This window comes from Cyprinodon tularosa, unplaced genomic scaffold, assembly GCF_016077235.1.
Source record: "Cyprinodon tularosa strain WSP-4 unplaced genomic scaffold, ASM1607723v1 ctg124, whole genome shotgun sequence".
Lineage (NCBI taxonomy): Eukaryota > Metazoa > Chordata > Actinopteri > Cyprinodontiformes > Cyprinodontidae > Cyprinodon > Cyprinodon tularosa.
The window spans coordinates 2,128,773-2,272,951 of record NW_024038048.1 but is presented as its reverse complement, the minus strand read 5'-3'; the positions used below and the strand labels follow the sequence as shown (position 1 = coordinate 2,272,951).

The window sequence follows — 144,179 nt, the reverse complement described above, 5'->3', positions numbered from 1 at the left end:
ATGTTGACAGAGGGGGTGTATTGTCACAGAAAAACACTTGACAGGTCTGCCTGGAACAGCTGACTGTACACTTCCGTATCTACGTACCACTTGTGATTCTACGAGATTACCGTAAAATCACGGAGTAGATCACGTGACAGAGCTGGAGCGTATTGGGAAGGCGCTGTTCTGCTTCTAAGGCATCACATTTACCTCGGAGTCAGTTTTTACACACAGAAACACAAAATAAATTAATAAAAACCTTAATTTTTGGTAGAAGACGACCAGAAATAAGTGAAATAACCAACAGACATTATTTCAAACAGAAGAAACACATCTCTAATTAAAGTTTTTCTTTGCAGCTGGTTTAAATGAAAATGTGTAACTTTGGGTCTGGCATTGAAGGGGTTAAACATTGCCATTTAAGGTATATAAATGGCATAATTATTTTTGTAAAAGAGGACAAACTAATTTGGTACTCCTTTATTTGGAAATATGTTTTCATGTTTTTACATTAATTTACTTACCTGCTCTCATTGCATTTGCACCTTTTCTGCTCTACATCAGTTCAACAATAATAATTCATACAAAGCTTATTTTATAATACATTTTTGAGCCAGTACAATACATTGAACCTTTTTGCAAAGTTTTTTTTTTTTGTTTTTTTTGCACTGTTGATGTATGGACAGCATTAAAGAGTAACACAAAGAGAGGAACAATCTTGCATCCATGCATTACTACAATTAGAGAAATGCCTTGTCACTCCTTTTTGTGAGAAATTAGCACTTTATTCATCAGTGCTACATATCATTGTTGTATTTCAACTCATATCAACGAGAAACATTCATTATACATGAATAACTTAAGAGCTCCAGCAAATTAAATTAGAAAGGTGTGTTTTAGACTGGTGGATTTGGTCTGACAATTTTTAATTTTTAAAAAGCTGAAGTAATTTAGAATTAAACTGATATAGGGTTAGCAGGGTTTTTGATTAACTTTAAATATGTGGAATCAATATAAAAATGTTACAATAATATTACCTGTTTAGGTTTGTTGATAGTTTTTAAAGTAATAGCTGAGGGCTGGACAACCGGGTTATTTGTGAAGAAATACACAACAAGTTATATATTTTTTTTTTCCAATTTGCCCCTTCAGTGGTGAGAAATATGTACCATGAAAAGTGCAGCACTATGGACTTATACTGTATATCATTTATTTTATTGATTGTAAAAAATAATAATCATCTGAAAGATGAAAATCTGGCAAAAAAAAGAGAAAATTAGTAAAGGAGGCATAAAATATTGTTATTAACCCAACACAGCATTTTAATCACCCTTAAGCAGTAAAGTTAAAGTAAAGGACAGATGGATCAGGCTTTTACAGCAGCATTCCTGGACACTGAAACCCGAAGATTTGATATTCCCTCTGCAGAATAAACCCAATCTTTTAAATCTAAACTCCATTTTTTCCCTGGGTTTTCATTTGGGTTAATTCTAATTGTAAATCCAATTAGCATTGTAACGTGGTCTTTTGCTGTTTTAGCTCCTCCTTTTATAATTTGTTACTCTAATTTAATTATATTTTTTCCCCTTTACTGCATTTATTGAAGACTTTTTCCTTTTAGTCCACTTTTTAACTAGTTTTGTCAGGCTTGCTGTACTATGGAGATAAAATCGGCCTTTAATTATCATCTTCAGTATCTTCTTAAACAAAAAACATAACCAAAAGAGTGTAAGGTGTTCAAAATATAAAATTTTTCTTATTGTAAAAAAACAAAACAAGACACCATTTTGTTTTTATGTGATTATTTTTGTTCAATATCAGTTTTCCATAAATTAGACTTGTAATCCGTTTGTGATACAAAATACTAGTTCATGGTATTAAATATTGAAATATTTAACTGTAGTGCTTTGTCACCTAAAACTTCACCATCTCGTTTCTCAGAGTATATTTCGACAAAGTAGGTTAAGATGTTATTTAAGAGTTATTGGAGATGAAAAAATAACCCAGCTGTCAGCGTGCAAGACTCATAAAGACAACAAATAGCAAACACACCTCTGATGGAGGAGTCTGCTTTCATACCCGCTCATTAAAACATAACCTGAAGTAAAACAGTCTCCCGAGTGGTGATATTTAGAGCTCAAAAGTATGTAAATAAGGTGTGAATTTTCATCAAACAAAATGCAATAACATCTCAGTCAACAATCACCAGGGGTGAAAATGCTCAGGTGCTCATCTGCAGAAGAATGTTAAGTTCTTACAAAATGTTTCCAAAGTTTAAAGATTCATTTATTTCATTCTTCCCCTTCAATATCTGAACAAAGGTTGTTGTTGTCTTTTCTTTTTTTTTTATAAGATTGTTACCATTTTGGTATTTCTTTAAAATCTAATTAAGATGCAAACTTTCTAAATTAAACTCTTTATTTGAAACAATACAAATACATTGTTAGAAAGTCTAAACTAAAACCTGGACTGCCTGTTTTTTTGTTTCCTTTCTTAGTCTTAACATACCAATTTATAAAACACCTGAAAATGTTGAAACATTTAGGAAATGGAATCTCTACAATAATTCTTAAAATGGAGCTTTAAAACAGTGTTCTTACAAACGTTTGAGATTAAATGTTTTATCCATAAAAAAAAGAAGAAAAATCACAATTCCAAACCTATTCTGCCTTAATTTCCTGAATTTTTTATCCTCTTTAGTTTTTCTAACAGTATAGCCACAAGGATTATGAATTTATTATTTAGATTTAGAATGAATCAATTTACTATCATTTATTTCAGATTTTGTCAAATTTTGTCCCCTTTTTAAATTGGGATTAAAAACTTAGAATCAAAGGAGATGGATAAATAAACAGAAGTAAGGATGGAAGGACTAAATAAAGACGTTTTGAACGATGGAGACAAGGATGATTAATGACCAATCATCTGAAGTTGCAACTTTTAAAGAGTGGAACATGGAAAAGTGTCACAATATAAATATTTTTTAAATGTTTAACTTTTTTTCAAACTGTAATAATAATACTGTCGCAAGAACCTCTGTTACCTTCTAAATGACCTTGATATACAATAGTTTGAACCTTTTGATTCCAGATGGTGTTGCTGGGTCTTGAATTAAGAAATATTTTATGACCTTGATGACTGTTGTGCTTCAAATCAAGCTTTGTCTGAATGTCTATTAAATGTCTTACATTCATTCTCTGATTTAGATTCTCAGAGGGTCCAGAATGTGAAATATTTCATGTTTACGTGCAACTTTGATACGGATATGATCAAATGGAATCCTCCCTGAAATGCTGATGTTAGGTTTGAATGTGAAAAGATGACAAAAAACTTTTTTTTTTTCTACTTTGCTATCTCCATAGTTCCTCATCTCAGCTCCTGATTGGCTAATCGGCCTCTCATGGCATTTTGTGCCTTGAAAGCTTAGGCAGTTGCGTAGTTCTGAGAAAACATGAATCCACAGCATTATTTCATTCAGATGGGATAAATGGAGCTCAGTGGATAAAAGGATACATGGACTGAATGATTTAATTTCAAGAATGTAAAACCTTTAGGCTTATAAACTATAAAAAATAAAATAAAAAACTATAAAATGTAGGCAACTGTAGGACCTACAACAATATAAAGCATAAAAACACAAAATCAACCAGAACTCATTGAGCATTAAAGCATAAACCATGTGGACGTTTTATTTTTGTACATTAATTATTGATATATAACTGTTATAGTTAAGAGTTACTTTTATCTCTGTGATGCATCCCTGTTCTAGGCTTAGATGTATTAATTTCATCATTCCTTACATTGTACATCAGTGGTAAAACAACAAAGGCCATTTTCCAAACACAAAAAAAGTCTATAAAAACAGTTCAAATTATTAAAAAAAGAATGAAAACATTTCTAACTAATAAAAGAGGCCCAAATTCAAAGAGCTTGAAAAATGATAAAACACCAGCAAAAAAAACTTAATACAAATAACATTTATTGTGCATTTCTTACAGATTCTGTAAATTGCCCAAGGAAATCACAATATTGTGCAATAAAAGATGTTGATATATTTTACTAAAAGATGCACAGTCTTATCACAGCATAATAAATCCCTTAGGCTGTTTTCTATTCGGGATGTTTGGGACACATTAGCCAAGGTTACACATATCCGTCTGCTTTTGGCTCAGTCTGGTTCAGAAAGATTACAGCAAGTTGAAAAATAATTATGCACATGCATTAGCTTCGTTTTGACTCATTTATGACAAAACAAATGAAAGAGAAATCAATGCTAGCAATAAAAGAGGCTCCAAGGTCGCAGAAAAGCAGATTTTCAATAGTTTACTTTGACTTATTTGGTCTAAACCTTATGAAAATGGAAAGATATTAAAGAAAAGAATAACTTTGAATGCAAAATTAGAACAGAACTAGATAATAAAACATAAAATGATATTCAAGTGGTGCAAAAGTGAACAGTAGATGGCACTGTTCAAGATTTTATAGGTGTTTATTTTGTTCACAGGTTCCTTGTGGGGCACCCTATGAAAAGATGCCTAAAATCAAAAGCATGATGTCTGCTATCCAGGCGTTTTTAGGACATTAGACGTGCAATAAAGCACTGCTCCAAAATCATTGTCACCCTGTTACTGGAAACTTCAATTCTTTAAAATAAAATAGCCTGGTCTTTAGCTGGTGCGTCATTCATGCATCAGTTTGGTGTGGAGTACTTTGGTAGGGGCTTTATCAATTCACTTTCTGTCATAACATTAACCAAAAAGCAATAAAAGGAACATTTTGCATCCTCTTCTGTGTGAGTGACCAACATCTTTTTTAGCTGATTGCATGCAGCCGCAAATAAATCTGTACCGTGATAGTTCAGTAATATACAACATAAATACGTTTATATACATTTTAACTGGTCAAATAAAAACATTCTTTCAGTCAGAACTACAGGGAAGTTTCATGTTTCAAAGAGAAAGACAAAATTACCTTTTTTGCTTAACTTGTCTGAACCCATTTTCTGCTAAATGTTCTTGTATGCTAATTATTCAACACCAGTCTGAATGTAGTTTTCTTCATATTAAATCCAGTATCAGTTCTGCAGGCTGCCAGTAAAAAAACAAAAACAAAAAATAAAAGTTCCCTTCAATGATATTTCACTCAGGTTACAGAACTTACACCACCGTACCTTCACAACTTTTAGTACACTTTAAGAGTTGAAATATTATTTCTGTTTTTTAATCAAAAACAAAGAAGAAAAGGGGAAGCACTTTGAAAAAGAGATTTTTTTTTAAAACTCTCATAAACAGCAATCAGAGCTATGAGATCAGATATTTTGACACTTCAGCCTCAAGATACAACATGAGCTACTGTGCGTTGGCACCTGGTACCAGTAAAACCATAGTATCATTTCTGAAGAACTGAGCACATGCTGCTGCACGCTCCTTGTATATCAACCCCACTGGAAAAGATCTATAGGAAACCTGATATTACAGTAATTTCTTTTTTTTAACTCAGTGGTTTGGAGAATATTTTTTTCTTTTTACATTCTTTCCATCTTCTCTCAACTCCTCATTAAGCCCTGTTGCTTGTAGTTGATATCTTTGCAAATTAAGTCAGGTGAACCCTTTCTCTCACTAAGCATGTTTCGCCATGATCCTCATTTGAAAATGGAGTCTAAAAAAGATTGGGATCCGCTTCAATATTTAGGAAAAAGTTCAACACTTCTCACTTTAGTAAAATAAAGATCCATAAAAAACTTTAATGATTTTCCAAACTTTGAGATTAAAGTTTAAGTAATAATTCAAGGCTAATTTCTTTATGTTGGGATTATTCCCCTGCATTAGGAGACATATATTTGTGGAAGGTGCTGCATTTTACTTTATATCATGTCAGCAAACATTTCTATGAACTAAATGCAGGTACTGTAGATTTAATCAATGCAAAGTCAGATTGATCATATAAAGTTTCCATAATATTTTCCCAGTTTAGTACCCTATAATTGAGCCTACTAGTCTCATTTTGTTTTGTGTTTTGACACTAGAAAAGCTCTGATTGCTGTCTACTGCTGATAGGCCACTGACTATTTGAAAGTAATTCACGCATCCCCACTAAAAAAAAGAACCTTCAAGTATGCACACAATTGAGGAAAAAAAACAGAAAACATTCCCTAGAATAATCTCTACAAAGAAATAGTGTTTTTCTTCTTTGCCTAAAATCAAACTGCAGGAAAATTTCTGCATGGCTGAGGTGCCATCTAAAATCAGCGCATTATGGAATTTGTTCAATTCAATGTAACTCTGAAGTTTGCATTACAAAAACATATATCAAAACCAAACACTTCAGTCCATAAATGATGACAGAGAAAAAAACAAGTCTTAATCAGGACTTGAAACCGTGCAAAAGGCCTGCAGATGAAACCTCATCAGTTAGAAGTCCTCCGAGTTGTAGTTTACAGTAAGAGCAAACAATTCAGTACCTCACTGGCTAAACTGCTTAAGGTACCGATAACACAAACCCGGCTGAAGCTACTTGTAAAACAACCAAACATCAGTCATGCAGCTTTACAGACCTGATCTTTAGAGTTTGTGTAGTAAAACAAGTGCAAACTTTTTAGCACACCCAAAGCTGATCTTCAACAGGTGTAAAACAGGTATAAATCAGGATTTTTAATTGTTTCTTTTTTATTTGCAACAGTCTGACCTACCCATATGTAGAGTACAAATGATATCCATATCCTATATAATTATTATTTTTTAAGTATCCATTACCTCCAATCCATGGCAATATTTCCTCTTACTTTCACAGCTGCTCTCTACATGCAATTTACCCATTTAACTCAGGGCTATCAAACCTGTTTGTGCATCTTATGAATCGTGTACGCCATCTTTGTAGATCAACCACAACATACTCACTTATTGTATGTGCATTTATAGTCTGCCTAAGTGATTTAGCACTCCTTCTAATCTAGATTACAAAATACATTTGTAATTAACCTACAACCCCTGGAGGGAAATGGGTCTATTATATGTTGTGGTATGATTAAATGGGGAAGATGCACCTATTGGTCCTTTTGGTCACAGATTAATTTCAAAATGTCATAATGCCCATTCATGAACTTTCAAATACCATAACCTTAAAGATCACTCATTTCCACCAACAGTGAGCTCTTTTCTTTATATTGTCGTATGGCAGTCCTGTTTCACTACCTCCTGTTGTAGTGGTCTTTGCATTTTCTCAGTTCCTCCAAGACCCTTGCCCTGAACTGGGTCCAGTCTTCATCTGGGAGCTGCTGGATCCCCAGAGCCTGATGGAGCTCTGCAGAGTGGCTGCGTAGGAAAGGGTTGTACTGCTTCTCTTCCCCGATGGTGGAGGGACTCTGAATAGGAAGCACATAAAAAAAATAAATAAATAAATAATTCCATCTCAGAAAGCTAAAGCACTTTCTTTTCTCTTTAGGAGAAAGGAAATAAATGCAGTCAGGGATTCCTGTGGCTGGAAATCCCTGAAAGTCTGACGCAGTTTGAATTTCGCCCTGTGTATCTGTATTCATTATTCTTTGCAGCTAAAATCCCCAAAACAACTTGAATATTATCATGAATAGTTAAAATAGCAATGGAAAAAACCTAATATAACATCCTTGTTTGTTTATTTGTCATGTAAGTAGTATTTTTTTAAGTAATATAACTTTAGAATAAGAATCTGAAGACAACCAGGGTGCTTTTACATTTTTCATATGAACCCTTCAGTTCTACACTACCTTGCAAAATTATTCATAGCTATAGACTTTCTGTACAGTTCAAACGTTTTATGTAGGTGTAAAATAAAATAAAGTTCTAATAATTAATTTTCATTCACCAAGAAAATACAGTTAATGAACAAAAGAGAAATCCAAATTTAGTATGACCACCCATTGCCTTCAAAAAGCATTGTTTATTTTATATAAACCTGCATACATTTTTTTTAAAGGAACTCTGCTGGTAGGTTTGTCCAAACATCTTGGAGAATCAAACGCATATCGTCTGTAGTTTTTCTCACTTCTCTCTGACTTTTCATGGAATCCCAGACACACTTCATGGGGCTGAGATCAGGGCTCATCACCATTGATCTCATTCTTTACCCCGAAGGTAGTTTTCCATGACTTTGGTTGTATGTTTAGGATCTTTGTCCTACTTGAACAAATTTAGGGCCAATCATTTGCTTCCTTGATGGTATGGTACGATGGCTAAATGTCTGCCTGTATTTCTCAGCATTGTGAACGCCATTAATCCTGACCGAATCTCCAACCCCGTTTGCAGAAATGCACCCCCTAATGTTTAAGGAACTTCCATCATGCATCACTTTTACATGCACACACTCATTATTGTACCGCTCTCTTGACAGACAAACTGTCTTCTGCTACAACCAAATATTTCACATTTTAACTCTTCAATTTAGAGCAACTGCTGCCATTTTTCTGAACTCCTGTTCCTGTGTTTTTAAGCATACTTGAGCCGTTTGGCCTTTATTCTACATAGGTGAGGCCCTTTGGTTGCATCTCTTCCATGAAGACAACCTCTGGCCAGACATCTCCAGACAGTAGAAGGGAGTGCTCTGGTCTCACTGGTTTCTGGTTGCTCTGTGCTGATGGGACTGCTGGACATCTTCTAAACTGTCTTCCCCAACTTTGGTAGCAGAGTTTAGCTGTTCCTCACCCAGTTTTAAGCCTCCTGTAAAGCTGTTTCAATATACATGTGACACTGATGATCAGTGATTGATCACATACCTGAATATAAATAAGCCTACAAAATCTCTCAAATTGTGTTCCTGTAAGAATTGATACTGGTATGATGCAAAAGGTAGTAAAAGTTCACTAATAATTTTATAAATTATTAGAAATAAACAATAATAAAATAATCTTAAAAATTGTGTTTTTACTTTTGTGTTGGTCTGTCAGATAAAGTCCCATTTAACTGGCAGTTTTAGTTGAACATGATGCCAGGACACTGTAAGATTTTACACAGAACACATGGAACTGTGAAAATCAACCCTAAACAGAAACCACGAACAGAGCCTGAATCTCATTAGGCTGCTTTGGTGTCAGCGTCTTGGCTCAGTTCGAAGCCGTTCACCATCACACTGCCATGGCTTTGTGGAACACATGGATAGACCAGAGCCTATGCTAATCTTATTAGCAAACACCTGGCATTTCCCTTCTGTAGCAAGCCAAAATGTCTGTCTGAAGTCAGATGTGACTTCCTTTTTCCAAGAAAATCCCCGAACATGAGCCAACAGCACCTGGAACTCAGTACATTACTATGAAGCTGCAACACTGAGGGATTAAAAATGAGTAAAAACTGCTTTCTGATAACAGGAACCTGAATTAAAATAGTAGATTTTTTAGTCAGAAATATGAAAAATAAAATTGGGCCAGTTAGATTTCCTACAAAGTAACACAATTGGGCAAAGTGTACGATTCAGAGAAAAGAGTTAAAGATTCATCTTTCTGCTATACTGAGAGTAAAGTGTGAATCCAGAATGTTTCTGTTGTAACATGAGTCCATCTCCATTCAACTAAAGAAGATTCAACTAAACCAAGCTATGTTAATAGGCCTTAACACATGGGACGTCATCCCTATTCACCCTTTAACATTCAAGAGCATAAATTAATTTAAGCAGTCTTTTAACTCCTTATGTTCTTCATCCAGATGGAAAAAATAAAAAGTATATTATCTAAGAGAGGCAGCATTGAGATACAGAACTGCAGGTTTTCTTGATTAATCTGTTTGTTTAGCCCCTAATGGATACCATACTTATGTGGAATATATCACATTTCTGTCATAAATCCCTGTCATTATTACATATGTGAGCTTTAACAAAATAAATTAAAATATCATGTTTTTCACAGCAACACTTTTAGGTTAAGATTTTATTTTTTTTTATAACAGGGCCATTAATTTGAAAGATCTCTGGGTAAAGGCCGACTGTTAAAACCCTCCTAACCAGTTTCTCGTCTCTGTGACCTCAGGGTAAATTCTCCTGCTTCACTAGTGCTCAGTGTAGCCCTTTGATCAAAAGTTATGTTTTTTTTTTTCTAAACCTGAACAAGGTTACTTGTACTGAATAAAAAGTTTGGGCATTGAAATGCAGACACAGCCTGGTATACAATGGCAAAGCCAACAGAGCTAGAAATCAGGGTTTCTAGACACAAACATTATATTTGAATTGCAGATGAGAAATTCCCTGCAGCGACACATTTTAACACAGCTGGCCATGATAGTTGCCTCTTGAAATATTTTGGTATTAAAATAATATCTGTTCCTAAATGAGGAAAGAGACGGACCCTGTTAAGAAAGAGAAGCATCCCAGTTTTAAACTTTAAAACCATAAACAGAAAGGGCTTGAATGGTGATTAAATGAGTCATAATCTGCTACTTTACATACACAATATAGCAATATAGCACCAGGGGCTAATGCTAGCATTCTTTCAGGTTTGACTCTAATCAAGGAGGAGGAACCAACACTGGGCTCTGTGGAGAGGAAGTTCCTGTTGGCTTTTTTGGTTTGAACAAGACAACATAATATCAAAAATAAAAACATACTTTCATACACACTATTTCTCGCAAATTTTAGCTGAAGCCCATCACTAATGCTACGTTCACACCGCACACGATTGAAGTAGTAGAAGCAGCTGGTTTACATGCAAAGTCAAAGGTCTTGCAGTGCGTCTCGAGCAGCAGGAGCAGAGCATCTAGATGCATCTGAAGCATAAGGCTTCTGCACATTTGATGCATGTGACGCACTGATCTGGGAGGTGGCAGGGAGACAGACACAGTGCTGCTAATAAAGATGGTTATGATCACTCCTCTGAATCTGTTTATAAACACCTAATTAACTAAAAATATCGGAATCTGCCGGCAAAATGTGTTTTCTTTTATTATGCTGTTGACCACAGTTTGCACCACATACCTGAAAAACACTAACATCTACTTCCAGCTTCCGCAAAGGTAGCAGAAAACCCCTAAAAGGCGACCAGGCCAGAGGATCTGAGCAGCTCTGACAGCAAACTAATATTTTAAGGCAGGTTCGTCATCTTCATGCACAGACGATGTCTTGAGGTGGACTTTCTCACTAAAAAATAAATATTAAACTACTTTTTTACCAACTTAACACAGCAAATATAGCAAAGCTGCTCTTTGCCACTGAAGACAGGGGCAGCAGAAGCATCAGATACATCTGTACGCACTTTGCTGGATGCACTACAGGAGCATCAGGGATGCTCTTAACGCGAGTCGGACAATGTATAAAAGCATAAAGAATGAAGCAGCCGGTCCCTTTTTTGCTGCCCAAAGCACATCCAGTGTGAACGTAGCATAACACACACGTTTTAACTTGGAAAAAGTCGACAAGATCACCCCTTTAATCGTTGTCTCTGAATTGGCATATCATTTCCATATTTTGCTGTCCTCTGGTGTTGCTAATTGGTACATCTCCGCAGGCATCTCCAGCATTAAGCCAAAACCGATCCGTGTTTCCACATTGATCAATGAGGGAAGACTATAAACAGAAAGTGATGGAATACTAAAAAAGATCAAGAGATATAAAAAGTTTTGCAACACGCTGTGTTTTGGGAATGGAGGCTGAAAAAACTGCAAAAAGTAGTGAAACAGCTTCTGCAGCCATGTTGCATTGATAAGAGGTAAAAAGCAATCTAAATTCCAGGTAAGCCCTAAAGTTAGAGCCTTCACCTGGCTGCAGACTGCATCACTGATGAAGTAAGCCTAAAGGAGGAGGGAGGGAGGGAGGGAGGTTGGTGGGATTGTGGAGCCTAGCTTTAACAGCGTGTAAACTGTATACAGACGATAAGTCTAGGTTGTAGGTGCTGGACGACATGAGTCCTTTCTGGGAAGGTGTGCTTGAGAAGCATAACAATGGAAAAGATATCCTTACCGAACACAGCTTCTGGCCTCTTTGCTGCAGCACCCACTGGTATTTGTTCTCCCTAACAGCGTTTCGTGGCTCGACCTCAGCAGCAAACAGCAGGTTGTCCTCTGCATACTCATGACCTGCAGGGTTGTCAGAGGACACATAGAAATATGCCTCACATGTAACTAGACTTGAAAGCTTTTAGCCCACAGAGGACTGACTCTAGAGAGATCGGTGCAGTAAAAAGAGGAGACATAATGTAAACAAGCAAATACACATTTACAGGGTTATGGAAAAACTTCCCTTTGCTTCAACAACTTCCATCAAGCTTTGTTAATAATACACTGGACAAGAAAAATTAGTGTTTATTACTGTATACTTTTAAACGAGTTCACTGTTGAAAACGGGGGAACTGTGACTATTTAGCTTTCACAGGAAGGTTTAAATGGCAATATGAAAAAAATTGGAATCAAATAAAGGAAGGAAGAAACAAGGGAAGGAGGTAGAGGGACATAAGGAAGGAAAAATAGGAAGCAGGCTAAGAGATACAGAAGGTAAGATGGAGAAAAGTAAAAAAGAATACAAGAAAGGAAACAGAAAGGACAGAGGGGGGGAAAAACAGGAGAACGCAAAGATAAAAAAAAAAGAATTGGAAGCATGGCAGAGAGACAAAAGGAAAGCAAAGGAACAAATCGAAAAAACAAAAGGAAAAAAAGAACACGAGAAATTAAGAAAAGTAGAAGGAAGAGTGGAAGGCCACAAGTGAGTAAAGAAAAGAAGGACACATAAGAGTTTTAAAGGAAAAGCAGGAAGGAAGGACAGCAGGGAAAATCTGATAGAAAGGACAAAAATAAAATAAAATGAAATTAAGAAATGAGAAAGTAAAGAAAGGAAGGACACAATATTCAAGAAAAGTTACTAAAGTCTGAAAATATGATTATTTTCTACCTTTATCCAGACCAAGAAAATACAAACATCAAATTCCAAACATTTTACAACTACACAAAAACTCTGTTTACATGCCAGTTTGCAGAAAAAGCTGTAATATCTGACGACTGAGCAGATTTACGTACCTGGCCATAGTAAAGTATCGTCACTTAATGAAACAACCGTGTCCAGCGATGAGAGCATCGTTGTGGCGCTGCCCTCAAACATCCTCCCTGAAAAAAATCAAGTTCAGATCATCGGATCATACAGTTAGGGATTCCATTAACACAACAACAGCAGAACTAAAAGAAACCCACAATTTGCAATAAATATTTTACTTTTACTTCACTGCACAGTTCACCTATAGCAGTTTACTTAAAATGTTATAAAACTGTGGGTTTTCCAGCATTGCACTGCCGTCTTATTTTTCCACACACGTCCTGACTTGTTGAGTACAAGTTGAAAGAATAGAATTAGCATCTGCTGAAGGGAAAAGAGCCATGAGAGTCTGTCCTTATGAAAGATAGAAGCAGGTTGCAGCAAAGTGCTAGTATTAGCCTCTTTAATACATTTACAAACAAAGGAGGACTAATAGTGCTGCAAATGATCTATCTACTGTATGTAGTCCTCTGTTTCCTAAAAGATGACAGCAGTATCATTGTCAATACTATTTAGTGCAATAACTGCAGGCTCTGCTTTAGAGCATTCTTGGATAAATATCCTACAGAAAAAAACAGATGAAAATTTTGTTTTTATTTTTCCAGTAACGGTTTCTAGGAACCCACCATGGATCCTCCATCACTTAATGACAAAAAAGTGAATTTCCATATTATCTTTATGGAGTTGTTGATGCACAAAAGATCTGTTTTGGTTTCATCTGATTAACAGGGTCCAGTTTAGTATCTCATTTGAACTAATCTTGATAACAGTAGGTGAGAAACTTTCTTTTTTAATCCCAGCTGGAAGGAAGATGGCATCTGATACATTTGGAGACGCCAAGATGCTACTGCAGTTCTCAAATAGTGAGCATTGGGGATTAAGATCCTCCCCTTACCATGTAATAGCAAGATAAACCTGGGTCTATTGTCTTCTAATTTTATTGTCCTTTTTGAATTGATTTTCATTTCAATTGATTTAAAGTAAGAAATTATTATTGACTCATGATATAAAAAAAGATAAGGCAGGCAGCTATTTCTCTCAGCCAACTCCTGACTTAGTAAAATTCCAGCATCCATCTTTTCCACTTTGAGGAGTGTATGAAAGAAAAGGACCAATGTGCCTGAACAGAGTTACACCCCAGGAGAACAGCTGTAGGTGGATTACAACTTAAACGTTTTCACTCTTTGTGCTTTAGAAATAATGTATAAATTAAAGAAAATCTTTAGATTACATTCATTTAATTTTATATGGACTTCCAACAATTTTCTCACAAAACCTAAAGACTGGAGTTTACATACCGTAATTTTCAGACTATAAATCACGACCTTTTTCTACCTTGCGGCTTATATAAGAATGAGGCTTATCTATGGACTTTTACAACTAACGGCAACTAGCGTAATACCTAATTCTATGGATTTTACCATCCACCATGTTGACGTCACATTTGCTTCAACACACAAGTACGGTAGCCACGCGGGGGGGAATGTGGAGGTCCTCCGGAAGCAGACTTCTACCACGAGTGGTACGAGACAGAACGACAGCGAGAAAGACGGACATTAAACATAAAAAACCTGCGGCTTATAGTCCGGTGCGGCTTGTATACGTACAAATCATGCAATTTAGCTTCTGTGGCTCATATTCAGGTGCGGCTAATAGTCAGAAAATTACGGTAGTTTTTTATTTTAAAACACAAAATACTGTAGCTCACAATGAATTTGCAGAATTTTTTTTACAGTAGGTTCATTTTTATTTTTATTTATTTATTTTAAATTTCACAACAAAACCATTAAAACAGAATAGTGTTTCACACAAAAAAAAAAATGGGATGGGCAACTGCCAAAAAACCCTCAAGGGGCTTAATGAGTGGCAGTCTCCATTAAAACAAATATATTTCACCATTTCAGACATTTCAAAAACAACATTTCTTTGTATAAAACAATTTAAAATATAATTTAGACCACAAATCCATATGGAAAATTCAGACAACTTAGTAGCAGCAATTTTACTCTCCGTTTAAATTGTTCTTTAGAAAGATCAGTCAGTGATGTGGGAAGACTGTTCCATATCCTTGATCCTCTGTATAATACACTAAACTGTGTTTGAGTTGTACGAGAGTAAGGAGGCCTGATAAGACAACTACTACCAGTTGAATACTGGTGAAATTCATTATTAAAAGTAAAAATATTACAAAAGTGCTGGGGAAGTAACTTTTTTATAGAGCTATAAACGAATAAAGCTATTTGAAGTTGATTCACTTGATAAACACTAAGAATACTTGCCTGAACAAAGAGTGGATGGGAGGGGAGTCTACGATTTAATTATTCAACAGGAAGAACGGAAAGATCAGAGGAAGGACACAATGATGTAAATTTGGGAAACAGGAAAGAAAATAAGGAAAGTAGATGAGGAATAATAGACCACAGGGAAGGAGAGAAGGAAGGAGGGAGGAAGGAATGGTATTAGACAAAGGAGGAAAGATTGAAGAAAAGACCACTAAAGCTACCGGACAGGAAACGTATAAATTATTATGTTTTTTAATATTTATCCAGACTTAGAAAATACTGAAATTTTTAGATTTTTACAGAAATCATGCAAAGTCTTCTGAAAGGAACTTTTCTGAACCAGCAGATTTGATAAAACCAGAGTGGGCCTATATTGCAGCATTAGATGCATATCTGTTTTGAAAATCTTTACACATAAGCCCCATTTACACTAACCTTTTAAACCGTGCCGAGATCGGTCCGAGCACGGTAACCCAGATATCTGTCGAGTGTAAATGGCACACACAACTGAACCGGACCGCGCCAGACCCAACCGAACCGCAATAAAGCGGTATTAGTTCATCAGCAGGACTCGACGCGGTTCCGCTCTGGCATGATTCTCAGATAAGAAAGAGCGCAGAGCAGACCGCGTCATCTCCTTACAGTCAGCCTCCGTAATCATGAAATATCAGACATTCCTAAACATACTAGCTTCTCTACCGTGCCACATGATGTCCAGTGATGATTCTGCTTAGCAGTCTGACGAACCTAACGTCTGTCATTATTTCCTGCGTCTGTAAGCCCTGATTAGACTATCGTTTGTTGTATCCACTTCCCAAAAGCCGACTGTCAAGTAAATTCACCAAAGATTGCCTTCTTCGCCTGACTCTCCTCAAACTTCCTGAATGTTACAAGTGCCGCCATGTTGATTTGCTTGTTTAGATCTAGAGAGCAGCAGTACCGTAGATCATCACTAGGAGGCGAGGAACCGTGTTAGTTTGATGTAATGTGTGCTAGTAAGGAACTGAGCTCAGCATGGTTAACTCGGTCCGAACTCGCCACGGATCGGTTTTCAGAGGGTAGTGTAAATGGGGCTATAAGCTATCAAACATTGAAGGGTAACTGACCACATCCGGAGAGGAACACCAGATCACCAGAGAAGAGACTGGAGGGGGAACCGACTGCTTGGCCATCCAGGAGGTAGATCATGTGACCCACGGTGTGTCCAGGTGTGAACAGAGCTTTAAAGTGCATCCGACCGACTTTCACAGAGTCTCTGTGTGAGAGGGGGCTGGAGAGAGAGGAAAGGAATAAAAAGAAATCAAACCGATCTCAGGAAAAAATTATGGTGATTCACATGAACATGTTAAAATCTAAAAAATAATAAATAAACTCTGCCAGGATTACCTATTTAAAATTAACCAGCACCACACACAGAAGAACAGTTTATGGCTGCATTTCAATGCACTGTGAAGTCAGCTGCCTGGAGTGCTGACTGAACGACTCATTACAGTAAAAGGCTAACTGTTATGTGCGTGTCTGAGCTCTGGCCTCTGCAGGCTGGGACTTACTGCGTGAGGCCAGGAATGTTATCTGCAGCGCTTCCATACACGTGACATGAACTGTGTAGCCTTTTCAGACCTTTGTTGCCCCCACTGTGGTCCCTAAAAAAACAAAAGAAACATGAACTTTAGACAGAACAACACAAGGATTTGATTTAGATGATTTTACCCAAACATAAGCTTCGAACTATAAGTGCTTAAAAAACCACAACCACTAAACTCTGATGTTGGCTAAATTCACATGATTCTATACTCACCAGTGCTTGTGTGTACAAAGTATAGCTTCTAGCATGGCTCCCTCTTCTTCAAGCACTGCCTGAAGAGTTAGAATGAAGCAGATCTTTAATGACGATATGACAAAAACACAGCAGGAACTGTGCATTTCATAGAGTATAGAGCTGCAAAATGTTTCTGATTGTTGATAAAGAGGCATGAGAAATGAGAAAGAACTGACTGGGCATGCCTCTTACTAAACTGACTGCAAATTTTTTGGCCCATATGCGACCTGTATCTGATCTTTTCATGGCAGTCTGAACAACACAGATCCGATTTTTTCAATCCGACCCAGGCCACTTGGCTCTGTGGTCCTGAATCCGATACAAATCTGATCTTTTCAAATGCGACCTGTGTCGCATTCATGCGACCTGAACGCCATTAATACCCCACAAAGGTCACTATTCTGGGTGTTGCTATGAAGAAGCGGCAAGAAAAACAACAAACTTGGCGGACGATGATGCGTAGAGCAGTATTTATGTTTAACCACGTTGAAAAGATTGTGTTTTTATGGTTTGGAAAGATCACTAGATGCACCATCCATGTTTACTTCCGTAAACACAGAGCACGTTGGCCTGTGACATCATGGCTTCCTCTACTGCGCATGCTGGACACTTGCGTTGTATGACTGCAGTTCACACAGGAGATCACATACAAGTCGCATATATTTGGAAAAATGAACGGCAACGCAAAAAGAAATAAAAAATCCGAATTAAGCATCAAGGCCACCAGCAGTATTAATGTAGCCCAAAGTTGTAAAATCTAAGCAGGAAGTTAACTTCCTGACAGTTATCCGCTCCAATAACTGTATTTGCTTTTCTCACCAGTTTGCTGTAAATAGAAACAAAGCATGAGTACCTCAAACTTTCAGCCTAATTAGAAATTGTGCTCACATGTTAGGATTAAAACTTAAGTACTGATGGAAATGACTGATGGTAATGTTTACCTGAACTTTTTGAGGGTCTGCAGGGTCTACAGCAACGGCAACACTGGATGCAGTGTCAATTATAAGGTAGCTATAGTTGTCAGACAGCACTGAGATGGGAATGATTTTTATACCTGTGAACAGAAAAGAAGACAGATAAGATATGCAAACACAAGCTTTGAATGCATGGTAAATAACACTACTTTTGCAGACTGTTTGAACATTTCCAACAACCTCAGGCTTCAATGGATTTTACTGTGATTGTATGTTATCATTTTCTTAGATCATTCTGAACGACGAGGAAAGAAACAGCAGGTTTTTCTTTATTATATTGGCATATCGTCCAGTGTGTAGTTCTATTAATCTTTACATCAACCCTGACCAGCCTTCCTACTTATTCCCACTGCATGTCTGGCATTCTTAGCGTCGCTGTTCTGGACTTTTTATATGACCAGTGCACCTTCCTACTGCTGTGTCCCTGACAGAATTTGTAGAAAGTTAATTTGACTGCCTTTTAACAACAGCCATCTTCCTCTCGCTCTACTTCAAAGGACATTTTTGTACTATTATTAGCTTTTTTTGTAAACAGGTTCTCCCACCGATGCTGATCCCTTTGACTGCTGATCCTCAAGCCTTGTCTGTCGGTTTAGATCAGGTGTCTGCAAAGTTTAAAATTCAAAGAGCCATTTTGTCCTGAGTCCGTCTGATATTATATACCCCTTCAAATAAAACCACAGCTCATTATTTTTTTGGCAAATATATAATATAGTAAATCTGTTGCCATTTGAAACACATAAAAGTTCATTTGTATTTTTAGATTTTTGAATAAGGAAAAAAACTGAAAACATTTCATAAAGATGAAGCATTTCCAAACTAATTACGGGAAAAGGAGATCTACAAAACACGTTTCTTGTTCTTTTAAGGGGGTCATAGAATGATTATATATAGTATTTGGTGCTGGTGCTTAAGGTTTCTGAATAGGGTGTGTAACATTGGTTGGGCTGAAAATGGCTTATTTGCTGTTCTATGAGCCCTAATGCAAGCCTGGTTATATGCCGTAGAATTAAACAACAGGTTTTCTTCCTTTTATGGTATGCTCATGAATATTTAGATGAGCTGTGAGCTGATTGGTTGGTTTACAACTAGCGAAGCTGCTGAGCAAAGACTCATCATAGCAACAAGCACTCACTCACTGAAACATCGAAATTGTTGCTATGGTAAGGTGACCAGATGTCCCCTTTTTCTGGACATGTCCTGCTTTTCATACCTAAAAAAAATTTCCAGTGGGATTTTTAAAATCGTCCAGGATTTTGGTCGACTACAGTGCAGCACTCAATCGAAACACACCGGGCACTCGAACTGCGCCGTCAACTCCGGGGCTGGTCCAGGAACCCTGGTGGACGGGCGCACGGAGCCACAGAACCCGACCCTGTGACGGTAGCCTAGACAGCATGCCTCCCACCGCCTGCCTTACCGGTCCGGTCCAGTCGGTGGCCCAGCGGTGAAAACTTTCCCCTTTCTCTGTGCAGCCTGGAGCTCTGCATTTCCGCCTGTGGTTCTGGCTGATTTTCAATAGAGAAACTGCCTGCTTTGTAATTCTTGTAGAAGTAAACCCAACAGTAGAATAAACAGCTAAACTGGTGTCTTACATCTACCTCTATTCATGTTCTTGGACTGTGAACCAGTGGGCTGGTCTGTATGTCAATTTCGTGGCATGACAAAAGTACAGGCCAGAACCAAATGAGGCAACATCCCCGATTTGACGTCGGTGCTTTGATTGGATTCGCCCATTTTATGGTGGAAGTTTAGAATTGTGAGATTTGCAGCGAAAGGAGGTGTCGATGGGATTCTAACTTGTCTGTACATCTATTTGACCCACTGGACTATCGTTATTCATCTACTCAGCTTTGCTTTCAATTACCCCTTTTAATGTCATTCTGTTTAAAAAATCCAATCATCTATTCTTTAAAAAAAAAAAAAAAACTTGCAAAAGCTTCTAAGACTGGTATTTTTTATTACAATACATTAGTTGCTTCTTTATATAACTTAAGATACTATTCAGTGCCAAAACACAGATTGCAAAGAGCCACTTATGGCTCCAGAGCCTCAGGTTGCAGAACCCTGATTTAGATAGTCAAGGGTACTTTTGGTGGGTTTGCAGTCATGCAATTTCTTTGTATTTAGGGTAATGGACTATTCATGGGTAATGGATGCATTTGTTTGGTCAATTTAGAATAAAAAAGAGAAATTAAAAATTAAAAACTGAGTTTTTTATAGAGGGGTATTAGAGTAAAGGGGTAGGGTTTTATTATATCATCATTATCTTCTTAGGTTCTAACAGAATAAACTAAAGTTTTGGTTGCCATGGGTGACAGTAGGATAACTGAATGTTCGTGTACCGTTAAACTCCATGGGATGGGTTGCAGAATGTCCAGCAGGATAATTTTCCCTGGCTTTCCTCATTTGCCTCTTGTAGTACATATAACCCAGTCTGGTCCTCGTGTAAAGAGTGTATCTGGAAGGAAAACAAATACCCGAGCCTTTAGTCGTTGTCACAAACTTGCAACCAGCATCTGGAGTCATCCCGAGTCGCAACAGAGATGGGATGCCATCAGTAAAACAACTAAAACAATAAATGTTGCTCAGCTGCAGGAACTGGTTTCTGAAGGTTTACTTACGCGATTCGGAACAGCGGCTTCTCTGTTCGAGCCATTATCCTGCTAACTAGCTTCCAGCAAAACGCTGTCGTGGTCCGCCTGTACCGAAGAAATAAACAGAAGAAACAGAAGAAGGATGCAGCGACCACGGACGTAAACATCCACTCAGGAAGCGCCATAGCCTGAGGTAGTCTGAACTCTACGTGATGACGTAGCAGCGATGACGTGCTCTGAAAGCGATAGGCGGAGAAAAAAAGCGATTTTTTTATTCAGACACACGAGTTTATCAAAAATATCTGCTTTTCATATATATATATATATATTAATATTTCCACGATTTCTTTTTAAAAATTGAAAAGAAAATTTGTACTTTTTTCAGTTTCGTACGGAAGGGGATTAGGGCTACTGAAAACAAGTTAACTGATTTTTACATTTTTTTTTAAATTAAAGTCAGAATTCTGACTTCAATCTATGAATTCTCACTTTTTTCTCAGAATTCTGACTTCAATCTCAGAATTCAGGCTTTAATCTCAGAGTTCTGACTTTTTTTGCAGAAATTTGACTTCAATCTCAGAATTCTAACGTCAGAATTCTGACTTTAATCTCAGGATTCCGACTTTAATCTAAGAATTCCGACTTTTTTCTCACAATTCTGACTTTTTTCACAGAATTCTGACTTTTTTTTTGCAGAAATTTGACTTTAATCTCAGACATGTGTAGTCAGAATTCTGACAATATCAGAATTCTGACTTTTTCTCAGAATTCCGACTTTAATCTCAGAATTCCGACTTTAATCTCAGAATTCCGACTTTTTTCTCACTATTCCGACTTTGATCTCAGAATTCCGACTTTGATCTTAGAATTCTGACCGAATTCTGACAGCTTACTAACATGTTAGCATCAAGCCATGTCTGTTTTAAAGACTAAACTGGCTCTCTTGTTTTAATCGCCTTCTGCCCTTACATTAAATAGCATCGTTGTGTTAAATAGCATCATGTAGAAAGTCGCCTATTTCCGTAATTTTCCACTAATGTTGTACCATCCCTTGCAAACAATTCACATCTTTGTCACATCTCTTCCTTCATGGTGCCCATCTACATTACAGTTTTTTTAGATTGCTTAAGCACGATTTTCAAAACAGGGCCTGTGTTTTCAAAACACTACACACAATTAGCACAACCACACACCCAATTAGCAAAACACTACAGATCCTTTGCATAATTAAACACTCTTGTAAAAACTATACACTTCTGTTTAAAAACCACACTTTGTTACCATATGAAACACACAGGTTTCACATTACTATACTCTGTTTGCACGAGTTACACTCTGCTGTGATAAACCTAAAACACTTTTAGAACTTCTACTTCCCTATGATTAGAGTTGGCTACCATCAACAAAGTACAAATATAATGTAAATTCACCAAACACTAAACAAGACCAATGTTGCACACTGAAGAAACTCATTTATTTCTCAACACGCCCAAAATGTTAATAATAATACATTTTATTTGAAAGCGCCTTATCACAACACCCAAGGACACTGTACAGGTAGATAAAAACAGGACATTGAGATTCATACAGTTTTTTCTGATTGCTTAAGCACATTTTTTGTAACTATTGGCTATTTTTGCAAAACTCTACACACAAATAAGAAAACCTTTCACCCAATTATCAAAACATTGCAGTTCTCTTGCAAAAGCGAACACAGCTAGATTAACTCTGCACACCTTTGTAAAAATTGTGTTTTCGTATCAGACAGTAAACACAAGCCATCATCTACTAAGCACACAATGTGCCAACTACACACTGATGGTATGAATACAAAACACATTTGGATTTCTGTTTCTCTGTGTACAGATGTCAATTTGAGGTCATACTTTTGTCATAGTGTCATGTAAACATATAAGGTTCCAAATTTCAAGTATTGCTGTTTATTCACACTCATCAAAACCAAGACAAAGTCAGAACACAAAATAGTAATTTCACAAAAAACAAAAAAAACAATCAGCCTCATCATGTCGTCTTCCTGGGTCCGGCCACAAAATTTCGTCCACATTGCATGCAATATCCTCCAGTCCAAGGCACCGGGGAAATTATCTCCTTGAATGCCGTATGCAGGCCTGACATGATGCCTGGTCAATATCTCCACATGCCCCCTCCATTGCCTGTAAAAGGGCTACCTGTTGATGAGGATGACGGTCGTACACTTTCCAGCGCCAGGCAGAGAAGAACTCCTCGATGGGATTTAAGAATGGAGAGTATGGAGGCAGGTTGAGTGCCATGAAGAATGGGTGGTCTGTAAACCAGTTGCGGACCAAAGCAGCCCTATGGAAATTAACATTGTCCCATATGATGACATATTGGGTATGCTCTGGTCTCTGAACAGTGAGCATGTCATGTAAGGTGTCCAGGAATGCAATAATGTGTGCAGAGCTGTATGGGCCTATGGTTGCATGATGGTGAACAACACCATTTTGGCTTATAGCTGCACACATGGTTATGTTATGTATTGGTTATGTCCAATAATGTTTCTGTCACGTCTCCTGGTTTTACTGAGGATAAACCAGCTTCATCTACAAAAAGTAGCTCAAGTCCCATGGCATCTGCTTCTAGTTCCATCTCTCTCTGGATAAGACAAAACAAATGCATCACATCAGGCCCATGCACAGCACTACAGTATGCACTTCCAAATTCAGAACCATTGACACTATAGCTTACCTGCACATAGTCATATCACAGTTGCTTTACATGTTCTGTGTTTCTCTCGAAAGGAACTCTGTAAATTTGTTTCATTCTTATTCTGTGGCGTGCAAGTACACGACTTCATGAAGAAATGCTTATTGCCTATTTTGAAAGATGGTGTCATTATCAATTATTATTATTTATAGTGCTTAGGCTGATTGCAAAGTGAACTAATTATCTAAAACAGTTTTCACATGTGAAAGTGTGCCAGACAGTTGGCAAAATAGTGTTAATGATAGCCATACATGTGTATGATTTTACTAGGAGTGTGTTGGAAATGTGGTAATAGAGTGTTGTGCAGTGAATTGTGCCTACAGTTTTGCAAAATGTGTGTTACAAAATTGCAAACTGAGTGCAATGCAGTGTTTGTGCTTTTAGTTTTGCAAACTCAGTGAGTGGTTTTGCTATACGTATTAATAGTTTTAGAAATTGTGCTACATGAATCACGATTAGCGCTTAAGCATTCAGAAAAAACTGTAATACTGTAACAAAATGTCACTTTACGTATTGTACTGTAATTTTACTGTAAAACAACAAAACAAAAACTAGACATTGTCTCTTCGCCTAGCTGGATCTGGCCAGAGAATTTCATCAACATCGCAGGCAATGTCGTCATTAGCAAGACACCTTGGAAAGAAACGTCTTGAATGACGAATCCATCCTTGAATTGCTGCTACCTCCATCTGGTCACAGGCCTCCTCCATGGCTTGGATGAGGGGTACCTCAGCCTGGAGACGGAGATCATATACCTTCCACCACCATGCCGAGAAAAACTCTTCTATAGGGTTGAGAAATGGAGAGTATGGTGGAAGATATAGGACGGTGAAATGTGGATGTTGCTGAAACCAGTTCTGAACCAGAGCAGAGCGGTGGAAAGAAACATTGTCCCAGACAACAATGTATTGCATATGATCGATTTGATTTGCTGCTGTTATGTTGTGCAATTGGTCCAAGAATGTAAGTATGAGTGCTGTGTTGTAAGGGCCCATATGGGCATGGCGGTGGAGGACCCCATTCTGTGTAATGGCTGCACAGAGTGTTATATTACCCCCACGTTGCCCTGGGACATTGACTATAGCCCTGTGGCCAATGATGTTTCTTCCCCTCCTTCGTGTTTTCGTCAGGTTGAACCCAGCCTCATCTACGTAGATAAACTCATGCTGGATCTCCTCTCAATGCATTTGTAAAACTCTCTGAAGAACAGTGTCAGGCAAAATTGTGTTCAGTGTAGATCTAGTATACATATTACAGTACAGTAAAAGATTATTAGAAAGTATGCAAGATCACAATGCTTAGGTGAATACATACCTCTGCATAATCATGCCGCAGTCGTTTCACCCTTTTGGAATTGCGATCTAAAGGCACTCGATAAATTTTCTTCATTTGAATATGTTTTTTTGTTAGGATGCGTGCCAGTGTTGATGTTGAGACCTGAAGGATATTGTTGAAATCGACATGGTTATTGAAAATGTTAGCTTGGAGCTGATTGAGGGTTATAGCATTGTTGGCCCAAACCATGTTTACTATCTCCCCCTCTTGATGTTCTGTGAACATAGGAGGCCTTCCCCCTCATTGTTCCTGACCCTCAATCCTATGTAGAAAAAAAAAAAAACAGTAAACAATAGTACAGTAATTTCACAGGAAAATGTAACAGAAGTGCTGATAGTGCATAGAATACAGTACTGTAAGCAGTTGCTGAAACCGTGCAGATGTTTTTGATATGATGATATTTTTACAATACCTATTTTCCAGTCGAAATGTTCTTATCACACTTGTCACTGTGTATCGGCTTAGATTTGGCTGTACTCGCAGTCCAGCCTCCCTCAGCGTCAGGCCGTGGTTGACAGCGTGGTAAACCAGTGTTGCACGGATCTCATTTGTCAGATTCGGTCCTCTTTGAGCACGTTCTTGTCTTCCTCTTCCTCTACCTGTACCTCCAGCATGGCCTCCATCTCTTCCTCTTCCGTTGATTCCTCCTCTGTTGATTCCTCTTCCTCCCCTTCCTTCTCTTCCTCCTTGTCCTTCTCCTCCACCTCGTCCTCCACCTCGTCTTACTATTTCTCTGACTCTTTCCATTGTGCTTGAAGACCGATGAACTCACCTGCTGCTTTTTATAGTGCTTATACACCTGATTGGTGTGTCTACAATTAAGCAAACAAGTGTTTGCACACCTGATGACTGTGTTGAATCAATTGGTTGGAAGGTGTGGTAATTTGACAGTCAGTGCTTTGGTATTGCAAGGAAGTGACTTCATAATAGATTTTTGTGTGTACTGTATGTTAAGTGTGTTTAGTGTTTTGCAAATCACTGTGTGTAGAGTTTTGCAACAAGTGTGAGGTTGACAATGTGCTTATAGTTGTGCAAATAAGGGCTGATGTTTTGCTTCTTGGGTGTAACGTTTTGCTAATAGTGTTCTACTTTTAACTTTAGTGTGTAAGCAATCCAAAAAAACTGTAAAATCCAACATTCTGAGATAAAAGTCAGAATTCTTAGATTAAACTCAGAATTCTGACTTTTTTTCTCATATTATACTGAAATAAAATATAAAAATCAGTTAATTTGTTTTTATTTTTTCAGTGGCCCTAATCCTCTTCCGTAGTTTTGATAGTTCAGTATTCAGTTCTATTTTTCCATTAAATCTATTAAATCATAAAAAAATAAGAATAAAAATAAATAAATCTATTTAGAGTCCATTTAGAACTAATAATTTGGTGCTGAAACTCACAATTATTACTGTCAATTTCATAATTACAAATTGGAAACGCATAATTCTGATTCTAAAACTAATTCACATTACTTCACAATTATATTTTAAGAGTTAGAAGCTCAATACAATATTTAGATCTCCCCAAAAAACATCAATAAGATACTGGAGTTTGCAGTTTGGACTTTGCATCTCATAACTATGACTTTAAAATGTATATTTATCTTCGTAAGAAAATTAACATGACATTCATGAAAAAAACTTTGGGATTCTTGAAAAGAAGAGTCAAGGAAAAAAAGAAAGAAACACCAGGTGTCTGTTTGTAAACTCTAATAACTTTTTTATTTGTTTTATTTTGCATGTATTTTTGGATGCATTTTGTTAAAGTAAACGATGAATGCCTAATGTCTGCACCAGTTGGCATACTTTCTCAGAGCAGCAGGGTTAGTTTCAGTGAACATATCCAGTTACATGGAGGACTTGTCCCTGTGATCAGAGCCATACCTCTGAACAGAGAGGGACGGAGGGGCTCTGCTCCCATCACAGGCTCAGGCCAAAAAAGGTAAGTTCATATTTGTAATTAATTTAATGAACTTGTGTAGACTAAACTTAGAAACAAAGAAGAGTTTAAATGTATCATGCTTTCTTAAAATATTACAAGAATAATAGACCTAAATAAATGTATGAAAAAAAAATCCAACATATTTAAAAAAAAAATTACTTCTGTAGTCATGGTTCTCCGAAAAATAATAAATAAATAACAGCTTCTCTACTGTTACTCTAAAATCCAGCTGCAATATCACTGACAAGGTCCAGAAAATAAGCTCATTGTTTTTCAAGATCTCTGCATTGCTATTAGGTGCATTTTTTGCATCAGATTTAAAGTGTTTATATTGTTTATTTAAAACAATAATGTTCTTACACCAATCTATTTATTGCATTTCCATTCCTTCCCTCAATTTGTCAGTAAAACAGGTTTTGTTCATGCCTACAGAGAGAAATAAGATTCAAGTTGAGACATCAGTTTCTTATTTCTGCCTTCTTCTTGGTTACAGCCTGAATGTATTAGGGCAGCTGACTGTTTCGGTTTTCAAAACAAGCCTATAGCTAAACTTCAACCATTACAAAATGACCACTAATTAAACAATAAACAAGTGTTGCTTTTTATTTCTTTATATTCCTGTGTATTATTACTGTTTTTTTCCTTTATTAATTTTTCATTTATTTTTTAACAGCTTTCAGAAATACTTTATAGCTAAGTCGTATTTATAGATATAAAGAATTTGCTTTTGTGATGAGGTGTTACAAATAAACAAGCAAACATATAGTTAACATGAATAAATACAGGAATGTGAATATTTAGAATAAACAAATGCAAGTTAAACATAATGGCAAGTATCAAATAACAATAACACTGTAACATTACATTAGATTATATTTTATATATACACAAATGTATATTTGATCTTTCACTTCATTTTTTATGATTATATCACTTATGTTTTAGATTTTTGTCAAACTAAAATATTTCAGATAATCAAACTAATTTTAGTATGTAAACAAAGACAAAGAACAATAAAGACGAGAAGGCACATCTTACTTTTACAAGAAATCCTCTTTAGGATCCCCAAACCTTTGGGGGAAATACTCTGTTCTCAGACAAAAATGACATGTTTAAAGGAGTGCATCTTGCTTCTATTCCATTATAAGAACGTCATACCCAAAGTCAAACATATTTTTTTGCAGCTTCAGGACCTCAGCCATCTTGTCATAGTTGATGGAACTATTAATTACCTCCTCTCAAAAAAAAAAAAAAAATCATAAAGGGCAGTGAGTCTGTGCTCTTAGATTTTGGCACCCACACTACTAAAAGGTTATGACCCAGTGGCCTAGTCAAAGCCTGGACTTAAATGCATTAGTTATATTTTAGCATAGTGTAAATTAATTTCTCAAAAAAGGACAGAAAATTCCTTTACCATGATATGAAAGACTCTCTTTCATATCTCTTCTTCAAAAGGGACAAGGTTGATTTGCAAAGTTTGTTTCCCTAACTAAGTATAATCCCAAAATGAAAATTAACTTCTGTATTTTATTGCATTATCTATGACTGATTATGCTGATAATGTTGCTTTGACCTGTCTAATAGTTTCCTTATCCGTTTTCTTTTGTCAATCTTTCTCTTGTCCTTTTTTGTGTGAACATTGATATATAACTTATATATCAATGTTCGAAAGCAGGATAAAAAGCATTGAAGCTTTGCGGTACCAGTCAGAGAAGGTGAGGGAAGCCCTGCTAGAAGTGAGAAGCAAAGCGACTGACCCTGTAGTGGCTGTTGAAGCCAACTCGCTTGCGGAAGAGATAGGTTCATTTAGGTTCCAGATTTGTTGTGTTGTCTGGTATGACATTTTGTCTAAAATTAACATCACGAGCAAGCTTCTACAGTCAAAAAACATGCAGCTTGATGTAGCAGTTAACCTTCTAAAAAAGAACAAAGGTGAACTTATCAGTTACCGAAAAACAGGCTTCTGTGATGCACAGGCATCTGCTAAAGAAATTTGTGAGCGGATGAACACAGAAGCAGTGCTGAAAGAGAAGCGATTGCGTTCTACAAAAAGGCACTTTGCCTATGAGGCTGCAGATGAGCCTATAGTGGATGCTATGAAGAGGCTTGAAGTATCATTTTTTAATGCCGTAGTGGATTGTAGCATTCAGTCATTGGAGGATAGATTTACATCTCTAAGTGAGGTTAAAGATAACTTTGGAGTGCTGCTCAATTTTAGGGAGCTTGATCAAAAAGTCCGGAGGGAACAATGTGAGCTTCTTGCGGAAAACTCACTTGTGGAGAGGAGGCTGATATTGATGGTAGCGCACTGGCATTAGAGATAGAGAGTCTTCCTGAACTTCCCCAAACTATGAAGACTGCCTTTGAGCTTCTCACATACCTCTCACAAAATGAGATGTTTGAGCTTTACCCAAATCTTTGGGTAGCTCTCAGGATAGCCTGCACTCTGCCTGTGACAGTTGCCTCAGCAGAGAGGAGCTTTTCCAAGCTCAAATTAATAAAATCATACTTGAGATCATCAATGGCCCAGGAAAGACTAAGTGGACTTGCAGTCATTAGTATTAATAACAAAGTTGGCCAAGCAATACCATACAATGATGTCATCAGTGACTTTGCCTCCAGAAAAGCTAGGAAGGAACGATTTTGAGGGTATTGTTGTACAATTCATTGTTGAACCCTTGCTGTTTTTTTGTTTGCTTTCCTTATTTAAGTATCTGTTTTTGTAACATTCTATTTTTGATATTAATGTTTGTCTATATTGGTTTTATTTAAAATATTGCACATTTAATGCACATTTGCAAATAAGTTATTTAATGTTTGTATTCAAAAGGTTTAATAAAACAAAGTATTGTAAGTATTGTTTATTTATTTTGTATTAATACATTACCATAGTCTATTCATTTTTAATATTCACTGTAACATTATAGAGTGACATTTGTGTCAGTAATCTTCTAGTATAGGTTATTCTGCATGGTAGGAGGGGGGGCCCCCAAATCAAATTCTGCTTAGGGCCCCCAAGAGGCTCGGGCCGGCTCTGGCATAAGCGAACTTATATATCACTTATATAAGTGATATATAAGTTTTAATTTTCTAAATAAAACAAGCACACACAGCAACCTTTCACTGTGTACTTAGAATGTGTTCATTTCAGGATGAGTTATAAAGTAATCAGAGAAAGACATGACAGGTTTAACGCTGATCTGCCTGTTTTTCTTCTCCTTAAGGTGGTCCAGAAAAATGTCTTCCAAAACGGATTCTCCTCCATCCTATGAGGATGCCCTGCAGCATCCTAAGACTGTTAATTATCCCTTCCAGACACAACATGGCACCCCTCTTACCCCTCCTCCATCTTACAGCCCCAGTCCCTCCGCTTGCCTCGGCCCGCCTAGCTACTGCAGCCAGGGGGGCGTCTACCCACAGGCCGGCATGTGTCCAGGCCCTGGCTTCTCTCAGCCTATCGTGCCCATCCCCACCCTGTCAGCAGGACTGCCTGCATCCAGCCCAGGTTCCCCGGAGCTTACACAGGCTTTCATCACTCACTTCTATTAAAATGATCTTCTGAAGTTTAAAAAACATTTATTTTCAATTCTGCAGGAGAAATGGATGACTTCATCAGTAACCAGTGGGAGACCACCTCCATTCGACATGCCTTTATCAGAAAAGTAAGGACTTGCCTTGATCCTCTTTGCCTCATTCAGAGACAAACATTGTATTTCTGTTGTTCAGGGTTAACAGCTCTTTGAATCTAACCTAAGTGTTTGTGGGCAGGTTTACTTGATTTTGACAATGCAGCTTGCTGTCACCTTTGCAGTCGTTGCTGTATTTACCTTTGTGTAAGTCTCCCTATTGATTCCAGTCAATTACCACTTCTAGCTGCTTAGTGTTGCAGATTAAAAGAAAGTCTCTGGTGACCATGTTGTCTGTTTCACAGTGATCCAGTGAAGGAGTTTGTCATTAAATTCCCAGCCCTGTACTGGGCTTCTTTGTGAGTTACCTTCAATAAACTTAACTTTAGACAGTTAAATGATTAGAAAGAGATAAAATCTGACTGATATTAAACCAAATTATTTATGTCAATTTGTGTTTAGTGCCTCAAAACCACATTCATGATTTATCTCCCTAGTGTTGTGTTCTTTCTGGTGTATTGTATTCTCATCTGCTGCAAAGAGCCAAGGTAGAGCAAAGCTTGTTTTCCAGATAAGGCTTTATTAAAAAATATATTTTTTGTTGTTATATATATATATATATATATATATATAATGATTTTGTTTCATTCTTGTGTAGGAGGCATTTCCCATTGAATCTGGTGCTGCTGGGAATATTTGTAAGTATTTGTAAGGAATCCAAACCGTGGGTGAGGAGTTAGAGTTTGGGCCAAATATTGGCAGCCACAGAGATGGAAGCATAAAAAATGTAGTTCATTGAAAACAAGTGGGGGAAAAAAAAATCCCTTGTCATTTTTTATTTTTCAGACCATTGCCTTATCTTTAATGGCTGGATCAGTTTCAAGGTTTGTTTTCAACTTTTTCTGCAGTGGACTATAACACGTTTTCCTTACATGTTGCCATGTTAAAGCCACAAACCTCAACGTATTTTATAAAGATTTCTGTCAAAGCCCGCATGAAACATTCTATAATTAATTAACCGGGCTGAAAATTATACATGGCTTGCAAAATATTTACCAATGGCCAATACTACAGTGGAAGTGGACCATTCAGCTCTTTTGCTTAGTAACTGCTTTGTAAAGCCACATATTGCTGTACCTATAGTGATTTGTGTGGGTTTTGTTCCAGTTTTTGCATTTTTTTTTTTTCAGTTGGAGTCTTCTCACTTATTTTCTTTGTTCTAATGTGTTTAACCATTGCATTGTTTTTATTATATACGTTGGGATTTTTTTTCTTGTAGCAGCATCTAACATGGTTTGCTCCAGTATTACACTGAACTCAGCTGCCTACATCATCCCATCAATTCAGATAGATCCCTGTCTGCATCTTTCTAAAAAAAGAACTATTGTTCCATCTCTCCCATGCTTCAAATTGATCTTTGTTCAGGATGATGTGCAGCTTTGTCCCACAGATTTTTACTTGCAAGATAAAAACTGCAAGATGAAGATATTATGACTTTATGTAAACACTTAACTTTCCAATAAAGGAGTCAAACCTTAGCTACAGCTCCCCTGAAGTTATAATGCTCTCCATATCCAAATAATCAGCTTAGATGGATGGCCATAACTTGGTAGGGGGGACAGTATTTACTAATTAAAATACTATTTTGTGCGATTGGTTCCACCGTATTTCAATTATGGGTTTCAGAGCAAAGGGGAATTTTATTTGCTGTCAAATAGGAAAGCAATGCTTCATTTTCCTTTGACATAAAATCATAAAAAGATAAGTTGAAACTTGTGGTTGATGCATGCCAAAATCTACAGAAGTTCAAAGAGTAGCATGCTTTTACAAACCTACAGTTATTCTGTCTTAAACACAATGTTTATGTTTTTCAGCTTTTATGAGACCAAAGCGGTGATTATCGCCATGGGAATAACAGCGATAGTATGCATCGCAGTGACAGTCTTCTGCTTCCAGACGAAGGTAGCTGAGGATGATTTTCTTCTGCGGTTCAGCAGCCTGTGGGCTGTCAGAGGAGGCCTTTGTTGTCAGTGTAAAAGAACTCCTTTGTCTCACATTACAACGGAGCCCTGAGCTCCTTTAAATATTCATAACATTTTGGGATTAGATGTGAATCCTGTCTGATGCAACTCCAGATATGCAAGTTGCATGTTTTGGCTAGTGCTTGCCAGAACAAGCCAAGTTTTTTTTATGTAAAATCTCTCACTTAAAAAGGATAAGGAAAAAATAAGCATATTTTCACTGCTTCTTTGTGTGCGTTTTGAAGCTTGAGGCTTCCTTTCATACTGTTAATGACTTGCTTCTAATCACAGGTGGACTTCACCTCCTGCAGCGGGTTTCTCTGCATCGCTTCTGTTTTGCTCATGATCATTGGGATCGTTACAGCCATCGTGCTCTCCTTCCAATATGTGAGGACTCTTTGGTCAAGTCCTTTAACATATTCTAGCTTCAACAGCAGCTCAAACTGAGTGTGATGTGTTACCAATTTTTACATTCAGAGGCCCTTCTTGTGTCACTCCACAGGTCCCCTGGCTGCACATGCTGTATGCTGCAATCGGAGCTGTCGTTTACACTCTGGTGAGTGAACGCAGTCATATTTTAAGGAGAGACCCTCAGTGTTGTGTTTAGTCTTAAATTGATTCAGATTACATTGAGAACAGATAATAAACCATTGAAATTAGATTTTTCTGGAATGTTAGAAGCTTGGGATTTTCTTTTTTAGGGCTAAATTTAATTAGTGTATTTTTAGAAAGTTTTACAGGAATAACAACATAGTGCAACCCTAAAATAGGTGCATTGTTTTACTGCATACTAATTAAAATTTCTAGATCAAGTATGTTGATATGCCTGATAATAAAAAGCGTTATGGAATGCATACTTCCAAGTATTTTGTTGGGGTTCTGTGGGACAGGGACAACTGAAAATGTACAGAAAGGAATCAATTTTCTCATGAGAACCTGAAAATTTTTTATTTGTAATGATTTTAGTGAATGATTTTGTTCTGGTCGGAATCAGAGACAAAAGACCGTTCTGCTGCAGATCTGTATATTGAGGATTGTTGTCCTGTTGGAGGGTGAACCTCTGCTTCAGGGTCATTACCTGCTCTACCTCCAAAAGGTTTTCTTCTAGACTGCAATGTAGTTAGCCAGAGGTGGTTCTAGACGATACTGACAACCCAGTCTCATGGGAAAATGTACCCCCACTACGTTGGTCCACACTGCAAAACGTAGTGGAGGTACATTAATGGCCATTTTTTTGTGGTACTGTTACGTTTCTTCTGCCTATACGCTTTCTATTGTTTTACGTCCTAGTCACGTGACTTTCAAGATTCCAGCTGGGAGAAGAAAAAATATATATATAGATGGCCGACATTCGCTCAGTTTCTGCATTTAAATGGGTTTTGATTACATTTATAGCGAGAAGTGTAGGGTTTATTTACATAATATTTACTTAGTGAACATACATAATCACCCGCTTGCTAGTTTTTGCTACGTTTTTCGGATCTCGTCAGGATTATGTGAAATTGCAACGTTTTGGCTGCTACCCATCGCCTAGCATTTAGCTGCCGCCCCGATTCAACATTGAATTCTTTGTGATTTAACTCCATCTGACGGATCAAACCCTCGCCACTGCGTGCGTTGCGTCTGAGGTTGATTTTCAGATCAATGTATTACGTCGTGGCATACGGGAGAAACTAATTAAACTAGTTAAAAAAAGGATCATGGGTTAAGATCGGATGTGTTTTATTTGGAAATCTACCGGATCCTTTGTGCATTTCACTTCCTGTTTGGTGCGATCTCATTGATGGATTTTGACCAAAGAGGAACTAAAAAAAAAAAAAACAATTTGAATACACAACCAGCATATCTGGAATCACTGACAGAGAGCGACCGGGACCAGAAGTTTATTAATTTCTCCCCATTGATTTCCATTCAAAATGTTTTCGATCCCACCGGGCTCTAGGGAAGGGGCGTGCATACCGCCACCTACTGTTCATGAGTGTGTAGCAACATTGTTTTACATCTATTAAATTCTATTTTTTAATTTTGTATTCTGAAGATAAATAAATAATGCTTTCCTTAATCAATAAATATCTTTTATATTTCCTTTATTTCCCAATAATCCTTTAAGACTCCATTCTTGGCCTGTCCTTTCAACTCTTTTCAATTTCTTCCTTTCAGGTCCAGATGTTTTAAAGTTCATCAATACATGTTCTACATTTTCTATCTCTCCACATCCTTCACATTTATCATTATTTTTCCTCCCTATTAAGTATAAATTGTCATTTAAATAAGTATGACCTACTCTTAATCTGATCATTATTATTTCTTCCCTTTGGTTTCTCTAATTAATATTTCTATTTAATACTGACTTTTGTACTTTATATAACCTTCTTCCTTTTTTATCTTCATTCCACCTTTTTTGCCATTTTTCAATTTCTTTCCTCTTAATAAATGATTTTCCTTTCCCTAAAGGAATTGTAATTGTTATTGCCTCCTCTAATTGCTAATTTGTCTACTACTACCCCACTACTACCCGTAGTGGGGGTACATTTTCCCACTTTGACCTTTTAAGGTTAGCATATTGACCAAAAGCTGACACCAAAAATAAAGCAATCGATTATTTACAACAATATGCTACATTTAATGAAGACTAATACAGATTTTACTCTCTTATAAGAATTAGTTTTAGGTTTTATAGGGGAGAGTTTGTATCGGCAGTCATCTGGGAATCTTTCATGTATTTACTGGTAAAGAAAAACCTCTCAACCCATTTAATGTAAATGTTGCGTCGAACCAGAAAGTTATTTGAAGAGCATAGATGCATAAATATGTGCATAGCTTTAACAAGGGCCTCATGAAGGTCTGCTCTGTTATTCTCTTTTGGAGAATATAGACATTGTGGGCATTCATTTCCCTGATAAGCTGGTGAAGATTCTTAGACATCCAGGTCATAATCATTCCAAAAAAAAACAAAAAACTTTGGACTTTGTTTTTCAAGTTTGAAGACTTCCGGACGTTTTTCAATTAAAAATTACAGTAGCCCAACAAATCCTTGTTTTGGCTAAGAAAATATGCAAATTGAACCTGATGCCTGATCCCAATAGCTTGACTCTGAACCGAATTTGATCCCTATTACTTTTTGGCCACATGCACATTATTGTACCGCCTGGTCAACCCTAAGAAAATGTTCTGGAACTGCCACTGAACTGACACCCAATGCATGGAGGGTAACCCAAAAAGGGCCATTGTTAGAGAAACTGGGTGCCTACAAAGTGCTGTTTTCAAGCTAATTAATGGAAAGTTAGGTGGAATGAAAAGTAGACAAATAACAATTACAATTCCTTTAGGGAAAGGGGAAGGAAAATCATTTATTAAGAGGAAAGAAATTGAAAAATGACAAAAAAAAAGGTGGAATGAAGATAAAAAGGAAGAAGGTTATATAAAGTACAAAAGTCAGTATTAAATAGAAATATTAATGAGAGAAACCGAAGGGAAGAAATAATAATGATGAGATTAAGAGTAGGTCATACTTATTTAAATGACAATTTATACCTAATAGGGAAGAAAAATAATGATAAAGGTGAAGGATGTGGTTAGATAGAAAATGTAGAACATGTATTGATGAACTTTAAAACATCTGGACCTGAAAGGAAGAAATTGAAAAGAGTTGAAAGGACAGGCCAAGAATGGAGTCTTAAAGGATTATTGGGAAATAAAGGAAATATAAAAGATATTTATAGATTAAGGAAAGCATTATTTATTTATCTTCAGAATACAAAATTAAAAAATAGAATTTAATAGATGTAAAACAACGTTGCTACACACTCATGAACAGTAGGTGGCGGTATGCACGCCCCTTCCTAGAGCCCGGTGGGATCGAAAACATTTTGAATGGAAATCAATGGGGAGAAATTAATAAACTTCTGGACCCAGTCGCTCTCTGTCACTGATTCCAGATATGCTGGTTGTGTATTTGAATTGTTTTGTTTTTTTTGAGTTCCTCTTTGGTCAAAATCTGGTCAAAATCCATCAATGAGATCGCACCAAACAGGAAGTTAAATGCACAAAGGATCCGGTAGATTTCCAAATAAAACACATCCGATCTTAACCCATGATCCTTTTTTTAACTAGTTTAATTAGTTTCTCCCGTATGCCACGACGTAATGCATTGATCTGAAAATCAACCTCAGACGCAACGCACGCAGTGGCGAGGGTTTGATCCGTCAGATGGAGTTAAATCACAAAGAATTCAATGTTGAATCGGGGCGGCAGCTAAATGCTAGGCTATAGGTAGCAGCCAAAACGTTGCAATTTCACACACACAAAAAAAAACAAGAACATATCTTTTTTTTTTTTAAGTTTATAAAGTAACCTACAACCTCGTTCTATCTAAATAATTTTTCTAAATTGTTATGAGGAAATATTAAAATGGTCTTGGGGACAAATCATTTAGTGTCTATAGTTAGCGCACATCATAATAAATTGATTTAGTATTGTACTGCAAAAACTGATCTAAAAGGTAAAAGTTTCTTAGTATATTTGCCCATAATTTGAGCGAGTAAATAAGATGCTCTACCAAAGGAGGGTTTTGGCCTTAGAGCAAAAGTAAATAGAGACCGTTTACTTGAAAGGTTTATTTTTAACAAATCGTCTTATTCTGTATGCAAATAGTCTTGCTGCTTAGATCAAAGTTGTAGCCATCTATTTATGAATAATTGACTTGCATTTAACATTTTTAAGTTTATGATTTCAGAATAGGGGCCAGGGTCCATTCTGTACTGGCCTCCCATTTAGAACTACCCACATATTTAGATCAATCCAGCTTCCCTGTCTCTTCAAGTTATTTTGTTCAAGTTGTGAAGCACAAATTTGCCAAATGATAAAAGTCCTGCTGACGGAGATCTAGCTTGAACTGTGGATTTCTGCAGCTTCTTTCAGTGAACAGCCAGGCCGCGGTTTTGTAGCATATTTCTAATTATTCTGTTGAACGATTCATCTTTAAAGCTTATATTGCTTTGGAAGCTGTTTTTTTTTTTTTTACTATGAGCACAGCAGACTTGCCTGCTGTGCTCATTGTTTTCATGACACCATTAGTTCAGTTATGTTCCCTAACAAATGTCAGACCCACACAAAACAGCTATATTTAATGCTGATAAATTAAACACAGAAAAAATAAGGTGACTTCTCACCGCAACCTGTGTTTAATTTTATCTGGAGGCACACTAAAACAGGCTGACTACAACACCTATACACATTTTTCAGATTCTTCTTTGCAAAATCACACAGCAGTTATTTGCCTGAATAAAAATGTCCTCATTAAAGCGGATGCATTTTTAATGTTTCATGTAAAACTTTTGTTTTCTTCATTTCTCAGTTTTTAGTGTACAACACCCAGCTTCTTATTGGGAATCGAGAGTTGGCCATCAGCCCAGAGGAGTACATCTACGGAGCGCTCTCTCTCTACGTCGATATTGTTCACATCTTCCTGTTCATCCTGCAGATCAGCGGAGCAGCAACAGAGTAAAGCAATCATCCAGCAACGTCTTAACATCAGTGAAGTCTTGATGTACAGAGTGTTTTTGGCAACGGTCTCACAATTACCGATGTGAACAGATAAAAAAACAAACTTTGTGTGAAAACTTTTCACAAATACGTAAACTTTAGTGTAGTTTCATTCATATCAGTGAACACTGAAAAACTTTGATGCTCTCCTTGGAGCGGGGCTGCAGATCGGAGGCTTTTACTCCCAACAGACTGTGGTTGATGGAAGGCACTGATTTGCTTTATTTTAACATTTTTAATTTTATGTGTATATAAGCTAACTTCGAATCCAATCAAAAATTATTTTCTCAACTTTTTTTTTTTAATTTCCAACAAATTGTTTTTTTTTTTTAAATCAGCAGTTTTTTTTTTTTTCATCAGTTAATTACAAAATACATGTAGTTACAGGCAAACTGTTGAAAACCAAAAGCATTATTCTGAATTTCTTTGCTAGTAATACAAAGGACTCTGATCTGTGTTAAAGTTGTTTAATCTCTCCATAATTAAACACTTATTGGGTAGAAGATGAATAAAAGGTGTGCAGCCTCCTCTGGGAGTGTTCTGGCCCACTTCCTGACGATACGCCTCTGTTTACTTGTTAGAAAACTATGCACACAAATCAATAAAGTACTTTCTATTACAGCTGCTTCATTCTTCTTAGTGATAAATTTCTATTGGCCTGTTAGAAAAAGTGGGTGGATACTTGTATTAATTCTCCATTCCTGAACTGTGGATTAGTTGTAGTTTCCGTCACCAAAACCTCTGCGATAGTCCAGAGGAGTTCTTTCACAAAGCGCCGTGCTCAGGGTGTGAGACGCTTGGGGTCACGGGGGAACATGGAGGTCTGACGCACATTGTGGAGACCCAGATACAGCATGCAGACTCTCTCCAGACCTGTGAAGGAGGATTGGTCAGTAACTAAAAAGAGTCATATTGGAGCTTATGGTCTTATAGTGGAAAAGAGGATGAGCTCCTTACCGATGCCTCCTCCGCCGTGTGGGGGAGCGCCATAACGGAATGAGTCAATGTATGACTTTATCTTGTCCAGATCTGGATCAGAACAGACAGCAGATATTTGTTAAGACACCATAAAACATTACCCCCCAAATCCTTTTAGAGTTCTTCTGTTGTAATACTCATCGTTCAACTGTAGAGGGAGACAATCCCTTTCAGATTCATTAAAGTTATGAGACCTACTGCAGGACTTCTTACCAATCTGGTGATGCAGAGCCCTTTCAGTCAGCAGCTGAGCATCGTGGACTCTCTGAGCTCCAGACAGGATCTCCTCTCCTCTCATGAACATGTCATAAGAGTTGGAGTATTTCTGTTTGGAGAAAAAAAAAAAAGAATCCCATTACATCTGTTAATCAATAGAGGCCATGTTAAATGTTTCTAAAGCTACATTAAACATATAACATTATCTTTAGATAAAATATTTTTAAATTAGCACAATTGTGTGAAAGTATTTATGACTCCTGACCCATATTACATTTTGCACCACAAAGCTTTTGCATATTTGATTAGGATTTTCTGAGATAAATTAACTTATAGTAGGTGCATAAGTGAAAAATAACGGAATTGTGGAATACTTTTTTTTTGTAATAGTAGAGAAAGTTGGAGTCTACACTTTGTGAAATGACCACAGCTGAACATCTGCGGCAAAGGAAAGAAACATTTGTGTTCTTTTCTAAGAACAAGAAAAAAAAAAAAGAGTTTGGAATAAAATTGGATAAAGAAGGAAGTGGATAAGCAATTTTCCAGTCTTGAAAAATGCTCAGTTGGTTTTAGGTCTAAACTTTGATTATGTCATTCCAATGATTAACTATGATTTGATCCAAATAACAGCTCAGCTCTGTTGCAGCTCTGGCTGGATGATGACTTCTGCTGTCCTACTGGGACCATCTCAAGTCTTCTGAGCTGAACTGTATTTATCTTCATCCATCTTCCCATCACCTCTAATCAGCTTACTTATCCCTGCTAAAGAAAATCCTCCCCATAGGATGGTGCATTTAGAGCAGTTTGTATTGTTACTTTTTGCCACATATAGTATTTTGCTCCCATCTGACTAGAAACATCTTCAGCCAATATTTCTGCATTATCCCGCCTTCTAGCCAGCAGTAAACTGGACTTCTGGTTGGGTTGTTTAAATTCTTGCTAACCATAAATTCTCAAAAAGCCAGCTTTGCACAAAGCATATCAAATAAGACACTTCTTTAATTTTCATTGCATAGAATAAAATTTAATTCTTTTAATTCATTATTTTTTAATCTGGTAAACTCATTAAAGACATTAAAAATTGTAGCTGCAATATGAAAATGTACAAAATTAAGGTAGCAAAATATTTACAGCAAACATTTCTGTAAATTAGTGTTATCATCGACTGCATGAGTTCAATGTTTGTTTATTCGGTTTTAAGTGAAGCCACTTTTCTTCCAGAAATGTAATATTTGAAAATCTACGGATGTAGATAAGCAAAAGTTTATTTTTGTTGTTTAGCTCATAGGGTTTTTTTTAAAAGAATTTTATGCGTAGCTGAGAAACTTACAGGGTTGTTTGGGTCAGGCATGGTGTAAAAAGGTCGAACAGCCAGCGGGTACTTATCCAGCACATAAAAGTCAGTATCATACTGCAAAAAAGAGGAACATGAACATTAATGGACATATTTTTGTTACTTGACTAAAACATGGTTCATGTTTTTCACACTTTGATATGAATACAGACATCAGTTGTTCATCAAGCTGATCTGATTATTTCATGCTTATGGGCTGATTTTCAAAGATTAAACTGCACAAACCTTTTCCTTGACGAGACGGCCGAGCAGCTTTTCATTAGGAGTGCTGAAGAAAAACAAAAAACACAGACTTTAAATATACGTTTAATTTGCCCTGAGCCACAACTTCACACAGCCTCACATTCTTTCATGACCTAATCAGCTACAGTAGGAAAGTTCAGAGGAAAGCCCTCTGATCACAAACATTTAATTAATGGTAGGTCCATGTTTCATATCTGCACTGTTCAGTGGTTTTAAAACTGACTTCAGCTTTTTTTCGCCCAAATTAAATCATCTGACAAAACGTGGCGTTTCTGGGCAGAGCATGTGTGATGTCACCTGACCTGAGGTCATCTTCGTCTCCCATCTCCACACCGGCCTCACGAAGCATGGCCAAGGCCTCGGTGTACTCCAGCCTAAGAGTCGGCTCCAGGAATTTAAAGGGTTCACTTGGGAACTGCTTGTTCACCGTCTGAATCTCCGTCTGGAAGCTGGAATAGAAACACTCATATGTTAAGAACACTTTTAAACAGACAAAACACTCACCAACCATTTGACTTTATTCTGCAAAATTTTCTTTTCTGGCTTCATAGACAAATAAACACAGATTTATGGTTTAACCACACCCATTCTTTTTTTTTTTTTTTTACAATAAAATTTTCCAAAAAACAACCAGCCCAAGGGTAAAAGTGGTATTGGCAGCATCATGCTGAGGGGATGCTGCTCTAGAACTTGAATTTGAGCCAGGATGCGAGGGGAAATTACTTCTTAAGCCCCATTTACTCTACCCTCTGAAAACCGATCAGTTAACAGTGCCGAGCTTGGTTTTTAATTTACACACCATGCTAGCACGGTTCTTCGCCTCCTAGTCACGATCTATGGGGCGACAGTGGCGTTGGATGTTGGAGTTTGCCCTGAAATCGAAGGGTTGGCGGTTTAAGCCCCGGCTCTGACTTTCATTGTCGTTGTGTCCTTGGGCAAGACACTTCACCTGCATAGTCTACTGATGGTGGTCAGAGGGCCCGGTGGCGCCAGTGTACGGCAGCCCCGCTTCTGTCAGTGAGCCCCAGGGCAGCTGTGGCTACAATGTAGCTTGCAACCATCAGTGTGTGAGTGTGTGCGTGAATGGGTGAATGAATGTGGTATAAAGCTCTTTGGTCAAGTCTCCTAACTTGAAAAAAGCGCTATATAAGTACATGCCATTTACCATATGGTAATACTGCTCTAGAGGTAAACACGCAAACCAACATGGCGGTGCCCGTGACATTCAAGAAGTTGTCAGAGTCAGGTGAAGAAGGCAGCCTTTGGTGAAATTACTTGACAGAGTCTGCTTTTTGGAAGTACGGCAAATGAATATCTGAAATTTCACGGTTATGACTGTAAGGAGATGACAAGGTCTGCTCACACGCTTTGTTATCTGAGAACCGAGCCAGAACTGAACCATGCTGAGCCCTACAGATGAGCTAGTACCACCATGTTAGCACGGTTTGGTTGTGTCTGAAGCGGTTTGGTTCAGCTGTGCATTCCATTTACAGTTATCTTGGTTACTTTGCTAGGACCGAGTGTAAAGGAGGCTTTACGTCTCTAAACCAGCATAGTTGCTAAAGAAACAGGTACAAATAAATTAAAACTGTTTTCTTTCACTTAACATATAAACTCTACTTTGAGTTAGTTTATTCCATAAAGTCTCAAAAATACTTTGATGTATGTGGCTGGAACGTGACTACCTGAAAAACCCTGGGGGGTTTTAAAACTTCAAATTTCTTAAAAAGGACAAGTTGCAGTTTCTCTGGAGTCTAAACATATGCTTAAAATAAATGCAAGCGTCAAAGGCAAGTCATAAGAACAAAAGTCACAAACTATTTTGAGAAAGAGGAACAAAAGTCATACGGTAAACTGAACGAAAAAGGGCAACTTAAACCGCACAGCCTGACATATGACCCTGTTAAAGAGTTGAACTTTTCCTCTATTTGTGCACTAACTTTGAAATTCATGAAGTGGGACTTTATTGTATCATGTTCTTCCTTTCAAATTTCTACACCAAGGCTGACAGAAATGCTTCAGGGTTTAATATGTGTGAAAAGATCTTCTCTCTGCCAATATCATCTGCTTCTTGCTGTGCTCATTAGCACCACTAGGGGGCAGTGCAGCCATATCATAAAGATAAGACACAAGCATAACAGTGAGGATGAATTTAAGGTTCTGTATTATGTTTTCTTTTAGCTTAATGAAGGAAACAAATAGTCATTTGACTGTTTACCATATATGAGACATTTTATGTCGAACTAGAATGTTTAATCCATTTATGGAAGCAGGCAATAAGGAGATTTTTATTTGTTCGTCTTTCAACCCAGAGGTCAAGGAGTAATAAATGAGTAATTACGCCCTCCTTCAGAATCAGATCAATCTAAACAAGCTCTAATGGAAACAATGAAGTTTCAATTATAAGAGTACAGTTAAGGGGAACAATACATACAGCCCATTTTCTGCTGCCGTTTATTTTGTGAAGTTCAGTAATTCCTCCTGCAGAAAAACATCCATATAAGATGCTGCTCCTCTCTCGCTTCACAGTTGGAATGATGTTCTCAAGCTCGCAAATTTCCCTATTTTCCTCCAAATGTAAGGATGCTCATTACAGCCAAGCAGTCTCTTTTACATCACACCACAGGACATGTCTCCTAAATCTAACATCTCTCTCCTGTGGGCATTAGGAAAATGTAATTTGGCTTTTTAATTGCTTTTGGAGTAATTGCATCTTCATCATAGAGTGGCCTTTTTCCCTGCAGCAGGACTTGCCTTTATTCACTGTGTGTAATGATACTCTCATAAACTTAACATCTTTTAAAAAAGCCTTTTGCTTTTCTTCTGGTATGCTAAGCAATTTGATCTTCGGACATTTTCATGGTGTTTATATTTTCACTTGATTATTCTAACAAATATGAGGATATTTAACACAAGAACCAAACCTGTGGAAGTCCCCATATTTCAAATATAATGAAATCCACTTTTAATTGTTTCGATGTGATACAAAGAAACAATGTGTTAAAAATGTCCTAAAATAAATCAGAGATATGTCTCCATTCACTCAAATGAGAAAATGATCAGACGTTGAAAAAGCTGTGGCACCGTCCTCTGGGCTTCAGTTAGTTTTAAAAGCTCATAGGTAATGTTTTATCTACTCTGTATGTAAGAATTTGTGGCAGGTTAAAAAAAAATCTTCTCATTAATTTGGTGATTTGGGAAATAATTTTGGTAATCTTGAAACAATGTAAAACAGGAATAATTTTCCCCAATTTCACTGCGTTCAGCTCCACTGCACAAAACCACAAACTCCCAGACCATTTAAATCGGCAAAGACTGGCAGTTTTTGAATGGCACACCGACAAAATTCAATTCAATTTCTTTTTTGCTGGATGCACATCCCTCCAACAGGAGATGGAACAATGACAGCATCCGAATATTCAAAACAGTTAACTAAAGATGCCTAGATTTGCTTAAAAACGTTGTTCTAATAAGATAATTCTGAGTATATTATGTTTACATTAGCAACTCTGTTGATCTAATGTGCGCATTTGGCTGTATTTATCGCTGTAGGCAATCAAAACATAACGATTGAACATTAAATGCACCAAATATGCAGCTTCTCTGCACTCATTATAATCACCTGCTGTTCAATGGAATTCCTGGAAATATCCGGATGCACAGAAATGAAAAGAGAAACACTGTAAACCTTAAATAATGCCTCGGTGGATTTGTTCTGCTTTTTACCGTATGCAAATATCTGTTGATGTTTATTTAGCTGTATAAGAAAAGCAAACTAAAAAAGAACAACCTTTTTGGGTTTTCCTGGTTTAGAAAGTAATGATAGGAGACTGAATCTGCAAAAACAGATTCTGAAATATATCAAACAGAAGTAAAATTTATGAAGCCTTTTCCGTTGCATTTGGATTTCTCAGCCTTTTATTAGCTTTAGATGTTTATCATCAGACAAATTTTAAGTGGCGTTTTATGTGATTTGGACCCAGTTTACATTCTGAATAAATTATTTATCAATTTAATACCTTCAACACTAACCAGACAGAAACTTTGTTTGTTCATTAATTCTTTCTTGAATCTTACTTGTCTCTCAGGCCCTTGAATATCTGCACCATGGTGTCGGTGATGGAGGCGATCACTTCATGGTAATGGTAGTTGAAGGCCATCTCTATATCCAGACCCACAAACTCAGTCAGATGACGGTGAGTGTTGGAGTCCTCAGCCCTGAAAACTAGACAATGAAGGTTTAACATCAGGGTCAACAGAAATAGAAAAGGAGGAATAAGAATGTTCAACATTGTATATTTGTCCAGGTGGAAAATCTATATTATAAAAACAGGAGTCAATGTTAGGAAAATATAGCGATAAATGGTAGGAAAATGTTTCTTTGCATTAATCTGAATTTTTTTTTTTATTCCACTTTTATTTGAAAAATGAACAAAAGCTTGTCGATAAAGTATAGAGAAAGTTAGTGTTGTCCTTTTTTTAACCACCCTAAAATCTAAAGTTGTGCAGTTCTGCTAAGTTAACACTTTTTTTTTTAATTCGCTTCTTGCAACACTTCCTGCTCAGAGTCTCCTCCAGCTTTACACATCAACAGACTGATATTCTCACCAAATTTCCAAACCAAAATACCGCAGACTCCAGTGGGTCATGAAGAGAGCATCTTAGCCACAGATTCAAAACCTAAACTCTAATCTTCTTTCTCTTTCTTTTCACAGACCTATCTAAACCTATGAACATGCTTTATCTTGCTTCAGCTTTCTTCTGTAGAGATAAGCAGTTTTTTCAGATGAGCTGAGGATTTTTGCAGCTCCTCCAGTGTAACCACTGGCCTCGGTGATAAACCCTCTATATCGATGATAAACTTAGACTCTGACATTTTCAAAGCTCATGATCTTTAAATCAGTCTAACTTAGCTGAATTGTCGGCTGAGCTCCTCTCTTTTCATAATCCAGTTCTCACTTATTTTCACAGAAATATTTCTGGTGCTTTTCAAGAAGCATCATGTTGTCAGAGTTACTATTTAGGCAACTTCTTCACAGACTGGTTTAAGGGTCTCTCAGTAAGCAGAGCTGACATTTGTGCCACAATACCTTTTATACTTTGCAGTCATGTGACTCTATGCTAATTACCACTTTATATCTCTACAGAAAATACAGAAAAATTTGGTTGTCAGATGTTCGATTTAAAGCTGTGTGTCATGACAGAGGATATAAATCATGTTTTTCCTCCCCTGAAATAAAAACCAAACACACACTACGTCTGACACCTTTTATGAAACACACCATAGATGTGAGCTAAATTTGAACAAAGCTAAGCTTCTGTCAATTTAAATTTCTTTTAACATTGCTGATCTCAGCTCTTTTTACTAAATCAGTGCTGAATTGGACCACTGTAACCATGGCAACAGCGAGCACAACGATGCCTGAAAAGCAGTAATGACCTAAAGCCCTTTGATTCCTCAGGTGTAGCCACAGAGAAACGGATAAAACACCACAGTCCGCTGTGGAAAACACGAAAGGTTGCTTTCTTCTTTAATAAATGTATTTTATCTCTGGACTCAGAAAAAAAAACACACCAACTATAAATCAAACAGTGCTTTAGATAAGAACGTCTTTATATAAAATCCACTCCATGTTGAATGAAAAGATGAAAGCGTTTGCTAAGCTAATCAGATGGTGGCAGTGTTTGCTCAGCTACAGAGCTGGAGCTTCTCTGTATATAAAGGCTTTTACAAGTCCCTTTGTGTCACTAACAGACTAACTACAAGCTCTGACCACATTAACAGGACCAGTGGGATGTCTGTTAAACTTTAACAACCTTAAACACATTTGGAGCCATTTTTAACATGTCATCTCAGTTAATAGGGTCTACATTTTTCATTACACTCCTGCTGCTCATTTCCCTATTATGCCTGTGAGGACTTTGCAAGCTCATAAGGTGTCAGGCAGGAGGCCTCGTTTTACCTGGGCCGACGCAGAAGACCTTGTCAAAGTCAGCGCAGATGCACATCTGCTTGTAGAGCTGAGGGGACTGGGCCAGGTAGGCGCTGGATTTGAAGTAGGAAACGGTGAAGACGTTTGCTCCGCCTTCACTGGCAGCTGGGAAAAGGCAAAGATCATTGTAAGGGAGTGACGGGGGTTCAAACAGTCAGCTCTAAAAGCAATAAAACATGTAAAGGCTGACAGTTTCCATAATACTCATGATGAAAAACTTTCCTCCATCTTTACCCTGATGCATGGTAACCGACACTAGAGTCTCTGCTTAGTATGACTTAACCTGACTTTCTATTGAGGAGGTAACTCAGTGATTGAATTCAGGTGTATAGAAGACAAAGAGTTGCACCAAAAAAGTTCTGGGCACTGAATCTTGTGGACTTTATTCAAAAGAACGTCACCTAGAACTTTTAACATATTCAACATAAAGGGGCAAATTGCAGCACAGTCCAAAACTCCTGTGAGCAGCGCACCTGTTTCCATTTGCTGTTGGAATAATTGCAAGCCTTCAATCAGCTCCGAGTGGAAAGGTCTCAAAGCAGTAAATTGAACTAATCATCTGGACCAGAAAATCTCTGTTCTTTGTGGTGTGAAGAAAGGCGGATTCAGAACATGATGTGCATGAATAGAAATGTCTTCAGGTTTTTACAGTGGAGAGAATGGATAATGTCTCATTAAAGCCAACACATGTTACAAAGGTAGCATCAGTAAAAAGAGCACTGATATGTTTATTTTAAAAACTGAACTAATGAGACATCATAATTCAGTAAATCTAGCAACTAATAAGCTTTTTTAAGCATTAAAATCATTTGAATATCTTTCATAACATAAACTATTAGATTTCCCATCAATCTAGTCCGTTAAAAACGGATTTTGAATATAACCAAAGGTGAAAATTCTCTATTTAGGGAGCCTTTCCACTGCATGCTTCTGTTTTAAGATATTTTCTCAATAATATAACGTGGTTATATATAGTGTAAATAAAACAAAAAAAAAATAAATTGAAAAAAAAATCCCACTTCACTATAACTTGGTATTGAAGGATTCTAGGATTTCATATATTAAAAATTTGTAGTGTATTTTATTACTTTTCAAAAGAAACAAGCCAAATGGAAATAAACAGAACATGAAGCAACTTATGGGAAAATTTAACCGCCTCAAGCGGACCAAGCATCAAAATGTCTATCAGTGTCTCTCTGAAAGGTGAACTCAAGGTTCTTACAAATAATTTAAAGTTTAAACATCTGACTTTAGTTTGAGAGAAAGTTTGGTAAAGGAAAAATAGAAGCATAAACTCAGAGAGAGCAACGTTCACTCGATCAGCTTTAGCTACCTTCAGCTGCTCTACAGAGGGCATTTCTTTACCCCTTGCTCACACTGGCTCCGGTGCGGTTACCGAGCCGACGGAGACCGCAACTCCCGCACACCCCCTCTCACACCGCCCTTTTGACTACGGTGCGGTGCGGCTCTGCGGCTCCGGCAACAGGTCCGGAGATTTAACAGAAGTTCACTTGAGTTCACGTAACTTCACGCGATAACACGGCCCAAATAAGGATATTTGCGAAACCTTGTTGCGGAGGGCTCCGGCACGCCGCAAGGATAGCTTTCTTGCGGAATTTTCTGCAGCGCCGGAGTGTCTCGGTAACCGCAGCCGGACAGCTCAGCAGCCGGTGAGAGAGGTTTACGTCTTTTTAATGACTTGGAATCACTGCGGCGCCGCATCCACCGCACCGCAACTGTAAGACTGGAGTCGGTGTGAGCCTGGGGTCAGGGTCAGAGATCTGTGTGAGGCTGTCATGACGATCATATCAGCTAAAGGTCCCCATCATTTTGTAATATTGTTTTGTGAGAAAAAACAGAATTTTTTTTTTAACCAAGTGGATTAGGGTTGATCAATTTAATTGGACCCTCATCATGGCTCTGGTTAGCTCAGAAGCATATTCTTGTATTCTTTAAAACCTTGCTGTTTATGTTTTTCATGATACTGAGTCTCATACTTGGCTTAAAGCTACAGTGTGTAACTTTTAGCGACATCTAACGTCCAGACTGCAGACCGCAGCAACATGAACATCTCCCCCCAACCGCTTCTCCACCCCCAACAGTACGGCGAGCGTTACGGGACAAAATGTCTTCCACGACGTCCGCATCACCTACCTTCTCAAGTGATGAGGTTTGTTTACATAGATAATTTTACAGATAGTATTCTCAGACATAATACTGCCCTCTATTGTTCAGTACCGTCTCAGTTCATCTCTCTCAACTTGCCGTAGTTACTTTCGAGCGTAATGGGCGATCTCGCAATCGCTAGTTTGTTTGCTCTGCGCTGCCGTAGCGCTAAGATGTCTGCCTCCATGGCTGCGAGACCCGCTCCTATGTAATTATAAATAACGAATTCTAAGGCAACGCAAATATTAAGGTTAAGAGGCTGAGCTCGTAGATGATGATAAATAACAGTTATGTATAATATATTACATTTCTGACTGTATATCCCTGTAGTTATTACACACTGTAGCTTTAAGGTCTCAGAATCAAAGTAAATTATATTTAGGTAAAGTCAGGGAAAACAAAAGTTTAAAATCTCTAAAGTCAGAATTGAATTAACTATGGTTTCTAAACTAGCAGAGAAAAATACTGGTTTACTTTCATCCTTTTCTGAGTGTCAGGCAACCAATCTGATAATGATAATTTTATCTTACTGTCATGATAAAGGCTTTTAGTGGTCTTGGTAAATGTGTGATTTATCTCCAAAAATGTCAGAGTTTGGAGCCTTTTCAAGGCTTTGAGAAGCACTGAGGGGAAATAATATTGATTCTGAAGAGCTTTTTTCTGCCTAGAACATCACAGATGTTATGTTAAAAAAGATATTGACAAAGCTGATACGACACAAAGCCTGACTGAAAGAAAATAAAACATAATGGCAGGATAACATAGAAGTGATTGGTCTGAAATATTGACCAATTCTGTTCTGTTTTATAAATAAAATGGTTCATGGAAGGAGATTGAATGGAGTCATAACCTGTTTTTTCCCCATAAACGATACTTTTGAAATTGTTTTCATGTTTTGTCCTATTTAAAAATAACCACATCTAATTTGGAGGTTTCTTAACGTTTGAAAATATCGCATGTATATACATGTTCATGAGGATGTAGCCTCAGCAACATCGACAGTTAGCCATGGTTTTAGTTACGCAAGCAGCAATGCTTTCTGACTACCTTTAACCGAGCCACAGGTTTTAACTAAAGCTCAACAACAACACAAATTTGAATATGAAAAAGTCTGATTTCTGGGTTACACTGTTGGCTGTCCACTTAGTACTAATAAATAAATCATAAAGTGATAAAAAGGCTCTGGAACTCAAGGGATGGACCAGTGTTCATGTGGGCAAAAATTATCAGTTGGCCTTTTAAATTAGCTATTTGGCATCTTCAAAGCATTGGCAAAGATTATGAAATGTAAATGTGATCATTTCATACCAATATTAAATACAAAGCCACGCGTTTTATGGTAACAGCCTGGTTCTCAAGGCCATTTGGTGGCAACTACCTTCAGTTTACGTCAGAATAAAGCGGCTTAATATTTCCCCAAAGTGTTGGAACGATTACTGGTTCTGTTGAACTACTGAGCACCAACTAAAAAAGGTTTCCATTAATTCATCTTCGCTCAAATGGAAACCATTTTAACTCAACGTTGAACAAAAAGCAGATTATAGTAGCTAATTATGCCGAGATGCATCTGCCCCTTTGATCAGACGATGGATTTTGGATGGAAATGTTGAATTTCCTTCAAAGACTATTAAAGATAAGCTGCTAATTTGTGAATCTGTAAACTCATTTTCCCGATTCTGTTGTTTCCAGGTATAAAATGAAAGGAAGATGTGATGGAACATTAACCCTTCAACAAGAATGGAAGATAGTAACTCAGAGGCCTTGAAATATTCCCACCTCCAAGTCTATCAAAGACGAACGGCATTAAAAAGATGATCCGACACCAATATCAAGATTAACTACAAGGAAAACAGAATAAAACACAAACATATTAGTCATAAACTGGCCTAATGTAAGTATAAGCACTTTACAAGATATAAAAAGAAAAAAATTAAGTGCTTCAACATTTTTAGGTTGAGTTAAACCATAAAATTGGACACAAAAAACATATTTTAGCTCAAATAAAAGGGAATTCCTAAAGTCATGTAAGGAAAGGCATGACTTCTTGGTCATGCACAACGGTGGGGAATGGAAAAAAAAAGCAGCTAATATAAAAAACAAAAAAAAAACAAAAACACTTCAGGATCACTTTTAAAAGAGAAAGTAGCCACACACAAAAAAAATCACTGTATTACTCAGTATTTAAAAATATCATAATCTGCCATAACAGTACAAAATAATCTCTAACCTGCACTATATGAGTATTTTCGTTCAAAACCGTAAGATTAAAGTTTACATAACAGCAAGCCATGCAAAACACATCTGCAGCTCTCTGTTCCCCACAGTCGTCATCAAGGGCACTATCTGTTATTGTCGCGCCGCAGAAAGAGAAAATAGGGTGGGGGGGTTTCTCACACAGCACAAACTGTACACTGCGTGTGTGATGGGTGTAGCCAGGCAGGAAGATGCGGTTTGGCAGATAGCACACCATGTTTTTTGACAGATGCCGCCAAAAGTAAAAGGCGGCAGTTTTTAAATCGTGTGAAGAAACGACGATTGGCTTTCACAGAACAAAAAGAAGAAGTAGGAGCAAAGCAGTTAATTTCAAATTTGAAAACCACGTGAGCATTTAGGTAGAGACACTGCCCTGTTATGGAACACGTTTTGGGTTTTTTTCATACATCATTGTAGCTGCCTCTACCTCAGGTTTTATTAGCTTTAGCCCAAGTTGAAATGTTTATTAGAATTTAGGAGCTTTATGCTGAGGAAATGCAAACAGGAGAGACCAAACTAATTTTAGGAAAAGCTCAGGAAGTGCTTCTCTTTTTTTGCATTATATTATGAAAGGAAAGTCTTTTTGTTAAACTTAAAAAGAAATGCATGAAAAATATCAATGAATGAGGTTGGATGCTTTAAAATTCAACTTGTAAATGGATTAACTTAGATTTTTTCTAACTGATTAATAACACTAATTAACCTCATTACCCTCCAGCTTTGCCTGTAGGTTTAGGATTTCTGTTTTCAGTATCTGGCCTTCAGTAGCCCCTCAAATTGTTCCCCTCCAGTATTTCTCTGTACTTGCATTCAATCATTTTGGCCTCATCTAGCCAAGCACCTTCTTCCACATGCTTGCTTTATCTTTTTGGCTTTGTTAGAGTGGATTGCTCTGGCGACTGCTGAGAGCCAAGCAGGGCAGATCGCTGTTAAAAATGAACTCTCAAAACAGAAATGTGTAACAGCTGAGCGAAAGAGTGCATGGAAACACAGAGGCCACATTCTCCCATCTAAGCCATGGATTTTTGTAAGTCCTCTGGAGCTACCATTGGCCTTTTTGGCTGCTCATCTGAACATTGCTCTATTTTCAGATCAGGAGCCAATCAATTTTTTCGCAGCCTTAAACTCCTCTACAACTCGATCCCTGACATATCTTTTGTGTTCCTCGGTGTTCACCGTTGTGAATTTTTCTAAAGGCTATAGTTTTGATATCTAAGATTTAAGCAGCTTTGGTTCATATTTCTACTAAAATGTAGTCTCTTTTTGTTTTAGACTGTAAAAACAAGAAAAAAAATGGGGTAGGGAATAAAACAATTCAGTGAAAAGCCCAAAAACATCTGCTTTCTGAATAATGGAGAGGAATTTCAGGTTTCTCCTTTTTGTTTTGCTGTAAAGAAAAGTTAAAGGAGTTTTCTTTAGAAAGTTTCCCTGTCCAAAAACAATTTGCTGTTTCAGTCAAAGCAAAAAAGCTAAATCTTAGTTTAAAATAATTAACATTTGGTTTTTTTTTCAGATGCTTTTGCTGTTTGGAAAACTGTTTTTTTGATAAACTTTATGTTTTGTTTTTTTTTTAAGCTAAATTTGTTGTCCAGTAGAGGAAGCGTGCTTTGCAACTTTCACACCATGAGTCACAGGCCCACCTGCAGGTGGTAGGATGAAAACAAGGGTGCCTCCGCTCAGATAGCTATAAAAAAATATAACTGGGGGAAGATAAGAAAACTGTTTTACCAGATATTATTTTGGGGGTCTGGATCTCCACAAAACCCTTTTTGGTGAGCGTGTCTCTGAAGAGCTGACAGACTCCTGACTGCAGCCGGAAGATGGCCTGGCTGGTGGTCGTCTTTGGGAGGAAACACACACACATACACACGTATAAAACATTGAGCCACAAGCAGAGCAGCGTTACCACACATGGAGTGATTCATTGGACTCATTACCCAATCATAACAGATGTGCAAAAACAAGACTGCCAGTTTTTCTTCGTTTTGCACCTCCTGTCTGAGAAAAGGTTGAAACATTTATTTGTTGGCAAGGGCGAGGCCGGCATGAGAGCCCTGCAGGAGCTCCGGGAACCCAAACCTATCATTACCAATGTAAACGCTGATAGCAAGGCAGGGCAGATTACAGTTAAAATTAAACCCCAAAACCAAATGTGTAACAGTCGCGTAAAAAGAGCAGACAGAAACGTTAAAGGTGCACTCCCTTAAATGTTTTGACTCATCTTAGAAGGCCACAAACATCTCCCGTTTACTGGCCCAGGACTACAGTTATTACATTTCATTAAGAAACTGGTACTGCCCTGTTTCATCCCTACTGAGGGGCCGCAACCGAATAGACCTCATGACTTAATTTTGACTCAAAGGGTGAAAGAGATAGCATGCAAATATTTGCCAACTTGCTTCTCTACCAGAGAATGCTTCAGGGGATGTCTGACTGAAATCTGAAGCTGCAACCAGAACAATTGGTAAAATGAAGAAGTGAAAATGATATAAAACTTTCCTGAGACTTCTACAAACACCTTTGCAAAGCTGCAACCCAGAGCCCCTATGACTCATTACTGCTGTGCGTCATCCTTTGTGCTGAGCGCTTCGTTCAGCCTGTGAAAACGAACGACAAATGCCGTCTGAATGAGGCTACGTTCGAAACCTTCGAAAGCGCTTCCTGTTTACACCGTCTGAAGGGAGTAGATGTGATCGGGGAGAAGTAGGAAAAACTGGCAATGAGTTCTTTTGATGCTGCGGTTACTTAGACACTAGATACACCTGAGGCACACTCTACCAGTTAGAAACCCAGCTGTGGTGATGAGATACCACAAACTGGTTTCAAAGTCCAGAATCTCGATTTCTGCTTGAGTAGGGTTTCAATCCCAGGTTGCACGCTGCATTTCAGTCTAGCAAGGGGATAGAAGTCATCTTCTGGGAATTTTTACACTTATAATTGTAAACAAAGAGTAAAAAGTATGAAAAAGATTAGATCTATTGTCAATTACTGGGATTTAATTGAAGAAAAAATGTCTACAGTTAAGCCAGTGATGTTCCGCTTTTAACTTAAAATGTGAAATATTTTCCAGAGATTCTAAAATAAACTCCAGAAAATTGCAAAAGATGCAACAATAAAATGTGCAAATCACATATGATCTGATCTTAGGACTGCTGCAATATAAATACAAAAAAACCTGAACCAATAGAAAGTATTAGTGCAGAAATTGTTACAAATTCATGATTTTTTTTTTTTTTTTTTTTTTTTTTATCACATTAACATAAAGACCTGTTTGCAATGTGGTATATATTTGCTAATTGTTTATGTTAAATATTGTGCATAAACTTTTTCTCTACCAGAAATACATTTGGTGAAACTTGCTCAATAAAGCTGAGACAGTTTCAGGAGGGCATTAAGATATTGTCCTAAAGATACAACTTTGTAAAATGAAAAAATGTGTGCGATTGTATGCAGGCCGGATAGCTTACCTCCTATTGTATATAGGGCCGATGAACCAAAAGCAGGCCAGTGTAATCATCAATGTTTATAATGATTCTTTCCATAGAAAATGATGATGCAACTCTCAAACCATCAGACAGCCCTGCTTATGAAACAGAGAGGCAGGCACAAGTTGATAACATCTGAATGACTGGAAAATGTAAAAATGACTCAACCTTTGCCTCTAATTTCTGTACCAATAATGCATTACAATATTACCGCGATGATGGACACCTTAATAGGTCATGGACCAAGCACCCCAGTATGCAACAAACTGCTGCAGTGTATTTGGAAACCTACAGCACCGACTTCCTCAGCAGTGTGTGCCACAATAGCTCAGCTGACACATTGTAGCCTAAATGCATCAATGGGCCTTGTCCTTGAATGACCTTGCTTCCAATTCAATACGGTTGTTGCTTTTCAGAGATCCCGACCCCTGCAGACTGTTATCACCTTGAAAAGCTGCAGTTTTGGAGATTTTCTGATCATCATAATATTCTCTTTGTTAAACTGGTTAAAAAAACATGTTTTATTATTTTCAAGTTTTTGTTTTAACCATAAGGACAATGTTAACTTGGTACCCACTTTATCCAACCAACTAGGGGTTTCTTATATCATGAATGTTCAATTCAATTCAGTTTATTTACATAGCGCCAATTCACAACACCTCATCTGAAGGCACTTTACAGTTCACCAGATCATACAATCAAATTGATTTAAAGTTTTCCATCTAAGGAAAACCAGTTGATTGCATCTACTCATTGACTTGGATTCAATCGTTCACATGTTTTATTTACTTCAGTTATAAGAGGTAATTATATTATCTCGATTAATTTAAGAATTTTTAATTTCTTTGATTCATAAAAATGTTATCATATTGATTATATAATCATTTAAAATCTGTCCTATCATTAAAATGGCCTAATTTTGTAGAGACTTTAACAGTTTCTGCTGCTACCGTACAATTAATTTGAATATATTGCCTGCAGTACCTAACCCAGCCGTTAGGGTCCACCACAGAGAGCAGATCAGGTTTATTAATTTTTTTTTTTTACTCTACAATTCTTGTGCTGTAGTTTGAATAATAATAAAATTCATTTCCATTTTTTTCCTACCCTGAACCTTCAGGCCCTCTCAGGTCATTACTGTTTGCACTACCGCAAATGGTATTCAACAAAATAACATCTGCTTTTTTAGAGAGTTGATTTGCTGTGTGGTAGGGATGAGAGGAAAAATGCTGACCTCACAAAAAATAAAGTCCTAATTGTCACTAATAAAACTATAATCAAAATCCATCCAGTCTCTATTCTATATCAAATGTATTGTCAGTCCGTTTCATTTTCTAATGTGTAACTATAAACAAGTGTAAGTGTTTATTTTGCTTTCATTTTTTCCAAAGTTAAATGTGATGTTAACTCTGCTCAGGAATGTAGGGTGATATTCAACATCCTCGACCTCTGATTTTACGCAGCAGTTGGCATTGAAATGTTTCCAAACTCCAACAAAAAAAAACAACAACAGATGTTTAAAAAGAGGATGCCAGCATGACACTGACTGCACATATTCTAAAGCATATAAAATATGTTAACGATCGACATTCATAGGGGTTTGAGGTACTTTGTTCTTTTACCTGCAACATAAATGCTGAAAAGGATTCACCTTTTCTTTCTCTGCGGATAGTTTATAGCCAGAATTTGTAATGTTTAACGTCAACAGAAAACATTAACAAAAGAGTTCAGAATAAAACTTCCTGTTTGAAACATCCAAAATGATTAGTGTCTACATCTCCACCGTCAAAGTTAAGGGTAATAGTGAAAGTCACACCTTCCTACTTACCTCTTTTCTGCTGTGATTTTTTTTTAAACATGTGAAAGGTTTTTACGTTGGTAGATGCAGTGGAAACAGAAGGGAAATGCAACCACTGACAACATATTTTGAAAATGTGCCTAAATTCAAGTCAAGACAAAATATTTGTACATTTATGTATACATCTTTTAGTTTAAACCAACTTTTAACAGTTTTTAGGCATAAGCTTATTCCACTAACCGAACTAACGCAAGTAAACCGTCTGTTTATTAGCATGAGAAGCACCTGATGTTAAAGTATCACATGAGAGAAGTTTCATAGCGTCTAAACTATTCTTAGAGGAGCTATATTGTTCCCTCGTCGAGTGTTTGTCTAGCAGAGTGGGAACCACTTTATAGCTTTACTGGCCTCTTATGTGTACAAGTGGTGACAGACCCTCGTCTGTGAGCTCCGAGTGTTACAGAGGCAGGTGTTGTTGTGAAGCTTTACAGCAGCGTGGCTCTGTGCTGTGGTGTTGCTGCCTTCCTGCCAGCCGTATCACCCATACATATCAAAACAATGAGAGGCTTGGCGGCTGTGTGTTTAACGCTGCTCATATAGATGTAGCACATCTCCTACGCATAGCAGTGTTTAAAATCACAGATGAATGTTTTCACTTCTGAGGTGCGGAGGTTTCCGCAGACGTTTGGATATTAGTGGGTAGTTTGCTACCTGTTTGATGTAAAACACCACCCTTTACCACTATGGCGGTCTAAGCTTAACCTACATGTTTCCACATTCAGACGATGGAATGTAAAAGATTCGTTTTGAATCGAATAGCTGGAATATTTCCTGTAAATGAAACTGCATGCCATCTCCTAGTAGGCATGTAACTCGTGCGCTTTCATTTTTCTTCACCAAGAGTCACTTTCAACATTGTATCGACGAAACGATACCTTGAAAGATTCCTAGTAGCATCTTACCCTGAGATCAATCACTCTGTTGTCCAGTCTGGTGTCCTGGTTAACAGTGGCTCTTCCTTCCTGAGGGGGAAAAACATTACAACATCACAACCAAACATCCAAGTTATGAAATATTCAACAGAGGTGAAATCTCTGCTCCTGTCCTTTACACAGGGGTGTTTGTATTCAGTGATGTGTAAATATTTTACAGCCTGTTTAAATCTCAAAGGGAACATAAGGAGTGTCTCATATCTTCAGTACCTTCAGGGCTTTAAAAACTGTAGATGCTTCATTAAATGGGACAATTACTTTATCAGAGTAATTTTAATAAGACTCATATCACTAAATGTAAACTGTCAGGGCTTGGTACGTCACTAAAGCTGTGTGCTAAAGAAGCTTGCCATTTCCAGAGTTGGCTTATGAATGGAATGTTGAGTGGACAGAAAACAGCAACCAAGAATCCTTATATAAGCTTATAGCAAAAAATAAAAAAATAAAAAAAGGAGCAATAAACACCAGCAACATATCATCGTGTTTAATTAATCATGAATTACTAGATGTAAGTTTTCATTTGTACTGTCAAGTGAAGAAAAAATACAACTTATGCAAATTTGAACAATTCCAACAGATTTGGAGGAGTAGATACAAAGTCATTATTCTAACTATTATCCATCTATTTCCTAACCTGACTCCGCCAGATGGATTTGCCCCGCATATCCATCTGGAAACCTTCCATTGAGGTAATTTTGGGAAGGGGCGAAAATATTGGTTAGCTGATTGGCCTATGTTGGTGATAGACGGGCCGAATAAACCAATCAGATCAACGAAGCATATGATGTACTAACAGAGCGATGACGAAAACACAACCACAAGCCAGGCTACTCTTGCCGAAACCAGTCGGGAGAAGAGCAAAAGCATCTTTTCCTCTGAGAAAAGCCTCCAAAGCAGTGTTTTGCTCTTCTTTCAGTGAAGAAATACTCTGTAATTCCGATAAAACTTGCTCGATAGCCACGCTAACGCTAGTTTCATTGGCTGAAGCCGCCATGTTCTTTAGACTGAACTGTCGCGCTTCTCGTTGCGTCACACCTCAACCCGCCTCAAAGCCAACGCTGATTGGACGTTCGTTTGGTGAATGGCTCCAAATTTTCTTTAACGGATAGTCTCCAGACTGATCTGCAAGTAAAACCTTGAAAGCTTGCGAGATCAGGATGGTCTCACAAGGCTATCTATTCCCAATTTCTTTCTCAAAGTATATTACTTGAACAACAATACAATGAACACAAATAAAAAAAACTTAAGGGTGGTTTAATAATTATTATTGTGATTCCTTAAAAAAATATATGTAAAGGATATGAAAGGGCAAAAAATCCCTTTTAAGGTTTTAAACTGGGAAATAAATAAGGTAACAAGCTTAAAATGTATTCCAAATTAAAATTCAAACAAATATATCTCGTCAGAGGTATCACATCGTCATAAGTCAACCTTTTTTGGACCGTTTGCCCTGTTTTAGCGCCAGACATTCATCTCACTGTGTTCCGGTCTGTGAAAAACCAAGATAAAAAGGAAACATCTGTCTGGAACCTCCTAAAAAAAGGTTAGTAGTGTTAGTAGACTGTGATAAGTGATTTATCTCCAAGAAGGTGACATCAGCTACGGTACTCTAGCTTACATAAAAGAGTCTATACGTTAAAGACAATCAAAACAACATTGCCATGGATTCTCACCAAGCATTTTTAGCATGCAAAAGCAACAGACTGAAAGGTGGAATAAGATACTTCAACAAAATCTAAAATTTAATTACCGGACCTATGAATCAGAAAGAGACTGAAAAATGTTTAACTTCTATGGGACACGGTGAAGGAGAAAGCCACTGCTCTCCATAAAATACAGAAAGGGGGAATGAATAATATCCTGGAATAAAGGATTTTAAACACATGAGTCCAGCAATGAATTATTGGGACAAATGAGCAGTCATTTTTGGAAAAATTATCCCATAACTCACAGTTAAGCATAAAACTTGAAGTATCCGGGTTTGTTTCAGCTCTGCAAAGCAGGACCTACACAGCTCACCATTACAGAACCCTCTATGAATTCTACAGCGTTGAAGAAAACATAAAGAACATCAAGATGAAGCAGAACTGGACACTGACCTGATAATGGAGAAAACGCATACCCGTAAATCTACCAAAGACTGGTGGAGGGTTCAAAAATGTTGTCTTGATCTCCTGCGACATCTTACGGGGTCACGTAAACCATTATGATCATGTGAGATACTCCTCAAACATCTTACAGCTGATAATAAAGACTGCAGCAAACTTTTTTGCATGGTTTTCTGGTAGATGGCTTTAATAAGCACCGATAGCTAACAGCACCATCTATAAGGAGATCACCAACTTGTTTAATAGAGAACATATTTTTGTTTACATTTTCTGCTTGATTATTACAACAAAAATATGCAGTCAAAGTCTACATTGTTTTGTAGAGGTAAAATTAGATCAGATGCGTATGTGTGTGTGAACAGCTCTATATCAACAACCGAATTAGAGGGATGTGCTAATATTTTCACATCATTATAATCCACACACTGAGCTCTTCATAGGAAATAAGATCATATGCAGTCTAAACAGAAAAGAAACGATCAGCTCCAAACACATCTGCAGTGCGAGACAAAAGGGAACCGTTTTAGGGAAAGAGGGAAATTAAAAACAAAAAACAAATGAAAAAGTAAATGTTTCATCACAGGAGGAACTGCTGCTTCCAGGGTCATGTCGCGCTCCTCTGGGGCATGACTTAATAGCCTGTGTTGCTATTTCCTGCCTCAAACAGCCCCATGCAGAGGGACAAACTGTTAGATAGGCAGACAGTCGGAGCTGCTCTGGCCCGTGTCTCTGGGGACGACATGTGTTTGACTGACACGTTGAATCCCAATAGAGAACACCTGAACTCTCCCTGCAAACGTTGAATTTAGCTGGTTGATAAAAACAGGGGTGTTCACAGCAATGAAGCACATCCTGTGTACAGCCAACCATGGTCAAGGTCTGTTAAAAAGCATTCAAGGGATCCATGGTTAGTTGTGACAACAGACTATTTGAGAAAGATTTTTCCTTTAAATAGATTTAAATAAAGCATAATCCCACGGATTTTGCCATGATGTTTATGTTGCAATGTATTGTGGGTAAATGACGTACGCTAGGTCCAGCAGGGCTTGTTTCCAGCCAAAACTTCACTAACATCACCTTTTCAGTTTGAAAGAGAGTGTGTTGAAATTGATAACGCGGAAAACGCAAGAGCTGATGAAGATGAGGAGGACTAAGAAGCTGGTCATAGAAGCTGATGTTTGTCTGGCTACTGCTAGGAAATGATGTCCTGATCTAATACTGATGTAGAAGTGGCCCCGATATCAGCCAAAATATTAATATCTGAACATAGTGGCCTTTATCTAAACTCTCCTATATACGATTATTCATAGAAACACTTTGCTTCTATCCACTTTTGTTTTAAGTTTATGCAACTCTTTGGTGAATAATAAATGAGTCAGTTGCTCTCATATCTGATTGTTAAGAATGGTTCTCTGGGGAAATCTGTGGCGCTCCCAGACCAGCTGAGAGGCGTAGTCCCTCCTGGGTCCTCCTCTAAGCCGCCTCCTAATGGGACATGCCTTGAAAACCTCCCAAGGGAGGTGTCCAGGTAAGCATCCCAAAAAGATGTCCAGGCAAACTTAACTGACTCCTCTTATCGTGGTGGAGAAACGGCTCTATTCTGAGCTTCTCCAAAATGACATAGCTCCTTACCCTATTCTCTTTGTGGAGAAAGCTTATTACGGCCTGGCCTCTTGTAACTGGTATGTTGTTCTTTCAGACATGACCAGATTTCATGACCATAGGTTAGGGTAGAAACATAAATCGAAAAGGAAATCAAGAGCTTTGTCTTTTTTGCTCAGCTCTCTCTTCACCAGGACAGACCGTTGCAGCGTCTGCATCAGCCGCCCCGATACATCTATCGATCTCCTGCTCCATTCTCTCCTCACTCGTATCACAGGACCTCAAGATGCTTAAACTGCTCCAATTGAGACAGGAACTCTCTACAACCTGAAGGAGACAAGACACCTTTTTCAGATTAAGGACCATGAGCTCAGACCTGGAGGAGCTGATCCTCATCATGTCCACTTTTCACTAAGCTGCTAACCCCCTAGGTGCTTGCTGTAGGTCTTGGCAGGAGAAACACAACAGAACCAAATCATCTGCAAAAAGCAGAGACAAGATCTGCCGGTCCCCAAACCAGAACCCCTCCAGGTGCGCCTGGAAATTCCGTCCATAAAGGTTATGAATAGGACCTGTGACAGAGGGCAGTCCAAATAGGCACTGCTAACCGGTCTAACCTAATGCCCGCAATGCAGACCAAACTCCTGCTTCGCTTCTACAGAGACAGGAAGAACCCCAGTAAAGGGCCCCCCAACTACATATTTCTGAAGTGCCCCCCACAGGGCACAACGAGGCACCCGGTCAAATTATTTCTCAAGGTCCACAAAACACATCAGCTGAAGTCGAAGGTTCAAACATCAGCTGGGCTCTCCAGCATCCTGGCATAGGCCTTACCAGGGAGGCTGAGAAATGTGGTCCCCATTAGTTGGAACAGACCTTCTGGTCCACTTTGTTGTGTACTGGCACCCCAGTCTACCAATCCAGTGGCATTATCCCGAACCTCCACACAATGCCGAAGAGGTGTGTAAGCCTAGACAGCAGGACAACATCCAGGGCTATAAGGCACTTGGGGCAGATCTCGTCACCCTACAAAGTCTTGCCACAGAGGAGTTTTTATCCCATCCCAGTGACTTCAGACTGAGTGGTGAAGGAATCCAGCCCCAAGGACCCGGCCTATTCTTCCACAATCCTAAAGGTATTCCTTCCAATGTCCAACAATTTCCTCTTTTAAGGTCAGCAGATCCCCACTCCCACTGAAAACAGTGTTAGCGAAGCACTGTTTAACCCTCTGGAGGTGCGAGATGGTTTGCCAGAATTGTGTGTGGAGAAAATCATGTTGAGGAGAAAAAAACAAAAAAAGATCAGAAGTACCATCTATAATATTCTCACCAATTCTATTGAAATAAAAGCAACTTCACCCTCCTTTCTTGCTTTAATTTTTTAGGTTGATCAGTTTGATGACTTCGTGGGGCATTTCCTGGGGTAGAAAAATGACTTCACAGATGCCCATTTTGCACTTTAAAATGCAAAAGATGGGAGAATGTGTCATTCAACTTACTAAGATGTGTATAGATATTCATAATTTGTAAATGAGAAATGGAAAATGGCTCATTGTCTAATCTTCAAAGCAGACCATCAGTAATACTTTCTGTCATATATTTAATAAGTAAAGGTTCCTAAACTCAACAGAGACTTATGGTGAAATAATGTTCTTTGGTCACACGATTAACAAAAAGAAACTTTTTGGCAAAAAACAAAAAACAAAAAAAACAACACCCTGAGTGGATGGTTTGGAACAAAGGATGAATTCATTTAAAGCATTTTAAGCCCATTTATAAATACAGTAGAGAATCTGTGGTGTGTTTCTTTTCCACAGAACATGGCAACCTTGTGGGAAGTAGACGGCATTGTGATGCAATTCAACCTTCCATGATCACCTCTGCCACAAGAACTAAAACTAATATAGAATCTGGGGCTGGGCTCAAAAGAGAGATTGTATCAAGTGACCCAGGATGAGCCGCAAAGATTACGCAAAGCTAAAGGAAAAGACAAAAAGAACTAAGCGGTTTCCATTTATCAAATCAGGTAGCACAAATTTATAAACACGTGGTGTCTAGAAATTGCAGTGCAGGTTGTTTCCATTTAAAAAGCCTTTTTACCCCCAGTCAATATTGTTAAATTATAGGTTTTAATTATCTTAACTGGTCGATCACAGCAATAAAGAAATAATTCATTCATCTATTTAAGGCTTTTAACACAACTCAACCAACAAATTTGTCGTCTGTAATTTGATGCCGGATATAAAAGATGACATATTCCAGGTGTCAATTACCTTTTGTTCAACATCAGCAGGGATAAGCTGCTGCTTTCTATACAAAAAGACCAGAGCAGCTGATGGATCATAATGATAGATCAACATTTAGATGAGTGTTTTTGCTCTGAGCAACAACTTCAATGTCTGAAAATCTGTAATTACCCGTTGGCTGTGACTGGGGAAAGGAATGTTTTTTTATTTCATGACTCTCAGCATCACAGTTTGACTGTTTTAATCAGAATCCAGATGAATTACCAAACACTGAGTGCTGTTTCTGATAAACAGCATTTGAAAAAATGAAACTCTCTACCGAGAGGGGCAGCTTAAAGAAGATTATTAAAGATAGATTAATTAAGTTTTTTAATTATCAAGGTAATCTAAATTGCTGTTTTAATTTTTTTTTTTACAATCAAAAACGACTAAGTATAGAAAAAAAATGCATGATTTTCCAAACTTTTCTCACGATCTAAAAAGCATGACTTGCATCCTCCCTCTCCTACCTTTTGGTTGGATTTCAGTTTTTTGCAGTTGGTCTCTACACATCTGGAGATTAAGATACTAAATTATTGGCCATTTTTGTTTGCAATACAGCTAAAGCCTCCCTCACCTCCTCCCCCTCTCCATCCGGCCTAACGGCGTCCTCCAGCTGCAGGGGCAGACGAGGCTCTGCCTGGCTGATGACAAAAATCTGAGGAGAAAACAAACGCAACCAAACATAGCTCAGTACAATAAAATGTGAGAAACAAAGCTGAAATGTTTACATTAGGCATTCAGAAAATGGAAAGCACCTGACCTACAGACTCACACTATGTCAAAGTGAAAGCGGATAAGTAACCCCCCCCGCCTTTGAGAAAAGCTTTCCTCAGCTGACAAACATGCATGTTTGTTGTTCCCTCATATTTTCAGACATTTTGTGAAAAAATGTCGAATCTGAACACTTTGCCTCCTAGCTTAAAGAATGATTTTTCTAGCCCGTCTTGCACAGACGCTTAACCCAGAATTTTTAAGAGTTTTAACACACTTAAATGTTAATGGGAACTTTCCTGAATATGTTTTATATACTCAAAGGACAGCTGCATAGTTCCTGTGAGGGGAGCTGTGTATCTGCCTGAATAACAAACTGTAAATGCCTAAGAGCCTGGATGCTTTTATGCTGTCATGAAGGGAAAAAACTACAACTTTGTGTTTTCATTTGAATTGGAAGGGCACCAAAGGTGCATGAAATGCAGTGCAGGTGAGCTAACCCTCTCGATGTGGAGCTCAACGTCCTGCTGAGAACAGCTCTCGATCTTCTGCTCCACTTTCCTCACAACGGCCTCCACGTCCACGATGCTTTCCTTTGTGATGCTGCAGAGTGAAAGCAACAAACTGCACTTTAGAAACCAGACTTTTCTGCTTGCGTCAAAGCCACATTCCTGTTAAACTCTGACCTGTGACTTCACATGTGAAGGAAGGAGGAGAGAGTATGGGTGAGTGATTTTTTGACTTGGTGAGATTTTTCTTCTTTTTTTCCCCCAGTCATTCCTAAGAATACAACTGCTACTATGACATTTGCTGAAAAGTGAAGGGGTGTTTGAGATGCCAAAAACACTATTCTTTTTCCCCCCTTGCTCCTATTAACAGGCAGCAACAAAATGTGCAATTTCCACTCTTGAGGGAAAAAAACACAGATATTCTAAGGTTGTAGTCCATTTTCTTTTTAACTCATTTTAAATGTGGGCAATTGTATTTTACAGTGACACTTGGAATCTGGCACACTGACAGAAGTACCAACACCTTATTTAATCACTATTGTAGCTCTGCTAGATTGGCCATTAAACTGGACTGATTTTAACTGAACAGAAAATCTTTGAGCTACTGTCAAGGAGAAGATGAGGGACAGCTGAGCCAACAATGCAGATAAGCTTCAAGAAACTGAAAGCAAACTGGGCCTTCTCCTTTCACACTAATGGATGTCTCAATGTAAAAGCACCCAGTCAAATATTAAATGCAAATACAGCACCAATGATTATTGGTATTTATTATAATTTGCCAGAAATTGGGTTTACTTAAGCTGTGAAACATAATAACATGAGCAAAGTTAAAAACCTAAAAAATTATTTATTGGTAATTCACACACCTAATAAATCTAACATTTTTTAAACTGAATTACGGAAATATATGAACTCTTTGATTATTCTTTGATTAACCCTCCTAGATGCACATTCTCCTAATTCCCTACTGATTTACTCAAAAGAGATAATACTTGAACAAATTACAATTTACCCCATTTAAAATAACCAGCACTTATTATAGAAACTAACTTAAGCACAGATACTACAAAAATGACATACATTTTTTTATAAATTTCCCAGAAGTTAAAAGGAAGAGCTTATATTGCCTAATTCTGATTGGCATATCTAACTTTAACTGGTCGTCAGAGTTGCACTGGAACTTTCTACAACAGACGGCGGCTGCACTTACAAGAACTGAACAGCAATGTACTCATGTTATTTTCCATAAACTTATCCATATATTGCATTAAATTAACATATTAGTAATAGTAATAGTAATTAGAATCTATGCGAATTAAATGTAGATATAATAGTGGAGTTTCTCTTTTGTAAAACAAAAGCAAATGGTTAAGAATTAGGATAAATCAAAACTAAAGCATAAGGGATGGATATTAAGTAACTTTTTTAGGCCGTGGGCCACAGCTATAGGAACCCCCCCCCCCCTTTGGTTTTGTTTCCTTTTGTAATCATGTCAAACACATACATTAAAATGAAAGTAAATATGAAGGCGGGCTGTCTTTTTTATTTTTATCCTTTAGTCTTTGTTCCTTTCAATAACAATGAACGGTCACTAAATTCAAGCTGGTGGAAACTCAGTGTACCGTGTTAGAGAAGAGCAACACCCCCACTTGCCAAACTGCGCCGGGCCAGATGGGAGGCCTGCTGCAATCCGTCACTCCTCCTCATTAAAAAGCAGTAATAGGGGACTCAACACTGGGGCACTGCTGTCCACTCAGCCCCGCAACAGCTGCTACCTTAGTCCTCCCCATTCAGGTCGAGATCATCAAAATAAATAAATCCACCACATTAATGACCATCTCAGCTTGCTCCCTAAGACACTGGGGATAAACGGCATGAAACTGACAGGAATTTGACAAAATGGCATGGAGATGACATAAATCGGAAAGGGGAGATGGACTTGAGGAAATGAGCCAAGAAAACACAAGGTGGTGAGATCCAGCTCCCTGCTCCAAAACTGAACAAGACATGGGTTAAATACTTCTGGGTTGTCTCCAACCGCTTTTTAAAATTCTAATGAAAATAAATTTAATTCGATATTTTTGACAGGACACAGAGGGGTCTGGTCCTCGATAGTCTGAGGTTAGGCTTTGCCTCAACTGGATTTCAATTTTTATCCTGGTTTTTAAAAAAAGCCTACAAGTGAAGCTCTGCCTGCATTTTAACACCCTTACCAATGGTCAGGAGACACCGGGCATTGCATTTATAACCATATCACGAATACAGGAAGTTCAAATGATTTCTTCTGCATGGCAAACCCTAAGAGTTAGAGTGAAGGACAAAGCTTAGAAGGTAGCTCCTGCTTTTCCAAATCAAAGAGAGTCAGGGTGGTTCACACATCTGACCAAGATCCCTTTGGTAAGCTTCATCTAAGGCACATTTCCCAGTATAAACCCTGAATTCATTGGAGGGAAAATGCATATTTCTTTGCCTGGGAATGTCTTGAGAACAAAATGGAGGGAAGTCAAGTTTTCCCTCTTTTCCCTGAAACGTCCTTGAACATGTCTTGAATCAGTAGATTCAATCCTGATCAAAATCTTAAGACCAGTCAAAAAATTGCAAGAATTTGCATTTTGCACAATTGGATCTTGAGAAGGTTCAAAGTAGAGCTTCACAATGTTAAAGGAAAAAATCAGTGCAAGAGACAAGAACTTTTGAGCAGGGAATTAATTGAAAACTGCATTTACACTTAAACATGATTAACAGATAGATAAGTGGAAAAGCAAAATAACTTATTTGAGGTGGGGACCTTATGGACGAATAGAGAGAGAAGGGTCTAATAATTGGATGATTTATATTTGCATGCATTTCAGATTAAATGATGGACGGACATACAGTCTCTAAATGTTAGATATGTTACATAGTACCAAACCTTAGTTTTTCATTTATACATTTATTTTATTTCATAAAGGTGCTCAACAAAAGGTTGTTTAGGTTAGAGTGGATTTTTGCCGTAAAAGAAAGTCAGCGATATTGGGGACTTGACATTCAGGTCTTCTGCTCTGCGGCAGAGTAAAAGTTCCCCAGCTTTATGAGATCTTAATTAAACTGTGTGTGAGGAGGGGACGTCTTGGACATGGGATAAATGAAAGGCGACTTTCCATTATGATGCCACCTTTGCCCCCGCTATGATTATGAGAGGATTTCCCTGTAATCCGCCTTCCTACTCGGCGTGTCAATCATCACACCACAGAGTGTGAAACTAGATGTGGGGTAGAAACCCACCAGTTGTGTTTTGAGAAGCAGAAACTCTGGTTGTTGTGTAAAAAAAAAAAAAAAAAAAAATGTTTTGACAACAGCGTCATCACTTTCACTTGCTCTGTTGCTAGGTGCTAAGTTTTGCAACGCAAGCCAACCGTTGTACCACAAACATTACAGAACTAGATTGAGGAACCATGACACATATAAAAACAAAGTTGCATAAAAACATCTAAATACGTGCTTAGAAAAAAACAGACTTTTCGACTTCAAAAGGGGGACTGGTTAACTTTCATACGTTTTCTGTAATTTATCTTTAGTTATCTTTTAGATGTCTGCCATAACCAACCCTTACTGTCATTAACTTGCTTAAAGTATTTTTAAGCCTGCAACCTGGGCTTTATCTCATACTTAATCTCATAGGGGAGTGTTGGCCCAATAGTTAGAGCAGTGCGCATGTGCTCTGAGGAGGTAGCAAGTACCCGTTTTGATCACCACAGCCTCCACTTTGGGTTCCTGAGCAAGACCTTTACCCCCACACTCCCCGGACGCCACACAATGGCAGCCCACTGCTTCCCCTAAGGGATTGGTTAAATGCAGAGGTAGATTTACTCATTGTGAGACCAATAAAGTTCAATTATTATTATATTATATTATACTACATTTTCTTTCACGTATTTGTTCGTGTCAGTAAAATCACAAAAGATAGGGTTAGAGAAATTGGTATGTTTTATGCTAAAAGATTAATTACTTTTACAGTCAGAAGAGAAAGAAAGTTGATCCTTTTTGATGCTTTTACTCTTCTAGTCTCTTCAGATATTAGTTTCTATGATTAAACACAATAAAAAACAAGAAGACCAGCTTCATGATGACGGGCAATCCCTGGTAAATGTCTAACTATTTTGCCGAGTCACTAGTCCTACAGTGTGGCTCAGTGCAGAGCAGAGAGGTTCATCTGAGGAGGAACTGTAAACCCATTTGGAGTCTGTAACATTGCCAACACTTCAGTCTGTACATCATTAGGCTCATCCCAATCTTGAACAAAGGATCTCAACATAGTGAAAAGCAGTAATATAAAGAGAATCCTTAAGTCTTAATTACAAAACATGAATGTGAAAATAATGACGGATGCATTTGAGCAGCCACATGAGGGAAAGAATAATTGACTAAGTATTGGTGCTAAATTGACACTTTCTTACTTTTTTGTTTCTTTCATTTGACATAAAATAATTTTCAACAAATACGGGTATTTTGCTTAACTGTTAATATCTCTTCTTGCTGCAAAGCAGCACACAGTAAGATGCATTTACTGAATTATTTGGACTTCTTTGTCTAAGTAGATGAACATAGAAACTTAAAACAACGAGCATGATCCCAAAACGTCAGATTATTGCAGGAAGGCCGAAGACAGATTCATTCTCTAGCAATACAGTAAGAAAATGTAAAACATAAAATGTTAATCTGCAAAGATTCAAGTTTTTGCATTGATTATCTAAAGTCTTACATTAAGAACAATTTGTTTGATGATGTACGGAGGGTGTAGTCCAGAGATTAATTCAAAAGTTTTAGGTTTTATGAGGAAAATAGAATAATGTCTTTATAATAACTACTTCATAGACAGGATTTAAATGATGACTAAAAAAAGAAATCCTTATATTAGTTTGTGTGTAGCTTTACAGCCAGGCCTTTTCAATGTTTTACTTTATCTTTCTAAGATGACTGATTGAAACTTTAGCAAGATAAAATAAATGTGTTAAAATAAAGGTGCAAGTTGTGAAATTATTTATCCGAGTCTCATGTTTTTTATAACACATAATTTATTCAGAGGTCTGTATGCTGTGACATTTATGGTACATACTCATATCATACACACAAAAAAAACGGTTTTGAATGTTAATGTACAAATGTAACCTTAATACCGTACAAGACACATTTTGGAAAAACAAACTATAAAACAGCAACAACATAAAGATTGTTATATATATATGATAATGTAGAATTTGCTTTATTCTTAGTTATCTGCTCTCTTATATAAACTAGTGGTAGGGCAATACCTCAACCGATATTAGCTTTTTTTCTTTTTCTTGTACTGGTATGACAGATGCATACATTTCTCAATTCATTAGTAAATTTAGCATTCGTGCTTTGAGATAAAAAAAGAAGCATGCTAGCCACTGTTAATACATTTTTTTGATTTGTCAATAAGTGCTTCTTTCTGTTTAAACTTAGCTTTATGTAAGCCTTAATTATCTTTTGCAGATGTTTATAGAGCAATGCTCTGGTATCATTATCGCATAGTAGGGCTGTGGCTATTGATTAATATGCAATTGAATAATCTAGATATTCTTTTCTTTGATTATTTAAGATAAAAAGAGATACTCTAAATATATTAATAAACTTAGTAAAATGTTTAACTTTTGTAAAATGTAAAACATTTCTTGCACATTTTTAATTACTAATAATTGACTAAAGCACGGACACACCACTTATGTATAGAGTGACAGAACAGGGGTTTTCAAGGTTTACTATACAGTATATATTTCTGCCTAATTCATGCTGAGAGTTGTTCATTTTTAGTGTTTGTTCAGTCCAGATAACACCAAGTTAATTACTAAATTAGTTTATTTTAATACTTGAATAATCACAGTTAATGCTATACATTTTATCAGCCACAGAGTCTACATTGAGAAAGCGGAGCATGTTGATGGAATCGTAGTTTGAACACGCAGTTAATTCAATTATGGTATCATGATATCCTCAGACATCATTTCACTCATTTGAAAATCAGAGACCAAAATGAAGACGGGCTCAGATCAGAATGAAGATGTCAGAACCTGCTGAGCTTATGAGGTAACTGTCTGAAACAGTTCAGAGCCTGACATGTTCTTTAAACAGGCCTGGCATTCCTCTGTTTGTACTGTCTGGCTAATGGCCTTTAGTCAGGTTATTCACTTTCAACTCTTTGTATTGCTTCCTGTGAATATGGACACAGCATACAAAGCTGGAGAGGCCTTCTTGAGCCCTGGGTTATGTCCACATCTCAAACGGTGTTTGTTAGGGCAATATCTGAATTGCCTAAGCTGAGTATTAACTGCCTTTTTCATGTGGTTGATTACAGCTGTGGGTGTTACCATCGGCGTCGCCAGACTCCATTTACTGGGGCACGTGCCCCAGTATAAATGAGCTGTGCCCCAGTATAAATCTCATGAATATTTGCAATAGTAATACATTTTTTTAATGCATCAATTTAGATAATTCCAACGGAAGGAGACGTATATTTCTACTCAAATGCGCAGCAAGTGTGTTGGTAACTCCAAATTGAGGATGTATTAGCGCCCCCACGTCAGCGCATGTCACTGCATGAACTGCAGGTAAATTAACGCGCTGCTCTCAACTGAGTTGGATGGGACACCGTGCGGCCACGACGCATTTTTAGTTCTGGTAACGTTTCTTACCTGTCAATTTTATTATTTTCCCAGTGAAACCACATGATTTATAGGCTACTAACTGAAAATTACTGCATTGGTTTGTAGATGGATATCAGGAAATTCCTCACACGAAGCAGAGACAGGGAAGCAGTAAAACAAGATGAGAGAGAGGGAGGTAAGGTCCCGTAATGAATTAGTGATTTAAGCTAAGCAGTTACATTAGGGACGTTATAAGCAATATGATAGATATTTACATAATTATAAATTTACGTTTTTTTAATGTTTTCTGTAGAAAATGAGAATGCAGGTGCTGGAGTAGGAAAGGGAGGAGGAGGCGAGACTGACAGGCAAGAGACAGGTGAGAGACAGGAGAGAGACAGGACCATGAAGGTGATGAGGGAGCAACAACCAGTGTCCACAAATAAGAAGGGGACATTAGTGATTTAGGGGGAAAGCATGATGGTCCTAGACAAGTGAAGTTGTCCCACCATCCCCAGGACAAATTTGGAGTAAAAAAACGTTCATTTAATTCAAAATGGTTTGACAGCTTTTTATTGTTGAAAAAGAAAGCCTTGTTATCAAGGATATGCAGTGTGTTTTCAACTTGCTTGATAACATCATGTTCCCAACATTAACGCAGGTCATCCAGATCTCCCTCACAATCCCAGTCTACAGCTGGAGTTGTGAAAGGTCATTCAGTGTGTTGAGAAGGATCCACACTTGGCCGAGGTGCACAATGGGACAAGACAGGCTCCATCATCTTGCTATTTTATCAGTTGAAAAGGAAGAACTTTCTAAGCTGAGTCACAAGTGATTGACCACTTTGCAAAAATGATAAATAGGAGGTACACTTTAATGCTCAAAAAAATAAAAGGAAAACTTAGCTCAGGATGAGTTAAACTTACCCCCGAACTAAAACTCTGTAACCTAGGAATTAATGATTACTTCAGAATGTGTATAAGGAAACTTTTTATTTGTCAAAGTTGTTGATGTCTTATTTTTTATAGCTGCAATGTTGAAAATGTTCATGTTTGTTAAAACAAATATGCTCTTATACTCATTAATATCTCAACTGGTAATTTTGGTAGGAATGTATCAGGGTTGGGCAGTGTGCTTGTTTGTATTTATGTATGGAAGGAGGGGCATATGCACTAGGGGGCCAGTGCCCCAGTAAAGCTTTGTGCCTAGCAACGCCCCTGGGTGTTACCATCGGACTAATTTAGTAACATCCAGAGAAGCCATTTACGTGGCATATTATAATTAAGGTCTCACATGTTATATTCTCTAAATACTGGGTGTAAAACAAATGCTTGTTGTGAAATCAGTGCGCATTACAGCATATGTGCATAAATTTCATCATACAGCATTTTTCTATGTAAATTTAAGCTCCCATTAGAGTTAGTCCATAATTAAGCTCCCATGTGAACCTCTAATATGAGCCTGAGGCTGCATTATTGTATCCCTTCCTCTATCCTCCCTAAATTGCTTTCATTCATAGACTAGCCGTAATGGGCAACAATTTAGCTGTTAAAATGACTAATGATGTTTTGCACTTAAGTGTGGCTCCTTTTCTGATCCACACCGCAGTATCTGCCATCTTAACAGGAAGCTCTCCATTAAAAACTGTGTTGTATTCGACCCTGTTAAAAGCCAGCTACAGCTGTCATGTGAAAAATGATTGATTGGCCCACCCCCCCACCCTCCTCTCGTGTTTTAGAATGTGTGAAAATGGACGGGCAGACGATTAGGGCCCAGGATTTTCCCACCATTGTCTGCGCCGACTCCGACAGGAAAAACAGTGGCGGTACTCACTTTGCAGCAAACTTGACCATCTGCTTGCTGGCACGATCTCCCACTGCGACCAGCGCTTGCGCGTTGAACTGCTGTTGACGCAAGACCAAGAAGCATTGCTTCCCTGCAAAGCAAAGCAACAATAGGTGATACAGGCTGACCATACTTATCAGCCACACACAACCAAAAAAAAAAAAAACTAAGATGGACGCAGAGTTGGTTTGCTCAATGAAAGAAAACACTGCACCACACAGCTGCAGAGGGTCAAACATTTGTGAAAAAAGCATTGTGTTTAAAGAGCACTTAGTGGGGAAAGTGTGATTGCTACCTTCGATTTAAACACGCACACCTAGGAAGAGTGTAAACAAGCCAGCTAACAAAGACTCAGGTCAGCAGATAGGTGGACCACCCAGACTCTTTGATGTGCACTGACTGAGAGAAAGAGGTGGATGGTGGGGATGGCAGCAATGATAAAATCCCACCAACAAATAAACCTCATCCCACACTGAATCAGGATGTTGTTCTGTTCACAAGGACATCCTACAGCGAGCATGGAGAATGAAAACCCGAGTGGATAGGAAGCCACTCTTGACCCTAGAAGTTATCTTGAAAGGAAACAGCAAAAATACAATCATTGGTTTGTTTGTAGTTGGAGTTTTACCCTAGCAGAAGAAAGGTGAGTTGTTTTATTGAGAGGTGCAACAGGCAGGCAAAGCTCAGGCTGTTCATTGTATTCAAATTCAAAAAACCTCACGGCTGCCAAAACTGCTGGAACTGAGTTATCTGATCTACCCGCTGGCAGTGATAAGCTAGTCTGAGAATGATATTAGAAAACACCCCCAGACTGTCAAACTGTTTCACAAGGAGAGAGTGGGAAAAGGGGAGCATTGTAAGCAAAAACTTTTATTCAAATTCTGAGACTTTTATTCACACTTCTTGAAACGTGTTCACACTCTCATGTAAAATAGGTTTTGGCTTCTAAATCAGAGTTTTATTTTAAGCACCATAAAAAAAGGTTCTCCATAAATATCTTTTTTTTTTTAAACATTTCAACCAATTTCTATTGATCCAATTAGGATATAAATGGTGCCTTTTACTTTCATATGTCTTTTAATATTTTAGTTCATGTTTATTTGAATAAAGTTGTAAATTGGCATGACATTATAAGTCAGTCTTTGAGGTTATCTGTGCAATTTGTAGAATTAAACCCCAATGAGGTGGTTCAAAAAATGTGTTAAATAAGAGTTTTATTCTTTTAATATGTTTCTTTGTGCAAAAACAAATAGGTGTTACACCAGCAGGTTTCACTGCCATAATGCCAATAAAGGCTTTTCACTCTAAAAGGTGTAAATGAATTGTGACAGCACATTTTCTGTTAAATATTTCATCACAGGATAAAAAAGGTGAAATTGCAGGAATTGTGAAAAATAAGTGCTGAAAATGAAGAATGTCTGCATATTTTCATTTTAAATTAATAATGTATATTAGCTGGCTCCAAATATTCATCTTAATAATTATTCTTATTCTAGACCAATCTAAAATGAGAAGCTAAAAGCTCTAAATTTCAAGAACAAAAGTGCAACTCAGCCGTTATATCAAGGTTATATTGGTGTTCGTCTACATAAAAAATAATCTTTTAAAATGCCGGAAGAGCCTTAGAATACAGTATGAGCTCATTTGATTTATTTTTTTTTTTTATTGTACAGGCAAACTGCTTTCATCCCTGGTAAAGCAAAACTGAGAACCTCTGAAAAAATGGCTGTCCATCTAAACTGACAGGTCCAGGCTTAGGAAGCATTAATAAGAGATGCAGCCAAGAGGCCCATTAAACTCTGGAGGAATTGCAGAGAAACTTAACAGATAAGAAAATATGTTAACTAACATTCATGTAATGCACTAATCTGGCCTTTGGGGATGAACGGCAAGAAGAAAGCCATTTTTGAAGGAAAACCATTTGCAGATTTCCACAAGCCACATAGTGAACAAAGCAAAACTGTGCAAAGTGTTTGGGTCAGATGAGACCTAAACTGAACTTCCTGGTTGTAAAAGCATCATGCTGTGAGAATGTTTTCCTTTGGGCTGTGAGAAACTCTGCTGGGGGCTGCAGGAGAGGTGAAATTGACTTTGCAGCAGGATGGTAATCCTAAAATTACATCCAGAGCTTCAGAGGAACGATTTAAATCGAAGCATATTTATGTGTTTGATTGGCCCAGACAAAGTCAAACTATTCAACTATTTGTTCAAGACTTGAGTTGAGTTATTGCACACATATGAGCTCCATCAAGTCAGAAAAGCTTGGAGGTATTTTGCAAAGAAGATTTAGCAAAAGGTTTAGCCTCCAGATGTGCAGTTTTTAGAGATATAAGCCAAACAACCTGCAACTTCGATTGCAACAAGTATCCAATATCAAATAACATCTATTTTACACCTTTATATCTTGTCTTTACTTTGTTTATTACATAAAATACAATGAAATATATTGAAGATTGTGGTTGTTACCTGAAAAATCTAAAACAAAAAAATTCAAAGAGCATGGTTTATTTTTTGTAAGATATAGATGACAGTATGTGGTAAACTTAAGTATTAAAACTAAGAGGAATGATATCACTCATTGAGGTCATAAGAAATCTAAGTACTCCACATCACTGTTGGCTGCCTCTGCTGTTTGATCTTGAACTAAAAGTAGAGCTTTGCAGAAGAATGGCTCAGGGGCAGATGATTTAGTCTGCAGACTTTAGGACACCGGGGATAAACTCAGGGGGGGCATCTCAGCATGGCTCTTTGTGTACTACGCTAGAAAGGTGAACAAAGCACTCGAAGGCAAAGGAGTGATCTCACCTTTGGCTCGGCTGGTGTGGACACGGGCACGCAACCAGATCAGCTGGTCAGCTTTCTCTGGAGTCAGGTCTTGGACTCGGACCAACGCCCTGTCTGGATCAAACAGACACACAGACAGACATACAAATGTTTCGTTACTTCAAAGAACTTACCCTGTCTCAATTTCCACCCACTTCTGAGCTAAAAATCTCCCTTGACAATCCTTTATACTCCCAAAAAAAAGTGTGAAAAAGCGTGCCTGTGCTTGTGGAGAGACAGGCAGTAAGAGAGCTCAAATTACAGGCATGTCTAATAAATAAGACACAGTAGAAGAGCTGCTGAAAGCTGTCTAAAATTTGGCTATTCTCCCTGGGCTTTATGACAAATTGACTCTAGTTTCACTTGTATCACTCTGAGACATGCTTACTGTTGATAATCAGCAAGCAGAGCAGGAGAACTAGAGGTAAAGCTGCCCCTTTGGCTGAAAACTCTCCTTCAACTCACATGAAAGACTTCCCTGTCCCCCACCCGCTTCGTCCCTATGGCTGAACTCGGCATGCAGGTGAGGGAGGCCCCACTTTGTCTGCTGTCACTGATGCTGAAAGAACTGGCAGACAGATGGACGACGGCAACAGGTCTGTCTGCTGCTTTGCTCATTAACGGAGTTCCCAAACGCAGAAAGTTTGAGGAACTATCATTTGTATCAGCGAAGTTGCCACCAGAGGTGACTCCAAGGCCTTCCTCCATGATGCTTATCTCAAACCTGTTTATGCAGAATCAACTACTGCTACGCTGCTCCACCACTTTCTGTACGAAAACCGGTTGTGCACTTTCACTACGTGCACAAACGCCTGCACAACCGATATTTTACAACAAGTATGTATGAAATACTTGTTAGTGTAGAGCAATGACTCGCAATTTCCTTGTGTCTTTGTAATAAAAACAAAACAATGCGCAACTTTACTATGGCAACATGGTAACCGACGGCTGTTCAACTTAAACCCAAATTAATGAAAGGCCTTGTAAAAAAAATGCAACTTTAAGTGTTTTCGTATTTATCAAACTCACATCTTCAAAAGTAAATGTAATTTATTGGGAAACCATAATAGTACTAATAAGTGGAATGGTTATAAGGCATGCTTTTTCACTTTTTTTAACCAATGAATATCTGAAAGGACTGGCATGTACGTGAGCACAGTTGGATTTGATTCAAGAAATTTTCTAAACTTCGAGCCAAGGCTTTCAGATACTTTCATCTGAAGTATCCGACTGTTGCACCGGCTGGATGTTTAATTTTGTTTTGTTTTTGTTACTACTGAACCGTTGCAACAGTTTCAGATCTATTGTATATTTTTTTTAGAACAGCCCCAATTACTTTTAAAGGGACATAGTCACGCTGTATGACATTTTTTTAATTCATACAAACGTTGGTGTTCACTGAAGCTTGAATTAAAGCTAAGAGACATTCAGATGTGAATGTGAAGTTGATTGATGCCTGAGTAAACAGTTTTATTCATACAGATACTAGTGATAGCAACTGTTCTTAACCTCTTCCGTCTAAGTACCACATTATAAAGCAGATAGACCCATCGATCAAAGATTAACTGATCACTCGATATAAAAAGTGAAGCTAACATTAGCTTAGCTCATTCATAGGTCCAGATTTAACATGAATCATCTTAAAGCATATTGCTTCTGCTATCAGAACACTTTCACGACTGTTTTAACAAATTTATCCAATAACAACTTCACTTAACCAATTTTTAACTCTCTAAGAGAACATCTATTAGCCTTAAGATACTTTGCTAACGTTAATAGCCACAAGTAGGAAGAAAACGGTAATGTCTGAAAAGACAGAAATTCCTAAAAAGTAGCCGGTCTCAAATGTTACTTCCTCAGGTTGATTTCACCATCAAAGGGACAGAGGTTGACATGAGCACATAGACACATGTCCACACATGAGAATTAGCTCATCTAAAGATCCATAAAAAGCATGAGAACGCAGAGGAGAAGCACGAGCCCATGCTTGTGACATATCAGGGTGTTTATGGTATGTTCAAATAAAACGTTCGAATAAAGCTACTTGCATCAGTATTCATTATGTCTGTGACTTTTGGTAGAATTCATAAAGATCAATTCAATTCAGGGCTCATCAGTAATGCACTTACTGCTATTTTAACATGCTTAATTCCAATGAGGAGGTTTAAGCCCATAACTTTTAATCATTTTTTTACATTTAAATATTTCTCACCATTCTTGCGTTTGATAGGAACAACAATTTTCTTTTCCCTTTAAGTTTGGAGACTCTGAGGATGACTGACTAGAAATGGAGAGCTGCAGATTGGTTTTATTTAACTCTTATCAGTTGGCCTGTGAGCACTTCTGGCTGTTGCTTTATCCAGAGGCATTGCAGGACTTGGTCAGCCTTTATGTTGTAGCTGCTTCAATTGTCACCATTGCTTTCTGATTACGGACAGATGGCACACCTGTCTGTTTATATCTGCTCATCTTGACCGCCAATGAAAATCTAGTTTGGCTCAGAAAGCAATATCAAAAGCATCGGAACATTATTTGAAGGTATTTAAACTTATTTCATTAAATAGTTTTTTGTCTTTTTTTTTTAATGCCATATAAACGTGACTCTGTCCCTTTAAGAAAAGCGTCCCAAAAATAGCCGTTTAGTTCTGTGTCTGCCACAGATGGAGAACCCAGTCTTAAGGCTGATTTATACTCAGAAACCAGGTCGTCTGTGTGTGTTGCAGTGAACGTAAGCCCCCGCCCCTTCCGCATAAACTCTGGTGCACCTCTCCAGACAGTGCTGCAGACAGGAGGCCTCTGATTGGTCAATTATACATCCGCTCTACACTATCCGTATTCCCTGTTTGGTACCTTACAGGCTTGTTTTATTTGTATGACCGCCATTATGCGAAACGACTCGTGAAGTTGGACCAACTAGAAGAGCGAGATGCGTGAGAACGCTGGGACCCTTTTCCCACCTGGATCCCCGTTCTATTTCGCCCTCATGTCCCTCCGTTGTCGCACCACCTTCCTTACCGCCTCGTATCTAGACCCACAGCTAGTGCATGATTGTCCCTCTTGCGTTGTGCCGTGGAATAACATGGCGCAGACCACGCTTTGATATTGGGCACAAATCAAAAATATCTGCAACAAGCTCACTGCGACACACTGCTGCGGGAGTATAACCAGCCCTATAGGAAGTGTACATTTCTCCCATTTTTTTAAGGATTGGTTAAACTGTGCTCCCAGAGGTGATAACATGTAGAATACTATTTTCGAACCTAATTCTATCTCATCCTGATCTATTTGCAATTTTGTTTGATGTTTTTGGTTTTGTTTGTTCAATAATATATTTCAACAAATCTGACTCCCTCAGTTGTATTTATGCAGAGATCAAATTAAGGTTTACAAATGCTTAGATGAACTCCAAAGCAAGTTGGTTACCCTGACGCCCCTTATTGCCCCAATTAGGAGCAATGGAGTGAAGGGTTCTCATTGCAAATGCTGCTCATATTTTTGTTTGCAATAAAATCTTGAAAACTATATATTTCCTCCACTCCACAAATAATAATAAATTTGATCAATCATATAAAACATATTTACGTTCCTGATAATTGTGGAAAGGTTACAAGACCATGAATTTCTGCAGATTTCTGTCAAATCAATCTAACCTTCATCCAAAGAAAACAAACCCGTAAGAACTGTAGTAATTTATGAAAAAAATTTTATGTATGATTTTTACTGCAAGCATTAGAAACTTGTCAGTAAACTAAGTTCATTATGTGTCGCTAAGAACAACAAACCCCTGCTGATGTAGCTGAAGACAAACAAAGATTAGATTCAAAACAAAAAAACATACCTAATCTTCACAGACAAATGGATAACACAATGTTGGGGTTTCATCAGACTATTAACTTGACAGATTTTCATTTTGATGATTCATTATTTTATTTTTTTATCTGTTAAGGGCGAGTGTTGAGATGTTCTGGTGAGTCAAAGTAGCTCTCAATACAAACCGAGTTTCTCCTGGGATTGCACCATAGCAGGCAAGCCATATCGGTCCTTGGCGAAGTCCTAAAAAAAGCAACAACACCACACCTTTTAGGACATCATGTTTGAGACGGTTTTTCCACTTCAGTTTAATGACGTCTGTCTGTCTACTACATCTAAGATAAGAGACAAACAGAAGAGATACTGGGGCTTATCATGATCCCAAGGAGAAGTTGTAGAAAATAAAACAGGATCCCAGAGTCGTGCGTGCTGGTATCTACATACCAATTGTTGCAACAGAAAATGAAAAAGGAGACAGAAAAGCAACAAGTTGGTGAAAGGGACTCGAGGATACTTACATCTTCATCGGCACTTTGTTGTTCAGCAGCCTAAAAGAAAAAGGAAAGTAAGAGGAAATGTCAGGGGGGGATTGCCAGAAGATAGTCATCTTGTTATTTCCTGGCTATTAAATTCAAAAATCCACAACAACAAATAAAACAAATGCTTCAAGATATTTGCCTTCAAATGGGGGGAATGTTTTGCTACGACAGTCAAGTAAATTGCATCTCCATCTTTTGCTGTTGAGGATTTGAATAAAATGAAGAAATCATAGCTCAGCCCCAGAGCTGAGCATTGCATCGCTAGAATATACAGCTCTTCCACACATTGCTCTGACACATCACAGGCAATGAGTAATGGCAGCACCAGATATTGCTATGTAATAGAAACAGTGTAAGTGGACAGATATTCTTTATCTCTGCATGGACTTCCAGGCAAATGACTCCTAGAGTGCGATGAGATCCAGGCTTGGTGGTAATGCCGTGGCTCCATTTTCTATGCAAATTGATATTGGAGCACGGAAATGGCTGCTGGCAGTGGAGTGAATTGGAATCACCCATCCTTGATATAATAATTCAGTCACATGATGGATGATATTGCAGCTTATGATCAACTGAATATAGACCCACTATAGCCGTAAAGCGACCGGGCTGCGACAGACCCACAAAAGTGACAAGTGTTTGTGGGATGAGGGTAGAGCTAGAAGGGGAGGAAAGAGAAGAGAAAAAAATATACCAATGTTCACTCATAATAAACATTCAACTCAGCTCTCAGGTCTTCCCCGAGGCGATGCCTACTATGCTTCAGTGATGTGAGCAGCTGGTGGATCTAACAGTGACAGCAGCTGTTCCCTCCATGAAATGATGCAGACTGGTTTAATTCAACTGGAAGACCACATTTAACTGCTTTCACCTTTCAAAGGCACCTCAGCTCTGACAGTGCAGCACCCTGACAAAATTACACCTCTGCTTTAGATCAATATTAGTAATATACTTTCAGCAAAATAATGGATTCCAGTTCTATTCTATCGCCCGTCATTCAAAATCTGATTTTCGGGAAAATAATTACATATTCTTCTCTTATTTAAAGAATTACCAGTATTAAAAAGACACAAACTTAGTTGAATAACCATGAAGGAATCTGAAGGTAAACCAGGAATTGCACAACAACACATTTGCAAACAAAGAACTCAGGAAACTGTCGGAAAACCTCAAGTAATATAATTATTCTCAAATATTTGCAGTTTCCTTGTCTGCTGTGTACCCAGGGGTAGTTTGTAATGATTCATCCCTTGGAGCAATTTCATTGTTAGTTATACGTTCAGTTGCAACAGGTTACTAAGGCACCACAGATCAATACAAACACTGGAGTAAGATAAGAGCCGGCAAGGTGGGTCATAAACCGGTTGCTCCATAACGTCGGAACGTCTAGATCAGTTATCTTTTCATCTGTTCTCCATATGAAAATTCACAGACTTTTACAGACACAAACATTTGCTCTGTTTTTAAAGTATATATAAAATGACGTACCAGCATCCGGTTATATCCAAATGAATAAATAACACAGTGTAAAACACAGACGTTTTAACTTCACTGCTTTTGTCCTAATTTTAGAGATGAACATGAAGATTCTGTTACGTTTAATGCTATGCTATGCTATAAAGAATACTAGTTTATAGTAGAGCTTGACTTATAGACTGAGCAGCCAATTTTCTTGTCGTAGCATTACCTAAAACGTGCAAACGTTCGCAGATTCATCAGTTAATTCAGGAGCATAATGCATTAAAGGGGAACGCCGTTTGTTTATTTTTTTTACATTGGGCCCTTGATTTTACGTTATTACATCATGTTCTACTCACCCATATGAGTCATTTGGAGCTGTTCTGAAGATATTCTGTTAGGTTATATCCAAGTAACGTCTTCCTGTTGGCAACGAGTTGAAGGCACAAACTAAACTGTTCATAATTTATTCTTTATGGTACGCCAGCATTCATAACATGTAGGCGAATCTCTGTCCCCCAGACATTCGCGGCTATATTTTTTATATTTATATCTTTTAAAAACAAAGCGGAGTGCGTATGACGTCATCCGCATGCCGGACTGGAGTTGTGACAGGCAGCCCGGGCCACAGGCAGCTACGTTCTACCCCTTCTATTCATTCGGCATCTTCCAGGCATGTGAGTAAAACTAGCAGCAGTTCAGCGGACAGGATGATTGAAAGAATGGTAGCCGGCATGCGCGGATGATGTCATACACACTTCACTTTGTTTTTAAAAGATATAAATATAAGTAATATAACCGCGGATGATGGGGGACAGTGATTCGCCTACATTTTATGAATGCTGGTGTACCATAAATGATCAATTATGAACAGTTTAGTTTGTGCCTTCAACTCGTTGCCAACAGGAAGACGTTACTTTGATATAACGGAATATCTTCAGAACAGCTCTGAATGACACAAAACTCATATGGGTAAATAGAACATGATGTAATAACGTAAAATCAAGGGCCCAATGTAAAAAAAAAAAAAACAGTGTTCCCCTTTAAGATGTAGTGAAGCTTGTGCAATGCTGCTCCCTACATTTACTAGTCAATGTTAATGTTTTTTTCCCGATTCTTTTTTGTTTGTTTAAACTTATAACTATAACATTTGTTATTGTGTAACTTTTATCATGAAAATGGTACTGTTCTTTAACAATATTGGCATCAGCTTTAAAATATCTCTATGGATCTCTAATTTAGTCATCTTCTTATACTCATTAAAACAATAAAAATCTGCCTCTCATTCTATAAAAAAAACATTTTCTCAATTTTCAAAATTTTTCCAAATGTTTGGTATTAGTTTATTTCATTCTGTAGTAACAACAGGGGGTGTTTTGGCACAAAGTGCAAGAAAAAAATCCTAAAAGACAGCTTCCTAAAAAAATCGTTTATTCCATTTCCCCAAAATAATGCTATAAAAATATGATAGATAGCTTTCTGTATATCAGGAGAAGTGGGTTGCTTTGGCTGAGCCTGACTCCTCACTGAATGTGTAACTTTTAGACACATAGAGGTCTGCATACAGGTTTTGTTTTGGATGGTAGAGAGAGACATTCTGTCAAAATTAAAGTAACCATTTAAAAAATATTCCCCCTCTATAATTTTTGCAACAATTTCCATCTAATTTCCATCTAACATATAAGTGGACACTTCCTAACACATAGATAGGTTTGAATCTGAACCATTACACTGTAGCTCTAGTTGAATGTTTAGAGTTGTTGTCTTTTTATAAAGTTTATGTTCTGAGATACAGATTAAAAACATCTCCAGAGCAGAGGATGGTGGATGATTCAGATTTTAAGTATGATTGGAGCAGACAGGCTGCTGTGGTTGATGCTGCCTCTGTATTTGGTTACTCTACCTGCACTTTTAATTATTGAAGATTAGGGGATTGTTTTTTTTTTTATCATACTATTGACTCTGCTTTTACGGTGGGTGGAGATCTGTTTCACCAGATTCCAGCAGCAGTCCTGCCAGAGGAGGACCCATTTAGCGTCAGGGGATGTAATCTACAGAAATAGTCTAGTGGCTATAAGACCACACAATGGAAATAAACAAAAAAAAAAGCACCTCTAAGCAGATAATAAGCTTCAAAATAGCTAATTTGGGTTTTTCTTTTTCTTCTTTACAAAACAAAACAGAAAAGTCTAAACCTGTTTGTTGAATGGCTAAAACACTAGAGTTTCTTTTATTTAATCAAGAAGCCGAATCCTTTTTTTTTTCCAACATCATCTGCAGTCAAGAGGCCTATATTCGATGTGAGGACAAGAGAACTTCTGAAAAAGTTAATGAAAAAGGACTTAAAGTGATGCTTTGATCAGCCAATGCAGCAGAGTGAAGGTGTGTAGAAAAGATTTTAAGTTGAAGGTCTCTTTGTTAAAACTCCACCAGTAGCAGCAATCAAATGTCAAACTGGCAAAAAGTATAAAAGACCAAATTTTACCAATCCATCATTTAGTTTATTGGAGGTTTAAAACTTCTGCCACCATCACAAGTGTTAAAATATTGAGAAGTTATTACAGGCCTTAAGCAGAAGAAAATATGTGATGGCAAGATGTGACTTAGCATAAAATGTACTATGTGTATATTTTGCATTAATTACTTTGTAAGGATTTTTTGTAAAATCATTTGCATCCAGCAAGACATTGTCCATCCAGCTAGTTCATAACCCTTGGAAAACATTTGCCAACAATCATTGCATTCCAAACAGTCTTTGCAAAATAGTTCTTGCACACATCGATATTGTGATGAGGACATTTCCCTGGCGTATTATGCAGCCTTAATCAACCTCTATGACATCATCTTTCCTGGGCTGCAAAGCTGATACAGGACAGCTTCCAAACAGAACATGGAACAAATGAGGCAAAACCCCAGAAAAAAAAACCCAAATCAAGTCGAATTAACCTGCTAGAGTTTGGCTGAAATAATAGTTTTATGCATTTGCTGAACTTAGTGAATTTCTGAGAGAAGTTTCCAGCAAAAGAATGTTTTGTTTTCTACACATATACCCTGAATCATGAATTTCTTAAAAAAAGGCATATATTTTTTTTTTATTTAACATGGTTCAGTAGTGTCTATAGAGGCCTGATAAACCAGCCACCGGCCCCCTGAAATGTAATACCAGGGTGACAGTGGCGTTGGATGTAGGAGTTTGCCCTGAAATCGAAGGATTGACGGTTCAAGCCCCGACTCCGACTTTCAGTGTCGTTGTGTCCTTGGGCAAGACACTTCACCTGCATTGTCTACTGATGGTGGTCAGAGGGCCCAGTGGCGCCAGTGTACGGCAGCCCCGCTTCTGTCAGTGAGCCCCAGGGCAGCTGTGGCTACAATGTAGCTTGCCACCATCAGTGTGTGAGTGTGTGCGTGAATGGGTGAATGAATGTAGTGTAAAGCGCTTTGGTCAAGTCTCCTGCCTTGAAAAAAGGCGCTATATAAGTACATGCCATTTACCATTTACCATAATGTCCTACAGGAACATTTCGGCTGAGGTTGGTCCTGTTAACTGAGCTGAGAAAAGATGGTGAGAACAACCAGACATCTAGGTGTTCATGGAAAACCTAGATGTCATATAGCAGCGTACTTTTTGTCATTAGAAGTGTTCAATAAAGAAAAAAAATGTGATAGTGGATGCTAGAGTCTCTGCTTGGATGTGATGGGAGCCAACAGCATCATGACCACATCATTAACAAAGAAGCAAGGTATGAAAAAAAAAAAAAAAAGTACAACTGAAGTTCAATCAGTGCTACTGGTGTGGATGTGTAGAAAAATTCCCAAAAAGTTAAACCATAATCCACCAGACTTTAATTTTGAAGATGTTTCGCTTCCCATCCAGGAAACTTTTTCAATTCAAAATGTCAGAAATAGCGTTGAGTTCGGGGCTTTATACAGTAGCCCAACGAAGCACTGTTTTTGCTTGTTTGGCTACTGTATAAAGACTCAAACTCAACACTATTTCATAAACAACCCTTGAAATACGAGGATTAGTGTGTAGGATGTAGGATGATTCAACAACAAAACAACACTTTGTTTGAATGGACATAAACATGGCACAAAATGACAGGAATACAAGAACAATAGACTCTAACCCCCCCGTTGGCTCACCAACCCTCTGGGCCCACAATGCCCACCAGAATAACACGTCACACTGTCAACAGCTGTAAAGGTGGATGTGAAACATCAAAACAGTAAAAAAAAATGCAATAACAACACTGACCAGCTTGGCCTGCTTCTCAGCCTTCTTTGCCGCTTTCTCTGCTTCCTTCTGCTGTTTCTTTAGGGCTTTCTTTGACTGAGCCTGCTGCTCCTCCTCAGTCGCGCTGAAACAGGAAGAAACATACAACATAAACATGAAAGTCAGCTTCCATTTCCTATTTCTCCTGCATCCCATGAGGAAGTAGTTGAGCGTCTGGGAAAATTAATTCTGAGCCATCACCACCTCCAGCTTTAAAGTCTGAACCACCTTTAATCCCATTGTTCTACACCCAAAAAACAGCTGGAGGTGGGATGAATGGGTTTGGAGAGAGCATTTAGGATCAAATGTCAGAGAGTGAGATTAGGCAGATCAGCTGTGAAGCTTTGAAGGGACTATAGAATAACTGACAATCTCTAAATGTTTGCATAGAACACAGATTAGCACACTATAAGATATTAATCTTATCTGAAAGTGAAGGAGCCTTACTTTATTAGGCAATAAAAAAAAACATTTACTTGAGCTGATAAGGAAGTAAAGTTTGTCCACAATTATAAAGATTAATGGTATTAACAGGATAGCAAACAGAGATATAATAAAACTGTTGATTTGGCTTCAACAGCAAACCCCAAGTAAAACATGACAGCAAAAAAATAAAACGTGTGCCTCGGTAGAGTGCATCTGTTGGTTTAACACTAGAGGATGTTTTTTTACCTATTATTCTGAACTAAATGGTTCAACCTCAGTCAGAATGGATGGTGACCACCTGTAAAGAACAGTTTTCCAAAGGATTGGATATCATTTACGTCGGAATGATTGGTGGACCAGTGGATGAGCTTTGATCTGAACTGTTCCACTGTAGCTCTGGTTGAATGTTTAGGGTTTTTGTCTTGCTGGAGGTTTAACCACCACAGGCTCAGGTACTTTTAAGCTTTAAACGGAGAATTTAACCCTTTATAGGGCGCTCGGTTAAATACTTTGAAAAATATGGATATTTTGAATGGCAAAAGTCTCAATGTAATAACAGGAAACGCCAATTTGCTTCAATATATTAAGAAAAATAAAAGTTCTGCTATAAGAAATTCATGAAAAACACTGAGTGTGAAAGGAACACATTTTTTTTTTATCAAACATAACCTTAGAGGCATTAATGCTGATGTTGGCACATTTTTTTAGTTTATATACCTAAATATTAGGGATGGAACGGTTTATGAAAACCGTCCGAACCGTTCGGTTCAACTGTCTCGGTTCAATTTGCGTGTGTTGCGTTCGGTTCATGCACTACTCCTTTTTCTCATAGACAAGCGTGTACACTCCAGAGCAGAATGTGGCGGTACTGCGACCAAAGCCAACCACCAGTAGTAAACAAGAAGAAGAAGAAGCGAAGCAGCGTAGCCGGGTGTAGCAGAAAAAAATCAGTTGTTGTGGAGAATTGTGTAGGTATGGCGAGTGGGAAAGAACAGGAGTTGGAAGACGCGCCAGCAGCACTTTATAGGTCTGCTGTATGGGACCGCTTTGCATTTAGAGTGACCTACGATGACGACGGAAAGAAAGTTGTGGATAAAAACAGTGTGCAAGCATTGTGGAACATGTTTTGTTTATGCTAACAGCAACACGACCAACATGTCAGGCTAACAATCAACATATACCGAACCGAACCGAAAACTGTGACCACGAAACCGTGAACCGAACCGTGGATTTTGTAAACTGTTCCACCCCTACTAAATATAATTGCTAACTTGGCTTATTAACTTTTTAACTTTACAATTTAACTTTTCAATTATCTTTTTACCTTTTTTTTTCTTGAATTGTTAACTTTTGCTTTTCAACTTAATTTACAGTAGGTAATATATACATACATTCAAGGGCTCATCTAATTGGTCAAATGCCAAAATAGGATGTACAGCCATGTAGCAGGATCTTTGCTGAATGGCTGGATATAGATCTTGTGCATCTAGACCTCACTGAGGGGTGGGGGAGACTCCATTAGTAAGGCAAGTGATCAAAAATGGTAACTTGCCCTATAAAGGGTTAAACTGCAGAAACCTTTTCCAGGAACCACTGTTGCAGTAAGTGAGAATATTACACAAAGTTTGCGATCTGAGAAACAGATTAAAGCAATCCCAACTACAGAGGACATGATGATTTAGACTTTAAATGTTATTAAAGCAGACATACTGCCACTGCCTCTGTATGTGGTTATTCTACCTACAACACTCCTCTAAAAGGCTTCAATTATTGATGACCTGTGGATTCTACAGGCCTCTTCTGAATTAAAACTGGTTATAATTCATTTTCAGAACTTATCTGCCATGAAACAGTCATAAATTATGCATCTCGAAAGGCAATTGCTTTGGTTCTCAATCTTGGTCCTCAGGTATCACTGACCAGCATATTGTAGACACGTCCCTGTTGAAGCAAACCTGCATTAAGTGCTGCAGAAGCCTGATAATCACTCATTCACACAAGTCAGGTGTGTGTCAGCACCTAAAACATGCAGGACAGCGGTCCCTGAGGACCAGGATAGAGAACCACTGGCCTCTACCAGCTATATGATTTCAGCAGAGTTTATTCTACTAACATGTTTCCACACAGTTTCGTACGGTGGCTGAGAAGTGCAAAACACATTTACAATTCAAAAACACATTAACAAATAAAAAACCGTAAAAGTTCCAGAGACCGTCCACAAGAAGAACAAAATGGTGTAAATTGGCTGAAATTTGCTCCACAATAAGGGCAAAACATTGTTCGGTTAGCGTAAACTTAAGAAAAACAGCTTCAGTGCAATTCTTTCCATCTAAAATCGCCGCTGACTTTTCACGTGAAGCAGGAGGACTACAGATTGAGCTGTTTGTACTACAAGTCAGGGTAATCGTGACGTCACATCCGGCCACTGGGACATTCCCTATCCGTGTAGCCATCTTTTGTTAATTTGTTTTTGGCTATGCAACTGTGTTTTGCCACTTGCAGTTTTGTCTTTGCACTTGTACAAGTGTTTCCGAACGGTCAATTTTTTTTTAGATGTAAATTTGTTTCCCTATATGTATTTTTTTTTTCTCTAAAATGAAACTTTCTCTCACCTAAAATCTAACTTATGTAAAATGTGAATTTGTTTCCTAAAATGTAAATTTGTTTGCTAAAATGTAAATTTGTTTTTAAAAATTTTTACTTTTTTTTTCAAAAATACATTTGTTTCATAAAATATAATTTTGTTTCTTCAAATGTTAATGTGTTTTTGAATTGTAAATGTGTTTTGCACTTCTCAGCCACCGTAGTTTCGGCTGGCAGTAAGGTGCTTTTAAATCATAACAGCTATGAAGAAAATACAATATAACTTTTGTTTTATTCTGATTTCCTGCTTTTATCCTACAGTGGGCTCTGCTATTACACTGCGTTGTGATCATCTTCACCAGATTCCAGCAGCAGTTTTGCCAGAGGACCTATTTTGTGGTAGGGGTCTTAAACTTTAGTTAAAGGAATAGTACACCCAAAACATGATTAGCCTTCATTTTCTACTCACCCCCATGCTGAACAAAACTCTGGAGTACTTTTTTGATATCTCAAATGCATCTGGAGATCTGGGAGGCTTCCGTAGAATCGTGAGCGCGCATGGGGGCGCTATTAGGAAATCCTATACACTACTGTTTAGGCTCTAAAACGTTCTAAATGACTTCGAGTAAATTCTGGATGCTACCCACTCAGGACACTTGGATTACATTGGACGAGCAGTATTGAGGAATATTGACACGTTTTTGTGGACTTTTATGGACCTTTCTGTCTCGGTCACCATAGACCTCCATTATTTGAATGTCAGCAGACAGCAAGAAGCCTCCCAGATCTCCAGATGCATTTGAGATATCAAAAAAGTACTCCAGAGTTTTGTTCAGCATGGGGGTGAGTAGAAAATGAAGGCTAATGATGTTTTGGGTGTACTATTCCTTTAATGTCTGGTGTCTACACCCCACCATAGAAATTAAGAAGAAAAAAAACATTTCTAAGTATAAAATATGCTAAGAAGTGAGGTTCTGAAGGAAAAAAATCCAAGAAAATGTAGTTGAATAACCTTAGTTAAATAAAGAAGTAGAGGATGTACTGGCTGGTTGATATTTTGGGCCAGTTTTTTCCCGCATGAATTGACTAAGGTTGGATTAAAAAGAAAAATGTTTTGTTCAAATTGAGACTTGTGTAACATCTGTTATGATTGTGTAAAGTTTTCAAGAAAAAAATAAATAAATAGAAAAAAATAAATAAATAAATAAATAAATATATATATATATATATATATATATATATATATATATATATATATATATATATATATATATATATATTTACATATAAATTTACATATATATATTTATATATATTTATTCATTCATATATTTATTCATTCATATACCGTAAATTCTCTAATATTGGCCTGTATTCCAATAGCGGCCGGGTCTCTAATAATGGCCGGTCTCGCTGTCAGAGGAGGTAAATAATGGCCGGTCTCTAATACAGGCCGGGGCTATAAACGTGTTTTCTGGGCATACCTCAACATTATACTTGTGGTAGTAAGTAACATACAAGTACCACAGCCCTGCGCAGCTAGACGACAGGCCCTGACTGCTGCCCGTCTGCGCGAGGAAGAGAACAGACACGCAGCAGAACAGGAGGAGCGCGAGTGATGAGGAGATTAAAGGGAGAGATGAAGAGGAGGAGAAAAACTGAGGAGGAGAATTAAACAGAATTGGAGGATTTTCTTTTTTTTTTTACTTCAAACCAAGCGAGACATGGTAACTGTACTTTTTCAATAAATGAACCTAGTGTTTTATAGGTTCAAAAAGACACAAAATCTCATTTTTATTCATTCCACTGGTAGTCTGTTTTGCTCAAATAGCAATAGAGGCCTGTCTCTAATTCTGGCCTGTATCCAATAAAGGCCTGGACCGCGATGCACTTGAGTGAAATAAAGGCCCGGGCCTATATTAGAGAATTTACGGTATATATAAATATATATGGCATTAAAAAAGCGCATCGGCCAACCTCTTTATTTAAGCATGCCTTGTATCTAGCTGCCATGTCACTCCTGAGAAGAATCAGGGACATGAATGAGTCTATCCAGCTGCCACCACTATGCTTTAACACTGGCATGTTATTTGTAGCGTTAAATTCCACCATATGCAATTGTTTTTTTCGTATAGATCACCTTCTTGCCCTCTGTATGCAAAATGTAAACATAATTGCCATGCATTTTACTCTGACGTCACAACCATGCTATTGTTTTGTATTAAATACATTAATCTGGGAGTGCACCGATAGCAGGTTTCTGGCCAATCACTAATGCCCGATCTTTAAAAAGCATGTCGTACCAATTCCGATTTTTAGCGACACAATTTTTTAATAACAGACACTGTCAGTTTTTATAACACCACAAGACAGCTTCAATATTTTTATCTTATCTGATCAAAGCGAACTCTGCCCTTGTCCAGTAACTCATAATTGTGTTTAAACACTGAAGGTATATGAATGACACCTGCTTGGTTTCCCAGAACACTGGGAGTCTGGACCTGAAGGAAGCCTGTGAGATCAGGAAATAACAAGGAGCAGAGGACAGCTATGAATAGCAATAAAGCCCAAACAAAAGCCTAAAACTGCATCATATTATGGCTTCCAAGGGAGGAAAAAAGAAAAGAGAAATTTCCTTCAAGTTAAAACTAGTTTTACATGATTGACAATCATTCAGCTAACATGTAATTATACCATAAACATGATTCAAGTATGTAAGAGTAGGTCTCTGTAACTAGAGGAGCTGTTCAGTACGAGGCTTCGAACTATGTGCATCTAAAAGCAAAACATTCTGGGGTTTTTTTCTAAATTGCCATTGAAAGAAACTGTCGTAAGTGCTGTTCATTTCACTCCTTTTTTATTGTAAAACTAGAAATTTTGGGGATTTTGTAAAAATAATCATTTAACTTTAATGATCTCACATTGGAGAAATTTACCTTTGCATTTAACCCATCCCCTTGGGAGCAATGTGGTGCCATTGTGCCACACCCGGAGAGTATGAGGCTCCGTTTGTATCAAAAATAAGCAGATGTAAAATGTCTAGATGTTTTGCTATTGTTGCATATGTGTTGTCTGCATTTATATAAGTTGCACATGTATTTGTTGCATATGTTGTATATGTAGATGTTGTATATGCAGAAGTTGCCTCACTGTAATCTTGCCAGTCTGCATGTCTGAAACATCCATGATTAAGAACCTAGTGGCGGAAAACTTGTTCGGTTGGTTGAGCTGCGATTGAAAAACTCGGTGATCCAGACACTAGATACCATATAAAGCACTTTGAATCCTGCCAATGTGAGCACACATTTATTCACAGGACAGAGGCGGGGTTCCTTGGGGTTATTTTAAAGTTTTAAGCCTATGTATTTATCTACCCCCAATGTTGCACATATACAAGATAGACATGCAGAATCTGTATATGCAACATCTAAATATACAACATAGACATGCAGAATCTACATATGCAACAAATCCATGTGCAACTTATATGCAGACAACCCATATGCAACAACAGCACAACATCTAGACATTTTACATCTGCTTATTTTTGACACGAACTGAACCTCATAGTAGAGCAGTGCGGGGTTACACTGTAAGTTTTTTTGCCCTTTTCAGGCCGAATCTCCAGTCGTGCTTCGTATATTCTACAGAGGGTAACGAGGGGCCTCTCCTGACTACCTCCCGATCAGGAATCGTAAGGTCAAAGGAAAATCAAACATGTTTGAAATTCAGTCAACCGTCGTAAGGTTGCATGGAGCGTCGGGACGCACTGTGAAAACATACATCATGAGCTTTGATGTTTTAAACTCTGCCGTTTCATCATACAGTTTGAGCTGTAGCTGTGTGCAATGATTGAGAATATCGCACAGTGTATGCCCGGCTTTAAGGGTTTTGCTCAGGAACCCAGAGTGGACGCTGTGGCGCACTGCTGAAACCACTAGGCCAACAAAGCTTATATGGGAATGAAGAAGCAATCTGTCACTGGATGTTTAATATCTGCATTATGTCAATTTTGTACACAGCTTCCGATTATTTTATACCAACTTTGACCAATTATCTTTTTCTAAAATCCACTTAATAATAGGAAATGTGGTCAAGACTCTATTAACCTATATCCACCAATTACTAATGGTAGTTGAGGATTATTTTGGTTTTAGTTTAATTAATCTCAATAGGGTCAGTTGGTGTCAGTGATATTTAAAAAATGTCATCGCAAATCCATTAAAAGTTTTGGTTATGAAACGTTTTCTTACTAACATGCAGCCTTACTTTTTCATATGAATTTTATGTAATGATTTTTCCTCAATCAATAGAACACAATTAAAGACCCACTGACAGGTAAGTCTGATAAACTTTTATTCTATAATCCTAACAAAAGAGTTAAAAAATTCTAAAGCATTTTGCAGGATACAGAATATAGATATTAAGGGTGTAAACCCACTGATAATTGTCATCAGTTAATGCAATTCTTGCCATGATTTAAAAGTTAAAATTAATAAAGATTAGGCTATAAAGACCAAATATTTCCAAATATTTTATAAAAGGCAGGTTGTAAAATCATTAAAGACGTCAGGTATAAGACAATGATGTATTTTGTGCGGAGAACAGGAGTGTTGTATAAACATATTCATTGTATTCATCACTGTTTAGACAATAACTGTAGTTTCAGCAGGGGGAATGATTGTAATGCTTAACTGCTACTGAGCGTCTAAGAATTTTGACAAGTCCCCCGTTAAGCTTAATCAAACTGAAGTTGAAGTGTCAGCTCAGCTGATGCAATTCGTTGCATGTTACGGCTAGCTGCTAGCCGTGCTAGCACCCTGCTTCAGTCATTCTGCCGCTCGAAGAGCAGAGCTACATCAAACACAACCTCCACACTACTCTTACCCGTTCACTTCTTCTTTCGTCATGTCCAGTTTTATTCTTTAACAATTAGGACTGATTACTTTACAACTGTTTGAGTGAGGAAGAATAACCACATCAGCTGTTCACAGCATGGACGGGATCAGGAAGGAAGGGGCTGTTTTCGACCGAGCACAGTTCCGGCTGGAAACGAGTCACAGACTGTAGTTCCGCCGTATTGGCGTTTGTCCGGAGCAGACGAAATACCTCAAATTCTGTATGAAAATAACTTTGGTGTCATTTCCTCAAGGTGCACCGAACTTTTAAAAACAACAGAAAACGTTACAATCAAAGTAATTTAAATAAATAAATGATACTCAGTCAATTCAATTGCCTGAATTTAATTAAATGTGTTGGACTGTACTTTAATTAATGTTCAGGAACAATACTTAAAAGTGAATTATCAGTAAGAGAAATTACAGTTTCTTTATTTATCTTTTTATGTATGAAATCTTAAGTATTCACTTGGGTCGATCCCCACTAAACCATTATGTTGTAAAAAGACATTTTGCTGCTGTCAGAGCTGCAAGTTTTTCAGGGTGCATTTCTACCAGCTTTTCACATCTAGATCCTGAGATGTTTTAGGTTGTGAGATTGAATTTTTCCCTTTTTTTGTGATTAAGTAGATATTAGTTAGATTGAATTGAAATGTGCATAAACAGCAGTTTTTTTAAGTCTTGCAGTAGATTATCAGTTGTACTTAAGTTTTGGACTTTCATTTTTAAGACATGAATATGTTTTGACCTAAACCATTTAATTGGTGCTTTATGATTGTCCCACTAAAATGAAAATGCTCTCACAGTTTTACATTTATCCTTCTGTAATTAATTTTCATCCGGAACTGTTCAGGTTTAGCTACATAAAGCTGCTGATGAACTATGACTAGCTTTCATGGTGACACATGGTAAAGCAAAACATTCTCACAATGTGGATTAGGCTACTTTGTGATAGTCTGTCCATCAAAACCCTCATAAGGATGCAAGTAACAAAATTCAATTCAATTCCTTTTTTTCAGAACAGGCATCCAGTCATTGCAAGACATGCTCCTCCTGGATTAGCTTTCAGTGACGATTTTTGCTTGCATTTTGTTGTAAACTCTTCAGAAAACCCTCACACAGAGCATGCAATAGAGAACAAAAAAAAACAAACAATTTTAACAGGAAGAAACCTCCAGTAGATCCAGACTCAGTGTGACCAGCAATCTGCAGGGGCTGACTGTGGTCCAATGAGATAGCAGAAGCAGAGAAGCAGACATACAAACAGGCAGACAAGCTCTGAGCCACTTCAGAGAGAGAATGAAGGAGAATGAGGAAAAATGGTTCCTATGTCATCCAGCAGCCCAAACATATAGCAGCGTAAATACAGATAATAGCTCAGGATAACCTCAGTATTTTGGATGAGATATTAGAAAGAGAGAGTCACAAAATTTCATTACCTTTTTTTATTTTAAACAACTATCACTAGTGACCAAATAGGACTAGGTTTTAGATACTGTTCCTTTTGAAGTAATACTGATTAATAAGATTTTAAGGACATATAGACTTTGACTGTAAGGAAAATATTCTGTCAAAGTCAAGAAAAATTAAAGACTTATTAGAATCATCTCAGAAAAGTTTCTAATGTTTATCTAAAGAATTAGACTGAACTCCCACAAAATATATAATTATCAAATGTTAGGTACGGATAATTAATTGTGGGACCTTTTCTTTTTCAATATTTCCATTTGTTGTGTTATAAAGGCAAAAACATATGTCTTAATAAAAGATACCTGTATGGCTGGTTTTAGCTCTCTGCTCAATCTATAAGGCATGAGGAACCGCATCATTGCACTTGTGGTCCTTTTGGTTGGTGGTCTTATCTTGGGATCTACTTCTGTTTTTGTGGGTATGGTGGTAGACTATGAAGGGAATCGTTGACATTTACCCTCATATCTAAGCTAAATATTTGACTTTTGACTTAAAAAAACCTGCTTATGGAAGTGGACAACTTCTCTAACAAAAAAAGCCTTTCAACTACGCTTCCTCCCACAATGTAAAGGAAATAGCTACATGTAATAAATGTATATAAACAGCCAGCTTCAGGTGCAGGTTACTTTACAACCCCTGTACCTTCAAAAATTGTGAAATTACATTTTCACCTTTGCTTGAGTGCTCTAAGTGCACACAGTTATTTACTAACCTTTGCAGGAACAAGTTGGCAGTGATGGAGGCTTGACTTCAGCGGGGGTGTCATCAAAGCTTTTCTCAGGCTGCTGGCCACCGGAGCTCCTGATGCAGGAAACAGGCTTCCTGTCGCTCACTTTCCTCCCTAAAACAACGTAACCTTTGGCGGAGTGAGTAACTGCGCAAAAGTTGCTCAGGCTGTTTGTTGTTATTCTAAGCTGAGGTTTGTTAAGCTTTAAATCTTCTGTTTTCACAGTCCACAATGTTAACCACTTAAGGATGAGTACTTTTATGGAAATATGGATTTTTAAAACTTTGCCTGGCAGAGATAATGAATCACCAGTAGGAGCAATTTCCTGCTTTCCCCAACAACTTTAGCCTTTAACCCAGGATCTCAGCGTTCCTGCAGGAAATAATTTGAAATAAGTGTGTTTCAAAATTAAAATATGGAAATATAAACCACTCAAATTTCACTTCTTTCATTCTGCTTACTAGTTCAAATGGTAGGTTATTGAAGGTAGAAACTTTAAAAACTGCCCCTTTAAATGAGGCATCAGAGATCTGTGTTGTTGAATATTGTAGTTTTCCATTACACAGAGAGAATAAAAGCTTTAATAATGAATGGAGCTGAACATTCTTGTACCCAAGATGTGAATTCCTAACAGGACTGCTTATCTAAAATTTAAAGACTCTTTTGAGGGCCAATGTCTGTTTAGAGAGCAGCAGAACCCATGTAGCCCCTTCCTTTTATGATCATGCAGCTTATAGTCAGTTAGAAATTAAGGTATTTATGTTAAATTACACCAACTTAAAGATTGTAGTGATTCTTTGCAAAGATACAGTTACCATGTAAGATTCAGTCTTTCTGAGTTTTTATGTTTACATTTAGCCACATTCCAGAGATAAGGATCAACACAAGGTTACATACATGGGTGAGGTAAAAAGAAAGATATGTTTCTTTTATCTATTTTTAAGGACACTGATTCTTAAGTCAGTATTAAGTCCTAGTTAACCTGCTACAACTATTTCAAATACACAGCGACACATGTCATAAGTTGGAGAGAGAGAAGAGTTTGTAAAAAAAAATATCTGAAAGGTGTGGTTTGCATTTTAGCCCCCTTTAGGCTTTTTTTTTTCTTTCTTCATTGTAAAAAAAAAAGCTGAAGCGCAGACTGTTTTTCTGTCAAGTTTGCACATACTCTGAGTCCTTTTTTTAGGTCTAAACTTTGATTAGGCCATTCTGAAAAACGAATATCCTTTGATCTGTACCTTTTCATTGTAGTTCTGGTTGCATATTTAGGGGTGTTGTTTAGTTTGAAGAAGAACCTCTGCACTTTTTTCTAGTAATTTGCTACATTAAGCTTCATCAACCTCAAGCAGCATCCTTTTAAGACAATAGTGTTGTCAAAAGTTTTAATTTGGTCTCAAAACAGCATACTCTTTGGTACTTTTTCTATGCTTATTGTTGTAGCATTAAAGACTTTAAAAACCATGAATGCTTTTGTGAAATGTTTTCACTCGCTGCAGCTGTTTTACTAGCTTTAATTTTAAAAACTGTATTTTTTCTGTCCGGGAGTTAAAAAAAAATCTCTTGTTCATAAAGCATAAATGCAAATAAAAAGACAGAGGTGAGGCACAGCGATGGCTGATGCTCCTGCACTGGATGAGTTCTTATGCTAAATAAGGCTCATTTGGCTACATTTCCAACTTAAAAAAACCTCCTCATGTTTTATACTGTTTCACTGCACCAAAACAGGCATTAACCATTCGACTTAATGGAAGCACTTTACACTTTTTTTTCTCTCCTGGTAAAGATATGGAAATTTATCTCCATGGGAGTTTGTAATGAATGCCTGGGCTGAATTGTGGAAAGGGCATTTGATGGCTTCATTCTCCTTGACATCAATTGTTTCTGCATCCTTTGGTCTCCCAACTTGAACATCAGTCTCTGTCACCAGTGATTAAATCTGTTGCACACATCCTAGTTAAAAGACACTGATGTGGATAAATGTTCATAACAAGTTATTCTAAGATTTTATGGGGTCATAATTGTGTTGTAGAGAATTCATACAAGTGATATATCGCTAAAGCCCTCATGAAAGACAATGCCTGTCTATTTGCATCTCCTGAATACATCTATTTATGGCTAAGCTGACCTACTGACCCTCTCTATTAGGTGAATTAGAGCACTTCTTGTTTACAAGCCTGACATAATGATAGTAGTATATCTTGCAAACTGGAAAAGAAAGAAAATAAATCAGAAGGGAAACTTAATGTGATAGTTTCTTTGTTTAGGGGCCATATGGGTGCTAATTCAAAGATTTTTTTTTGCTTTTGTGTTGCTGTCTGCTTAAGATGTAAAGTGCACAGATGTTCCTGCAATTACAGGGTCTGTCTGTGCAGTTCCCCTGCATTAACAGGCCGGTTCAGGTGGTGACATTTGGTAGGAGGCTTTCCACCCCCACAGCGTTACTCACTCACCTACTCCCCAAAGGGGAAAACAAGCGGTAAAAACCATCATCACACAACATTGATGGAAAGTACAGGGCACTTTTATTTTTACAGTACAAAAAAACAGGCACAAAAAGCAACTTTCATAAATCAAGCATAAGCCCAGTGTAAACAACAGCAATAAATTATAGCTTTCATTTATTCACACAACTTAAGTGCGAACAGAAACAAAAAAAATGCTACAAATAACATTATGTACAAGGTTTCCAAAAGCAGCTACCAGTGAATAAAAAAAAAAGTTAAGAAAAATGAAACATAACCCCGGCGGGGCATCACAGTCTGCAAGGATGGTAACTAAGATTTTTAATGGAAAAGAGACCCTGCTTCAGGACACAATGCTACTTAAGGAGCCAACCATTTATAAAAAAAATGTAACAAAAACACACAATTGCAGTTTTCAAGGCTTACAAAAGCCAAAGCATAAAAAAAACCTCTTCTTTTTTACATATTTACAAAATGTAGTAAGTTCTTTCAAAATAAAGCTTAGGGTTTTTTAGTCTCTCCTGAGAGTATAAAGTGAAGAACTCCCAACATTAAGTGTCGGTTAACTCGACAAAACACTGGAAGACTCCGATTCTGTAGACACAGAAGAAATCTGCCCTCGCTTTATGGTCATGAGACTTGTTTTCTGGCTTGATCTGCTGCTGCTTGTGAGGGTGCTTAAAGCACTTTTCTTAAACTTCACCCCCAGGAAGGCATAGAGGATAGGGTTCAGGCAGCAGTGGAAATAGGCCAACGCTTCGGTGATGGAGATCCATGTCTCCACTGCCTGCTGCAGCGCGCAGGTAGTGGGCACGACATCCAGCATTAGAAGGGTATCCAAAAAGATGCCAATGCAGTACGGCAGCCAACACCCAAAGAAGCAAACGATGAGGATCACTGTGGTTTTCAGAGCTTTTTTCTTCAGCACCTGGCTCTTTGAACCTTGGGAGAGCCTGGAGATGATGATGCAGTAACAGATGAGGATAACCAGTCCGGGCAGGACGAAACCCACCAGGATGTGCTGGAAGCGGAAAACCACTGTCCATAACAGACTGCTTTCTACTGGGTAGATGCGCTGACAGATGGTTCTGGAGTTAGTACTCTCCATGCTGTCCTCCTTGAAGAGGTAGTTGGAGGAGCTCACACCCTTGACACGAGCAAACACCAGATCAGGTACAGTGAGGATGGCGGCCGGCAGCCACACTCCAACATAGATCACTCTGTTTGCAAGCAGCTTTCTCTTGCCCTGACTGTTGGTGGCATGGACAATCGCCAGGTACCTGTCCAAGCTGATGAATGCCAGGATCAGGACGCTGCTGTACAGGTTCACCGTGTAGATCATGTGCACTGACACGCAGAGGAAGCTTCCGAAGTACCAGGTTTTGACAGCATCCACAGCCCAGAAGGGCAGAGTGAGGACGAACAGAAGGTCAGCCACTGAGAGATGGAGCCGGTATTTATCCGTCATGGTTTTGACCTTCCCCTGGTAGCCCATCACAACAACTACCAGTCCATTGCCTACAATCCCCAGGGTAAATATTATTCCATAAACCGTAGGGAGGAAGATTTTGTTGAAGTTGGTGCTGAGTAAGTGACCACATGGCTCTTGGATGGTTAGTTCAAAGTCTGCAGACCCCTCAGAGATGTTGTCGGTGTTGTTGTCAAAAAACAGGTCAAAATATGCCTCCTAGAAAATAAACATAAAAAGTTTGTATTAAAATTTTTAAAAAGCTATATTAATTATAACAGTAATAATAATAAAAAAAAAACTTTACAAAGCTGGAAAACACTTTAATAAACATGGGAAGCAAAAATGTGAAATTAGAACTGCTTGAACCGTTGCAACAGTTAAGAAAACAGCAGGACTCACCTCTCCCATGTTTAGCGCTGGCCGATCTTTTAGTTTTGGCAACAGTGAGCGTGTGCTTGAACCTTCAGCAGGGTGATTAATTGTGGCAGCCTGTAAGCGGACCTTCAACATTAAGTAGGGAGATCCCGCAGCTCCCCCAGCCCGCCTCCCAGGGGAGGAGGAGGAGGCGGGGCTGCGCTGCGCACGAGGTCTCCAAAAACAGGTTCACTATAAAACCCAGAAACTTTCCGCATGAGACGGGTGTGAAACATGTGAAACTTCTCATCCTGCGAGAAAAAGACGTTATAGGTTCAAAAAACGACTGTAACCAGACATGAAGCACAGGGTGGGGAAAAGATCTGAAAAATAGTGAAACCCAGACACAGACATGTCCAAAACCTTAGAGAAAAAAAAAAATCAAAACGAAACACTGCTTCTTTTATTGAAATATCATTTGCGATATGTTTTGATATTTTTAATAACTAAAGATACATTACTTTTCCCACTCTTCTTTGCATGTCTCTCGTGGAGATAGTTAAAAAATAAAATAGACTGGACTGTTTTTCAGTAAAGTGAGATTTATTGTCATTTTGTACATCAAAGTCACAGTCTATCTATCTATCTATCTATCTATCTATCTATCTATCTATCTATCTATCTATCTATCTATCTATCTATCTATCTATCTATCTATCTATCTATCTATCTATCTATCTATCTATCTATCTATCTATCTAATTACAATCTATCTATCTATCTATCTATCTATCTATCTATCTATCTATCTATCTATCTATCTATCTATCTATCTATCTATCTATCTATCTATCTATCTATCTATCTATCTATCTATCTATCTATCTATCTATCTATCTATCTATCTTCCTCCGTTATCCGGGGTCAGGTCACCCAACACCTCGGGCCAGCTCCTCCGGGGGAATCCCATGTAATTACAATAAAGCTAGATATAATCAATGATATAAATGATGCAATCAGAATGGGCTTAAAAATGCAGACTAGTTTGGTAAAAGTACTATTTAAGTTCCTTTTCCTCTTTATTTTCCTGTATATCAGAAGCATGTGTCCCAGTAAAATTAATAGCTATGATTTCAGCCAGTGTTTGGCCTGATGCAGTAATCCTCTGAGGGCAAGTTGCTATTTTTCAACATTTCTTTCTTGTTTTTGCAGTCGAAATCTTTCACATTTCATCCCAGTTTAAAAATTTCCATATTGAGGATTTCATAAGCATTGAATTCAAACAATATAGCACGTTATCAAAGCTTTATGCAAATTGCAGGACCTGAAAAACATGTAATCCTTCTCAGGCTTCATCTCTGGAGGTTTTCGCAGATGCATTTCCTTCCTGTACCTCTGCCTCAAGTGACGGCTGATATGATCGTTTTTGGGGTCTTTTCAAATGTACATTCCCGCTCAAGAAACCATTTCTTAGCCTTGTCTGCTGACAGTTTTCATCACAGGAGGATCCCCTCTTCCTGTCATTTCTCAATAGCTGTTATGTCTGAGTCCCCAGAGGATTTGAAAAGAGCCACACTTCCAGTAATGTTGAAGTTTCTATCAAAAACTGCTCTGAAGACTGGATGTACTGAGCTTTCATGCTCTGAAGGCTGCAGCTAGACTAGTGGTGGCACAGCCAGACCACATAAAACTCTATCTGACACGTGGGGGCTGACGATTGTTTGAAATTGAATACCCCACTAGAGTCTTTGAAATATGAGAGTTTGATCTGCACCACTGATTCCTCTGATATGGAGAAATCAATGTATCAGAGATAGATAATGCCTTTTTTCATTTTGGACAGCAAAGTGCTGACAACGTATACCACAAATAAGTGGTTGGCGGGAGGTTTAGCCGTGTGAACAGATCTAGAAAGTACCACACAGTTCAGTAATAAAGCGAAAGCCACAGTCTTTAGTGCTTGGCAGGGTGAATTTCAGAGATAATATGATGAGGTTAAAGCGATAAAGTTTATATTTTTAATGAGACTTTTAATTTGCATCTAGCATTTAAAGATCAGATAAAACTCTTGCGTCTCTGTTTTGCTATTTTCCTCAGAAGTGCTGGACATTAAGAACTGTCGATTTGTCAAAAAAGGACGCAAATAACGTGACTCTGGATCACAGTGACCTCTGACAGGCTTCTTCATCATATGATTGATAAAAGCTGCAACACCTTCTATTTCTCTCGTTACAGTGCATCCAAAATCCCCTTTGTTTATTACGTTTTTTCACTTTCTGTTGATCAGCGGTGTCGTTTTTTTTTTTTTTTTTTTTTTTTTTGTGCAAGAAGCAGCTTGGTAAATACCTAGTTTTTGAAGCACTACCACAGTAAGGTCATTATCATTTCCACTTAGATTTTGTTTTCTGTTCTGTGTTTCTTAGGTGCTTTCTTGAGTTTAGTTGCAATTTCAATGATTGCTGTGTTTCCATGTTACTATTTTGATGAATGATTTTACATTGTCTTGTCCTGGAGGTATACTCAAAATATTGCGCCTTAATACCTTAGTCCGCACTGCTCCACATTCACTTACATACCTCATGAATATATATGTTCTTCTGTGTCCCTTTCAGATTCTCCTATTACCGTACTATGAACCCATGTCTTGCTAAGCTTCCTTTTTTTTTTTTTTTTATACCTTTCCTTTTTTCTGTTTTCCGTAGTGTTCTTGGTATTTTTTTGACATGAAAGCCTTCGGGTTGGAAATATCTTTTCTGCCTCCTGCCTGCGTTTTCGATTGTGTGTAGCATCAAAATCAGAAACATCTTCAGTTCAGTTTCTAAGTCCATGAACACAAGTAAGAGAAGAAACATAAAGAGAGCATCTGACTCCTGCCTTTAGGAACCACAATTGTGTCAGTAGTTTGTTTTATGTGGCTGAGGTTGCATGCAAATTTAGCCTACACAAATATGTAAAGAAACAAATAAATCAGCAATCACCTCTTTATTTGTATATTTATCACATTTTAAATCAATGATGAGTTTTGCAAGGAAGATCTCTGTTTCCACATACATAATATGTTACAACATACTTTAGTGAAATTCTGAGACACACATGATACACTTTTTTTGTGTTATTAAAATTGGCCCTGCCACTTTATAATATAATTTTAGTTGTTTCTTTACCCATATGTTTACTGGTTTCTCACCATCTGGGACAATTTACCATTTACCTACACAAATAGTTTCTTTCTGCTGGTAAATATTATTTTTATCTAACATAATAACTGAATGCAAGATACAAATAATATTAACATGGAAATCATTTAGCCATATGGCTTAATTAGGGGTCATGTGTCATGAATGCTCAAGTGGGATTCTGAATAAAAAAATAAATGCAAACAAATCTGCCAAACAAAGTTTTACAGCACTGAAGAACAATAAAATTATATAAAACATATTTTTCACAAAATTATATGATTTATAATACTCGTGTTAAGAGATAAGGGTTTAAAAACTTGAAATACTGTGCCTTAACAACAAATATGAATAAGCATAAGGATACAAACAAAAGGAAGAGGAGGCAAAATGGCAAAAAGGACATTCAGAGTTGTTACAGTTTTGCCGTCTTCTGCTTAAAGAAGTCCTTATTTTTGTCCTATTTCTATTCACATTAGAAAAAATATTGTTTTTGAGGCATTTTAACAGTGCCTCTTGACTCTACATTGAATCTATTTCTAATAACCTTGCAAAAGACAATGTGCTCTCTGAGTAACACTAAAGACAAGCTGAGTGCTAACAGTGTTCCTTTAACACTGAGCTATTTAAGTTGTTGTAAAACGTTCATTAAACAGTTCTACAAACACTGCATAGATTACCTAGCCTGGGTGCCAGTCCGAACTTAGTCCCGCCCACAAAGTTTGAGGTCGGGGAAGTTCGGTCTGGCTCTGCTCCATAGTAGCGCGAGTATTAAAGCCCACTGTCAGGCGATCCAATCAAATTGTCAGGGCGGGCTTTATACGATGATGGACAGATGACAAACAGTAACGTAATCAACCACGTGACCAATGCGCGCTTGGGTGACAACAATAATGGCTGCCGCTGGAGAGTTGAGGTGAGTAGATTCTGCTATTAGGTCTGTTCTAGAAGATATCGACAGCAAATTAATTTTAAAAGAGGAACAGAGAAACGCGATCAAGGCTCATCTTCTTATTCTAGGCGTGAAACTGCACGCTTTGATTTTTGTTGACAACAACTATGCGTGGCTTAACATACGTCACGCACTCCGTTGCTCTTATTGGTTGTAGGTCTATCCAATTGAGTGCAGAGGCCTTTTTTTTCCTGGTTCGTTCGAAACACGCCCCATAATCACAGCTCTATGGAGCAGTATCAGACTCATATTCTGACTAGAATTGAGTCGGACTACGTCAGGCTATAGATTACCAAGAATGAATGAAAATCAGATTTTTAATGATCTAAAATGGAAACAGGCATCTATGACTTTTTACATTGTGCATAGCTTTAGACATATCCCAGATATATAAATCAGACTCTGCAGGACATTGTGAGAAGAAATCAGTCTGCTGAGGCTTATAAACGTAGTTGGATTAATCCTTAACATGCCGTCCTTCAAATCTGCCTGCAGCTGCACTCCCACAGAGAAGAAACTCTGTCATAGAAAGGCCTCTGTATGGGTATGATGCTCTTATCAGGACTCTTCAGAAGCAGGCAGTTACTATTATCTGTCTGCAAGCGGAATCCTGGCATTTTATCAAAAATGCATACAGCATTTTATTATTTACATTCCCCACATCACTTTCATTACTGAAGGGTCCCTTTTCTGGTGCTATTTGAAAATAGAGAGAAGCCCCAAAGACTGGTTTGAAATGTAATGTTTTTCATTTCGGTTGTAAGGTCAAAGATGGCTCAGAGACAGAAAGTAATGTTTGTTACTTTTCTCATATCGGGTGATTGAAGAGCTTCACTGGATTTTTTTCATCTTGGTATTAAGTAGAATTAAAAGAAAAAAGGAATATTAAATTAGATTTCTACCCTTGCTTGGCCTTAAAAATGCAATTTTACAATTCTTTTTTTCTATCACTTCTTGACTTAATTTGCACATATGGTTTGGTTGTATTACAACAGGTTTCACGCTCCAAGATGTGAAAGACATTTACTTTGGCTCCAGGAAGATACAGCCCCCCCCACATCAGGTTCAGGACTCAGATTGCTATCGGCCTGGAATACAAAAGATCCGCAAGCTACTTAGAATACAAATCGGGAAAAGTGTGAATGACTGTGAAGGGACTTCTCCAGTGAAGAATGGCTATTGAAACGAGGTAGGAGAATGCCGGTGAGATAAAGAGAAGAATGAAACGAGCCGCTCAGTCAACAACTGCAGCCCTCCAGTTCCAACTCATCCTTGCAAGTCTGCACGGGATCACTTTTAATAATGGTCCCTCGGCTCAAATATCACTTTCCCGTGTTTAAAAAAAAAAATCACAAAACAGGGAATAACATTCAGTTTTTTTTTATACAGACTGATGTTGGGTTTTGGCCACAAAAGAGCCTAAAAAAAAAAAAGGAAAGAAAAATTACTCAAACACCTTTAATCTTATGTCTGGACTCTGCAAAGAAACGTGTTTGCAGTTTGACTCTGCGTGCAAAGAACTCCATGTGCTTGCATAAACATTGTAAACGCTGAGAGTCGTTTTTTTTATGTTTGCACCCAGGGACATCTCTGTTTATTGCTCCATCAATATGGTTAACCTCATATTTATCATATGGATATTCACACACTCTGAGTCACATACAGAATTTGTTTTGGGCATAACTTATGTGTTATATCCTCCTTAACACCTTAACACAAAGTGTGAATGCCGTTGTTTTCAAAATGACTTTAGGTGATCTGAATGCACCCCTACGCATACGTAGTTCATCATTCACATTGGAATGCTTAACTATTTTATCTATTCATCAGACAATGTTCTGCCGCCTCTCTGTTGTTTTGCTGTCTGTGCGGTCTTTTTTTTTTAAGTAGGTAGGTTATGGTGTGTGAGTCGTTGGTGGCTCAAGGCCAATATGAGAGCCATCCTTCACATGCTCAGTGCTTTTGTTTGGGTTTTGTCTTGTTCAAAGACACAACGCATCAAGCCTCAGTGAGTTAGATTAAAAAAAGGACATTCTTAACTTTTGACTTCTTTTAAGACACACAAACTCACTGAGTGTTGTTCTTCCTCTGAGCGACATGTAAGAGCTATCACTTGCAAAAGGAAGTGGCTTAGTGGGCATAAAGAAATATTAATTATCATAAAATTACACAGAAAAATGTGTCAAGAATAAAAGCATCCGGAATGCCCGCCTTCTATATTTGTGTTCAAAGACAGAGTTTGGATTGGAACAATGGAGCCACTTTAAGGACAAAGCTTGCTCCTTATCTTTGGACTTCACCCATTTAAACTTCCTACTTTTCTGAGTTTCTGGCCCATTTCAACAATTTGTTTCTTAACCCCGAGTCAAGTTCAGAGCACCTCAGAGGATTGTCGTTAAAACTTAGGCCTGTGTGGAAACCTGTGTGGCAAGACAGAAATTACATTAATCTCCTACTGTTTTAATTAGAAATACCAGCAATTATCCTTATCACTAAAAACATGCAGACATCACACATTTGGACAAATATTCTTTCACATTACTATTTGATATTCCTTTACTTCATTTCTCCAGTGTTATTACCAGCTCTAATAAGATGACTTTAAAGAAACGTGTGTTATTCTACAGTAGAGTTATTTGTCATGCAGAATGAGGGATCTTTGACTAATCTTCATTAAACAATTTCTTAAGATCATCTTGTGTCTGCTATGATGCTGTCTTTTCCCACTCCAATGATTGACAAAAGATTTTAGGTCTGAATTGACAGAGAAGGCCATGAAACTGGTTATATTTATGGTTAAATGCGTGAACTAAGCTATGCATAATTATTTGGCTTGTGTGAATAATTGATTTCAGTAACCTAAAAAAAGTTGCCAAGAGAAACTAACAGATTATCAATTTTTCTTACCATGTACATAAGATCCTTTGCTGCCTAACCTCTCATTTTAAAGAAAACACAGTCAAAGTGTTTTTGCTAAAAAGCACGATCTTAGTGTCATCTTACCGAAACAAAATAATAGTTTAAGTCCCTGTAGAGTTCCATTAAAAGCTCTACTCTTTTATGTCTGTGATGGGACAGAATAGGCTTTTTCCTGACATGCCTCCCAAACAACCCATTGGCATGTAAACATCCTTTAATGGTTGTTATGGAGACTTCTTAGTCGACTCCCCCAGAAATAAAGATGTCACCCCTTGGTGCAGTTCATTAACAATAAGCTTGGGTAGTTTTCTTTTGGCTCCCAGTACACTTTGGTGACCAGATGAACTCCCTGCCTAGTTTGTCAACATTTTCTATTACCTGTCTTTAAATATGGAATATTTTAGACCAAAAAGCCATTGTCTTGTAATAATGTTGCTATTTACTGTTAAGGTCAGCATTATTCGTCTCCCTTGAGACATTGCTCCTCTTTATAGGTCATCATAGAGTTCATTAAAATGAAACATATGCACAGAATTTCCAGGTTTGTGCTGAAAAAATTAACATTTTTTTTCAAGAGAGTTTGGCTGCAGACCTGCACTGTCAGGACCAGTTGTATTTGAAGACTTCGGGAATAGCGAGCAGCGCGTGTTTGCTGTCGGATTAGTTTATGTCAGTGTTAAACTGAGCATAGGGGCAGTATCAATTATAAAGTAAGCAAAATGTCCTCATGGGACAGCCAAACTTCATTGTCGTTTAGAAAATGTCTTGTAGATCAAATGCCCTTTTCCATCCAATGATGCAAAACTTATTTTAATGTAGAACATATCTATTATTCTAGATAGGAGTTTGGTGGGGAGTAAAACTGTGCATGTACATAAGTTTCCAGCATAACAACACTTTTTTTGTGAGAAGAGGCTAGCTTCACGGGAGTTAATCTACGCTAGCTTTTTATTTTAGAAAGGCTTCCAATCAACTTGGCTTTTACTTTGAAAGTTTCCGAATAAACTTCCAGTTCAAAACTGACAGTGCAGGAGACCTCACAGTGCAGCTCAGCAGCCCGAGTCCTGACAGTGCATGTCTGCAGCCAGACCCCCCTTAATTTTACTCAATTTTGTTGGGTCCAAGATATATAAATATTTATGTCTGCTTACAATGCCAACTTTGACACAAAACAATTTTGCACCAATAGGCATAGTAGGTTATACATTACTTTAGGCTGAGCTCAGGAATTGCCTGATTTTACTGCTGTAGCTCTGTGATACAGCTCAGAAATGGCCTCCTCTTGGAACTACACTTCACATATTCAAGCCAAATAAAAGCTACCCAAAACAAGATGCAAAATAAGTAAACATTGGTCAAGATTTTGGTTGTTAGTGTAGTCTTGAGGAAGCAAAGTAAAAATAATAATTCTGCTAGCAGTCTCATGACTGGCTGAGAAAGCTGAAGGCAGGCTGGGAAATGCGGATGAAGACCAAATAGGCTGATGGCAAGCTTTGAACAGGATGATGGTAGCTGAGCAGACTTGTGACCGGCAAACACTGTCCAGGATGTTACCAGGGTCAGAAGTTGATGAGTTTGAGGGCAGATGTCATAGGTGTTTAGGCCATTTTTGGGGCTGCTGAAGCACCCTTAAAGCCCTAAAATATGTTGGGGTTTTTTTTTATTCTGTATGTGCTTTTTAAATTGAAAAAAGTAAAAAAAATAACAAAAACAAAAAACATTAAATATAGAAAGTCTAAAAACTTTACAGTACTTGGATAAATAAAGTTATATAAAAAGAATACATATTACCCCATTAAAGATGGAAAGAAATCAGCTGCCAGTGAAAGAGTAAAAATTCTATGAAAATCGTGCCATTAATTTTGAATTGTGGTACAACAGAAATGTTAATAATAAACAAAAAAACATAAAATAAAGGTAAACCAGCACAATGGAGCTAATAAATTAAAATGTTGAGTAAAACTTTGAGGGAATCACTGCAATAAGGTGCTTTTATAAATGTTCAGTCAGATTTCTACTCCTGTTGATGGTTTGTTGCTGAAATGTTCATGAGCAAATGTTCATAATCTAATTTATCTTGGACTGTTTTTTTTCTAAATCATTATTATTTTTAAAATCACCCTTCAAAATCAGTATTTCAATCTATCAAATCATAATTTGTACGTTTTATTTTTTTTTCAGTTTCTTGTTATTAGAATAAGAATTATAATTACTGTTGAGAATTTATCCTTTTCTTTATTGGGAGTGTGTTTAAACAACTGTATATATTTACCTTGTTAAATACAATCAATTTTAGGATTGCCAGTCCCAAAGAGAGAGAGGTGTACAAGGGGAAGGAGAGGAGCAAAGTGTGAGGTCAGGAAAAGCCAGGTAAGTTTTGTTACAGCCTGTCCTAGAAGACAAAAACACAGGAAGAAAAAAACACAAAAGTCTCAGATACGATGTGTTGGTATTGGCAAAAGGCACCGAGCAACTTTAAAAAATTTAGAAAATGTATGTAGAAAGCAGTGAAATGAATCTTGCCTGTCCAGAGAGCTGCCTGGGTGCTCAGCACCCCTAAACCTCTCATCCTAGATTTGCCCCTGGTAGAAGGTAAACACAATCTTTGAAACGAACCTCATGCAGGCAGGGAGAAAATCTGGCAAAGACTGACAAAGAGAGGCAGGTATGAATAGGTGTGATCACAGCTGGGTGGAATTAGGATGAAGTTTGGTTTATGCTTGATGCAGCCGCAACATCCGGCCAATTTCCATCATTTTGAGGTTCCATGTCCTGTCCCTGCAGACAGAATATCTGCATGGTGCACCTACAAAAAGTTGTAACCAGGGTTGAAAAAACATGCTGGATGATCAAGAGCTTTTGCTTGAGGAGGTTCGTAAATACAGGCATCTGCATGATTATGCCCATGATTCCTGTTTAATAGATGATTAAACCATATTTTTTTTTTCTTGAAAACAAAATAAAACATATCAGTTTATCCAGTGCGTTTGAGCATTCTGTGGTCACCATGTTGTAAACAACGGTTTTCTACTTCTTCGTGTAATGGGATGCCATATACTTGGTGTTGAAGCTAAACACTGCACTCTACAGTCCTTGAGAAAAGTGAAACAATAAAGGAAAAGCCGCAGAAAGCATAAATACTACAAACGTTGTGTCCCTATATCTCATCTCCATAAAGAAAGTACACGCATCAAGCATAACTCAACCCTGATTAGGAGCAGGGAAAGTGTATTTTCTCACTCTAATTAACAGAGTGAGAGAGAATGGAAAGCAGCCAGCAAGCCAACCACAAAAAAACCAAAATCTAATAGGAAGGCTGCATGACAAAATAATTTTTTCAGCTGTATAAATATTTGCAATTGCAATAAAATCTAATGTTTTTACAAGGTTGCCAATTTGAAGCTGAAACTACCACTAACTGAACAAAACCATAAGACCTTTGAAGTAACCTTTTCACTGATTCCACTGAGCAGACCTCTGATATCTCAGTCAGTGTTAAGTATTGATTGCTCAAATAGCCACGGTTAAGCTACTTTATCATATTTGCTAAGAGTTAACAAGCTTACGCCACATGCTCTTGGCCTGGTATTCTTTTTTTTTTTTTTTACAGTGTCCTGTCTGGCAAGGTGGCAATAAGAACAATTGTCTTGATGCCAAAAGGAGCCCAACAGATTTTACTTTCACAAGTGTAGCGGTATCGCAATTGCCATACCGCTCCACTTGTTTCATGTATATAAATTGCTTTATTATAATTATGCAGGGAGTTTTACAGTTCATATGGACACTGCAATGTAAGTAGAGCAGAAAAACAGAAGAAGAAGAAGGAAAAAGAAAAAGAAAAAAACAGGACAAAAGATGAAAGAAAGAGGAGATAGGAAGGAGACAATGACAAAACATTTTCAGTCTGCTTCAACACCTGTAATGAGATGGAGAAAAAAAAAAAAAAAAAAAAAAGAACAGCACAACCAAAAAACATGGTACGAGATATACAATAAAGCAAACACCTTGAAACTATCACTAAAGTAATATTATTAAGTCTGACATGTACTCTGTGTTACCTGAAGATATGAAGGTGGGGTTTCTGTTTGGAAGTGAATCTCTAAGTACCTGAAGCCTAGCACCTGGCCTGGTATTCTTGGTGGGGGACGTGTGAAAGGCAGCTTATTTTACCACTCTGAACACTTTTCCGCTAATTAACCTGAATCCTTCCACTCCTTGTCCCGACATGAAGTCCATGCAGAATTAGACACGAGGGCATGAACCAATAAAAAACTGAAAAGGGTGACAATGCCCTCAAGCAGTTAGGGGTGAAATGTATCTCGTGTGGCATAGATCCAAGGCAAGTTACAAGGCGGCTTGAGAAAGACAGCCAGTTGTTGGAAAGGAAGGGTGTTTTCTATCAGCCCATGATGAATGCAATCGAGGTTGCTTTTCCTTTTTCACCAACGTCTCAAATGTGGTTTTTTATCTTGCAACAATATTTTAACACTGGCAGAATGGCCTCCTGTGGATCAGGGAGTTCATCTGTGTCAGCTGAAGAGAAATAACACAAAAACAATGCAAATTTTCTTCTTTGAACACAGTCTTTTGCATTATTATAAAGCTGCTCTTTTTTAAAGAAACGAGGCAACGTTTCTGCTGTGCCCCCAGAAAATCAACATGCAAAAGAAAACATTTAGACCATTGTCTGAAAGTGGTCTTTGATATACTTTTTCCTTCTTGGAGATCACACTGTTACATTGGTATGGGACAGATGATGTCAGAGAGTGTCCTTTCAGTCTCTCTGCAGGTGGAAGTCCTCCATCTGGCCTCTGTGCATGGCTGAAGGAACTGAGACACAAACAGGGGCTCAGCTAAGCCCTGATTATCCAAGATAAGGAACAATGGGTCATAGGCTTTCCAGAGTCAAATAACCAAAGAAAAGAGGGAAAATCTGCTGTCCGAACAGCTCTAGATGTAGGCCTACTACTTTGGTTACAGATAAAGCTTTAAAATAATATCAATTCAAAATAAAATAAATGGACATTTAATACATTCTAGCTAGTTTCAATGCAATACATATAATTTCTTGCTTAATAGTTTAGCTTTATTGCAGATTTATTTTTATTGTGTTTATGTTGTCTAAACAGTGCCTAAGCATCTGTTACACTTCCTTTCCAAACACGTTGTCAGTCTTTAATGTGAAACTTTTGAATTTATTTTTAGAACATATGAAAGTACATGAAACTGTTACTGAAATGTAGGCATAAGAAAAAAACAAACTAAAAAACATTCTAGTTACCAAAGTACTGGATAGATTGGGAGGCCTGGTGAAAGCATAAAAATCTTTCTTAAGAATGTCGCCCTATTGCATAATAGAATAATGGTGATGGTTATAGCTGCATTTCAAAACTTTTAAACGGTCAACTGAGCAGTGTTGGGAAGTTGAACAAACTCAATTTAAGTTCCAAGTTTTCTTACAGAGAAGCCATATAACAATCAAAGGAGTTGTCTAAGAGGCAGATAAGCTCTTGTAGAGATGTTCAGAATCTTCAGTTTTTATATGATGAAAAAAAGAACAACGATGGAGGCTATGTGAAGCCGTGTGCAATACGCTGGAGATTATTTAAACAGGTCAATGAAATAGTGAGAATACAGTGTTCTGGTCAAAAGAGGGTACAGAAAAACACTTTGAATGTCATTCAACACTCAGTGTTTGATAGAAGACAGGCTTTTCTCATCATCCCAAAAATACCAAGCCAGCAGCTAAGGACACTGGAGCCATGGATGAAAGTTGTATTTTGTCCATGGCGAAGTGGGCTAGTATTTTTTAATATAACTAACTTTAGCATGTTTGGCCATCCAATCACAGACCCGATTCAGTGGTGCATCAGATGTTTGTAAAGTGAGCTTCTCATGAGTGACAGTGGTGACAGCCAATCACACAAGAAAAGACGAAGGGCCAATCAGTAGCGTTCCTAGTGGTCGATGAATGTCTGTGTAATGAAGCGTAACATTGTTTTTGGACAGTAAAACATGCAGGGGACCAAAGCGGACGTTTGAAAAAGTGCAAGGGACACGTCCCCACTACCCCACCCCAAAATTACGTCCATGCCTGGAGCACATCACATAACTGAAGGACGGACGAGAGCAGAAATATGCAGGGACACTCAGAATCCCAGCACATATTTTGTTTCAGGGAATGAAAATAAAACTGCTAGAATGCCGCAGTCAATTGTCCACCATTCATATGATTGTAATTATTATCATTTTTTTTCTATAAAGGACCCCCAGAATGGACAGTTGTTTTAAGGTTGTGTCATAATTACAATTGAACAATATATGCAACCAGTGTATAAGTTGTTGAACTAATTTTCAGACTGTGTTGAAGCACTCTTAGCTTTTTTTCAATATTCAGTCTTCTTAAGAAAATATCTGTCACAGCTTATAAAGAAGCTGATAGACAGTCAATACAGCTCAACTGAATTACTGAGATTTTTCTGACTTCTGCTCATTTATATCCTTTATCTAAAGCCATAGTTTGCATATCTTCACAATAATAGGGAGTAATAATGATAGTACTAAAAAAGGATATTGCTTTATAAATTACAAAAGACAATATGGAAACTTTTCAGTGAGGGAGCCAAGAGCTCAACTGTTACATTTAAGGACATATAGGATTGTATGTTGATTATTTCTTGTGCTAATTTCTAGAAGGATGTATTATGGTCTGATGAAACCAAACATTACTCCAAACTGAACCAAAATTTCTGTGAAGATGGTTTCACTTCACAGTTCTCTGTCCTGGTCAGTTTTGACTCAAAGCCGTTATGTGTTTGTTAGAAAGCTGAAGATGAGAAGTTTTAGTATGTGAATTTAACATGTCATCCAAAACAAAAAAAACAAACAAACAATAAAATGCTAAACTGAAGTGATGCATTATCCTTGGAAGAGCACTGAGCTAAATTACACAGACAATCCGTGGGTTCATATTAGTGCAGTGAACAGTAAGCCTCTTCACAATCTACTGATTGGACAACATCTATAAGGCAGATAATAAATGGAGAATAAGCATCTATCAAAGAGCACCAAGTATATTATAACATTTCCATGATATATCTATTTTCTTTCTAGATGAGTTGCACAGAATCAATACCTTACAAAGGATTTGACCATTCACTCAGACATGCGTTACTATTTAAATCATAGAGCAAAACATGTCACACTCTACCCTTTACATATTTTAGCAAATACTAGCCATTGGTTGTTTAGAAACATTATCCCTTTACATAGTTTGCTGCAGTTTGTGGATATAAGTGTAATAGTGTTCCATAGTTTGAGGAAAAAATAGCTTGAGGCCAGGTTGTGATGCTCCACACAAAAGCTCATTAGCTCTCCTTTTCCAGACTCAGACAAGCTTTTGTTCCTTGCGCCTTCAGGAGTTAAAAACATGTATTCTCTGGAACATCTGCTGCACAAATGGTCTGCATTTGCTCTGAGTTCATGGTGTAAATGGATTGGTAATATCACATGCATTAAAGCTTACAACAGTTTAGATAGAGATATTCTACAAAAAAATAAATATAGGGGCAAGCTTTTATTTTGCAATAAAGAAAAAAAATGAAACAAGTTAAGAAGCGTCATTGTTATTTTAAACAGTCCGCAGTGACCTCTCAAATGCCTTGTGCGTAAAAGCTATTGCCTCTGGCAATTTGCTGAATAATTGCACCACTCTGCACTGCACAGGAAGACAAGTTTAATTTATTATTCAACCACAGTGATGGAAAAGTGACAAACTGAATCCCCACATGTGACCGTCCCTTTTGTTGTGACATTATGCTTTGGTCTGGAGCAAGTGTCCGGCACCGGACCAGAACAAAGCAGCGGCAGAGAAACATGCATCACTAGGGGCCAGAGGGACGCTCCGCCGCCCCTGTTGTGCCTCCCTGACTGAAAGATGACACCGTCTTTGCTGACTGCCTGCAGCCAAAGCAAGAACAAATAGTTGTTTTATTTTCTTCTTCCTGTGGTTTCTAGAATGTAACAGTTGGTGGTACAACATTAAATTTTGTTTTTCTGCTTTCACTCACAGTCTATGAGTCAGACAGTTAGTCATAGTCTGCCGATCAGGCTGGAGCCTCTCGTGAATGTCAAACACCTCAGATTATGAGCCAAATTTCTGTTTTACCTGGAGCGTGCACAGGTACACTCATTGTTTTGTTGAGTGTTTTCTCCAGGGCTGGCTAGCATTTCATGTGGAAACAAAGAAAGCTCGTTGCTGGGAGTCAAACATCTTTACATACTTATGCTCACATAGAGCTAAATTTGTAGTACCTCTTGCGAATTAAAACATGCAAGCATTTACAGCAAAAAAAAAAGAGAAACCTTGAGGATGGCTCCCTTAGCCCTCTGATACGAACTCTTCAACAAATCCTTAAGGCACTCGCCTCGGGACCTGCTCCCTTTTTGTACTGCTGCCTTCAGCTTTATTTTCCCTGAACAATTGGAATTCTTAACTTTTCTAAAGACTCCAAAGATTGTAGATACAGAGTGCCGCCACCGCCCTCCCCCATTGCTCCAAATCTGTGAGGATTATTGTGTTTTTGTGTAAACAAAGGCATTGAGTAAATAATACGTTTAGATTCTCTGTGCCCCACAGAGTCTCAGGTCCTCTTTGATTATTTTGCCTTTGAATTGTTTATGAAAGGATACAGGATGGGAACTGGTGACTGTTTCAGCAAAGCAAAAGCACTCAGTTCCCACAGGAAGGCAAATCAATCAGGACAGACCCATGAATGCTGCTTACAACTTGCTTTTATTTCTGTTTCAAAAGTATTTATACTAAAGTATTTTACAGCTCATCATGTTACAATCACAACAGTTCATGTAATTTATGGGAATTAGGTAACAGAAAAACAAAGGATGGCGTAACTGTGAATTGCTAGGAGAGGAAACATGGTTTTAATTTTTTATACAAAAAAAAGTCTTACAATATTGTGTACATTTGTATCTTGCCTTCCTGATTCATAGTAGTGTAACCAGGTCACTCTAAAGTCGGGCATAGTCTGCCTATACATTTTGTGGCTCATCCCAAATGTTCGCACTGTGTCATAGTTGATCATATCCATTTCCTACATTTTCTATATTCCTGCAGCTTTGTGTCACAGAAACAGTTTGTTGAAGACTTTTTCTTTCCAAGCACAGTTTTCCAATGGGGAGGTTTATTGGGAGACAGAGTACGCCATGTGCAGTCGTAAAAATTGAGCTTTGTGCACAGGTGTGGCAGATGTCAGCTTTGAGTTTATTTAAGTCCAGCTCAAGTATCTGGGAATGTCCAGCATGTAAAGGACAAAAGAGTTTGTGGAAGCCTTAAATTATATACAAAAAAATAAATAAATAAAAAAAATTCAAGCCCCTCATGGAGGTGACACAGTTTCTAACCATTCAACATACCAAAAGTAATGGGTTCCAGAATAATTTAGTAATATTAAATTGATGTAACAAAATATGTAGGCCGCCTTGTGAATTAACAAGGACGGTCTTTCAAGTGAACTCAATAATTTTGGGTTACTTTGCAATGCTCATCAAAACTGGTCCTTGCTAAGATTACTTTCTTTAACTATTGGACCACTTTTGCCAGAGAATGAGCATGGCAGGCAGTTTTACATATAAAAGAGATACTGGAGTTAGTTGTTGCGACACAGATGGAAGCATAAGTTATCTTGAGGCCAAGATCTGTGATATTACTTTTTCTGCTCTTAAAGCAAAAACAATGGGGTTGATAAAACCAATTAATTTATCATTGTGGTTTTTAAATGTTATGAGTTAGTTGAATATAACTTCATTCAATGGACGGACAAATATAGGTCAACTCAAATAGATTTTATTCAGTTGAACCAGGCAAATATATTCAAATTTGGTTTATGTATTTGTTTCCTTTTAAAAGTATTTTTTTTTTTATTGCGTTCAACAGATTACACCATACGGATAAATGTGGATTCGGTTCGGTTAGAAAAATTTGAGTTAATCCAAAACTGCTGCTTAACATAAAACCCTTTGAATGTAAACTTCCATTTATAAGGTCATTTGCAGCTTGCAACAAGTTTTATTCATCATAACTGTTCTGTATTATGTCCTTTTTTTCTTTCCTGCTGTAGAAATATCCACTTTGTCTAACATGGGGCTTATAGGGGGATGTACGGAGGTAGTTTGTCTCTAAATACTGGTAATATGCATCTAATTCAAGCAGATTTGACTCAAATAGTTAAAAAAATCACTTCACACACAAAGGGGGGCTTAAAAAAAGTCACCACGCCAGGAGGGGTAAAGGCAATCGGGTCAGCTGGCCCGCACATGAGGTGTCCCTCTTTTTTTGTTTTTCACGGAGTTGGCAACTCTAGTTACAGTCATGTCCAAACCAATTCCATTTTTAGCAGATTAATTGAAAAAGTATTTTCAATTCTCTAAATATGTATCTTCTTTCTAATCTAACCTATACAGGTGAAGGTAAACCTCTCCATAGGGTTATATTTGACCTGTTTGCTGAGTCCTGTGCTCTTCATGATACTATACGTGTGTCCCCTAATGTTCTCTAACAAACACCAGAGGCCTTCATAAAACAGCTGTATATAGACCAAGATTAAATTCCACCCAGATAGAAACTACTTACTAATTAGCTGATGATTGAAAACAATTGGCGGCACCTGATATTATTAAGTGTTATCAGAGTAGAAGGGGCTCATTGTAAATGCTTATTGCATTTTTCAGATTTTGGTATGTTACAAGTTCTGGATATGATGCATCAATTATCTTTTACTTCATAAATATCAAATAGTTTGTACTTGGTCTTTTTAAATAAAATAGTGTCATGTATCGAACTGTGAAATAATTCTGCAAAAAAGTTCTTCTGTAATGCAACTCAAACTCTTTAAAATGAAATCAATTAAAAAGTTGTGCCTTCTCAATCGCTAGGAGTCCGTTTTGTGAAAAGGCCTTTCAAAAGTTGTGCACAGTGACATTAGATCAACACAGGATGTGATAAAGTGTGATCATTGTCAAGACAGACCGAGGTTTTTCAGGCCCCAGGTGGGAGCAGGCTCTTCTGAACCTGTAATGTTTGGACTGATTAGTATCTGTCAAGTAGTGAGACACTTAGATATGCTTTGAGCTGCAGTGAACAGAAAGGACAGACCTCAGGCAGGTGGCAAAATGTATTATCAGGAGTGTCAACAAAGCTTCTGGGTTATCATCAGTAACATCTGGATGACAGAGAAGGAAGAGCTTGTGTGTTTTTCTCACTTCATGCTCTTCTGTTTGACACATTTTACCAGTTGCATGCAAGTTTTTGTGTTTACAGTGATAACTGTACGTAACTTAGACTTAGACAACATTTATTGTCATTTTGTATACACAGTGTGGCAAGGCGAAATTTCGTTTTGTACAGCTCTCATGACAATTCTATTTAAATTGCAGCAGTGAAAAACATGTGGTAAACTTTGCAGGAGAAAAAACATGGTGCAAAAAAAACCGCATTGATATGGTCAGTTTGATGCAGAGTCTATGACATGATTTAGAGTTTTTTCAACAGACCAAGCTGTCTGATGGCACTGGGGAAGAAGCTGTTTCGGAATCTGCTGGACCTGCATTGATTGCTGCGAAGCATCTTCCCAGAGGGCAGCAGGGAGAACAGTCCATGATGGGGGTGTGAGGGGTCATTGATGATTTTACAGGCATTGGACACACAGTGCTGGAATGAAACGTCTTTTATGGAGGGAAAAGAGAATTTCAATTACCCTGGAATTCCCTTAACCTTCATTTTCAACATTAAGTTTCTGTTTTTATGTTTCCAATTTGCTGCTAATGGTATTGTTGCTTTCTTTAATGATCATCTAGCAGATTAGATTGCTGTTTTTTTTTTGTTTTTTTGTCTTTAAACCTGTTCTCTCCTGCATTGTATATCACAGAAATAGCAGGTGCACTTGCAATACTTTCTGGGTATCGCAGGGGTTTTCCGGCAATATTTAACACTCTAATGTGAGAGCCTCTGTAAAAGGCTCACACGTTTGAACATAACTGTAATTTTTTGTTGATGTAAGAAACTGGATACATGAACCTGATCTCGACACAAATCTGTACACGTGGCATTCTACCAACCGCTGGGTTAAAAATAAACATTTTTGGTTATTTGGTTGCCCAGTTTTGGGTCATATATGGTCCAGGCAAACCAGTCCTGGATTGATAAAGAAAAACAGGTGTGGAAAATAGGTTAGATGAAGCATACTGGGTTATTTCCTCAGAAATAAGGGTAAGGTAGTAATATTTACCATTAAGTTTAACTACTGGGTTAACCAATAACCTGGATTACTGGACATGAACTACTTGTACTACTTGTTAATGGGCTCCTGTAATCACAACTACCATCTGATCCTAAATGAGAAAAAAAGGGGAAATTATTGTATATTTGAAAAGAAAGAAATATTAGTTGAATTCTTTTAACATCCTCGGAGAAGAACTGGAAGTTGTAAATGAGTATAGATACCTCAGTGTTTACCTGTACAACAAACTTGAACTTACATATCTGTGATGGTGCCTGCAAGAAGGGACAGAGCAGACTATACTTCTTCATAAAGCTAAGTCCTTCAGTTTTTGTAACAATGAGTTGTAGAAACAGAAAATTTGCTAACTAATAAAGAAAGTTGGCTCTGTTCTAAGAAATCCTCTGGAACCTCTGATGCTTTATAAAGAATGGTTCTTCATAGTTAAAAAAAATATGAAAAACACTGAGCATCCTCTTCAGAAGAGTTGACTCTGTTTGACACTCTGTTTGTTAAACACAGAGTATCTTCAATCGGAGGCTTCTCAAGATCCGCTCAAAGACAGACCACTACAGGAGACCCTTCCTCCCTATAGCTCCTAATTAAATATATACAACTCGTTTAAAAAAAACCTTGTGAGTTACGGCTACTTTTAAGCTTTCTCTGGTATTAACAACACATTTTTAAATGAACAGCTCGACGAGAAAAAAAAAAGTAAGGTATGAAATAAGCTCAGGTAAATGTAAAGTTGTTTTGCAAATTATTGTATTTTGCAGACCATAATAAAAACAAACAAATATAGTTCTTAAACAAATAACAATTCCAGGAAGCAAAAGCACTTTTCTTAACCAGTTTTCTTTTTAACATAAAACTTATGAAACCAGTATCTCCAGTCACAGTATTTACTCCATCATGACCTCTAAATGTCACGTTAGGTTCAAGTAAAATTGTGAACAACAAATAACCATTGTTTTGACATAAACCTTAACAGTGTGTCTTTATCTGGAGTACTTTTGTTTTTTTTTGTTTTTTTAAAAAGCCTGTTAACTATTTAGTTAAGTTAATGATGATGGGTGAAGCACCAAACATTTTAATCAAGTAAGAGAAGTGATGTTTTATTGCGATATTACTCAAGTTAAAGAAAAATGTACGGTCAAGGTAACTTTAACTGAGTAAATGTAACTATAAACTCCCAGCCTGTGGAAAGGAATCTTTGAAAAAGTTGAAAAAGTTGAGTTAAGAATGTTCTTTTTCTGGGTGGATCATTAAAATAAGTGGTCCTCTTAATTGTCAATCATTCTGATGATAAGTTTACATCAGAGTGTCTTATATGCTCTTCCCCATTTTCACTTACCAGTGGTGAATCTGACATAGTGGGAAAAATAGCAAATCTTCTTTTGGAAAGTTACCGGTAGCTTGTATGAGTGATGCAAACAGCAACTTTTAAACAGAGCGTGCACAAGGAGAAATGGGCTTGTGCACGCTCTCATATGCGCTTAATAAGTGTTCCCTCTCAGAAGCCGGTACAGGGTTTTGCATGTGCATTTTATTTTTAAAGTGGAGAGGGCGGGTCTTTTCACAAATTCGCAAAAATACTCTACTTTCTTTTAATAATTGAAAAGATAGAGGACGATTTCCAGAAAAAAAAAGATTCTACACTAATTTATCTTCTTGATCATACTAGCTGGAATGTCTACATACATACATTTAGAAAGTTTTATCCCTCATTTACAAAGACTGTGCTTTCTCTGTTACAGATCGCAGCCATTTTAGTCAGTGTGATAATTCCCAATGGCTTAGTTGTGCTGTGGCATGATGGAAAGCCCTTCCAGTTTACTAATCAAGTCTATTTTTAATGGATGATGGAGCAGAGTGGTTCCATCTCTTAAGAATAGCAAACCTCTTCCTTTTAAAACAAGAGGAGCAGCCAATGAGGATTCATGAATGATAATTTTTGTGATGGAGTTGACACTGAGTGTAGAGTCAAGCAAGACTTACAATCCTTCAGTTCTCGAGGCATTTGTTCTTCAACACACCTAAATCAAATCATAGCGTATTACTACATGTCATGCCGATGGGGTCATTCAGTCATTTGATTCAGGTGTTGGTTTTGTGGGTCCTTATCTCAAGGAGGAGGTATTGGATTTAAATTTGAGCTGGGGCCTTTCCATGTAACGTTTGCATGTTCCATTGTGCATAGATTCCCTCTGGGTACTCAATTAAGGCTTTTCTATACTCAATAAGAAGTGAGAAATAGTTTTCTTACTCACACAGCCACAACAACAAAGCTACATGTTTTTTTTTTTCCCTGTAGCCCTGTCTTGGGGGATCTCGCAACTTATTCTCTGGAAACGTTACAAAAAAAAATAATTCTTGGTTGTGTGTGAAGCTGGAAAGGCAGAGATCATTTTCCTCTTTATTTGACTGTTGGAAATCCCCCCCTAATTTTAAGTGCCGAAATCTGTGCAGTGATCTATTATGTAATGCATAGTTTGAGGATCGGTTGGCAGAGGTGGTGAAGAAATATAAATATGTGTATATGTCTTCTGAGTTGTATATATATCTTTATTTGGGGGAGGGGAGTTGACATAAGGTCCTATGGATTAAAGCTTCTGTGAGTTTGGCAGCTGAGCCTGCAAAGAAGTGTGAATCCTCACAAGTAAAGCATATTGTTTTGTTTTTGCCACCTCGAGACAGAAATGTACTTCTTCTGGTGGAGTATATATTGACATTTATTCTCATACTGTCTGCTGGGTTCATTTGGCACTTTAAAAGGCCTTTTTCTTGTGAAGGTATGGGAGCAAAGTTGTCTATCCTGCAATTTCTCTACCTTGTGTTAAAATGGTAACCTTTTACATGGGTAATTTTCCCTTTTGCTGGGTCTGTTGGAAAACTAAGACCAACACCAACAAAAAAGGAAATAAACACAAACACAACTAACTGTAAAGCTCAGTGGTGAAGGCATAATGAACTGGGCCTGTTGTTCAACCAGAGAACCTGGGCACCATGCAGTTTGAGAAAAGTCCCCCCTTCATATAACAATCTCTTTTATTGTAAAATATGAGGCAATTTCTTTAGAAAGTGTTACTTTCAGGAACTCTTTTTAGAAACTTTTTAGAAAGACTTTTTACCAAGTCTTTAGAAAGTCTTATTTTTAAAAAGTCTTACATGAAACCTTGCCATGAAAGAGGACAAAAAATTCTGGAAAATAACCAAATGCATTGAATGGTTGAACCAGTTAATACACCACAGTTTTTAAAGGCCTAGTTTGCACTTCAGTTAAGCTAAAGGTGTGGTGGTAGTTCTGTAAGTGTCTGGCAAATTTCTGTGAGCTAAAGCGATGTTGTAATAAAGAAGAATGGTTCACAATAATGTGAAATGTATAAAGCTTACAGAAAACATATAATTAAAGTTGTTGCAATTAAAGGCAGTTCATGAGCTATTGTGTCATGGTTCACTTTGTTTTTCCCATGACTGCTTGATAAATATGGGCGATCCCCGTCTCCCATTACTTTATAAGATATTCTTCTCATTAGCAGTATATATACAATTTAGGTATATGATATATATATATATATCCCCCAAATTGTCATAGATCTGAAATAATCAATATAAAATAAATGTAGATCTTACTGAATCAAGAAATGCTTTTTTTTTCTAGTCTCTGATTTTTTGGAATTTAATTTGAATCTCACTCCGAAACTGTGATTTATTCATGTAAGTGAAAAATAATGACAACAGCCCATTATTTCCTCTTGTGCAAACAAAGAATCAGCGGTAGGTCTCCCTTGCCCATGACGCAATGCTAAAATTATTTCTAGTTATCTACTGCCATGGAAACTACAGGAAATACAAACTTGTTTGTGTCAAGAATCAACAACTCAGAAACACTGTTTGGCGAAAACAGCTGGCAGCAGAAATTCACCTTTTTTATTTCTGTCTGTGAATCAACAATTCATTTTAGACGATTTGTACAAAAGGTGATTGTTAGCAGCAGGTCCAGCCTGTCCACTTACAGTTTCCTGAGTGAACCCTCCAGACAGTCGTTGCTCAATAATAGTTCACCTCTTTGGCAGAGGGCAAGGACGGCAGCTTTCACATTCACTTCAAATCAAATCAATGTGTGATCCATCATGGGCCTCCTGCCCCCAGGGCAACTCTGGAAATCTAAGAACTACTTTCTGTGGTATGTACAAGCTGCTTATGTCTTGGATTGATGTGTGTGTTCGTGTAACTTTAGGGGGTGGGGTGGTGGGGTAATAGGGTTACAAAAGGGCCCCTCTGCCCTCTTGGGAGCTTTCTGTCTGGTATTATATGTTTTCTGTCATAATTAGGTGAGTTAGATGCCATGACAGGATATTTTTAGAGGATGTTTCTTAATACTGTGACATTCAAACCTGAAAGCACCTGTTGAAGATTTTTTTGTTTTTGTTTTGAATAGGTAAACTCAAACTGACTTAATTCAGAACACTGTTGCTATAAAACATTGGACTCATTGCAGAGGTTAATTTAATCTTTGCTGATGAGTTCATTGTTTATTAATAAAAAAAAAATAGTAAATGAAGAAACAGCAGCATACCCATGTTTTTACTATCAGGCTCATGCTAATTCAGAATCCATTATTAGCATCTATCTATATTGTACACCTGTTCTAGTAATAATTCGATAAATGTAGTGCTGATTTGTGTTATTATGTTGTTAGTCCTTGGGAACTGATCAATTTATTGCAGTGGAAATACAAGACACATACAGGTGGTTAAGAGTTCTGTGAAATGCATTTTTTTTTTCATTTCTAAATGTTAAAAGCAACACCTGTCCTGATTCTAGGCAGCTCAGTGCTGTGTTTCGGTTTCCCTTAGCTTTGGTTTGGTTTTCATATGCTTTCTGTTCTCCATGTCTTACTCTTCCTTTCATTCACTGCAAGTTATTTGTTATTTTATCATTGAAAACTGAAAAATTCCATTACTGTGGACCTCTGTCTTTGGGCCCTTTACAGGCCCTATCACGGTAATGTCTTAAAATCAGCTGTAGCCAACACTGGGTGCTAGTGGCAATTTGATATTTTAATCATTCACTTTACCCGTCGAAACCAAAACTGCTGAATCTTAACACCTTTTAAAGTCCTCTTAGTTTTGTCTGATAAAAGAAATGTTCTAAAAAAAAGAATGTTCTAGATATAAAGACCAAATAAGAATGCCAGTATAATTTAGTAATATAATTGGTGTAATATTTGCTATATTCATCAATTTGGACAAGGGCAAATAGTTACATTCTTTGTAGTGGACCAAAAAAATATGTTAAGTCTGTTAATGCATTGATTGAAGTGAGCATTATTTATTTTTACCCTTCATTAAATACTATGAAGCTTTTTGAGAACAACCTTTTGACTATAGCGGTGCAAACCTCAAGTCAAGTTGTTCCAGAAAAATTGTGAGGGACTATTGTACCAGCACATCAACAGGTACAGTAGTCTGGGACCCAAAGGATAGCGGGATCTGAACTAAAGAGGTTGAAAACTAGAGTGAATCAAATAAACACCCTTGTGCGACCTGCTGGTAAATGGCAGTTTGCTTAATGTGAACTTTAAAGATAGGAAGCAGTTCATCTAAAATGATGCAGGAGAAACTTTGTCTTGTGTTTACATTAATACATGATTATACATTTTACAATAACTGACAACCGAGGAATGAAAACTGAGTTGATATAAAACACAGAGATGAAAAAACTGGCAAAAGCTTTTTTTCACTTTTTATTTTTTAGCTAATTTTGGTCTAGCAGATACTCAAGGTTATTGTAATTCAAAGCCAAAATTCTTAATACGAATAATATAAAAAACCGTTTTAAACATAATAAAAACAATAAAGTTGTATTCAATACATTACAATAACACATAACCAAATGTGAAAATTGCTTCTATCTTTCCTCATTATTCATCAAAACACTTTCTTTAAACATTTAAAAGTAAGTAAGTAAATGGCTAAAAAAAAAATGGATTGTGCAAATTGATAGTGATTGACCAGGGTCCAAAGTTTTATTCTGTTTTGATTGTAATCTAAATTGTATTTAAAAAAATAAAACATTATGCTGAGATTTCACAAGTTTTGCAACCATTTTGTGTGGCACTCTATCCTAAGTGCTGTAATAAAGATACATTAAAATGAGGTAATTAAAAAGCTGATAAGTCTTTTTCAAATCGGGGTAAGGTTTGCACTTGTGACTTCTTGGTGGTGAAATTGTGGACACTTCCGTAATCAACTCTAAGACAAATGAACTACGTAAACACAGAAATCAGTTCCCATTTCTTCTCATAGTTACGCCACAATGCTTTCTCTGGAGTGTCATGGGATAGGATGACATGTAACGTCCACATTTGAGGTCAAAGCCATGTCATGCTCAGCATTTTTTTAAATGAAATGTGACAAACAATATTTGGATTGTAAATCTGACAAAGCAAATAATTCCTTGTGAGACATGTGTTTTACTGGTATACATCAACATGTCATTTTGGAAGACCAGTATCCTCCTTTTCTTCTACATGGTCAACTAAAAACAGTATCTTAAGAATTTTCAGATTTAAATGCATCCTTGATGCAACAATAAATAATTAAATAAGATCCTTTTATCCATAAACTGAGATCATCTCTCATAAAAACATTTTCACATCAATAGTAGACATGAAGGACAATACATAAGCAGCTAAAGTTGGTCCTCTGAGAACAATTACCTAGATCATTTGGCTCTTCTTGGCTTACAGAAATCCCTAACGAGTTTCAGCACTTTGTTTCTCTGTCTGGACCACAACTGTGCACTCTAAGTGCTCTCTCACAATGTTGCAAAAGTTAATTACTCCGTGTTACTTGTGGATAGTTTGAATCTTTGGAGAAAGAGGCAGTCTCAAAGCCTTCCCATTCCTCCCGGTATTCAGACTAAGCTTGGCTAATTGACCTTTGGCTTCAGCTGCATAATTGCAGAGCTAACAGGAGAACGGTAATGATCCTCTCTTTTGTTTTTCTCACATAAAGAAAACAAGAGCATAAAATGTCAATCCTTTGCATTTATACAGCCTTTTTGGTGCTTACAAAATAATGGGTGACTTGGGAAGGAGATGGTAAATTGTTTTAATTGTATTATTCTGTAAATTAAATGAAACCTAATTATGTAACTGACTTCTATTAAACAAGATCTTCAAAACAAGCACAATTAGCAGCATTTGGTCTGATTTTATTGGTACTCAGATGAAATTGTCATACATGCAAACCCAAACAAGTTCAACCATAATATAGAACCATATTAACTTGGACATGGGTTGTAACCCAATTTAACCATGCTCAAGCACCAAAGTCAAACAATACTGGTATTTGTTACATTTTTTTTTTTGTGACCAGCAATGCATGCTAAGATCAATTTGTCAGGGTCAGAGCAATAGGATCCAGTGTTCGAGGCGGACAGTTAGATTTCTCAAACTGTTTATTTAAAACAAAACTGAAATGAGCAGCGTCGGCATCTAAGGCAGGATTGTCTGCAGGAGGAGACAGCAGGTTAGTGACCAAATCTTTCTGGAAGTGGATGACAACGAACATTTGAGTCTCTAACCTGGTCTTATACAGTAGTTCAGTCCGAGCCCAGAGGGTGAGGATGGTTCAAGATGTTGATGTAACAGTGTTTGAAAGACAGGCAGGAGATCAGAACCGAGCAGACAATGGTACGCAGAATAATCCAGAGGGCGAAGCCAAAGCCGATGTTGGTGATGTGCTCAGTTGTCAGAGATCAGATGAGGTGCCGAGGGAGAATCCAGAACAGAGTTGGGTAACAGTTCCAGGTGTGGTACACAGACAGGCGGAGATCCGGCAGGAGTCTGAGGACAGGTCAGGCAAACAGATCAGATGAGAACAGGCAGACTCACAGGTCAAGAGGCAGAACAGGTCAGGATCAGGTAATCAGAAAGACGGAATGCTAGGAAACATCTCACCAACGGCCCAAAATAATTCTGCACTGATGACTGGTCTTAAGGCTGGTTAAATAGAGACTAAATCAGGTGGTTGAGATGATCAGGTAATGTGAACTTGGCAGAGCTAAGCAGGTGAGTGAAATGAGTAATCAGACCAGACATCAGTGCAAAGATCATGATGCATCAATTTTGCATTTGTTGCTCTTATTTCAGCATTTAACTTTGTTTCTTGTTGCATTTTCTTTTTCTTAGAAAATACTGCGATACCTCCTGGAGGGCAGAGTTGGATGAGCCACTCCTGCCAATAAGATAAAGTTGTCCCTTGATTTTAGTGTTTAGCCCTGTCTCTCTCATAGACAATATAATCTAATAGTAAGTAGGTAGGTAAATAAAAAGGTGTTTACATTTTTTAGCAGTAAGGGAATCCAAATGTCTTCCATCCAGCCTGTTGGAGCTTGAGGTGTTCTGCAAATACGGAAACGGTCAGACCGCCTAAAGGTAGGTGGGCTAAGCTTGCGGCATCATATTAAAAATGACTTGAGGCAGTAATCGCTGCCAAAGGCGGATTGACAATGCATGAAACAATTGCTATTAATTATAACATAGATGTTATATCTTAGTTTTCTGTTTTCCATATATTGGCCACAATCTGTAAAAAAAAAGAAAAATGTTTGAACATTCTCAGCGGGAACAAAACCGTTAGTGTTCCAAAAAGACCCTGCTGCTGGTGTTAATATGAATCAAACTCGATCCCACTCAACCTCAGCAAACACGCACCTCTTTAGATTAACACACCATCATAGAGGTGAATTTAGTACTGAAATCATACCTGATCATGCTTCTGTTGTTTAGCAGCCTTACTGCCAGAATGGTGTGGGTACGCTTTACTTTGCAATATGCAGTTTCTGAATTTATTCAGAGAATAAATAATTCAAGGCATTTTATCTCTCAGAAAATGTATCTAAACCTATGTTGAGTGAGGTGCTCGAGACACTCAGAAGGATTTTACGATAGCCAAAATATGCAGGACAGCTTTGTGGAGGTTCAATTAAAATGTAACACGTTATTAAATTCAAAATATTAAACAAGTGGGCCGTACTTAGAAAACTTATTCGTTGAGAGACATTGTTATAAAATCTTCAGAAATATCTTTAGAAATTGCATATAATTTCTGGTGCCATTCTTCCCTACTGAGGACACAAGTTAAACTTTCTCTTCTAAAATGAGCTGCTTCATATCTTTGCTGTTCAAACTTTTTATTAGTCTTTCTTGCCCAACATCATCTGTAATTACTGACAGGACCTAAGGAATGGTGACTCATGCACTACATTTCACCTTTTCCCTTTCCTGGCATTGCAGACCAACCGCATTTTCTTTTTAGTTCTCCTTTCCTCACCCAATATGATTCATGAGATTTAACGTGTTTGAATGTCGGTGGCTGCCAGCCTTAATAATACGTTAAGGAAAATTGTGTGTATCGTCAAATTTCTGAACTATCTGCAGGGCTTTTCTATTCCTGCTTCTCAGATAATGATTGCTCACTGGCTTTGTAACTTTGAGGCAGCAAGATGTCATAAATCAAGTTTTTAAAAGCATCCATTTTGTATTCGCTTGTATAATGCATATCTGTTAGAACTGCTTGTCTATCTTTGGTCCTGTGATGTTTTTTCATGTAAGATTCCTTCATATGGAGTTCTATAAACGTTTGTTCATATGACTCTAACCTATCAGCAGAAAAGCCTCAGAAAACTGGGTTATTGAAAAACTCACTGCTCTTTCAATTTTTTATCTATCATATAGTTAAGAAACTTAGGGAAGCATGGACAACTTTTTTACAAGCCCATGTAGCCTGTGGGTTGGCTGCACCTTGAAAATATGTGAAACATCAACCCTATGCTACAGTTTTTTTGGCATCATTTAAGATTTCTGGCCCATGCAGGCCCATTTTCGCTCTGCTTTGATAATTAAATGATAATGTAGCCGCCAATGTGCCTCTTATCTCCTTTAAGGCTGCCTTTTCTTGCCCAGCTCCTGCACATCTTAACTCGTTGTGAGCAAGTAAACACTTTGATTCTCACTGCTCAGTGTGTGGGGATGGGAAGCAAACCAAAATGTGACAAAGGGGAAAACAAAGTTGCTTATGTCACATGGGTTTTGAAGCAAAGTGAACTTATAGTGAACCTCTTTGTCTTGCTCTGGTTGTCTGTCTGCATCATAACACATAGTCACATTGGAAAACCACTCTGCCCTCACTTCCTCTCTCTCATGACTGACAAGCCCCACCACCCCGCCTTCCCACGATAGATGGCACAGATGTCCACTGTGAGATCAAATCAATAAACTCCCACACACCCACCTCCACTCGGCCATGGGCCGTCAGACTCTGCAGTGGTCTTGCCCTGCCTGAGTCTCGCTTCCCTCCACTACGTTTGCGTAAGATCGCCTGGGAAAGCAAGCACCTCATAAACCGTTGCAGAGGCTCTTGTTTTTGTCTGCTCAGGCTACCTTGCTGGCGTCAGACTATTTCGAAACAGCATCTCTGTTTTGTATACGTATCTGCAAATTGTTGTGTCATGAATTCCTTTGCAGTTAATGTGTGTTCATGTTTTAGTCAGCGCAGAGTTGACCTTTTTTGTTGCGTGACTTAAAAACATAATGACACTACTAGTCATCAAGACTACATTGAATTGAGTCAGTGCCTTGGAGATAAACAAGCCAGAATCCTTACATGAACCTAATTGTAGCTGCAACGTTGTCACTGCTGTTGGTTGGGGGGTGTTTGCTTGACAGCAAGAGGCCGTGAATGAATTTTTAACAGCAGCAAAGTCCTGCTCATTAGAGCACTCCTCTGATCTGGTCATTGTGTTGCTGCTCCTGCTGCTTCTCCAGGTGACAGATGGCAATCCAATGGGGGAGGGTATGCATGTGTGTGTTCGTGTCAGGAGTGGACTGGGTGCTGGTGTGGAGGTATATCTAAGTTTAAAACAGTTTCCTATTCAAAACCAGGAACAGTTTTCATCATACTGCCTTTTTAGTTTGAATTCCTTTTTATGAGATGCCAGAGAGTGCTGGAGTGAAGGAGTGAAGTGCTGGAGTGAAATGCATTTTTATCCAACCATTTATAGGCATCATTTCTTATTTCTGACAGTTCGAAAAAGAACCTGTGGGTTTGATTTACCCAGGAAATTTTTCTAAATTACTTAAATTATGAATGCAGCGTAGTGCTGAATAGTGGAAACATTGCTGCAGAGTAATGTTGGCTACCCCTCCCTGGTTGCTGCACACTGCTGGCCAGCTGGCTAAAAAAGCTGCTATCCCTCTCTCAGAGGTAGGGATGATATTTTAGGGTGACCATATTTTCATCTTGAAAAACCAGGACACCTTGGAGCGGGGGGGCGGCGGCGGGGGATCTCTGTTCCCATGCATAGGCCTAGGTAATCCTACAATAACATGATATTAACAGTTGATTTATTAAAAATGATTTTCAGTAAAAGTCAACAGCAATAACTCCAATAACAAATGATAATTTTATTCAAAATGTATTTATTATAAATGCTTAACAATTCCTGTAATGAATGAATAGCACAATGAAAGAAATAATGTCTCATTTAAACATCCCTCACTTAACAATAAAAGTTAACAATAACTCTCAACTCCCAATATGATGATACTCAGCCTCAGCAATGAACGAAATAATGTCTGTTCTGTAGGTTATTGGAAAAAATAAAGAAATGAGCTAATTAACAAAAAATACCTCTTTTGTAGCAAAAATAACTCAAAATGTACCAAAAATGAACAAACATATCAATAGAATATCTTGACTTTCGGAGTCCAGGTGGCTTTTCAGATCCCTTGCACCTCCATTGGACACCGAGACATATGTGCCTGCTTTGCACACTGTGCACAAGGCCTCCCATTTGTCTCGATCCGGTCTGAAAGCGGGGAAACTCTTTTGTAAATCCTTGGTAAACATACATTTGTGCCTTTGCATGTTGTTGGCGTACTGGCAGCCACGCTATCTATATTCTGATTAAGAACGGGGCACCTGCACTGGCGCGGCTCAGGGGTGATGTCACACGCAGCGTCGTGCGCAGTGCCCTAGCGTCTGTAAATTTAATGGTCCAATGAAGGTAATTTAAAAAAAACAGGACATTTCCTCACTTTCTAAAAAAAAACCCGGGACGCCCAGGACAGGACGTGAAATAAAAACATGTCCTGGGAAATACGGACGTTTGGTCACCCTATGATATTTTGACATTTCTAGTTATGATATACAAAGCTATTCATGGTTTGGCAACTACGAAAGAACCACCTACTAATCTAATTAAGGTGGGGTTGATTACCCAACATATAAACTAATTAACATTTCAGAATTAGTCACATACTATCGGGCAAAATGTGATTACTTTCCACTGTTATGCTGATACTTACTTTGGACTATAATTGTAAATACATTCTGATTAACATGTTATTTAGCCTAAAAAGCATGTCTTTTAGAACTTGTCATTTAAATCCATATTCAACAGGTTCATAGAATTCCTTCACTATCCCCAGAATACTGCAAAAATCAGAAATGTCTTTTTCCAGGGGTGATGCTGAAAAAGTAATATTTGCATTTGTTACTCCCATATTGGACTGATGTAATTCTTTATTATCAGGAAGTCCCATCAGCTGATCCAAAATGCTGCGCTCAGATTTCTGATGAAAAAATTAAAATCCTCAGTCTCAGGTATAAAGTGCAAAATAACCATCTTTTATCACAGATTAGATTTTTTCCTTGTGTCCCTAACAGAGCACTCCACGCTCAGTCTGCAGGTTTATAGTGGTTCCTAGAGTTTCTAAAAGTAGAGAGGGAGGCAGACCTTTTAGTTATCAGGCTCCTCTCCTGTGGAACCAACTACCAGTTTTAGTCTGTGAGGCAGACTGTTTACTTTCAAGGGTATACTTAAAACAGTAGTTTTTGATAAAGTCTACATTGTTAAGCACAATCTGTGCTTGACAATCTTGGCTTATTGTTCACATTAGTTTCACACTTTGATCACATTCTTATGTAAATAATGACAAACTCAAACAGCTGTTTTCTAAGGGAAGAAAAAGCTATTTTTTGTGTGGGCAGCAGTTGGTGAATAATTTTAAGGGGTGTCAAATAACTACTAAGTTACAGTAGACTGTAAAGGAAATGGTATAAGTTTATATAAAGGGACGGTTCAGGACTGCTGGGGTTGGGTTCACTTTAAAGTTTCTAAGCAGTTAATTGTCTAACAGTAAGTCGGACAGTACGGAACTAAAGTTAACTCTTTTTCTATGATTATTTTAACTATAATTATACATGTCTTTTTTTTTTCGAAAGAAGAAGTTGTTATTTAAATAGAAAAATGAAGTTAAGAGGTTATGCACCACTGCAGATTTTACAGTGGAACAACACACTTTCAATGCATAAGTAAAGCAGTGTTACAAGTTACACAGTATATTTGAATTAAGAATTTTAGTTTGTTATATAAGCTTTTCTGTTTGTGACATTTTTATTTTGACCATATTTTCTTCTGTTATCAGCATATAGTTCACAAAGGAGGATCATAGGTAGCATTCAGCATCCCATCCCTATTTCCCCGAGTAAATAATCACATTCCATGTAAATAACTATGCAGTACCACCATTATATTTTTGAGTTGTTTTTAAATTGTTAACTTTAATCTTGGCCCTGAGCCTTTTTTTAATTTCCAAATTAACTGCTCATAGCCTTAGGTGGTATCTCACTTAAAAAAACTGTCTCACAGTCCCATTAAATTAATTTCTGTAATCTGCTCATAGTCTACTGTATGGTACAGACAGAGAAAAACAATGAAAACAAAACCAATCAAAATTGCAGAGAAAAAAAATTCTGTGGGAGCAAAATAATCAGCATTGTTTTCTTGTCTGTCTGTGTATTGATGTACCTCGGAATACATAGCATCGTGTACAGTGTTTTCTGCTTTTTTGGGAAGCTTTCTGCTTTGCTGGTGTGCAAATGGATAAAAATGGCTCATTTAGTTCAGACAATGGGTCATTTCTTCAAAGGAACCTGTCCAGAACTACTCCAATTCATTTAGACTGTATTATAAGAATAAACTGCAAATTAAAAAAACAATATTTCCTTTTTAAGTATAAGCTTTAAGTAATGACCCTCGGACTAATCGCAGTTTCAGACAGTTCAGAGTGGGCGGGCAGGCACTAGCAGTGAAGGGCTAAATAGCTGGGTATCTCACCATGAATGTGAATAGACTATAAGCATTGCGCCCAGTGTATGCTTTGTTCCTGCTGACAATACAGACCTGACAGCACATCTGGCATCGTTGCAAGGCCCCTGTGTTTGTCTCCCCCGGTGGGAAATGCTCTCTGCACCATTAGTTGCTCAGTAGGCAGGAAAAGACCAGCTATACCGCCGTCCTGCTGTCAGTCATTCAAGATGCATCTTTCTAACACACCCAGCATGAGTTTTTTTTCTTCTATGTGGATGATAGAGCGATATCCATTTACCAGAGTGCGTCTCATTCTCTGACATGGCCTAATTTTGAAAATGGGAATGCTGCTGTGATTCCTTTACAGCCACCTGAAGCAGTGCATATTTTCTAACAGCCATCAAAGTGCTCTGTAAGACTGGTTCATATTTAGGTCAGCATTATTTATTCAGGGAACCTGATTCAGGTCAAAAAATCATTTGGAAATTAGGCCAAATGTCAAATCTCATTTCATCACAAATGGTGGAGCTGTCACTTAAAAAAAAAGAATGAATAGATCAAAGATTTATGAAAAACCTATATGGTATATGTTCAGTAATGTTAAGGTAAAAACATCAAAAGGCTTTGTTTGCCCTACTCTTTGAATTAAAATATTTTTGTAGATTTTCCTTAAAAACAGAGTCATTAATGCTTTTAGTTAAGATAGTCTGCACTGATGCTGGCTATTAAAAGCTTGATCATTAGCCACTCCACATCACTCATTACAGCAGAAACTATACAAAAATCTAAGTTTCTTCCAAGGATTACAAGGGTTAATTAAAATCCTTAATCCTGATGCAAGCTAATGTGTTTCTGTGTCAAATTCTGTGTTAAGACCCTTCACACAAACAAACAAGCCTGACCCTGGTGTGAAAGAGGGCAAGGAGAGCTGTGTGACCTCTCAGCTAGCTGTTCGTTTGTTCACTGAATTCTCGCTCATTAAAACTTCAAGAGCCCCAGAGCCGCCCAGTCCAACAGAAGGTTGGGTTGGGAATAAAGTGACCCACAAGTTATTGATAAAACATTTTTATAATAGCTTGCATTCATCCATGGTTCTTTAAACAGTAATTGCCGTTGAAGCAAATCGAAATCTTTTTCTGGCCCAAAGCTGAAGTCAGTTGGGATGATTATGATTCGGTGCACAGCCTAAGAGAGTTACAGCTGTATATTTTAAAGTGAACATCTAACAGCAACTCCACAGAAAATACAGAGCCATTTGGAAAGGTGATATCAAACACATTTAGCAGCAACAGCCTCTTATTTGAATTATTAAAGCTTTCTGAGGTTGATATTACACATCATTACTGAAAGAGCCGGAAGAAAGAAATCGTATTAGGACGTATGAAATACATTTAAATGGCACCAAACTCCTTACCCCTGCTGTGATTTTTACTTTCCCAGAAAACAAGTTTTATTGCAAGAAACCCAACATTGCGCTGTCTATATACTCCCCAAAGTGGCTAAATTTACTGCCCAGTAAATTCTGTTATATGACTGGCCTCAGAACCTTGCTAGTTTCAGCGCTTGACATTAGCAAGATGAATAAGTGCCAGAGTGACCCATGCGAGTCTATAATAGCTCTTACAGGTTAACTAAGACAGATCAGGGTCAGTGACACTAAAGTCTGGACCACCAATCTTAAAATTATTGCCTTATTAAGTAAGGATGAAAAGGGTCATGCTACACTCATTGTTCAGCAAACAGCCTATGCAATGCCTTACAAAATGTACTCATTCCCCTTTTTAAACATTTTATAAAATACAAATGTATATTCCACATTAAATTGAACTACAATTCTTTTTAAATAGGCATTTTAAAATTGAGATGATTGTTGCCCCCTATTCACCAATACCCCTAAATAAATCTGGGGCGCACAACTGTCCCCATATACCTAAACACAGTCTGTCTTTATGTAATGTATTTAATTATAATATCTTCCTGCTAATTACACAAACCCTCTATCCATAATTTATCAGGCATGTACTTTAGCCTCTACACTATTCTTTTCTATCTCACAGTTATCAAGGAGGTTAAACCACTGTAAAATTTCGACAGCAGAATGATATAATTGGACCCAAATATTTCTTACATTTACTATTTATATTGTGGAATGAAAGGGAATCATCTTGGTGGTTGATTTGATTGAAGTGTTGACTTAGCAGATAAATATAAGCTAAACTCTGCCTGGTGTCTCAACGGGCCAGCCTTGCCTTAAGCTCATTATTATAGCATCACAAAGCAGAAGTATGTTGTGTAAATGATTTGCTGTAATAGAGACATTAGCTACAGTTGGTGGGGAGATGGATGGAGCAGCTTCAGAGCTAACTGATGTTTAAAAATGGTTAAGTAAAGTTAAGACCAAAATCAAATTGAGAATATGGGGGAAAGAATTAAAATTCATGTTCACAGATGCTGATTATCCAATCCGAATGAGAGGGAGATGTTTATTGTTTTCTAGAAACATAGTTCTGACAAACCAAAACTGATTCACAGCTGAAATTTTATCAAACATTTGAAGTTCATATATTGTTCTCCTTGATACAATGCTGCTTCACTTGGTACTGGTCAATCCTCCCTATAAAATTCAATGTATCACAAAATGTGGGGAGGTTTAAATGGGCCTAAATGCTATTGTAGAACGTTGCACTTTTACCAAGTGGCTGAAAAGCCAATGCAAATTGAATGTTTTTGTTTGCTCATTCATCCATAGTAGCCCTTTCTTATTATTCATAGAAAACAAATAAGGTGTGCGAAAAACTGTCAGAATTCCAAGGCTGGTTGTTTATTGCAGAACATTTTGTTATAAAGGACTCCTATTAAACTAGTTAATGACTTCCCTTAACTTACCTTCCTCTCTTGCTATGATTACAAACACATCGGAGTTTTGTTTTGTTCTTATCACATGGAAATTGATATAAGACCATAAAGACAAAATCCACCAGATGGTGCTCATCACTTCCTCATTTGACTTGATTTATAGTTTTCCTGTAATGTTTTATTAATGCCTATCAAGGATCACACTCACCTTGTAATATCGCCTTGTGTGTGCTTATGCTTGAATTGGGGACGACTCTAATCGTCAGTGTTCCCTTTTTCTGGCACTGCATGTCTGCTTTAATGACTTATTGATGGATGACTGCCTTTCATCTGAGAGGGGTTTTCTTGCCCACTCGAGTGTCCGGCGTTCCCGCGTCTAAGGTTTCGTTTCGGACTTTCTCCTTTTTGATCATCCTGCAGTCTCTTTCAATCTATTTCAAGTCTTATAAGCCCGCATACCGCCTCTCTGCCGCAGTGCCTCTTTGAATTCTCCAAGAGGATAAATGTGTTGAAAAGAAAGGAGGCTGACAAGCTTGTGTTACCGGAGAGAGATTTACATGGGGCCATAAAAGCCAGGGTGAAAGGAGAGGAGATACAACTCATATTAAAGGGTCAGTGTGTGGGGACGGAGAGGTAAACTGACCCAGTTGGAATGAAGGCTGGACTACACGCACCACCTGGACAGCCTCCCATTCACACCCTGCCCTCTGGTTGAAGACACTTATAAACAGGAGACAAAAACACCTCCACCCAACTAGACTCTGTCTCCCACTCCCCTTGCTGTCTTCAGTTTCCTCAGCAAAATTTAGCCTATCTGTGTCATTGTCTGCACCCCATAAATCACAAAGAGCAATTGTACCAACTCTGCCAGTGCTGCTTAGCTTATGCCTTGGAGCCATGTTAAGGCTAAGCAGCCCTGTGAAACCTTGTTTCCACTGGTAGTTCGGTGTTGGTCATAGCCGTCACAGCCATGTACCCCAATACAACTTCAGATGAAATTTAAAGAAAACACTGAGATATTAAACAATAATCCATTTAAAGAGACACATAACATGATCACATGAAAGGCCTTAACATTTAGAAAAAAAATTGCAAAAGAAAAACTGAATGAGCAGAGAACATTTGACAAACGCTGCGTATTTTTCTCAAAACTTGAATGTCTTAAGCTAGCTGTCTATTTCAACTTTAAATAGGGTCGTAATTTTGCAAACAAGTCTTTCTTTACCAATGAAGATTTGAAGCAGCTGATTTGATAATAACCCTAACAGATAAAAAAGTGAGGTAGACCCAAGAAAATTTCTACACTCAATGTGACACAAATGAGGCCTTTAATGTTGCTGACTGCAGACAGTTGGAGCAAGTAGGAGAAGGGCTTAAATAAATGATGTCCTCAAAAGTTATACCTCCTATCATACCTCAAACTTACCTCTGTGGACTGTTTAATGTAGCAGGAAAGAGGGGACATTAAAAGCCAGGAGGAATTTTATTATTTTTCTGATAAAAAGAAAAAAACTGTATGTCTTGTTGACTTTTATCTTGGATGGCAAGGATATCCCTCCAAATTTTTCACTATGCAAAGGCTCCATCATGATCTGGGAGCTTTTTAATTTAATAGAATAATTGTGGTTCTGGTTGTGAGAGGACACCAAAGAGAACTGATTATTTGGAGATGTAGCAGCCATCATTGTTTTTAATTTTTGGCTGAAAGCTCTTGTATGTGTTGTAATAACTGAGTTTTTCAACAAATTGATGCTGCAAAAAAAAAAAAATCTACGGTATGTCATTTTATACCACAATAGGGATCTGATCAGTGTAAAAAGAAAATATATCAAATAAAATTATCAATAGTTCCACTGAACTGAGATTCAAAACTACATGGTACTCAGGAGGATAAAGGCAGAGGAAAGGATTCAGTTCTCAACCTCTGTAGCGAAGTTCTTGGTTGACCTCTTTTTTTTAAGGAAGCTAAGATAAAATATGGCAAGGGTTACAATACAAATTTGATTTTTTTCCCTCTCTGGTCCTTATTTCAAATTGGTAAACAACACACTAATCAGAAATTATCAATATCTTTTTAGACTTTTAGCTTGTTCTCTACTATCTTATTCCATTTTAAAGCTGTACAAAATGTAAATATTTGTAATCTTTTTTTTTTACCTGTCTTAAGATATTTTGACCTGTCTAATGATTTTAATATATCAAACATGTATAGTTCTCTTTATATTTTATGATTCACTTGCCTAGCAGAACCCCGTGTGTGGTTAAATTCCACAGTTACCTCTATCACGGAACAAACAAGAGAAAGCTTGTAATATTGTGAACCAGAGCCCACAGGCTATCATGTGAAGGGTTGAGGGGAAAAGCATTTAGTAGTGAGGTGTTTATGAGGCAGCTAGAGAAGGAAATCCATCATTGCAGGGAGAACAATTTATGTCCAACATGAGAAAGTGACTGACATCTCCCAACCTACAATAAGACGCTCCTGGCTTCACTGTATCCAACCTGCTAGCTCCACCACAGGATGTCCAAACATGCAGATATCGTTTATTTTTCTTTAAAAAATCAGATGATTACAAGCCTGTCTGTGAAATAATATCAATATCAGGCATTTGAGGGCGATTGCGTGAGAAACAGTCTGGTGGAGAAACCACTTCCTCAAATAGAGAGAACATATTGTACACTGCTGAGCACAGAAGTTGTTTTTCATTGACAGGAGCTATTTTTGGCTAACTGTGTAGTTGGGATGTTTTCATGCGAGACGCACTTAAACTGTTTCCTAAATACTGTATTTGTTTATGATTCTATGCAATTAAAGCTTTTATGTCTGATATAAAGAAAATGCAATAAGCATTTAAATTGAAAACAACTTGAAGTGGAAACGGTTGGAAACAAATTAGAGCACATTGTAAGGATCTTACCTTTTTTTATTATTAACTGAACACTTAATTCTACAAAGATGTTCACAACTGTAACTGATGTCCATTTAACCTCACCTCCTACTTTGAACTCAAAAACTGTCAATGGGAAATTAGAGTTAGTTGTTTTCTTTGTTTCTTTAAAAAAAAATGTAGTAATCAGATCAAGTGCTAATGAAACATGACTCCAAAAGAGGCAACACAGCTGGGTGCAAGGGCCATCTAGTGGAAACATGTGCGTCATTACACAGATGAATTTGCCAACAGATTACTCTCACGGTCAATTATTTTCACTCAATAAGCACAGTCTTGCATGAATGGCCACTCAAATTTAGGCATTCATTAGATCTGATCACCCCCATTTGTGAAGCAGTAATCTATTGCTAAACAGCCATGATGAAATGTGCCGCATGGAGAAAATAGTCTTTTGTTGTAGCCGTCCATTGTTACCCACTGGGTCCAATAATTTCTGTTCGCACATAAAAGGGTAATAATTTGTAAGTATTTGTTACAAATGAACAATGCCTTGAGGTAAATGTGAATTGGCTTTTTCTGTATCAGTGCTATTGAAAACCCAGTAAAAGGATCTCTGGGGCATGGTATCAATCAACAGAAAACAAACAACTAAAACATTTGTGGTCTAAAACATTGTAATATAGACATATGATAGTCAAACTGGGTTTTTAAAAGAAAGAAAAAAAAAAAAAGTAAAAAAAAAAAGTACAAGCACAAATTTACTCTAAACAGTGCTATCCTGCATAAGTAATGTCAACCTCCCCTACAGTATGACGTCTTTTGTAGCCACTACTTTTGAGTGTTGCTTTGCATTTTGCTCTTAAAACTTTCCCTGTTTTAGCTGAAATAAAATTGTCCTTATAGTTTGATGGGGCCACTACTTTCCTCATGGAAACCGTTTTTCAAATATTTTTCTACATTAGTTGTCTGGCTTCTTTCATGCTTCATGTTCTCATTTGATCAAAGCACATTCTTCAACTATAAAGTGTTTTTCTCCATTGTTAAAAAAAATAAAAATCCACGTCTTGATATACCTTTGCAAACACAGTGTATAAGGAAAGCCTAATATACAAGATCTTATAGTAAAAACCCTCCAAATTTACCGTACACTAAACTAAACTCACTATAAAACCCACAGTAAACTCCAGCTTGGGAGATTTCTAGCAGATATGCCTTTATTCCAAAGCCCATTAAGTGCATAAATGTCTACGAGCACATAAAGCGAAATGACAGCCTTCCAGCTTTTTACTTGTAATTTCCCTCAGAATATTTGCGATATGCAAATAGCTAACTTAATGCAGTTTCAGCTGAAGAAACACACCAAAAACTACTGAGCAGAAGATAAAGCAGCAAAATGAGAACTGGTAAAACCTACTATTGAGATTTAAGTTAATAGTTAATTATTAAAAAAAAGTCTCCAAGGCCAAGGGGTTTAAATTCTTAAAATGTATTATATTCATAGCTATGAATTTTAGTGTTTATTAATCACCTTTAAAGAAAACTTATGGGAGAATCTTTTGATTTATTTCTTTTAACTTTTTTGTGTTTGCTTTGGAAAATTCAACTTAAAATGTAATATATTATTAGGTACAACATCCACAGCCATAAATACAAATAAATAACATTGAGAAGAGACAGGTGTGCTTTAAATGAAATAAAGACCAAAGGTATACCAAATCCATTCACTTTGTTCTGTTCTCATAGTCTCCCACATATTCCCTCTAGCTATTTGGCTTTGTGTATGAGACAGTCACACCAGGAGGTCTCCTGGCTTAATTATCCTTGACAAACAACATCAGAAATTACATCTATATTTCTTATTAGCTTTTTGTAAAATATTTGACTGACAAATATCTTATAACAGGGAATTATAAAGGGACTAATTTCCCTACTATTTGAATTGTGCAAACTGTGAATAAATGCAATCCAAAGGCAATCATGCAAATTGTGCTGAATGAAATAATTGGAAAGCTTGTCAAAAATGACATGAAAGGAAGATGTCAATAGGCTGTTTGAATTATATTCAATTCCACACACATCCATGCAATTATGATAATTAACTAAAGATTAAAGAATAATGAACAAGGTTTCATTGTGAACCACATGCAAAATTCATTTAATTTAGACATTAAAATATATCTTGTTTCGCATGTGAAATAAAATGAAAAAGGTGATTTGCATGCCAAAGTCACTTACTTCACATGTTCAGTATGTAATCGATGGTATAAGAAGAAGCTTTGTGACAAAAATGATTCATTTTAAAAACTGAAAACACAGAAACTAAAAAAATAACCAACTGGTTGCACTAGTCTGTTCACACTTAAGCTTTGGCAGAACCACAGTTTGATTTAATTCCAGTATTCATCCTTCTAAAACATTTTCCTGCAGTGCTATGTAAATGTTCTCCAAAGCTACCAGACTGTGATGAAATTGTCTGTGTTGAACCATCTTCAGTTGACTGCACAGATCTCTGGTCAATGAACTCTGAATTCTGGCTGTGCCAAAGCATACAGTTTCCTCTAGTGAAGCCATTTTACTGTTATAATTAATTATGCCTAGATTCTCAGTGACCCAAAAAAAATAAAATTCCTCATCATCCTTAGCTGTATAGCAGACAGATGTAGTTTTTTTTCCCTGTTTGATGTAAATGATGTACACAGCTTCATCCATCTACATGAGAAACAAAACAAAATTTCCATTGGAAGAAAATATAGAATAAGATCATGGTGCTACTACCATATTACACTGTGGGTGTGATCTTATGTTGTTTGGTAAAATATTCAAAGAATAATGGCACACATAAGGTAAAAGTTCTAGAATCATATATCATTTAGTAAGGCCAGGAAAGCCTCCCATTTTAAAATATTTTATCTCCACTGTTTGTTTCCTAAAAAACAATTTCTACGGACTGAGGTTGTTATTTGAGCAAAGCGGTGCTGCATGAGCAGCTCATAACAGAGAAGCAGACAGAGTTTTCATCACATAATTATGAAGTATTCCCCGGCTCTATTGGAACCATCAACAAACACTAAGTGGCTACTGTAAGCGCCACTGATACACTACGTAATCCAAAGGGGTTCTCTGGGCTGATTCATTGAGGCATTTATTCTTGTTTCCATAAACAGCTCTCTGTGTTTATCAGTCACAATTGAGATAGAGCTTTCTCATTTTCCCCCAGCATTCAGGAGGGCTAAATACTTTAAGTGCATAATGACCCCTACGTGCATGATTATTTACAGCCCTTATTCACTGAAAGGACAAGAGAATTGGTGGGATTAACTCATTTATCTCCTGGAACAGGCAGTTTGTCCAAGAAAACAGCTTTGCACAAATCAAGGCAAACACAGACTGTTTCTCCTAATGTCAGCAAAGCTATTGGTGGAGAGGTTATCTTACTGCACGCTTTTGTCAAATACCACATAGGTGTTTTAAATCACACTAACAACATTTAAATCAGATGTTGGAGAAAATGGCACTCATTTTTCATGGTCTAGACAGCCGTGTCTGGGCACTGCGGCCATTCTCTAAACTGCCATAAAGTCTCGAAAAGGAGGGTAAAGTAATGGATAAAGGAGCCCCAGGAGCATTTACTCGAACGAGATGGAAAAGTGACATGTGTATGCCAGAGCAACTGCGTATAAATCAAGCAGTAAAATTAACTGGGTAGAAAACAGGCTCTCTTCCATCAGTGGTGTTACTCCAACCTGAAATCTGTGGTCTAGCATATCAGGAGTTTAATTTTCATATGTGATTAATTAAAGACGAATGTCTTGAAATGACTTTGCTTTAATAGCTTTGCTCCTTTCCGCTTGGATTGAGACACTCTTAATAGTGTTGAGGATTGAAGTGGGCAGGTCTGGAAGCACTGTGAGGCAGGATATTGGGAACAAATTGACAAGCCGTCTTTTCTTTCTTTCTCCCTATTTAGACCAAAACGATCCAGACCATCTGGCTGGCAGCCAATTTATCCTGGAGGAGATGAGAATGTGGAAGAGCATCCCATGGAAACTGTTCCAGAGGATATCTTGATTTGTGATGATGCCAGTGGAGGGAAGACTTTAACTGCTTTTTGTTTAAACACAGTGTCCAAAAATGTACAGGTGATACTAGCGAGACATTTTTTCTCCTTGTTTCTTATTTCAGCTCTTCAATCTGTTTTCATTAGACTTTCCAACTATGTTTCAGTATACATATTAAGATATCATTGAAGTTATCAATCATTTTAGTAACTGACTTTAAAAACACCTTTTATATAGATTTATGAAACACAGGGTCTATTTTAACATTAACATCGAGTAGTTAGAGCGGAGGTCTTCAAAAGTGGGGCCTTCTTCTTCTTCTGTTTTTCTGCTCTACTTACATTGCAGTGTCCATATGAACTGTAAAACTCCCTGCATAATTATAATAAAGCAATTTATATACATGAAACAAGTGGAGCAGTATGGCAATTGCGATACCGCTACACTTGTGAAAGTAAAATCTGTTGGGCTCCTTTTGGCATCAAGACAATTATTCTTATTGCCACCTTGCCAGACAGGACACTGTAAAAAAAAAAAAAAAAAAAAAAAAAAAAAG

General features: G+C 37.6%; 5 protein-coding genes across 6 annotated transcripts in view; 1 reads left to right on the top strand and 4 right to left on the bottom strand.

Moving 5' to 3' along the window:
• The window catches only part of gmppaa (GDP-mannose pyrophosphorylase Aa), a 13,288-nt gene extending 13,184 nt beyond the window's left edge, over positions 1–104 (bottom strand). For both annotated transcript variants that reach the window (XM_038276362.1, XM_038276363.1), the window contains exon 1: positions 1–104. This exon is cut by the window's left edge and continues 38 nt beyond it. In XM_038276362.1, coding sequence (XP_038132290.1) covers positions 1–2 — 2 coding nt within the window. In that variant the 5' untranslated portion in view covers positions 3–104.
• A 3,583-nt stretch (positions 105–3,687) lies between these two features.
• Positions 3,688–20,838, bottom strand: pnkd (PNKD metallo-beta-lactamase domain containing). Its single transcript, XM_038276361.1, has 9 exons — positions 20,654–20,838; positions 20,375–20,490; positions 17,997–18,109; positions 17,035–17,093; positions 16,787–16,879; positions 16,343–16,506; positions 12,942–13,028; positions 11,893–12,008; positions 3,688–7,342 (listed from the first exon to the last, which is right to left on the bottom strand). Exons 1-9 carry the CDS (start codon positions 20,809–20,811, stop codon positions 7,169–7,171), a joined length of 1,080 nt encoding a protein of 359 aa, XP_038132289.1. The 5' UTR covers positions 20,812–20,838; the 3' UTR covers positions 3,688–7,168.
• A 5,668-nt stretch (positions 20,839–26,506) lies between these two features.
• LOC119777474 (protein lifeguard 3-like) lies at positions 26,507–38,455 on the top strand. The gene is made up of 12 exons (XM_038276357.1): positions 26,507–26,643; positions 29,868–30,148; positions 30,238–30,305; positions 30,412–30,476; positions 30,575–30,628; positions 30,767–30,817; positions 30,928–30,967; positions 31,116–31,153; positions 32,144–32,231; positions 32,582–32,677; positions 32,793–32,846; positions 37,647–38,455. Exons 2-12 carry the CDS (start codon positions 29,881–29,883, stop codon positions 37,794–37,796), a joined length of 972 nt encoding a protein of 323 aa, XP_038132285.1. The 5' UTR covers positions 26,507–26,643; positions 29,868–29,880; the 3' UTR covers positions 37,797–38,455.
• Positions 38,127–93,977, bottom strand: dars1 (aspartyl-tRNA synthetase 1). Its single transcript, XM_038276356.1, has 18 exons — positions 93,818–93,977; positions 85,904–86,006; positions 80,170–80,199; positions 79,837–79,894; positions 75,824–75,916; positions 73,007–73,109; positions 64,521–64,623; positions 63,884–63,964; positions 57,283–57,342; positions 52,766–52,877; positions 46,589–46,723; positions 44,703–44,850; positions 40,928–41,074; positions 40,608–40,650; positions 40,359–40,439; positions 39,026–39,137; positions 38,792–38,863; positions 38,127–38,707 (listed from the first exon to the last, which is right to left on the bottom strand). The coding sequence occupies exons 1-18, from the start codon at positions 93,838–93,840 to the stop codon at positions 38,616–38,618; spliced, it is 1,596 nt and encodes a 531-aa protein (XP_038132284.1). The 5' UTR covers positions 93,841–93,977; the 3' UTR covers positions 38,127–38,615.
• Positions 93,978–98,524: 4,547 nt separating this feature from the next.
• LOC119777472 (C-X-C chemokine receptor type 4-like) lies at positions 98,525–100,521 on the bottom strand. Its single transcript, XM_038276355.1, has 2 exons — positions 100,358–100,521; positions 98,525–100,174 (listed from the first exon to the last, which is right to left on the bottom strand). Exons 1-2 carry the CDS (start codon positions 100,466–100,468, stop codon positions 99,050–99,052), a joined length of 1,236 nt encoding a protein of 411 aa, XP_038132283.1. The 5' UTR covers positions 100,469–100,521; the 3' UTR covers positions 98,525–99,049.
• Between the last annotated feature and the right edge of the window lie 43,658 nt (positions 100,522–144,179).

Excerpts from the sequence above, each read along its gene's own strand:
- pnkd (XM_038276361.1), bottom strand. The coding sequence starts at position 20,811 with ATGGCGCTTCCTGAGTGGATGTTTACGTCCGTGGTCGCTGCATCCTTC. Across the intron at positions 20,491-20,653 it reads AAGCCGCTGTTCCGAATCGC|ATACACTCTTTACACGAGGA; the intron begins GTAAGTAAACCT and ends TTTTCCTTCCAG. Across the intron at positions 16,507-16,786 it reads AACATTCCTGGCCTCACGCA|CCCCCTCTCACACAGAGACT; the intron begins GTAAGTCCCAGC and ends CTCTCTCTCCAG.
- LOC119777474 (XM_038276357.1), top strand. The coding sequence starts at position 29,881 with ATGTCTTCCAAAACGGATTCTCCTCCATCCTATGAGGATGCCCTGCAG. Across the intron at positions 30,306-30,411 it reads GACATGCCTTTATCAGAAAA|GTTTACTTGATTTTGACAAT; the intron begins GTAAGGACTTGC and ends GTTTGTGGGCAG. Across the intron at positions 32,232-32,581 it reads TCTTCTGCTTCCAGACGAAG|GTGGACTTCACCTCCTGCAG; the intron begins GTAGCTGAGGAT and ends TTCTAATCACAG.
- dars1 (XM_038276356.1), bottom strand. The coding sequence starts at position 93,840 with ATGACGAAAGAAGAAGTGAACGG. Across the intron at positions 75,917-79,836 it reads GCAATCCCAGGAGAAACTCG|ACAGGGCGTTGGTCCGAGTC; the intron begins GTTTGTATTGAG and ends TGTTTGATCCAG. Across the intron at positions 41,075-44,702 it reads TTCAAGGGCCTGAGAGACAA|CTTCCAGACGGAGATTCAGA; the intron begins GTAAGATTCAAG and ends TTTCTATTCCAG.
- LOC119777472 (XM_038276355.1), bottom strand. The coding sequence starts at position 100,468 with ATGTTGAAGGTCCGCTTACAGGCTGCCACAATTAATCACCCTGCTGAA. Across the intron at positions 100,175-100,357 it reads CAGCGCTAAACATGGGAGAG|GAGGCATATTTTGACCTGTT; the intron begins GTGAGTCCTGCT and ends TTTATTTTCTAG.